At 42.9% G+C, this 136,670-nt stretch overlaps 4 protein-coding genes and 1 pseudogene across 12 annotated transcripts; 1 reads left to right on the top strand and 4 right to left on the bottom strand.

Annotated features, from left to right (window-relative positions):
* Positions 1-16,135: 16,135 nt before the first annotated feature.
* WDR73 (WD repeat domain 73) lies at positions 16,136-29,660 on the bottom strand. 3 transcript variants are annotated; one of them, XR_014015368.1, is made up of 9 exons: positions 29,389-29,532; positions 28,954-29,021; positions 28,557-28,645; positions 26,270-26,358; positions 25,576-25,640; positions 19,906-20,070; positions 19,213-19,572; positions 16,645-18,103; positions 16,136-16,436 (listed from the first exon to the last, which is right to left on the bottom strand). XR_014015368.1 is itself a non-coding variant. In XM_081228468.1 (8 exons), exons 1-8 carry the CDS (start codon positions 29,593-29,595, stop codon positions 17,868-17,870), a joined length of 1,113 nt encoding a protein of 370 aa, XP_081084594.1. In that variant the 5' UTR covers positions 29,596-29,660; the 3' UTR covers positions 16,136-17,867. The 3 variants fall into 3 exon arrangements, 2 of the variants coding, with proteins under 2 accessions (XP_081084594.1, XP_081084593.1); XM_081228468.1 differs by lacking the exon at positions 29,389-29,532 and adding an exon at positions 29,555-29,660 and having other exon boundaries at positions 16,136-18,103; XM_081228467.1 differs by having other exon boundaries at positions 16,136-18,103.
* A 1,049-nt stretch (positions 29,661-30,709) lies between these two features.
* On the bottom strand, positions 30,710-48,603 carry NMB (neuromedin B; the record flags this gene model as incomplete). 3 transcript variants are annotated; one of them, XM_081227762.1, is made up of 4 exons in its annotated part: positions 48,367-48,603; positions 47,564-47,736; positions 41,089-41,192; positions 37,368-40,269 (listed from the first exon to the last, which is right to left on the bottom strand). In XM_081227762.1, exons 1-4 carry the CDS (start codon positions 48,521-48,523, stop codon positions 40,119-40,121), a joined length of 585 nt encoding a protein of 194 aa, XP_081083888.1. In that variant the 5' UTR covers positions 48,524-48,603. The 3 variants fall into 3 exon arrangements, with proteins under 3 accessions (XP_081083889.1, XP_081083890.1, XP_081083888.1); XM_081227763.1 differs by lacking the exons at positions 37,368-40,269; positions 41,089-41,192 and adding an exon at positions 30,710-30,766; XM_081227764.1 differs by lacking the exons at positions 37,368-40,269; positions 41,089-41,192 and adding an exon at positions 30,736-30,771.
* LOC308615079 (serine/threonine-protein kinase MARK2-like) lies at positions 42,688-47,060 on the top strand. Its single transcript, XM_081230124.1, has one exon. It carries the CDS (start codon positions 44,109-44,111, stop codon positions 45,537-45,539), a length of 1,431 nt encoding a protein of 476 aa, XP_081086250.1. The 5' UTR covers positions 42,688-44,108; the 3' UTR covers positions 45,540-47,060.
* A 9,383-nt stretch (positions 48,604-57,986) lies between the features above and the next one.
* Positions 57,987-107,038, bottom strand: SEC11A (SEC11 homolog A, signal peptidase complex subunit). Of its 4 annotated transcripts, none has more exons than XM_081227949.1 (7): positions 106,683-107,038; positions 76,833-76,942; positions 71,695-71,844; positions 65,321-65,440; positions 64,757-64,805; positions 58,673-58,730; positions 57,987-58,510 (listed from the first exon to the last, which is right to left on the bottom strand). In XM_081227949.1, exons 1-6 carry the CDS (start codon positions 106,731-106,733, stop codon positions 58,689-58,691), a joined length of 522 nt encoding a protein of 173 aa, XP_081084075.1. In that variant the 5' UTR covers positions 106,734-107,038; the 3' UTR covers positions 57,987-58,510; positions 58,673-58,688. The 4 variants fall into 4 exon arrangements, with proteins under 4 accessions (XP_081084075.1, XP_081084076.1, XP_081084074.1 ...); XM_081227950.1 differs by having other exon boundaries at positions 64,768-64,805; positions 106,683-107,037; XM_081227948.1 differs by lacking the exon at positions 64,757-64,805 and having other exon boundaries at positions 106,683-107,031.
* A 23,941-nt stretch (positions 107,039-130,979) lies between these two features.
* Positions 130,980-131,577, bottom strand: LOC308614462 (large ribosomal subunit protein uL23-like; annotated as a pseudogene). The gene has a single exon. The product of its transcript is annotated as a large ribosomal subunit protein uL23-like (transcript).
* Between the last annotated feature and the right edge of the window lie 5,093 nt (positions 131,578-136,670).

Genomic DNA, 136,670 nt, shown 5'->3' with positions numbered 1-136,670 from the left:
ACTGGTCCCAGGAGGTAAGGTGTGGGTACCAGTTTTAGGCCTGGGTGGTAGGAAAGGCACAAGGTAGGGCTAAACTAGAGTGCAGTAATTCTCAAAACAAGTATGTGTCCCCAGACCAATTCAGATGATTCACATGTGTTACCAAAACTGAAGAAGAAAAGCATAAAACGCTGACAGTCAGTAATGTGGATGGATATGGAAGGGAAATCTGGAACTCTCCTTTGAGAAATGTGTTGTTTTGCTTTTTCACCAGTCCTTCTTTGATGGGACAAAGCAGACACTAAGAGAAGGAGGAAGACTCTTCTGTTTACAAACCAGTTGGGCTGGTCCCTGGGGTGGGGCCAAGAAGCATTCCCTCTAATGGCTCCTTTCTCTCCCCCCAGGCTTGCCTGATCCTCAGGCTCTGGCTCTTTCTCCGGAGCACAGCTGTGACCAGGGGGCCATGAGCGGCTCCCAGGTGGGCCAGACATTCCTCTTACTCAGGTCACCTTCTACTACTGAGTAGGGCCCTTTGCACCAATTCTCTTACCTATTGGAAATTCCATAGGAATTTTACCCAGCGGGCAGGCCCAGTAACTTTATAGATTAGGCTCCAAAATTTCATCAGCTTGAAAAATGTTGCCCAAATCTCCTTCCTTGTGTAAGGCAGCGCCACAGCTGAGGTAGTGAGGGGTTGTATTAAGTCATTCTTTTCCTTGACTCTAAGATTGCTTGTTTGTGTTAAAAGTAATGGTTATTTCCTTCTTTCGGTATCTGGATCTCGTCCTCATGGTATGCAGGATTGTGTAGTGGGAGAAAAACAAAAGCTTCAGATTCAGACAGTCCTGAGTTCAAATCCCAGCTCTGCTGCATACTAACGGGAATTTTGAGGAAATGTGAAGTTTCCAGTGCAGTGCCTGGTGTTCAGTAAATGGTAGCTTAGTTCTTCCTTTGCTTTCTCTCCTCCCTGTCCCACTCATTGCATTTATTTATTTATTTTAATTAATTAATTAATTTTGGGCATGTGGGATCTTCCCAGACCAGGGCTTGAACCCATGTCCCCTGCATTGGCAGGTGGATTCTTAACCACTGCGCCACAGGGAAGTCCACCCTTGGACTTTTTTTTTTTTTTTTTTTTTTTTTGCGGTACGCGGGCCTCTCACTGCTGTGGCCTCTCCCGTTGCTGAGCACAGGCTCTGGATGCGCAGGCTCAGCAGCCATGGCTCACGGGCCTGGCAGCTCCGTGGCATGTGGGATCTTCCCGGACCGGGGCACGAACCCGTGTTCACTGCATCGGCAGGCGGACTCTCAACCACTGCGCCACCAGGGAAGCCCCCCCTCCCTTGGACTTAAAAAAAAAAATTAATATCTCCCCTCCCTGGCATATAAAGTGGTTGGGATTACTAGATTCACCCAACCATTATGTCTTCTTCTTGTCTCCCTGCAAACAGCCTTTTCAACCCACAGACCCTGTGTGAGCTCCCACGTGGAGTAGGAGGAAAAGCCACAGAGCCCAGGTCTTCAGCACTCCAGAGGGAAGGAGAGTGTGAGACTCCCTGGTGGGTTGGGGCAGAGTCAGGCCTGGCCACGTGCCCATCTTGAGAAAAGCCAAGATGGGGGATGAGCTGGAGTGGCAGGGCCTGGAGGATGAGAAGGTGGCAGGGATGCACTGGGGCTACGAGGAAACCAAGATTTTCCTGGAAACTCGCAGTGAGTCCTGGATTCATGAGAAGCTCCGTACGTGCCATCGGAACCGCCAGGTGTACCGGATTGTGGCTGAGCGGCTGCGGGAACAGGGCTTCCTGCGGACCCTGGAGCAGTGTCGCTACCGGTTCAAAAACCTCTAGACTAACTACCGCAAAGCCAGGAGCACCCACACTCCAGGCACCTGCCCCTTCTACGATGAGATGGATGCCCTGGTGAGTCCCTGGACCCTGGCCAACACCTTTGATGCCTTTGAGGTGGCAGGAGGCGTTCTGTGGACTAGAGGGGACTCCATAGAGAACCAGAAGGTAGTGACAGGATGGTAATGAGGTGACAGAGGAGCCCCAGTAGGAGCTCGGGAGCCTCGGCCCCCAGGCTTTGAGGGGGTATCCCAATGGTAAGCTCTCTTCCCCGAAGTGCACTTCAGAACAGTGGGAGAGAGGAAGCCCCACGGGAAGATTAGGGACCTTGAATCAGGAGACATGCTTATCGTCTGTCACTGCTATCACTAGTCTGTATCTGAATGGCCTTGTCAGGAGGAAAATTGTTGATTTCTATAGCGGAACACTGTTTGCAGCTTACCTTTAAATACTGATAGAAACCAATAGTCCAGGGTGACTCAGGAAGATGATTTTGAGGGTTTTGCTCTGCTCGACAGCAAAGGGATCTCCCTGCCTGCTTTTAGTAACAATGTTAGAGAAACAGGAGAGTTACTTAAAGTTTCAGTTGTTTATTTCCACCTAAAGTGCCCCATAGATATGAACTCTGCATATATTATATATAACAGTCTGCCACTTTAAAGACTTGTCTGTTCCCGGGTGCCTTGGTTAAACACCCAGCCCCCACTTTCTTATCTGCAAAATGGACACAGTGATGGTATCTACCTCCCTGGGTTGTTACATTGTTTGCATTCAGCAAATGTTAGTTCTCATTGTCATCATTGTTACAATTATTGTTAAAATACATAAGCACATTGCCCTGTATGCTGAACTTAGGGGGGAAAATTTCCTAAGTCATTAACTTTTTCTTCTGAAAGCTAGACCTTTCTGAGACGTGCTTCCATTCTCATCCCACCTACCACTTCCAGATATGAGAACAGAAGGCAAATTACATAAGAACCCCATGTCCCTTCTTGGTTTTCCTTGGGCAGGACCTCCAGTTCCCCTGTCAGATGGGGTCTCAAGTCTGGAGGGAAGTGAAGAACTTTGGAAGGACAGTCTCCAGGATTTCAAGGAAATTCGGAAAACTTCCTGTGCAGGTGGGAAATGAGTGAAAGCTAGTATCTTACCAACAAAGAAGTCAGACCTGGAATTCTGAACATGGACGAGCCAGCACTGGGCAAGGGCGGGAGAGGAACCCAGGCACTTGATCTTCCCTGGTTATTGTTCTGTGGTGCTGAAACCACAGGAGTTGTGAGAAGAACAGAAAAGAAAGCCTGGTCTCTTTTAGTTACCTTGGAATATGTAGCTATAAACAAAGTATTAGTGTTTATGATTTCTCTCTTAAATTTCTATCTGAATTATAATTTTAATTAACTATCACTTAACCAGGTTAGTAGAAAAAGGGAACATGGATGACCCCAAATTAAAACTACAGTCAACCTTAGATTATTGGAGGGGTGAATTTCTCATGATTAAGATGAGCTCCCTTCCGTGGTGGGGCTCAGTCATTTTGTTGGAATTTCAGGCGATCTGATAAATAGAACTGTTCTTCTCCTGCTCAGGTTCTAGACCGACTGAGAGAGACATGAGGAAGACATTGAGATCAAAATGGCAGCTTTCTAAATGGTGGAGCTCTTGAGGGTGTGGCTTAGCTGTGGGGTCACACAGAGCCCCAGAACTGAGCCACAGGCAGCACTGGGCAACCACCGCCTTGCCCTGCAGGGATAGAGCCTTCACTGCTGATCTTCTGAGCCATGTACACCAACTGCTTGTTAACCAAGGAAGTCTTTCCTCCCACCTGTAAGGAAGGGGATGGAGAATGGCCAGGAGAGTTATTCTAAGGCGCGTCCCTCTACCTAGAAGGCAGTATCAGGAAGAGAAAGGTGGCTTTTTAGTACCGATTGCCAGTTCGTAGGTGATGGGAGGATGGGGGAGCTGAGCTTGGGGACCGAGCCTCTGAGGAGCGGGGAGCCACTCTGAAGAGGAAGAAGTGCGCCTGGACCTGCCACCAGCCTTTCTCCACATGACCTTCCTGCTTAGAAGCTGGGGGAGTGAGTGAGGCCTGGATGTCTGCTGGTCTTGACGATGGTTCAGCCATATTCCAGCTTATTTGTTCCTGGTTAATGGAAAATTGATTAAGGTCTGTCACCACCAATAACTTGTTTTTAAGTGACCAGTAAGGACCTCTTTCACATTGTTTCCATTCTTCTGAATCAGAAAATAGGTAACCTTTGCAGTTTCATTTCATTCTTTCAGATCTTGAAACAAGGAGAGAGAATGAAGAGGATTCAAGCCAGGACATTTCAGAGGCAGTAAAACTACCTGGGGTGTTATTAGGAAGATCCAACATGGATGTTTCCCAATACCTCAACTGGAGGAAAGATTGGGAAAGTGAATATGGGGCAGAGAAGCAGTGGGAAATATCCTTAGAAGATGGACAAGAGTCGCCTTCTCCTCCAGAAAGAGACTTAGGTAAATTCATAGGTCCTCAGGGAACCTATGTTGGAGAAAAAACCAATATATGCTGTGAATGTGGAAAACATTTCAGCCTGAGCTCACACTTAGCTGTCCACGGATTAGCCCACACTGAAGAAAAGAAACCGTATAAATGTAGCCAATGTGGGAAAAGCTTTAGCCAAAGTTCATATCTGGTTTGCCACCAAAGAATCCACACGGTGGGGAAGCCCTACAAATGCCCCAAGTGTGGGAGAGGCTTCAGTGATCATTCTGACCTCATCACACACCAGAGAATCCACACAGGAGAAAAGCCCTATAAATGTGGGGAGTGCCACACAGGCTTCACGCAGAGCACAGGCCTTATTATGCACCAGAGAATCCACACGGGAGAGAAACCCCGTAAGTGTAGCGAGTGTGGAAAGAGTTTCACCAACGGCTCGCACTTTGGGACACACTGGTGAACGCACACTGGCGAAAACTCCTACCAGTGCCCCGAGCCTGGGAAAACGTTCAGTAAGGGTTCCACTCTCACCAGCCATCAGAGGAGAGAAACCCTATGAGTGTCTGGAATGAGGGAAACGTTTCAGTGACTGCTCAAACGTCATTACCCACCGGCGAATCCACACTGGAGAGAGACCCTATAAATGCGGGGAATGTGGGGAGAGCTTCAATCAAGAGCTCAAGTCTTATTATTCACCAGAGAATCCACACGGGAGAAAAACCCTATGGATGTGCTGAGTGTGGGAGCTGATTCAACAATAGCTCACGTGTTAGTTTACATCAGAGAGCCCACGCCGGGGAGAGACTCTAGGTGTAGAGGACCTATCTTGAAAACACTGCAGAATCTACCCCCAAAACAGGTTTGTATGGCCCTTGATTCTACACCATGACACCCACAGGAGAAGGAGAGAGAGCTCAAATCCCAGTCCAACAGGCCGTATTTTTTCTGTCACTCAGTACCCACCGGGCTTATGAAATACCACTCAAGGCTTTCCTGTCCGTGCTGTTAAAATGGAAGCTGATTTCCAGAGGTTTCAGAGACTAGTTCTGAATCTGACTGTATCACCATCTCAATGTGTCTTCACTGTGATTCTGTGCCTTAATTTTCACAGCATGGTAATGCGAGGGTGAGATCCTTATCCTTCCAGGACGGAGGCGGCTCTGCCCTCCCGTGGTGATGGCATTAATGATGTAGAACCAGCAGTGGCTGAGCAGTTTCCTCCCAGCACTGGGCAGCTAGACAGGGATTTATTTATGAACTAAATACATTTCTAAAGGTCTTCCCCTGTTCTCCCTCTGGGAGGACTGGAACCTAGGAACTGTCTGTGTTTCCCTACATCCCCTGTCTTAGATTTACATGGAGTTACTTGAGAGGAAAGCATTCTATTGGGTTATTTGGAGGAGGGAAAAGGAGGAAAGATTGATGCTAAAGGCTGACTTTCTAAACCATACCCTACTCTTCCTCCAACATATTAGGTTGAACCATGGGAGACTGCCATTTTTGGTCTATAAAACTAGCAATTTAGTGCTTCCTTGGTGGCACAGTGGTTGAGAGTCTGCCTGCCGATGCAGGGGACACGGGTTCACGTCCCGGTCCAGGAAGATCCCACATGCTGCGGAGCGGCTGGGCCCGTGAGCCATGGCCGCTGAGCCTGCGCGTCCGGAGCCTGTGCTCCACAACGGGAGAGGCCACAACAGTGAGAGACCCATGTACCTCAAAAAAAAAAAAAAAATAGCAATTTCATGATTCAACCTAAGTAGAATTTTTGCATGGTTGAATTACTCCAAACTGCCAGCAGGGCTGCTGCAGAGCTTTAAAGCTCATACCGTATCCTAAAAGTGTGAGACCGGGTCTAGAAGATCGTGAACCAGGGTAATAAAGTGGGTAAAGTCTTTTCTGTTTGTAAATATGTCCAGAGCAATAACTAGGAACCATGGCGTTGATTAAGAAGACTCCTGGTTGGAGAATTTACCGCTATATCACCTGCCTCTGACAAGCTCACTAGTTCCTGTCTGTGCTCAGGTGTCCAGGTCCTACGGGGGAGGCCGAGAGCAGGTCAACAGGTTCTGGAGATTTGGGCATCCCTCTGGGAGCAGAGTCCCTGAAGGCCTCTGACATACACAGCAAATGGTGCTTGGAAATAAATGGAACACAGTTTCTCCCTCTTAAAATAATTTCCTTGTGTGTTTGATTTTAAAGTATTTTCCACAACTTTCCAGAAACCCATCAATTATAAAACAAAGCACAATCTACACATAGTACAATTTTATCTAAGTAGATTTATAAAGCATGATTATGAAGTAATTAGTCTTTCTTTAAAAAAACATAACTTATCTAAATAAGTATCTGTCAAAAGTAGTCATTTTGATGCACTGTGGACTTTTTATGTTGTTGCCATTGTCGAAGACATCCTTTGGGTTTTCCTTTAAGAACTGTCTTCAAGCCGCCTTAGAAAGCCTCATGTCCATGTATCTCCAACACACAGAGATACATGTGGGGAAGGCTTGATAAACACCGACAGAAAAGACAGCTTGCTTATTGTCTAGACTGATCACCTCCCTTATCCACGAGAGGTGACTCTGCCCAGTATCTCCTTTCCAAAAAGGGATTGACATCCCTTCAAAGGATGTCAATCTGCTGCCATCGAGGAGACTTTTCAAAGAGCCTATTTTGGGAGATGGTTTTTCCAGGTATCCCTGGGAGTTCCCTGGTGGTCCAGTGGTTAGGACTCCGCGCTTGCACTGCAGGGGGCACGGGTTCAATCCCTGGTTGGAAAGCTAAGATCCTGCAAGCTGTGCAGCATGGCCAAACAAACAACAACAACAAAAGTATCCCAGAAATCAGCTTAGAGATTTTTGTATAGCCAGGAAATAAATCTGATATGGAATATTTTCAATAATTTCACTCTTTTCAATGAGAAAGTCTTCACTTTGGTAGAAATTCATCATACTAAAACCTAGTGTAGCTCTGCATTATAAAAATACTTTGGAAGTAACCAGATTTCCTTTTAGAAAATTTGCCATCATACTTTGGAATGATCCAGAAGATTCAAATATAATATCCATACAATTTCATCTCACATGTGTTTTTCCCCTTAGCAAAATAAGGGAAAGTTGAGCTGGAGATTGTAGATATTTCATATGTATTTTACTGTCCTTAGAGCAATGTGACATGTTAGTTGCTTTAAGTAACGTTTGCTGTTAGTACTCCTACATGGAGTACTTACAACAGTGAGTTAAGTGTGGGTTAGTAGTCGCATGGAGATGTCTCCCAGTGAACCAAATGTAATATGATGATTTTTTACAGTGTCCTAATTTTTTATTTGAAACTGTAGCCATTCTTTCTCTTGCTCAAAAGTGTTTTACCTTTTTGCCTACCACTGTGCTCAGCATGAGCTAAGCTCTGGAGGCTCTTATTTTTAACTCAATTCAAACTCATAATTATGGTTTTAAAGTATCTGAACCAGACAAGCAGGGTGGCTTTTGGAAGCTATTTACTTGAAAATCCCTCAAGAAAAAAACAATAAAAGTTATAACTGGGGATGCATAAAATTCACTTATTATAAAAGTTTCAATAGGTGACACAAATTATGCATTGCCAAATTTTTATCGAAGAAACTCATAGCAAAAATATCTGTCCTTATTCTCATTTACAGACAGCAAGAAACACTGGAGTTGGGTCTCAGGGCACTGATCCTGCTTAGCCAAAGCTGATGCAAAATATTAACCCATTAGATAAATGAATTCTAAGTGAATCCTGTGAGTGGAATGGTCAAAGGGAGAGACATTTTAATCAAATTTATTATGAGACTCTAAGCCCCAGGGCAGAGACTTGTGTGAGACTAATGTCTCCAAAGAGTATAATAAGCCACATGGGACTTGCAGACACCACTGTCTGGTGAGCGTGACCCAGGCCTCCCAGCTGACTCAGCCCAGGGCAGGGAGCTCCCACTCACCTGATTGGATAACTTTGCACCACCCTCAGAGAACATGACCTTCTCCCTTCACTTCTCTTCAACACAGCTAGAATCAGTCCTCCAGTCAAGAACACAGAGTGAATATTCTAGTAGGAGCCAAGTTTTCTGACATTTCTTGTGTGTCAGGCCTCTAACCACGTTATTGCAGGGGCTCATTTACCCATTTCAGTCACTTCATGAGGTGCTACTATGATTAGGCCCATTTTACAGAGGGGGAAACTGAACACAGAGCTGGGACTTGGGCCCTGAGCTGTTTGACTCCCAACCGTGCAAACTGTTGGTAGCTACAGCGTATGTGGGGTCAGGCTGTGAAGTCAGTACATATGGGAATGATTGTGTACGGTCAAAGTTAGTCTGTGGACTCCCTTCCATAGCCCATTAGGGAAGGGCAGCCTCTCTCAGGCCTGTGAATGCTGAAAGCCCATAGGACAAGGGCGCAGGCAGAGGAGGGTTGGAGAGGGGCCGGCCCTTCTAAAGCACGGAGCCCTGGCATCCACTGTTTAAAAATTGTGGTAAGGGCCTCCCTGGTGGCGCAGTGGTTGAGAGTCCGCCTGCCGATGCAGGGGATACGGGTTCGTGCCCCGGTCTGGGAGGATCCCATATGCCGCGGAGCGGCTGGGCCCGTGAGCCATGGCCTCTGGGCCTGCGCGTCCGGAGCCTGTGCTCCGCAACGGGAGAGGCCACAACAGTGAGAGGCCCGCATACCGCAAAAAGAAAAAAAAAAAAAAAAAAAAAAAAAAAAAATTGTGGTAAAATAAACATAACGTAAAATTTACCCTTTTAACCTTTTTTTTTTTTTTTTTGTGGTACGTGGGCCTCTCACTGCCGTGGCCTCTCCTGTTGCGGAGCACAGGCTCCGGACGCGCAGGCTCAGCGGCCATGGCTCATGGGCCCAGCCGCTCTGCGGCATGTGGGATCCTCCCGGACCGGGGCACGAACCCGTGTCCCCTGCATTGGCAGGAGGACTCTCAACCACTGCGCCACCAGGGAAGCCCCTAACCATTTTTAAGTGTGCAATTCAGGGGCATTAAGTACATTTGCACTTTTGTGCAACTATCACCATTATCCAACTCCAGAACTTTTTTACCATCCCAAACTGAAACTCTGTACCCATTAAACAGGAACTCCCCATGCCCGCCTCCCCCAGCCCCTGGCAACCACCATTCTGTTTTCTGTCTCTATGAACTGGCCTATTTTAGGTTCCCCATGTAAGTGGAATCGTATATTTGTCCTTTTGGGTCTGGCTTAGTTCATGGCATCCATTTTGCCCAAGTCTAAGGGTGGCACTGGGTAGAGAAGATCTAAACCACTCATTGGCTGGCTACACTGAAATGAATCCAGAACAGCAGATGAGCTATACAGGCAGGCTGCCGCAGGTGTGAGCGCTGTATCACATGCCCTCGCTTTTCCTGCCTGGAGGAGGCCTACACTCCCTCTTCCAGGCCATGGCCATGGCCACCCGCCCTCTCACTCCGAATCCTTGAGGGACTCCCAGCTCAGCGCCTGGGCACAGCACACAGGGCCAATGCTGACCACCTACGGCCCATTTTCTCAGCTGCAGTTCCAACTTCCTTTGCTCCTCAGCCTGGGGCTATGCCTTTTCCCACTTCTGTCCTTTTCTTTGCTGTTTCCTCTGCCTGGAACACCCTACCCGCTCCTTGGCCTGAAGGAAAGATGCTATCCAAATATCACCTTCCCTGATCACACCTGGTCTCTAGCCAAGCGGAGGCGGATACTCAGCCCTCTGTGCTCCTAGAACACACGACCCCTTCCCTCTCTGGGTGTTCCCCCCAAATCCCCCATTAGTGGGGCTATATTTCTATATCTCTGTATCTCCTATCCCAGCATGTAGCATGGTACTCGGTGCACAGCAATGCTCAGTAAATGCTAGTTGAGAGAATCAGAACCTATAGCATCACCTCCTTCTCCCACGGCTGTGGGAACACCTGCTTCCCTCCCTAACCTCCAGTGACTCGACTCGTTCACAATAACCAGTCACGGAGATCACGTGTGGGAGGGGCGATCCATGTTTCCTTCATTCATTCAACCTGTGCCGTGCTCTCTCTGTCTCCCTGTCTCAGCCTGCCAGTTTCTTTCTCACCTCTGCTTTTCTCCACAGGTGTCCCAGTCTCCGAGGCGTGGCCTCTTCCACAGACCCTTGTTCCTGCTCCCCAGAAACCCAGTCCCGCCCACGCGGAGCCGACCTTGGCCCTGACTCCACTCTCCCTGGTGGACTGGAGTTCTGTGTTATGTAGTTCAAATTCTCTGAGAGAAGTTCAGATTGGCTCATCCTAGTGAAAGGATTTGGGTCCCTGGGTCACACGTCCCTCCCTGGGCCAAGCCGCTGTGGCCAGGCAGGGGTGGCTGACTCACACTTTCAGAGGACCTGGAAGAGTGGGAGGCAGTTCCAGAGAAGGGCCTGGGCTGAGGCCCTAAAGACACGGCCTTTAAAAGTATCCCTTGCTCCCCTGGACACGCCTCAACATGCCTCCTCCTCTGGCTTGGTGACACCCTTCTCACCTTGACACATTCTGTTCTGGAACACATCCTTCTGAGCACACATATGCAAGAGCTGCCCCAAATCGAATTACTCACCTTCTCTACGTTGCTATTTGCAGGGTTTCTTGCTTGCTCCTCTTTCATCCTCTCTAAATAGCTGCTTGGTCTTCCTTGTATCCTTGAGCTTTTGTGAGGCCAAAACAGTTCCTGAACTTTCTCTGCCGTCCATGCTGCTGAGTCTTCTGTCCCACGGCCAGATTGGATCCTGTGCTGATGTCAACGTGAATTGCTTATTTTCTTTCGGTCCCTTAAGGGGTTCTCTGGGGCATCTTCCTAGAATTGCTGAGAGAACCCCGGGAGTTCCTCCTTGTGGAATATGTCCATTCTCAAAGAAGCATTTTGGCAGTTGGAGGTGGGGATTCGTGCTTGTCATAAAAATTGGGGGCACACCCGGTGTGCAGTGATGGGGGCCACGTAGATGCAATGCAATTGTTGAGGCAGTCCTGCACGAGGGTCCTGCCGGGCATTCGTGGAGGGCGGTGATCCTCAGCCTGGTCCACAGACTTGCAGCGTGGGCATCACCCGGGAGCTTATCTGAAGTGCAAATTCTCCAGCCCCACCCTCAAACTTGAGGTGGCTTTTTAATGTGGCGACTTGGCTGGGCGGAACCACATGCCCCAGAATTCACTCCCCTGTGTGTTTCCAGGGAGAGTGGGCCACGAGAGACGTTTCTGAGTGAGATGTGGTGGGTGGAAGGGAAGCCGCAGCCGTTCTGGTTTTACGCTTGGGCAATGGGGCAGGTGCGGCTGTGACTCACGGTCAGTGTGGATTATCTGCCTGCAGTTGCTCCACCTTCCCATGATCCTCCTTAAGCTTCTCCCACCCCTAGGCCGGGGGCGTGTTTAGCTCAGTGATGAATCGTGCAGGTGACCTGCATCAAGACTGGAGACAGTGAGAGTTGACAGGTTCCAGCTGGTCCTTGCCGTCCCCTTCCTGCCTGCCCTGTGGGCCCCAAGCTCCAGCAGCAGATGGATGGGAAGACAGCAGCCTTACAGAGACTGTGGACCCAGCTCCCTCAGGTACTCGTGTGTGTGTGTGTGTGTGTGTGTGTGTGTGTGTGTGTGTGTGTGTGTGTGTGTGTGTGAAATAACTCCTATTGGTCTGCTTCTCTCACAACACCCTGGGTAACACTCCTACTGATCAGAAACTCTGGGAACGGAGCCCAGCAGTTTGTGTTTTAACCAGTCCCCTAGGTGATTCTTATGCATATTACAGTTTGAGAACAACTGATGTAGGGGAAAACCTTTTTACAATTATGTGTGCCTAGAACCTAACTTTTTTTCTCTCTTTTTAAAAATTTTATTTTATTTTATTTTTATACAGCAGGTTCTTATAGGTCATCAGTTTTATACACATCAGTGTATACATGTCAATCCCAATTGCCCAATTCATCCCACCCCCACCCCCTGCCGCTTTCCCCACTTGATGTCCATACATTTGTTCTCTACATCTGTGTCTCAATTTCTGTCCTGCAAACCAGTTCATCTGTACCATTTTTCTGAACCTAACTTTTTACAAATACACAAGGAAAGTTTTGCACAGCTTTAATACACCTGAATTTCCCAGAAACTCAACTACTGCGTAAAACTGGAGAAAACGGTACTTTCTTTTGTTTAGAACTTTCCAAAGAGTTGTTCACCAATTCAGAAAAATCATGTCCTTGACTCTTGGGTGTTAGTCACAAATGCAGCACACCAGTCTGGGTGTATAATCATGGCTGTCCTGCTCTTGATGATTTTACTACATACATGCAAGCATCTGATTACCTCATTATGTGAAAGAATGAGCATTTAGATTGAAATACAGAATCTTTTGTATTTTATTCCCTTATATTTTATAGTGATTTTGATATTAGGTTTGTAAACAATCAATATTCCCTGTAAATTTTTATTTCAGGATAGTAAAGGGGTGTTTAAAATATTGGTTATATACCATACGACCCAGCAATCCCACTACTGGGCGTATACCCTGAGAAAACCATAATTCAAAAAGAGTCATGTACCACAATGTTCATTGCAGCTCTATTTACAATAGCCAGGACATGGAAGCAATCTAAATGTCCATCGACGGGATGAATGGATAAAGAAGATGTGGCACATATATACAATGGAATATTACTCAGTTATAAAAAGAAACGAAATTGAGTTATTTGTAGTGAGGTGGATGGACCTAGAGTCTGTCATACAGATTGAAGTAAGTCAGAAAGAGAAAAACAAATACCATAGCCTAACACATATTTATGGAATCTAAAAAAAAAAAAAGGGTCATGAAGAACCTAGGGGCAGGACAGGAATAAAGATGCAGACGTACTAGAGAATGGACTTGAGGACACGGGGAGGGGGAAGGATAAGCTGGGACGAAGTGAGAGAGTGGCATAGACATATATACACTACCAAATGTAAAACCGATAGCTTGTGGGAAGCAGCCACATAGCACAGCTCCGTGATTTGTGACCACCTAGAGGGGTGGGATAGGGAGGGTAGGAGGGAGGGAGAAGCAAGAGGGAGGAGATATGGGGATATATATATATATATATATGTATAGCTGATTCATTTTGTGAATAAAACAGAAACTAACACACCATTGTGAAGCAATTATACTCCAATAAAGATGTTAAAAAAATAAGTGTTTTCACCAAAATCTTAATATAGTTTGTCTATGGGGAATAAACAATATAAATGTTCCTGGTTTGTAATCATTAAAAAAAACAACTGAGAATGAAGCTATTTATTTCCAATACATTAAAAGCTATTTGTGTATCCTTTCTTTTTAGTCTTTTTGTAGCTTGTGTCTGTTTCTAATAACCTATGCCTGTTAGGCTATTTTATTTAAAATTATACTATATTTTGGAATCCATTAAAATGAGTACATTTCTCCCCATTGGAAAAGAAATGTTAGTTATAAAAGGACTGTTGTGGAGTATAGTGTTGAGGCCACTGTCTAGCATGAAAACCTGAGCTTGAGAGAGTGTGGTGTTGTGTTTGAGCACAGTTTCTTGGCCAAGTTTTGTTATTAGGATTACAGTACCTTCATAAAATGAGTTTTTAGATTTTTTATGTGAAATAGTCTCTATAGCATGGGAATTTTCTCTTCTTTAAAAGTTTTAAAAAAAATTATTTACAAAATTGTCCCCCCACCAATATTCTTTTTGGTATTAGTCCTTGAATAGTTTTTTCTTTCTTATTGGATAATTCAGATTTTCTACTAAAAAAAGAAATTTATAAAAATCAATGTATATTTTCAAGAAAATTAACTGTTTGAGATTTTCAAATTAATATTGTGCACACTATATTCTCTTATAATTCTTGTTCTCTAGATCTGTTGTGATATCCTTGTTCTATTTTCTTTATTCATTTTATTCCTTTTTCTTGCTTGAGGAGGTTTGGCTGTGGTGCCAGTCATTTGCCTGTTGGTCCTCAGATCCATCCCGGTCCTGTACCCTGCTTGCTGCATTTCCCAGGCTCCCTTGCTGACAAGCTCCTGCCAGGTTTGGTCCATGGCACAGGCAGGATGTTGGAGGGTGGAAGGAGAGAAGCCTAGGGACTTCTTTCTCTGTACTTCCTGCAGTCTAGCTGTTTGCAGTCTCAGATCCTGCCACGGCCCCAGCCACAGCCAGGCAAGATCACTGTGCTCAGTTCCCGCTGGGAGGCCCCATTCCTGGGCTCTGGGCAACACACCCACCACCTCCTTTAGGGCCTCACCTTCCCTTGCATCCTTTCAGATACCACAGAATGAAATTCCCTCCACTGAATTATCTGGTGTGGATTCAGTCTTCCTGGCTGGACCATGACTGACTGATGTATCATTATTTTTCAGAAAAGTAGCTTTTCTTCTTTTATTGTTTTTAAGTTTTTTTTTTTTTAATTTGGCTGTGTTGGGTCTTCGTTGCTGCGTGTGGGCTTTCTCTAGTTGTGGTGAGTGGGGGCTACTCTTCGTTGCTGCTTGTGGGCTTCTCATTGCGGTGGCTTCTCTTGTTGCGGAGCACGGGCTCTAGAACGCGGGCTTCAGTAGTTGTGGCTCACGGACTTAGTTGCTCCAACAGCATGTGGGATCTTCCTGGACTAGGGCTCGAACCCGCATCCCCTGCATCAGCAGGTGGATTCTTAACCACTGCGCCACCAGTGAAGTCCCTAGAAAAGCAGCTTTTCAATTCATGTATCAATTCTACTATTTTCTAAATTATTCATCTCTTTTACTTGGTGAAATAATATAGTTTAGCTAGTGCTATGCTGGTAATCCAACTCTCTTGAAAAAAAAAAAAAACCCTGATTTGTCGTATAGGTTTCCTCTTCTATCTGAAAGCAGAGCGTTCCTGTGAAGCTTAAGCCGAAATGGTGCACAGCAAAGAAGAAATTACCTTTTTCTGGAAATGAATCTACAGAATCAGTTCTCATGGGGCGATGGAGGGGAAGAAAAGGATTAGAAAGAAGACTCCAGACGATGGTAAGAAGGATCACATCTTGAGTCTGAAATTGTTTAATTACATCTCTCCAAAATTCATTACATTTATTAAATTAATTAAAAAAATCATTTCATTGGAAAATTAGGTTTTTCTTACTTCAAAATAATTCCTAAATGCTATGGGCTAAATTATACCCCCAATGTAACCCCCATAACCCCCAATGTAACTGTATTTGGAGATAGAGCTTTTAAGAGGTAATTAAGGTTAAGTGATTCATAAGGGTGAGGCTCTAATCTGAAAGGACTGGTGTCATAAGAAGAGGAACAGAGACCAGAGTTTTCTCTGCATGAGCACAGAGAAGAGGTCATGTGAGCACACAGCAAGATGATGGCCACCTACAAGCCAAGAGAAGAGGCCTCAGGATGAAACCCACCTAGCCAGCACCTTGATATTGGACTTCCCAGCCTCCAGAACTGTGAGAAGTGAATCTCTGTTGTTTAAGACCCCAGTCTGTGGCATTTTGGTATAGGAGCCGAGCTGAAGAATACACCAAGTAGGCCCAACTGAAAGCCAAAAAACCAGAGCCCACAACAGTCAGTTTGTTTGGGGTGATGAAAAGTTTTGGAAATAAATAGTGGTGCTGGTCATGCAACATTGTGAATGTAATTAATGCCACTGAGTTGTACACTTAAAAATGGGGGAAATGGCAAATTGTTAGATATATCTTACCATAATCTTTAAAAACTAATCAAGTAGTATGCCAAAACCCATTAAATTGTACATTTTAAATGGGTGAATTGTATGGTATGCGAATTATATCTCAATAAAGCTATTTTTTTATTTTAAAAAAATTTTTTTTAAATTATTTTTTTTAATAAAGCTATTTTTTAAAAAAACCAGAGCCCAAACTGTGACTAGTAATCAAATAATTTCAACAAGAAAATTGCTGAAAATCCTTTAACAAATGTTACAGTGAGGAATCACATGCAGGTACACTTTCATATTTGCTACGGGCCACCAAAAAGAAATGTCCTTTGGGCCTACTCCCCTGGGGGGCAGGGGTTGGAAAGCATCACCCTGGTGACGGCCGTGTTCCAGTGAGAACCGCCTGAGAGGAGGGTGGCCAGTCTCTGCCTGAACGCCAGCTGCAGGTGGTACTGATGAGAATGCCTAGCTCCCCACCCTGGCTGTTACTACCTTTTTTTTTTTTTTTTTTTTTGTGGTACGCGGGCCTCTCACTGTTGTGGCCTCTCCCGTTGCGGAGCACAGGCTCCGCGGCCACGGCTCACGGGCCCAGCCGCTCCGCGGCATGCGGGATCTTCCCAGACCGGGGCACGAACCCGTGTCCCCTGCATCGGCAGGCGGACTCTCAACCACTGCGCCACCAGGGAAGCCCTGTTACTACCTTTAAAAACAGCTGCCCCCAAACTTTTAAATATGTGAAGAGTCTCAACTTCACACATAAGAGAAAAAGTACAAATAATGTAGACTAAATAATGCAGACTAAATAATAATGCAGACTAAAAGTACAAATAATGATTTTTCATTTATCAGACTGGCAAAGTCAAAAAGCCACTAAGGAGAGTGGTGGTGAGGTAAGAGAATCAAACCGATCATCATCGTTGCAGTCATAAAGTGGCACAATCTCTATGGAGGGCACTTTGACGGTATTTATAAAATTGAAAAATGCTCACATCCTCTGCCTTAGCAGTTTTATTCTTAGAAATGTATTCTACAGACATACTGTTTATGGATACAAAAGTTGTACACACTACTTGTAATTTCAAAGGATTAGAAAATTTTAATTGCCACGTAACAGAAGCCTGGATATATAAATTATGGTTCAACTGAACAATGGTACATCATACAACTGGGATAAAGAACCAAGCTGCTCCTCAGTACCTTCTGAATTGTGTACCATGTAACCTCTTGTAAAATTTGGCAACTTAGTAGATAAAAATGGCATAATCTTATTTTAATTGCTATTTCCTTCATTGCTACTGGGGTTGACTTTTTTCATGATTATCTGTCACTATACATTTTCACTTCTGTAAAAAAGTTCACAAAACCTGTTTACATTCGTTGGCTCTTCAGATTCCATGATATTGTGAATGCAGACAGGGGTAAAACGCTGCCATTTTACACTTGGGGGAAATAGGGCTCCCAGATCTAAGAGTAGCTACCAAATATTTATTGTGCCATGCATCCTACCAGTTATTATTATTTTTTTAAATTTTTTATTTGGTTGTGCTGGGTCTTAGTTGTGGCAGGTGGGCTCCTTAGTTGTGGCACACGAACTCTTAGTTGCAGCATGCATGTGGGATCTAGTTCCCTGACCAGGGATCGAACCCGGGCCCCCTGCATTGGGAGCATGGAGTCTTAACCACTGTGCCACCAGGGAAGTCCGCTTACCAGTTATTTTAAAATATTTTACTTCTAACTTTCCCAACAGTCCTGCCAGGTAGTTATTACCAGTCTCATTCTACAAATAAAGAAACTGGGACTAGAGGCTGGTTAACTTGCCCACGGCCACTCAGCTGGTAACAGGGCTCTGTGGTCACTTGAATCCAGAATCAATATCCTTGCTACACAGCAGCTTCCTAGGGCCTGGGCGGAAAGATGCTGGAGTCAGCGGGCAGCATGGAGGTCCACCCAGTCCCATACGTGCAGAGAGGCATCACTTGCTGCAGACAACAAAGTCCTCGGTTTGCAGGGGTGCCAGGTGTGGGTGGTGACCTGTGGAGCAGTGTCCATCCCATTGCCGTCTAGGAAGATGTGACCTTTGTGAGTGAAGAGAGGTTCTACTTGGCACCCCATTCCACCCCAAGACGTGATGTCATAGACCTGGACCGTCCCATCAAAACCTGAGGAAGAACAAGAAAAGCGAGCATTGACGCTGAATCTCTGAATCCTCTACGGAACCAAAACAGGCTAGAGGATGAGGAATCAAAGAGCCACAAGATACTTAAAGGCCAACTGAGGGAATTCCTTGGCGGTCCAGTGGTTTGGACTCTGCACTTTCACTGCTGAGGGTGCAGGTTCTATCCCTGGTCGGGGAACTAAGATCCCACAAGCTGCGTGGTGCAGCCAAAAAAATAAATAAATAAAATTAAAGGCCAACTGAAGGGCATGTAACATCTGCCGTCAATGTCGGCGGCTGATGACTCCACGGAGCATATAACAATAAGCATCTGTTGTCCATCTATCACATGCCAGACCCGAGGCTAATCTTGCATTCTCTCTTTTAACCCTCACAACTGTATGAAGTAGGTACTATTATTTCCCCCAAGAAACGGAGGCTTTAGAGACTTTTCAAACCTCTTCCACTTGCCCCCAATTCTAATCCCTCCACATGTGAGTCTCTCTCAGCAGACAGCCTTGTCTCCTACTTGATGGGGGAAAGAGAAGCCTTTAGAGAGAACTACCCAAGCCTGGTTCTGCTCTTCTGCTCTTTCTGGATCCTGCCATGACCAAGGACCCTCTCCTGCTCTCTCAACTATCCTTTCCACCTCTCCCCCCATCAGAGGATCCTTCCATCGGCTTTCAGATACCTCATTACACACCCTCATTCAACTAGATACTGCCGGGCCAGACCCAGGAGCCTGCTGACCTAGCTAGCTTGCTGTAATTCTAAAAGCGAGTAGACTGAGCAGCACCGCTGAGACCCTATCACCTCTCCCTGGTGCAGCCCGTGGCTGTCCTAGTGTCTTAACATCTGCAGCCTCTCCACCAACCTCAGAAATGAACTCCTGCTGGGACAGGAAAGGCCTGCTACCAACGTGGGGAAGTCTGGTAGCCAGGATGTGGAAGGGCCGCCACTGAAGAACCTGGAGAGCTAATTTGGAGCTTTTCTGTGAGCAACTTTAACTTCTGGGGCCAGATTTACTACGGGACTACGGGCTCCTTCCTGAGCACCCAAGAGTCCCCGGAACAGAGAGATCAAGTGACAGACACAAAATCCTCTCAGCAGTACCTGAGATGGCCAAGCAGTTGTCCAGGCCTGGAGCCCAAGTCACTCGCAGCAGCTCTGGGTCAGGGCTAGGCGTGGACACTGGGCACTGGACCAAGCTCACCGGCTGGCAGAGATCCCGGGGGTCAAGAAGACAGAGCTGCCCGTCCGAGCCAAGGCTGGCAATGCTGGGCCCAGGGCCCCGGCCCCCAGCTTCTGCACACCACCTCCCTCCAGCGGACCCAGAGCCGGGCCTGAGGTTCTCTGACGGGGTCCACTTCTGGCGGGTGTCTACAAGCCCCAGGCGGCCCGAGGTGCAGCAGAAGGCAAAGGTGTCTGCGTCCAGGACCTGCAGGCTACTCAGCAACTCGCCGTCACTGATACCTGGAAGGCGGGGCGGGAGGAGAAAAGTGGCTATAGTCAGATGGGTCCAGCAGTTTGGCGCCGTTGGCTGGTCCAAGCCCCTTCCTCTGGGCAGCTCCCCACTAGCCCCCGGCCGAGCGAACCACGTCCTACAGCCTTCTCATCTCACACGGTCCGCCCGGCTGGTTGGGTGCCGGTCCCGGGACTGCCTTCCCCAGCCCCAGAACAGGGGCCCCCGAGGCCTGGCCTTGCCTCTCACTCATCTCGTTTCCCCAGCAGCTGGCACACAGGGTTGGATTCTGTTTCCAGCATGGCTGGGTGGGGCTGGGAGGAGCCGGCAAGGGGCTGTGGTACCTGAGCTGTATGTGGTCTTCTGCGATTCCAGATCCACCACCTTCAGACTGCTGAGCCTGGCCCCGTGGAGGACTCTGGGCGCCGCAGACGAGAAGATGGCCACCCTGGGCCAGAGGCGCCCCTCCTTCTCGCACACATCAATGGTGCTGACAGCCTTAATGACATCTGGGGGAAGATGGAAGCAGCTGAAGTAAAGAATGTTAATGCAGGTTTGAAACATTCCATGGTGAAGGCCTGCCAGAAGGTCAGGGGAGACAGGGGCTCATGGCTGGCGAGAGAGGATGCGGAGACATCACCACTGTGCGTTGTGTTTACTTTTTGGAAACTGTCAGAAGCACTGTAGTTTCTCTATAATTTGTCTTATGAACTGTTTCGCAAATGAGAGATAATGAATCACACAGCAGCCATCTCAAAACCTCCTAAGCAGTTCTGGCTTTTTATAGTTTTGTGGAGAACAAATAAAGGAAGAGAAAAGGAAAGAACACGCCGATGATGTTGTTTACACCTTAACTGAAAATAACAGGAACAGAGTTCATGAAGTAATATTATTTCTTCAAAAACATGTCCCATGACCTCAAGCAACTGGCCAAATCCTAACAGGTCAAGGTTATAACACAGATGTATTTGTCTTCAAACAAACACGGCAAGAAAGTCCACATCTTTTTTACACTGAACATTAAAAAGACATACTTGCCCTCAGGTTAAATCGAATTTTAGCTTTGTTCACCTCAGTCTGCTTCGACAGCAGACAGGTTCCCATCTCTGCATTCTCCATTTATAACATACTTCAGAACAAGTAGTTTGCTGTACAAACTACTTAAAGGGAGATGCATATTTTCCATTTTATATTTTCTTGCTCCAAGAGGGAGCTCACTGTTTGGTTTCACATTCTCTGAAGAAAATGGAGATCTATGTATTTTTAAATCCTAGAGGATAGGTAAGAGGATGAGGAAGGGACGGACGAGAGAAGGAACAGTAACACGGCTTATCAAGCAAGCACGTGGCAGTCAGTTCCCTGGAGACAGTTCACATACAAGGAGTCACAGAAGGTGCGGCCAGGCTGGGCTAGGATGCAGAGGCCCCTTGAGTCCTGCTCCCCAAGCCACAGACTCTCAGTGCACTTCGTCTACACTTTTTGAACGCAACTGCTCTACCCTAGGATCCGCGGAGGTCGGAGCAGACACAACAGCTGAGCTTCAGGACCGTGTGTCTCCGGGGAGTGCCAGTGAGGCTGTGATTCAAACCAGCCCAGCACAGCTTGCCTCACTCCCCCGGGCCCCACTTAAGTGGCTCCCTCTTCCCTTTCCAAAGACTGAGGAGCCTGGAACAGATTCCCCAGGACCTGCTGCTCTGAGCCAGGGCTGGTTCTCAGATGTGATTTGTCCCCTGACGGCGGGGAAGGAGGAGGTCAAGGGAAAGCCTTCAAAGACCTATTTCAAAGATGCAGTAGAAAACAAAGGCTTCAGAGCTCCTGACTGGAGAGTTGTGCTCTGTAGTTACAACAGGAAAGCAATGCAGGTTCCTCCTCATCCCCTCTCTTGTCAGTGTTAAAATGCCCCCTTTAGGAAATCCACACCAACTAGTCAAATGAAAAGAAAAACTACTACAAAATCAAAGCAAAAGATGCAGTGAGGCACCTCCAAGAACTGGGCAATAAAAGAAAGAAGGCTGTCTGAAGATTAAACCAACAGAACGGGTCGGAGCTGCAGTAGGCACACTCCTTAAGGAGTCAGAATGGCTCCAGACCTGCAGTTCTGAGCTAACGTATTACCACGTCGAAAGGAAAAGTGGTGGCCATGAGAGGGGGCTGTTCAGCCACAAAGGCCAAGAAAATGCTGGGGCCCGTCCACGGCAGAGAGAGTCACTCCAGACTGAAGTTAACTTCAAAGTAGAGGCTGCAGGAGACATTCAGCTGCGGCTGTTAGGTATGTCTCCACCTAAAGACCTTCTCAGTGGACTCCTCAGCCCCAGAGCTGAGAGGAGAGGCCACAGGCCCTCCCTCCAAGGGCCTGGAGAGCCAAGCCTTCACAAGTTCTATACCCTCTGCCTAAGAGAGCTTATGAAAACATCATTTGGAAGCCTCAGAGCTGATTCCTCTTGTTATGGTTATGTTTACCATGCAGGCTTTGATTAGGTTAGGTCTTCTATAGGAAAAGAATAAGGATCTGGAATATTCCACTTTTAGGGCTACTTATTTTTTCATTATAAACTAATAAATCTGCGTTCTGGTTTATACAGCAGTCCTGTGAGTCTGGTGACTGCGTCTGCCCCTAATAACAGATTAGATTTGTTCTGGGTGTGCTGACAGAATCAGGTTTCTGAGATACCAAAGCTGTGGGTCAAACCTGGACCTTGGAAAATTCACCAAAATAATGCTACGTTTTTAGGCGTCTAGGAAAACAGCTTGCCAGCCTTCTCCAGATTCTGGAATATTCTGCACTAATATCCAAGGGAAGGTAACTATCTGATTTCCTACTCTCATATGAGTGTCAGAGCAAGTCTCCTTGGGCCTAGCTCTCCTAGGCCTAGGGCTACAGGTTCTATATGGCACCTGGTACCCCAGGCACTGTCAGGACAAAAGAGCTCCAAGGCGCCCCCCTCATCTTTAAACCACTGCTGCCCCACGCAGCCTATTTTTAGGGAAAGATAAAAAACAACTATAAGTTACTGACATAAGGATAGACAAAGAGATCACTGGAACCAAACGGAGAGTCCATAAATAAATCCTTATATTCACGATCAACCGATTTTCACCAAAGGCACCAAGGCAGGTCAGTGGAGAAAGGCCAGGCTTTTTGACAAATGGTGCTGGGACAACCAGACATTCACATGCAAAAAGATGAACTTGGACCCTTCCCTCATACCTACCATACACAAAAGTTAACTCTAAAGAGATCACAGACTTAAATGTTGGAGCTAAAACAATAAAACTTTTGGAAAAAAAAACATTGGGGAAAATCTATGGATTAAGTAAAGATTTCTTAGATATGACACTGTTTTATTATTAAAATGGACCTCATCAAAATTTAAAACTTTTATGCTTCAAAGGACACTATTAAGAAAATGAAAAGACAGGGAGAAAATATTAGCAAAACATATATCTGATAAATAACAGGTATCTAGAATGTACAAAGAACTCTGACAAGTCAATAAAGACAAAACAGCCAATCAAAAAGTGGGCAAAATATTTGATAAAATATAAGCACCAAGAAAGCAAGGAGTGTGAGTGCTTGCTGTTATATCCCCAGAACCTTGCCCAATGCTTGACACACTGGAAGCACACAATGAATAACGACTAAATGATGAAATGTTAGCTACTGTTACAAATAACAGTAATAATAATAATAATTATTATTATTACTATTATGTGCCCTTTCATAAGTAGATCTTACTTCCAGGAACCAGATCTAAGCAAAATGGTGGCACAGACTATGTTGCCAGTCAGTAAATACGCTATGACCTTTTTTTCAGAGCCCCTACATACTATACTGAGATCAATTATTATTATCTAACTATAGTTACCACCAGGCAGAGTTATAAGCAGACTCTGAAGTCAGACTAGATTTAAGTCTTGGTTCTGCGACCATCTTTGTGACTTTGAACAAGTTAGCCTCTCTGGGAAAGAGTTTGTTCTCAGACTTATGAGAATTTAATGAGATCACACATGGAAAGTGATTAGTACAGTGACTGGAATATAATATACACTCATTAATATTACTGTTACATCTTATAGATTGTTAACTAATCCGAACAAGTATCTTTTAAAATGTACAGTAAAACTGGAATATCAAAGGGCCTGTGACAGCATGTTATCTCAGCCTGCTAGGGGGAAAAAAAATAACAACAAAACACCCTTAGGAAGATTTGAATAGGCATTTTACCAAAGATACATGAATGGCTAATAAGCATATAAAAAGATGCTCAACATTATTAGTCATTAAGGAATTGCAAATGAAAGCCACATGATATACAATTTCACATCCATTAGGACAGCTTTAATAAAAAAGACAGATAATAACAAATGTTGGTGAGGACATGGAGAAACAGAAACCCTCATACACTGCTGGTGGGAATGTAAATGATGAAGCCATTCTGGAAAAGAGTTTGGGAGTTTCTTAAAAAATCAAACATAAGTTTACCACATGATCCAGCAATTTTATTCCTAATGTCTATCCAAGACATATGTCCACAGAGACTTGTATATGAATGTTCTTAGCAGCATTATTCCTAATAACCAAAAATCAGATCCATCAACTGGTGAACAGATAGACCAATGTGATACATCCATAAATGGAATACTGTTCAGCCATAAAAAGGAACAAACTGCTGATACACGTTATGACATTGTATGACATGGTGGACCTCAAAAGTACTATGCTCAGTGAACGAAGCCAGGTACAAGAGACCACATGTTGTATGATTCCATTGATATGAAATATCCAGAAAAGGCCAATCTATCATAGAGACAGAAAGCAGATTAGTGGTCGCCTGGGGCAGGGTGTGGGCATGGGGGTTAATAGTAATTGGCATGATGGATCTTACTGGGATCATGAAAATATCTTAAAACTGATTATAGTTGCACAACTTGTTAAATTTACTAAAAAAAAAAAAAGTCACTGAACTGTATACTTAAAATGGGTGACTTTCAATAAAATTATGAAAAAATAAACACTCATAACTACAAATAAGTATATACACACACCTGGAAGCTACAGCATAAGACAAGTGACAAGGAAGAAACAACAAAGGAAAGTCCACAGGGTCAGTGACCTCAAAAACCAAATGAGGACCAGAACCACCTTCCTGCAGCAGTGAAGCTTGGGGAGAAGCCAACAGCTGCTACAGGTGTCTGGGAAGCATCCAAGCAAGGCAGAGGACCACACAGGCCAAGGGGCAGTTCCAAGAGTGGCTGCCTTTGCCTCTGAGGCCCGCTTCCACGCTGGTCATCAATGCTCTAACCCAAGGAGGGATGGCAGGGGCTGGATCAGGGCTGCAGGCTCCGGTGCCTGCCTGACAGGGGAACCGACAACCTTCTGCTGGAGGGGATACTATGAAGGAATTCCCCCGACTCCCAGAGGAACAGGACGAACGCTTCCTGCGCCTTTCCCAACTTTCCTGCTCCCGTTGGGCAGCAGAGTGACATTTCTGAGTGGGAGACTGGTCAGCCCAGCCTTGTGCTCACTCACTGCTTTCCCTCCCTGAGAGCAGCAATGCCTGCCGTGAGAGGTGACCTCCCTGCTGCCCTCGCTCTGCCCCTGCCTGGGGCGGGAGAGGCCCGAGGTTCACCCGGTGCTCTGCCTCTGGCTGGGTTGGTAAACTCAATGCCTGAAGGAAGCTCTAGGAAGCTCCACCTGGGGCTTGTGTGCACTGCTGCGGCTGCTAATTCACCTTTGCTGCATTCAAGTAGATACTGCATTTAAAAAAAATTTTTTTGGCCACACCATGTGGCATGTGGGATCTTAGCTCCCCGACCAGGGACTGAACCCGTGCCCCTTGCAGTGGAAGCACAGAGTCTTAACCACTGGACCGCCAGGGAAGTCCCAGTAGATACTGCATTTTAATTCCCACTGGCTCTGAGTCTGTTTCTTAACTGGCTCAGATTAGGGATTGGAGGTGTGAGAGTAACAGGCTTTCCTACAAACCCAACCCCGCCGAGTCAAAGTCACTTACCGCTGTCCTCCGCAACCTGCCACACCTGCAGGTAACAACCGGGAAGGCCACTGGTCACCAGCAACCTATTCAGGATGGATAGGAAATCTCAGCCCAGACAGTGGGGAGCTCACGCACACAGCCCTCAGCCTCTCCCTCTCCAGCCCACTCAGCTTGGGATTCCTACACTCCCCGTATCAGGAGACCTTACGCAGGGAGGGGTCATCAAGATCAGTCACCCTCATTTAACAGAGGAGGAGCAGGCTTGTTCCCCTTTAGGGACAGGTCCATAGCTCACAGAGTCATGGGACTGAGCCCTGGCTTCCACGTGGCATGACGTGTGCCAGAGGACCCAGCAGGGAGCCTGAACACAGAACCCTCACCCAGAGGCCCTGGCCTCTGACAACTGAGCTATTAGCCCCAACTACCCACCACAAGCTCTCTGAGAAGCTAAGAGCATCCCTTCTACTTTGTATCTATTCCCTAGAGCAACACCAGCAATCTGTGGGTTACCATAGTCAAGAGGTCTGTGAGGGACCGTAAAGCCACCGAGCACTTGTTTCTTTGTATTCCAGATCTGTGTGTGCACACGCCCTCCCATGTGCCCCTGTGCTGAGGTGGGATGGGGAGGGGTGGTGATAAAAATACAGGATACCCCTTAAGTTCCAGCCACTCCATCCTGAATGGAAGGTCTGGGTCACAGAGCTGACCATACCTGGTGTCTGGCACATACTTCAGATCAAAGACAGACCTGTCTGAAAATCCTCCATGGCGTACTCTGAAATCTCTTTCAGGGAATAAGCCCTAAAATACAAAGGGGTGGCCAATCAGATAGGGGACCGCTCTCCAAAGGAACGTTTCAGACAAGTTCTAGGTAAGGAGCCATATCCCAGCCTGGCAGGAAGCCACGGAAGCCGCTCAGGTGGCAATGATGCTTCTCTGGGCAGGGCCTCAGGGTGCTATTATTTGCAAATGTTGGTCTCAGCTGCTTACACAGATAGCTTCCTTTCTTTCCTGCACATCCAAAACCTTTCTTCTAACCTTTCACCACAGCACAAGTGTTATATTCCAAGCCTTCTTAGAGGAGCCACTCACAGAGGCTTAACAGAGAAAGGTGGAATGTATCAGCCAACTAACACAGCCCCATTCCTCCCCACACCTCGCACTGGAAGTTAGGTGGGTTCTTCCAGCAATAAAAATACAACTGCCAGGACTTCCCTGGTGGCTCAGTGGTTAAGAATCCACATACTAGTGGTTAAGAATCCGCCTGCCAATGTAGGGGACACGGGTTCGAGCCCTGGTCCGGGAAGATCCCACATGCCGCAGAGCAACTAAGCCCGTGCACCACAACTACTGAGCCTGTGCTCTAGAGCCCGCGAGCCACAACTACTGAGCCTGTGCTCCACAACTACTGAAGCCCACATGCCTAGAGCCCATGCTCTGCAATAACAGAAGTCACCGCAATGAGAAGCCCGTGCACCACAATGAAGACCCAAAGCAACCAAAAGTAAATAAAATTTTAAAAAATAAAGAAAAAAAGAAAATGCATGGTATTAAAAAAAAAAAAAAGAATCCACCTGCTAATGCAGGGGATATGGGTTCGATCCCTGGTCTGGGAAGATCTCACATGCCGCAGAGCAACTGAGCCCGTGCACCACAACTTCTGAGCCTCTGCTCTAGAGCCTGCGAGCCACAACTACTGAAGCCCATGCGCCTAGAGCCCATGCTCCGCAAACAAGAGAAGCCACCGCAATGAGAAGCCCCCACACCACAACGAAGAGTAGCCCCTGCTCACCACAACTAGAGAAAGCCCGCGCAGCACCAAAGACCCAAAGCAGCCAAATAAATAAATAAAATAAATAAACTAATATAAAAAAATACAACTGCCAATTATCCAGTGCTCACTGTGTCAGCCACCGTTTAGTGCTTTACTTTATCACGTTGAATTCTTACAACCGCCCTGTGACCTGGGCAGTATAATTATCCCTGTTCTAAAATGACAAAGCCAAGGCATAGGAAGCTTAAGCAACTTTTCTAAGGTCACAGGGGTTATGTTATACATCTGAACCCAAGTCTGTCTAACCGAAGTCCATGCTCTTAGCCACTAGACTCTATTCTCTCCACGTGAGGAACCAGAGGCAGGGGAAGAGGAGGTGTCCACAAGAGAACAGAGGGGATGCCAGGGGTGAGGTGGGAGGTAAATCAGGTCTCTCATCAAGGCTCAATTTTGGTGAGCTCCTGACTCAGCTTGAGGGGTAGGGATGAGGAAGATCAAGAACATTAGGAAGGAAATTTACCCAAGGGCAATAAAGGCAGGACTGATCTAGCCAATGAGCCTGAGTGATTTTATAGCAACATTAGGCAGCTATCAACTCCTCATGACACATTCTTATCTCTTGGCTTCTGGATCACTGGCCTTTTCTGAGCTCCTACTTCAAGGACTATTCTTTCTCAGTACTCCTTGTGGGTTCATCATCTTCCTCTACCCATTTCTTAAATGTTCTCCCTGAGGTTCTGTCTTTAGCCATCTTCTCCTCTTATTCTTTATATACTACACATTCATCCTAGGTGATCTTAACCATTCTAAGGTTTCAACCACACTTCATACTCTAATTGCTCCCTAAATGTTTTTTTTTTTTCGGCCGTGTGGCACGGCTTATGGGATCTTGGTTCCCCGACCAGGGATCGAACCCGGGCCCCCTGCAGTGGCAGTGTGGCGTCTTAACCACTGGACCACCAGGGAATTCCCCTTAAATCTATTCTTGATAAAGTATAATTGACTTCTTGCTCTAGGAGCCCTCTGTAAATCACAGGACTTTCTGTACAACTTACCTCTGTGCACATTTGCCTCCCTTTATTAGACTATAAGGGCAGGCCCAGGGCTTACAGGTTCTCTCTTTCTAGTATCCAGGACAATATTTAGTAGACAATAGGAGCTCCATAAAGATTTAATAAATGAGTAGAAGTAGACACATATACTCAGCATAAATATTTCAAGTTACCTGGTTTTCTTTTACAGAAAGTCTGAGAGGTAATATCAGATGAAGAATCTCATTTTTTTTCAGGCTTTCATAGCCAGCAACCAAGATTCCTGGAAAAAGAAGCAGAATAAGCTGTGACAAAGTGCTAGAAAGATTCTGGACCACGGCTGGGTCCAGACACTCTGCCAAATCTTCCAAAGCAAAGATAAACTCTTCTGCCATTGGTATGCAGCCTTGTACTGAGGGATGGAAGAGATCTAGATCTTCATAAGAGAAATATAATGTTGATGGGCCATGAAATTGCTACAAGTGACCAAGAGGCCCTCAAGTTCCCAGAAGAGGGGTTGGGTCCCTCTGGGCTGAGCTCCTGAGTTCCAGCTTGAGGAGTGGTTCTTCAGGGCCAGGCAGGGCATATCACCTTTGTCACCAATCCATTCAAGGACTCGAGTGGCTCCTGAGAGGTCGAATGCATGGAAATCCTGGTACCTGCATGATAGGGACACAACATCACACGATGCACGGCATTTACAGCTGTTAAAGAACCTGAGATGTTAGCATGGTTCGGCAGTTGGGGGCGCAGGCTCTGGAATCAGGCAGAACTGGGATCAAGTCTTGTTACACATTTCATCCCCTGTGTGACTGGGAGCAGGCCAGTCACAATTTCCCTGAGCCTCGTCCTCATCTGTAAAATGGAAATCCTAGAGTACTCAGACTTCCCAAGGTTGATGTGAGGAATCGAGATAATCTTTGTTTAAGGTTTAACTCAGAGCCTGGCGCAAAATAAATAGTCACTTATGTTATTATTATCCTCCACAAGCACTGCCCCTACTAGTACTTCACACAATTTGCGCACACAGGAAGGTGCCATTTCCCAGCTGCGGGAGCCGAGGCCCAGGCGGAGTCCTCCGTACAGGTCCCGCCCCACATGCCGCGGGTTCCCTGCGTGCTCCACGCCGCGCCCGTCCGCCCCCAAGCCAGCTTCGGGCCCGGATTCCACGTCCCAAGCCCACACGATTTACAAGCGCAAGGATTCCACCAGCCAGTCCTCCGCAGGCTCCATGGCAACTGTCGCTTCCGGTACCCCACTTCCGCCTCTGAACCTTCCTGGGCAAGGGCGGCCCTCTCGCGAGGAGTGGGGCGCGGCCTGGTCTGACCCGGGGGCGGGGCCTTAGAGGTGCCCTAGCGCCGCCGCGGACTTGCCGTACCCTTAGCTAGCTGTGTCCGGGATTCTCCGGATAAACTCTCCTGGAAACACGACGCAAATTCAGGGATTCCGAGGATGTCAGTTCCGGGCGGTGCCTGAGGGACCAAATACACGCTCGTTTTATGACCGGGTATTTGCAGATCAGAGGAAAAGGCCAGATAAAATACAGGACGCCCGGTTAAATTCCAATTTTAGGTAAACAACGAATAATTTTTTTCGTTTAAGTATGTCCATGCAATATTTAGGAGATCTTATACGAAAATATTATTCACTGTTTATCTGAAATTCGAATATAACTGGGTGTCCTGTATTTTTATTTGCTAACTGGCAATCCCACAAGGATAGAGAAAAGAGTAAGGGGACCTCGGGTCTGGATCCCAGCTCAGCTCTCTCCTTGGTATGTGCTGGGCACTCCCCTCAAAGCTTGGCGTGAGGATGAAATCAGGTAAGCAAAGCCCTACCGTGTAGTGTAGGTGGGAGCGTTTACAGGTGGGAAACAGGAGAGACTTGCCTCTGCCGGTAGGTGGCAGAAGCGAGAGTAGAAAAGCGCCTGGCAGAGGACCTGGCATACAGCGGGCGTTGAGTACCTGCTTCCTGAATGAGTGAATGAGTAGGAGTCCAGAGTCAGTGCCAGACTGGTGCCACGGAGTGTCCTGGGCTCTTTGGGGCCAGACCCATCTCACTGAACTCTGGGTCTTTCAGTCTCCTTTCCCTCCCATCCCCTCCAACATGGGTAGAACGAGAGGACCAGACAGTCTATGTAAAGAGCAGGGTTTTATTCACAACTTCAACAGGGAAGCAAGAAATACAGCAGGGACATCATCTGCATCTGCACTGGCGATATTCCTGGCAACCCAACCAGAAATCACAGTAACGGAGTAACAGAGATGTGAGTCCATGATTTACATCCAGATGGGGCCGCCAGGATCCCATTCAGCACCTTCCCTGGGTGGGCACAATCTAAGCCATGTCATCTTGTCTTCCTGATTAATGGCATCACTTCTGCAGCATTTGCACCAGCACCCTCCTGTACTGAAGAGGAACACACAGAGGAACTGGCCTGCGCAGGGGGACAGATGATAGGGGCATCCTGCCATTCCTAAGTGCTAGGCATCCACAGAGGTAGGCAGGGGCAGGCCCCCCAGTGCCTTTCTCCCTGAAGGGCCTGGGAGGGGTCAGGGTAGTGGTTTTCTCAGAATAACAGCCTCAACCTCACAGAGTGGTCATGACAGTCAAAGGAGATCATAGAATTAAAGTCCAAGTACCATGCCTGGCCCTGGGCCGGACAGTGTTTTTACTCCCCCACCTCCAGCTCTGCCCAAGACCTCACTTCTTAAGTCCCACCCCCCAGGGCTAAGTACTGCTTCCTCTGAGATTCTCTAGTTGGTCTTCATGTTTCAGGCCTTTGAGACCAGTGGCCCTGGAGGGGACACTGTCTGCCTTCAGACTCAGCCAGCCCGAGCACATGGCCCTTACATCTGAGGTCTCCAGAGGCTGGTGGTTCTTTTTTTTGTTGTTGGCCACACTGCGCGGCATGTGGGATCTTAGTTCCCCATGGGGCTGGGGATGAACCTTCTGTAGGGAATGCCCCTCCCTTCTTTCAAAATGTACATATTATATGCTAGGCATGGTGGGGGACACAAAGTTGAGTCAGCCACTGGTGCTGCCAGAAAGCTCACAGACTGGCAACAGCTCCTGTTTACTAAGTGCTTTCTATGCATTAGGCATCATGCTCAGCATGTGACACAACTGGTCTCATTTAAGAGGAGAGGGGCACTACTGTTCCCATTTTATGGATGAGGAAGATGATGCTTGGAGAGGTTAAATGACATTTCTAAGGTCACACAGTACTAAGTAGCTAGCTTATGAGCCCAGCATGCTGTCACCAGAGCCCCCATTCTACCACGTCACACTGCCTTCTTCACATAGCAACGAAGTACCAGGGAAGGTGGTGTGGGATGGGGACGGCGCCAGGAACAGAGAATGGAGGAGCTGCCCCTCTGCCAGGCTGGAGATGAAAGCTGGCTTGGCTCCAAATCTGGGGCCTTGAACCCCATAGTTCAGTGGTTTACAACCCAGGGTGATTTTGGCTCCCTCCACTGTCCCCTCCCCAGAGGACCTCTGGCAATGTCTGGGGGCATTTTTGGTTGTCCTAACAGTATTTATCCATACTCTAGTGGATAGAGACGAGGGACGCAGCTAAGCGTCCTACAATGCACAGGACAGCTCCCACAACAGAGAACTGTCCAGCCCAGAATATCAAGTGCTGGCATTGAGTAGAGCTAGGGCAAAATTAGGCAGAAACTTCAAAAAGGTGCATTTCAACTCACTGAAACCAAAGGGAAGAAAATATTGCTAAATCACCTATGTGCTCTTTGAGCTCTGAGACATTTGCATGTTTTCTAATGTAATTGTCATCTTGTTCCCATTCTTGCATTGAAGACAGCGATGTCCACAGGGTTAAATAGCTATGGTCACATAACTAACATGCCAACAAAGCTGGGACTGCTTCTAGATTTACCTGACCCTAAAGTTCATAATGATTATAGGAGACTGAACTAGGACCTGGACACCTTGGAGATACTGGGTGCGCTGTCACTCAAGATGTTCGAGCTGCCACCAGGATGCTGCAGAGTAGGGGTTCCTAACCTGAGCCCCATGGTTCTCCAAGGGAACCACGGACTTGCATGGGAAAAGGATTACATCCTCATTGTCACTAAGCTCTAACGGCAATTGAGTATTGCCTTCAATTGTAAAAATGCAGGCCACAACGTATATTAGTAGTAGCAATACCTGTGATTTTGTTACCAATAGAAATCACAGCTGTTTTCACATGCCATGAAAATTGTGGCAGGCATCCAAAACAGCAATTACATTCATCACCATTTCAAAATCAATTGTACTAGTAGATCCTATAATTTAGTGTGTTAATAGAGAAGCAAATTTACTACTACATCACACATTTAAAACTACTTCAGTAACTGTATTTCAATATAATTAATTGGCTTCCTTTGTAATCAAGTATGTTTTATTTTTATAGATTTAAAACCCTTGTTTGAGAAGGGAGCCATAGGCTTCTCTAGACTACGGAGGGATCCGTGGCACTGAAATGTGAAGGACCCCTGATGTAGAGGGATCTAGGGTTAGATGATCTCTACCCTTTCTTCTAGGTATGAAAGTGTATGACTCTGTTTTCTCTAGGAGTGGCTAAAGGCTTGAGAGCACTTAATAAACAAGGATAAAATTCCCAATGTGAATTCTCACTTTGTGAGAATCAAGAATTGACATAAAGCAGATTTCTTGGATCAAATTCCTCCTAGTTATTCTAGCATCAGTTTCCTGCTTCCTGAGGGACAGATGACTCTTGCACAAGCTCTTCCTTTGAAGGATAGGAAGAGCTCATGCCAGAGTCAAGGTGCCTACGGCACTGGAAGAGAGGTCAAGGTGACTACGGTATCCACGGCTCTTCTAAGAACGTGTTCCGAGGCATCTCTTTTGTTTCACGGTGTGACCATACCTCCCACTTCTCCACCAAGGCACAGATCATGGATCCGGGGTGGGCATTTGCACAGAGTAGTGAGCTGTACATTCTGTACACTTCCGCTTCCTCCTCAGTAAAATGAGGTTGATAATAGTGTCTGCCTCACAGGTTTGTGCTCAGTAAGTGCTACTACTGTTTGGGTTTTGTCTTGGTTTGATTTTTTGTTGTTGTTTTTACTATGGGTTTTGGCATTGTGAGCTGAAATGTTGCCTGCCATATCAGTAAACAAAGGATGTTGCAGCCATCAAGCCATCATATTATGGCCCCCCTTATTGGTGCACCACCCCAAGGAGACTCAGGATGAGAAAGCACAGGACACTGGCCCCAGAGAGTGGAGGTGCACATCAAAGGAATGATTTCAGTAAACCCAGACTCTTGCATCTTCCCATACAGACAAAAGCGCTAAATTCCTTAACTTGAGATAGCTGATTTTCTTTAATTAACAGTCATCTTTTGATGTTCCAACTACCTGGTCTTTTGTTGCAAAAACTCCTATATATCGTGGCTCCCCAATCCCCTCCTTGCCACTTCAGAACAGTTTCTCAGCATTATCTGCGATGCTATGTCCCAAGCTTGAAGTCCTCAGAATGTCTGTCGAATAAAACAGACCTCTCGACTTTTAGGTTGTGCAGTATTTTCCGTCCACAGCATCACTGGTCAATTATCTGCTAGGGACTATGCTATTCAATCATTCATTCATTCATTTAACAAATATTTTTAGAGTGTGCAGTGGGGCAATCACTGTGCTGAGTAATGGGGATTACTTGTTAAACACACCAGCTGTGGATTTGCTCTCATAGAACTGATGGTCCAGTATGTGGGCAAGACAGGCAGATTGTGGTAAGAGCTGTGCAGAAGAATGGTACGGAAATAGAAAAACATAGAGCACAGGGTCTGGTTTAGTTTGGGGCCTAGAAGGTTTCCCTGAAAATAGATGAATAGGAATAACTAAGTGAAAAGAGAGGAAGCAGTATGTACAAAGGCCCTGAGTCAGGAGACAGAACGGTCTATCGAAGGTACGAAAAAGTCTATTGTGGATGGAGATCCAATAACCAGGCTGGGAGACACAGCAATGAGGCAGAAAGGCAGCCTGAGACTCAAGCACGGAGGGACTTTTATTCTTTCACTCACGTATTCAGTCAGGCAGCAAATAGGTACTGGGCACTTACTATGTGCAAGGCATTATTTTAGACATTGGGGGACAAAGTGAACAAGACAGACACAGTCCCTATGCCAGGAATTTTTACCTTTGTCCTAAGAACAATGGGAAGGCATGGAACAGTTTTTTTTTTTTTTTTTGGTACATCTTTCTTAGAGTATAACTGCTTTACAATGTTGTGTTAGTTTCTGCTTTATAAGGAATTGAATCAGGTCTACGTACACATATATCCCTGTTATCTCCTCCCTCTTGCGTTTCCCTCCCACCCTCCCTATCCCACCCCTCTAGGTGGTCACAAAGCACTGAGCTGATCTCCCTGTGCTATGCGGCTGCTTCACACTAGATATCTATTTTACATTTGGTAGAGTATATATGTCCATGCCACTCTCTCACTTCTTCCCAGCTTACTGTTCCCCCTCCCCGTGTCCTCAAGTCCATTCTCTAAGTCTGCATCTTTATTCCTAACCTGCCCCTAGGTTCTTCAGATCCACTTTTTTCTTTTTTCTTTTTAGATTCCATAAATATGTGTACCATACGGTATTTATACAGTATAATAAGGTCAAACCAAGAAAATATATTGCAGATAATGAAAGCCAGGCTTCTCCCTGTCATAGAAAGAAGTTTACAAACAAGAAAAAGGTATAGCCTATAATAATGTCCCTATGTGCTGGACTGGCATTCAAGGTTTCAGTATGAATGCATAGATACAGGAAAAAAATTGTGTGTGTGTGTTTGTGCACACGCACGTGCATACACACACAAGGATTAGTGTATATGCAATCAACCTTTTAACCCTCCCAATGACCAAAGCTAGAATGCTTTGAGCAACAAAATAATGATAGTGTTGGATTTCAACCCTTATATATATATCTATATATAGTTATAGATATCTATATCTATAACTATATCTAGATACATAGATATATATGCATCCCCTGGAGTCCATGTGGATATACATAAAGTGAATAAATGGGGAAGAAGGAACAACTCTTCCCTTCCAAAGGATTCCAATTAGTAAAAGTAGACGGAATGAAGAAAATAGAAGGTCACAATTAGAACATCTTCGTAATAATTGTTGTAGGCACAATCCACAGTGGATGCTAAAATTAAGGGGCAATACTTTAAGAAACAGTGGAATATTTGCACAGTGTCAAAGTATTGTCTCTGAAATAAGCATGTATTAATTACAAAGAGAAAAATAGTAACTTAATAGACAAGAAACATGGCAGAAACTACCTGAACCAAGGATCAAGTCACTTGTAAAAGGACTTATTGACATATTGTTCCCCCTGATAGTATGCGCTAAGAAGGGCAAGAATGCATAACCTCACTCTCATCTTGAGAAAACACTAAATAACCCCAGATTGAGGGCCATTCGATAAAACCTCTAGTCAGTGTCATGGTCAAAAGTGTCAAGGTCATGAAAGACAAGAAGAAATTGAGGAAGCATCCCAGATTGGACGAGGCTAGAGAGGCAAGGCAACAAAACACAATGTGGGATCCTGGATTAGAACTCGGGCAGAATAAAGGACAATAGTGGAAAAATGGTAAAATCCCAAAATGTTGACATGTAAAAGACAGAATATTTGGGATTTCATCACACTGTACATGAGAGTGGACCCAAGCCTTACATTAGTGTTTACATTGTAAAATCTGGAGTTTTTCGGTGTCCTTGCATAGTTACTAAAGATCACAAAATATTTCAAACTGCCAAGAAAATAGAGGGGATTTCCTAGAAAAATGTATCTGAGTTAGAAATAAAGTTGTAACTTTTCCACTGTCCCGATAATGCTGTCCACTCCTTGTAACCTACGTAGGCCTTAGAGGAGGAAGGGAGGGAGGGAGGGAGGGAAGGAGGGAAGAAGGGAGGGAGGGAAGGAAGGGGAAGGAGGGAAAGAGTCAAGGAGAGAAGGAGGAAAGGACAGAAGAAAGGAAAGAAAGGAAAGAAGGAAGTACACTGTTGAGGTAGCTGAGGTGTCCCATTGCTTCTCTTCTGTGTGGCTCAGCCTCATTAGCTTAACACAGTCTTACAAGTTACTGTAAAATGGTTGAGTTTTGTCTACATCAAGGGACCTTGGAAACTCCAAGGCCTGTAGCAAACGAAGGGGAATTTCAATTCCAGCACCATGAATGTTTTCTAGAAAGACTCACTGCTAATCTTGAAGCACTATACACTTGACCCTTGCACAGTGTGGGAGTTGGGGCGCCACCCTTCCCCGCCATGGAAAACCCAGGTATAACGTGTAGTTGGCCCTCCGTATACTCAGCTCCTCCGTATCCGAGGTTCCACATCCACATATTCAACCAACCTTGGATACTGCAGTATTTACTAGTCATAGAAATCTGTGTATAAGTGGACACCAGCAGTTCAAACCCATCAGCTGTATAAGAGAAGGAAGCTATTAAACGTGGTTACTCACCAACCACTGCTAAAAAGTCTCTCTGTGCAGACATCTCAAATCCATGGCTAACCTCCTCACAATAGCCAGAAATAAAAGTGTGCTCGTGCCTCCTGCTCCTGCTCTCCCAACTACCACCCACTTCCACACCGGCTTCAGGCTGTCCGTTTGGAACTTCTTGCCACTCTTTCCTGCCCTTGACATTCTTTTAGGTGTGATTCACAGGAAGCGAATGACTGGGATGAGGCAGTGAGAGTGAATCTCTGTGGGATCCGCTCTGAATCCTGTAACTCACACCCCAAAGACAGCCCAGGGCACTGAGCCCAGCAGGGTTGCTCCTGGACTCAGAGAGGCAGCCAAGGTGACCATACCCAAGGCCACCAGAACCCGAATGCAAATAAGTCACCTGCCTTTGTAAGGATGCCACTGAATAATCAAAGTACATTTATTTCTGAATTCCTAGTCACGATCGTGAAAGAGAAATAGTAACTCTTAGGTGATAGAAACAGTAGTAAAATACAGTACACAGGAAGGTCATTTGAATGATAACAAGACAAAAGGTACAACAGCAAATGAAAAATAGCAACTTTAAATACAAAGTGAAGCAGTTTAGTAAGAAATTTTGTTAATAAGAAAAATACATGTCCCCTGTCTTTATTACATGCTGTACAAAATAAAATATTGCACCTTTAAGTCATATAATAAATATATACAAAGAGTATTGTACAAATGATCTCTCTTTTAATTTGAAAAGCCTTCAACAATCAAGTGTGATTGATGATGAACAGCTCCCAGGCTGGTGTGTCCTCGTCACGTTCCCGCACACCCGTTCCCAACCACCAGACCCTCCACGTGCAGTAGTGCTCATCCCAGTGTCAGTGAGGCTGCAGTTAGAACAAGAGGCCTGGTGCTCAGGATATGGCAGAGACTCAGCAAGCTTGTCCACAGACACATGCAAAGCCAGAGCGCACTGCTCGCCTAGGAGTGACCAGGGACTAGGGCCAGCACACCTGCTTCAGGTCACTTTGCTGCCGACAGGCTATAGGCAACATGTGCACAGGCAGCTGGGACCCCGAATAAAGAAGTAGGACCACTTATTTGGGGTTGTGGGCCATCCGAAGCCATGACTGGTAGAATGTAAGGTAAGAGCCCCCTAACCAAATCAGCTTTAGAACTTACAATTAAATACTAGTTCCCAGCTCCTTCAGCAGCAACATCTTCTCCAAAATTTACCTCCACCCTGACGTCATCACTAATGCCAGCATTGGCACGATCCAAACCCAAACCAATTCTGACCTAACCCTAATCCATAAAGCCAACTCTAGCCTTAACAATAAGTTAACCTCCATTTTTCTCACCTAACCCAAGGCTAAAACTAAAATGAACCTTAAACTTATTCACCAAATCCTAACTCTAACTCCTCATCCTAACTGTATCTCCCAGTCTAACGCTAATTCGCTTTGGATTTACTGACAAATCAGTTCAAATTAAAACAGTTATTTACTGTAAACAGCTCTTTTCAGCTATCATGTTTCATAGTTAGATTACTTTCTCATAATTTTTCCAAAATAAAAATCCTTAGGGATACTATCTTATGCATAAATTCGGTCTAACAAGGCTTTGGTTTTTCTGTTTGTGTGCAAGAGAATAGTGCTGAGAAAAGTCTCATTCACAGCTCTCAAAAGAACGCTTTGAATATACTTCAAAATCAGTAGAAGAGGTTAACTTTCCGTCTCCTTTAATTTCCAAGATGCCTCATTTGGTCACAGGTCGATTTCCGTAGTTGTGAAAATGGCAGCCATGTTTACTCAGTGTTTTCTTCCCTAAGTTCTCTAAGAGCAAGGACAAGATGCCATTCCCCCAGGATGCCTGGATCAGTCAGGGTCACAAGCCTGTCCAGAGTGATTGTCTCCTTTTCACGTTTAGTAAGGGTCCAAAAAATGCCATTAGAGCCAACATCTTAACGACTACTGGCCAGAGCTTCTCAAATGTAAATGCCTTATAAACCCGTTGCAACCCTAAAACTGAGAGAAGTCATCAGTTGCCGTGTTTACCAAGCCCTCAGGATGTCCTACTCTGTACTAGTCTATAAATCACAGGAAGAGGCAGCTCGTGACAATGCACAGGTGATCTTGGTGATTTCCTGATTAGAAGGACAGAACGAGGTCCCAGGTGCACTGGCGCACCTGCTGCGGTGTTTTATGTTAGTCCTGGAACGTACCATTTACAAGAGTTGGAATTTAAAAACCGGCCATGGGGAAATGACAGTACCCAATTTTAATAGTGGTGATTTTGCATTGACTTCTGTCTGATTGTAGAACCTAGAGGGTTTTTTGTGAAGAACTATATGTTTTTGTGCCAGCTACATGGGGAAGAGAGCTTTTACATTTTGCTTCATCTTCACAGAGGTATTAGGACCCCCCTGCAAAGCTTTATCCTTCTGGACACGATTGACAGCACCTTTGTTTGTAGAGGTCTAGCGAACACAAATTAAGATGCTTTACAAACGTACAGTGGTGAGTTGCGTCTGTGCAGCCTCCTGCAAAAAAAAAAAAAAGAAATCCATTTAACACATAGCTCATTAGAGATCTAGTTACAAAAAGAAGTGCATGATTTTATGAAAAGCAGAAACTGAGATCACAGAGGGAAGCGAAGAAGCTAGGCTTGGGTTAGGGCCACTGCTTGGCACTGGAGTCAGAAGTGCCCTGGACTCACTTCTTAGCTGGGCCAAGTGGCTTCTCGATGCCCTCAGGGGACATCACAGCCCTTCAGGCCACTTGCTCCTCCCAGTGCTGACAGCAGCACTGGCTTCTGGGGTGTCATGAACCCCAGGGAAATCTTATCAAAGCAATGGACCTCTCCCTAGAAAAATATATATGATTACATTTCCCACATAACTTCAGGGCATTTACACACCTGCCCAATCCCATGCAAGGAAGCCTTGTCTGAGGGGCTGAAACTCCAAGGCAGAAAGAGGCTGTGGAGAGGCTCCCAGTGCTCGTTAGAAGGCCACCGACCACCCTACTCAGTCAACTATTTTTTTCTCTACAGGACACCAAGTTGCACCCACATCAAAGCAGCTACTCTCCTGATGTCCCAAGACACCACATCCGTTCAGAATGGCCCTGCGGACGAGACCCTGACAAGGTTGGCTCCATGCGGTCCGGTTTGCACAAGGCTTCGGGGTGGTCGCAATACCTGAGAGGGGTACGTACTATCACAGGAAGGCCCCAGGCAGTGCCGCCAGGAAGAGGGTTTCTTTCCCGGCTCGCAGCGTCTCTCAGCCACCGTCTTGCAGCTCCTCGTGTGGACACAGTCCACCTTCTGAGACTGGAAGCCCTGACCACAGGCTGTTGTACCAGGGCCTCCAAGGGCCTGTGTGCCAACATGCGTCACAAGCCCCCGACGAGCGGTTCCTCCAAAAGGTGGGTCTGAAATGAGAAAAACAAACAAAAAGGTGGACAGTGGGAGAAAGTGGGGTGTCACTTCTTGCTGGGATCAAGCCTTTTACTGTACTGTACTTTCAGTATAGCAAAGGCTTGACAGTTATGATCTTATTCAACAGGAAACTCATCTGAATTGTTCCTGGCTGACTAAGCAAAGTGGTGGAGGAATCACAACCTCAATAGAGGCAAGCAAACCGCATGTTTCCATGAGCCTCCGGCACCACATCAAGGCACGCACCTCAAAAGACACACTCTCCTGATGAGCTGGAGCAGATCGATTTAGGCAAGGAAGAGAAGAATGACACATTTGTTAACAAACTGTAAGCTCCGTTTATATAAGCGCTTGAAATATATTCTGGTATGAGTATGAATTTGTTTGTGAGCAATCCTCTCCACTAAGAGGAGCGCTCTAGTTTACATTTAGGACACACTGGGCTTCCCTGGTGGCGCAGTGGTTGAGAGTCCGCCTGCCAATGCAGGGGACACGGGTTCGTGCCCCGGACCAGGAAGATCCCACATGCCGCGGAGCGGCTGGGCCCGTGAGCCATGGCTGCTGGGCCTGCGCGTCCGGAGCCTGTGCTCCGCAGCGGGAGAGGCCACGGCAGTGAGAGGCCCGTGTACTGCCAAAAAAAGAGTATTTGGTATAATACATACTATTGAGGATGGCATCATGAGAAATCATAATTTAGTAGGAACTGTCCATTATGAGAGGTGGTATAGAGGACAGATGATGCCACTTTCAGGCGGTCATAGTCACTACTGAAGTGGCAGAGGTTGTGTGCTGCCCTAGGGCGGGGCCGGTACCTCCTGTCATCACAGCCGGACTCAGAACGGTTGGGGTGTTGACAAATTATATGATGCTGTTGCTGCTGCATCCTCACAGCGCGACCCAGGCAACGTCCAGGACACTGGAACAAAAGCACAATGCAGTATAAACAACATTGTGAGCTCATGCATGCTGGGGTTCCAAAACCATGTGCTGCAGCGGCATTGCTGAGGACTAGCTACAGGGGATCAGCTGTCCCCGAGGGAAGTTAAGGAGGATGGAAGCCCAGCTCTAAGGACCAGACAGCCCTCCTTCAGAGCCAGAAGTCTCCTTTCCTCCTCTTTTCCCCCAGAAACTTAGACCACCTCTGGGCAGAAGGGGAAAGCACAGGGCCAATCTGTAATTGACCAGGCTTAGGTTCAGAAATGACTATGCTTAAAACCATAAGCCATGGGCAAGTTTGGGTTTTCCTGCTCAGAGCAAAAATGAAGGCTATGTGTTGAGGTGAGTTCAATTACAGAAAAAAAATATTTTGACATGCAGTTCTTAAATTTTTCTGTACTCATGACACCTATTAATTTTTCCTGTAATTTGTTTTATGCTTGAAAAGGTCTTTCCCGTCCTGATAGTTCTAGTCCAGTTTAATTACTTTTACACTGAGCACTTGAATCAAGTCAGAACTTATTCTGATGTACGCTGTGAGTTTGGGCTCTCATTTTACTTGTTTTTCTTACATTAGTTGACCAGTTTCCCTCATACAATCTTTTTTTTCCCCTAACAACATTATTGTGATATAATTCACATACTGTACAAGTCACTGTTTAACAGATACAACTTAATGGTTTTTAGAGTTGTGCAACCATCACCACAATCAATTTTAAGACATTATCACCATCCCCAAAAGAAACCCTGTACCCTTTAGCATCTACTCCCAATTCCTCTCATGGCCTCTCCCCCTCAGGTCTAGACAACTGTTCAGCTACCTTTTTCTCTAGAGATTTACCTATTGTAGACACTTCATATAAATAGAATCATACAATATGTGGTCTTTTGTGTCTGCCTTCCCTCCATGACCATAATGTCTTTAAGGTTCATCACCTTGTAATACATATTAGTACTTTATTCTTTTGAATGGCCAGATGATATTCCATTGTACAAATACACCACATTTATCTATCTGTCCGTTATTTCCAATTTTTGGAGTTGTATTATGGGTTTGATTTGAGTTATTCCCAGTTTTTGGTTCTTATAAATAATGCTGCTATAAACATTCATGTACAAGTTTTTGTGTGAACCTGTTTTCGTTTCTCTTTGGTACATACCTAGGAGTAGAATTACTGGGTCATATGGTAACCCATACATTTAACCTTTGGAAGAACTGTCAGACTGTTTTCCAAAGTGGCTAGACCATTTTACATTCCCGCTTGCAAAGTATTAAGGTTCCAATTTCTCCATGTCCTCATCAACACTACTCTCTCTCTTTGTGATTAGCATTTCCCTAATGAGTAATGATGCTAAGTATCTTTTCCTGTTCTTATTGGCCATTTGTCTTTATTGGAGAAATGTCTATTCAGATCCTTTTCAATATTTTAATTAGTTTATTTGTGTTTTTATTATTGAGTATGAGTGTTCTTTATATATTTTAGAAACAAGTTCCCTTTCATATATATGATTTTAAAATACTTTCTCCCACTCTGTGGGCTGTCCACTTTCTTGATCATGTCCTTCGTAGCAAAAATAGTTTTTAATTTTGATGTGGTCCAATTTATTTTTGTTGTTGTTGTAGCTTATGTTTTGGTGTCATATCTAAGAAACCGTCTCCTAATCCAAAGCATGAAGATTTATGGCTACATTTTCTTCCAGGAGCTTTATTGTTTTAGCTCTTAAGTTTAGGTCTCTGATGAATTTTGACTTAATTTTTTGTATATGTTGTAGGCTAGGAGTCCAGGTTCTTTCTTTTGGATGTGGCTATTCAGTTGTCCTGCACCATTTGCTGAGATTATTCTTTCCCCATTGAATGGTCTTGTCACCTTTGCAGAAAATCAGTTGACACAGATACATGGATTTATCTCCAGACTTTCAACTCTCTTTCATCAATCTATGTGTCTATGCTATACGAGTACCACACTCTCATTATTATTACAGTTTTGTAGTCAGTTTTGAAACTGAGAAGTCTGAGCCCTCCAACTTTGTTCTTTCTCTAGATTGTTCTGGCTATACTGGGTCCTTTATATTTCCATATGAATTTTAGGATCAGCTTGTCAATTTCTGCAAAGAAGCTGGGATTTTGAAAGGGATTGTGTTGAATCTGTAGATCAAGTGTAGACATTATGAGGTCTTTAAAATTATTACATGTTTTCAAACTAGAAATAAAAAGGCCACTGAAGTATCCTACAGATTTTAATTTATAACAAAGTGAATACCAATATCTAATAACACACGTACAGAAAAATTTCTTTGGGATCCTTTTTCCTAAGTGTAAAGGGGCCTTGAACTGAAAAAGTGAGAAAACCACTGTGGTTTATCCCCAGTGGTGATGGGTCCATTTCTTGCTGTGACCTCACAGTGCCCCACTGTGATGCACTTCACAAAAACTGTATAAAAGAGCCCAGCTGGGCCAAGGTTTTTTGTCCTTAGAGGCCAGGAAGCTAATTTTGGTGACCTGATGGCCTTGGACCCACAGTTAGCTTGTTTTTTCCTTGTTTCTGCAATTTTGTGGATTTTTTTCCTCTTTTCTCTAGCCTTTTTAATTTTTCTCATTTTTATTTCTTCTTTGCCTTTTTCTCCTTTTTATTTTTTTCTCTCTTTATCATTTCTTTTAAAGTTTTAAATTTTTTCTTCTTTTTTTTTTTTTAGGTGTGATAGTTCTCTTTATTATTATTATTTTTTTTAATTTTTTAAATTAGTTTCTGCTTTATAACAAAGTGAATCAGTCATACATATACATCTGTTCCCACATCCCTTCCCTCATGCATCTCCCTCCCTCCCACCCTCCCCAATTTTTTCTTCTTTAGCACTGCTAGTTAGTGCTGTCAGTCAGTGTAGTTAGCAGGCCACCATGATGGAGGGCCGCACAGCCAACTCCGCTGACAAGGAGGCTCATATTGATGAGTATGAGATCCTCCACACCATTGGTGAAGGCAGCTTCGCTAAAGTGAAGCTGGCCCGGCACATTCTGACCGGGACACAGGTGGCTGTGAAGATCATTAAGAAAGGTCGGCAGAGCTGCTCAGCTTCCCAGGCAGTTTACCGGGAAGTGTGCTGTATGAGGGCTCTGGATCACCCCAATATTGTAAAACTGCTGGGGGTGATTGACATGGAGGAGACAATGTTCCTCGTGATGGAGTACCTCAGTGGGGGGGACATGTTCAGCTACCTAGTGAACCACGGCCGTATGACAGAGGCGGAGGCCCGACGCCCGTTCCAGCAGCTGGTCTCCGCCCTGCAGCACTGCCACCAGAGGGGCATCGTGCACAGGGACCTGAAGCTACCGAACCTCCTCTTGGATGCCAACATGAATATAAAACTGACAGACTTCGGCCTCAGCAACAAGTGTGATGAGAGTGGCATACTGGACACGATCTGCGGCACACTCCCGTATGCTGCCCCGGAACTGTTGCGGGGGCAGAGCTACAGCGGCCCTGCGTTGGACGTGTGGAGCCTGGGTGTAGTTCTCTACAGCATGGTAACTGCGTGCCGGCCCTTTGTGGGAGAAGACGTCCGGGAGATGCGGGAGCAAATCCTACGAGGGCAATACCCCATCCCACCTTACCTGTCTTTGGAGATAAGGGCTCTATTACAAAAAATGATTGCCCTCAACCCCAGTGACAGAGGCACCTTATCTGACCTCATGAGGCATCCATGGGTGAACATGGGCCAGAAGGAGCCACTCCAGCCACCCTGTGAAGAGGACCCGGAGGTGACCATGGTGAGGACTCTGGGCTGGACTTGCGACCAGATCCAAGACCTAGGAACAGGCAGTGTGAGCTCCATGAAACCAATGGTGGGGTCCTCCATCATAACTGTGAGGCCCTTCTCTTCCGGGGACCTCAGTGGCAGTGAACTTGAGGCTTCTTTAAGCCCCAAGTTGTCCACCCTGAAAGCCAGATGGCTCTACCAGGGAGAAAATGGGCAGCTGCAGGAAGACCAGCAGGCAGGGCAGAAGACCAGTGAGCCTGCCTGTCCCCCACCCAGCCTGGAGTCGAGGACTGCCACCCCCAGCCCAGCCCACCAGTGTGGCCCTGGGACATCCCCGTCCACCAGCAGCAGGATTGGAGCCCCAGAGGGAACCAGCTGCCCCCCGGGTGTGTCCAACACTGGAAGGTCCTCCCACGCTGGGCAGCCTGAGAGTATGTCCTCATCCACTCCCTCTGGCCACAGACAGAAAAAGCCAGGGGTGGCTAGGAGAATCTGCAACTTTATATCTAAACACCTTTGTTGCAAGCTGAGGCGTCGTCATAAAGTGAAACCACCTGAACCCCATGGATGACCCGAGGCAGGAAGGTAAGGCTGCCACATGCCCTGGGACCCGGTCCAGTTGAAGATGACTCTGTTCTCTGCACGGCCTTCAGAAACATCGTATCCAAGACCCTGGCCAGCTCAGAGGATGGTCCGGAGCAGCCCGGGCCACCGAAAGAGAGGCCACCGTGGCTGCAGGTCCACCCCTCAACCCCCACCTGGGTGAAACTTCAGACTTCAGAGACTGGACTGTCATTCCTGGGGCATGTCTCCCCTCCCCCACTCTTCTGTCTTCCGTGTTGGTGGGGGAGGGGGAGAGTTCTTGTTCCAAGAACTCCTTGGTTCTTCCAATTCTAGTTAATAAACTTGATGCTCCAGAAAGATGTATCACACTCTGCTTTGCATCATCCCTGCACAGAATTGGGGCTGTGCATTTTCCAGTTAGACAAGTGTGTAGCCATGTAGTGCTTGGAATTAATCAGAACAACTAAAGGGGAAGTGACCTAAGAGAATTAGCACAATGACTCCCAGCAGCAACAACTGCTGCACCGCAGGGCAGAAATGCAGAAAGTGTCAAATACCTTCCTGCACTAACATTCCCGAACATTTTCAGAAGGGCCAGAGGGGAACTTTTGGTCTGTGCAGCCTGTGTTAATTACATCAGAGAGGCCCATAAAAGGATAAGAAGGTCCTGTGAACCAGCCTGTGCACAGTGTGGTAAGGTCCCCGTGCAGCTGAGTTTCATGACTGTCACGCAGCAGTTGGGCTCTCCTCTTCCCCCGTGCGGAGGGACCCTGATGCATGGGTTTATTTTATTTTTCTGATGTGCACCATTTTAAAAGTCTTTATTGAATTTGTTACAATATTCCTTCTGTTTTATGTTTTGGTTTTTTTGGCCGCGAGGCACGTGGGATCTTGGTCCCCGACAAGGGATCCAACCCGTACCCCCTGCACTGGAAGGCGAAGTCAACCACCGGACCGCCAGGGAAGTCTCCTTTTTAATTTCATTGTTTTGATGCATGGGTTGGATCACGGGGACTGGATGATTATACTAAGTGATCATACTATCAAAACACTAGATTTGTCAGCGTTCCCTGGTTCCCTGGTTCAATAAGCCCTTGAACACACGGGTGAGTGGAGCAGGGTCTTCTTCCCAGAGGCCTCTCTCTGGGGGCACATGCTCTCGGAGGCATCACCTGCACAGTCCCATTGGCTCTCGTGCGCTTACAGGCCACTTGCCGACTGCGGAATCCTTCACCGCAAGACACAGAGCACTCTGACCACGTGCCCGTGAACCACCTAAGAACAAATACTCCAGGAGCGTATTAGTAAGGACGGGTAGGACAGATCCTACAGGAAGTGCCTTCCAAAGGAAAAATCGATCCTAACATGATGACTGTTTCAGGGCCCTCACATGTCTCTCTGGGAATGGGCAGCAGCACAGATAACTCCCAGCCATACGCTCAGATTTTCTTTTACTCAGAGAAGCAACAGAATCACCACGTGGAGACAACCAATACAGGGGCGGGATAGAGCCGTCTTCAAGTATGTAAGGAGCCATGACTTGTGTGGCTTTGAGAAACCCTGCCACTGTTTACTGAGGCAGATGAGAGACTGGGAAGAGCACTGGTCAAGGTGAACAAGGTCTAGACTCTGTCTTGGCTGCTGACTAACTCTTTTCAACCCTTCTCTGAGCCTCAGGGTCCCAACAGGCACATACAGGGCATAGCAAAGGTGGACAGCTGTGGTGGGGCAAGTCTGTAGACCGGGGTGGAGGTAGGGGAAAGTCCTGCTGGATAATCCCAGGCTGTGAGTTTAGACTGGGCAATGGGTGAGGGGAACGTCTTCCCCTACTTTTTGTTCCATGGGGTTTGCTGGGAAGGTCAGCTTTCTTTGTTCAGAATCCTCTCCGTTTGAGCTCTAGATCACAGGGAGAGCCTAGCATCGCTGACTGTCTTGGGTGGGCCTATCACACCCTGGCTGGGCACTCACACCGTAAGCCCAATGCTGGATCCAGGGGCAGCCCTGGCTGAGCCTCTCCCGGGCCTGGCTCACCTGGGTGTGAGGTGCTGGGCGGCTGAGGCTCATGCCCAGAGCTTTCTTTTGCAGGAGGATCCTGAGCAGATCATGACTCAGCTGCAGTCTCTGGTCCCACAGGGAGATTTGGGGAGCTGTCCCCAATAGGGATGGGCTGGGGGGCTCCAGACTCTTCTTGCCCATGAAGTGACCTAGAAAGGAGGTGCCGAGGCACAAGGAAGTCAGGGAGCAAGGATCCTATCCCAGTAGGAAAGCTCCCCATCTCTCCCACTTTTCAGTTCTCATGGCAAGAAGATACACAACCTCCCTCCTCCTCGTCACCAGGAGCTACAAAGACCGCGGGTGGTGGCAAAGCCTGTACCTCAGCTTTTCCTGAGCAGGTAGATGGGGTGGAGGGGATGGCACAGCTGGAAGGAGGGTGGGATGCCCCAGGGCCAGGAAGAAACTCTGCCAGTTGTCCTGTCTGCTTAGAAGAGGGACGGGGAACGGCAGAGAAGGAAGTGGAGAACAAGAGGTGTCTGGAAGATGGAGGTGCAGAGAGAAGACACACCAGAAGTTAGAAGATTCAGTAGAGTCTTGTCTAAGAGAAGGGGCACGGGCTGGCAGGTAGATTTAGGATCCAGCCCCAGCTCCGCTTTAAACTGGCTGGGTGAGTGATTTAACCAAGTCATTGGGTCTGGGTCTCAAGTTCCCCATCTGTTAGATGAGTTCCAGAGTCCCCTCTAGCCTGGACACTAGTGTCCATGGCTGAGGGGAGGCCAGAGAAGGAAAATGGGGTCAGAGCAGGGTGGGGGGCGCTTGCCCGTACCGCGAAGACTTACCGGTGGCCCAGAGATTGCCCCGCGGTTGCCTTCGGATCTTGCTGGCCCGGCTGCGGGGCTCCGGGAGATCCCAGCTAAACGGGGCGGCGCCGGCGGCGAGCTGAGCGAAGAGCAGAAGGCCTCCGAGCAGCCGAGCGCCCCGCGCCCGCAGGGTCATGGCTGGGAGCCGGCCGCGCCTCAGTTCAGGTGCACTTAGCCACGGCTCAGGTCCCTGACGCGCCCCTGGAGGCGGAGCCTGCCCCGAAGATCCCGCCCCCGGCGCGCTCGCTGCCGCTCCTGCCCCGCCCTCCTCCGACCCTCCTGTCCTCGCCAGACCTTGGGCGGGCGTCTCGGTCTGGGGCCCCCCTCCACAGCCTGCACTGCCGCACTCCTAACCCCACGTGGGCACCGCTTCCTCAGGGCGTTCGGGCCCAAGCCCACCACCTTCAAGCTGGGGACCTGGGCAAAGCCGGCCCCCCTAGCCCTCCCTCACCGTTCCCAACGGCTTTCGGCCAACGAGCGGTTCCTTCACCTCTGTGCCTTTTTCTAAGGGTAGAAAAGGGACGCCTCCTGTGTAACACAGGCGTTACAGTGCCCAGCATAGTGCCAGGCACCAGAGGAGCTCCATAAAATGCCAGTCGGCCCTTCCCTCCTGGGGAATCTGACCGGGTTCACCCAGCTCTCTGCTTTCTCACAGCCGGCACTCACCAGGTGCTGTGGAAATCACAGCAGGTGCTCAGGGTAGAAGTGCAGAACGATGGATGGCCGAGCCCTCCCCTCCCCCACCCTCCGTTCACAAATGGGCGCCCAGCTTGGGAGAGACTGGCTTATCAGTTGGCCAGGATGCAGATCTTTAGGTCAGGGGAGTGAAAAGAGCAGTGGACCAAGAGTCCATATACAAGCTGTGTGACCTCACTGACCCTCACCTTCTTCAATTGTAAAATGGCAATAACCACATTGCCCTATTTTTAATAGTTTTACATTTTTTAGCCCAATTATTTTGTGGCAGGAAGCAACAGTCCTCCTATAGGACTCCCTCAAAGTCAGCACTCTCCTCCTCCAAAGGAGCTGTCCAGACTTGTCTTGGAAAGAAATTTTAGGTCAGTGGCAGCACTTAATGAATAGAAGACACTGTGCTCCAGATTGATTGATTGATTTGTTCATTCGTTCATTCGTTCATTCATTTATTTATTTTTGCCGTATGCGGGCCTCTCACTGTTGTGGCCTCTCCCGTTGCGGAGCACAGGCTCCGGACGCGCAGGCTCAGCGGCCATGGCTCACGGGCCCAGCCGCTCCGCGGCATGTGGGATCTTCCCGGACCGGGGCTCGAACCCGTGTTCCCTGCATCGGCAGGCGGACTCTCAACATTTATTTTTGCTTAAATGTTTACTAAACACCAATGTTCAGAGCACTATGTCAGGCACAGGAGGGCAGGGACACAAAAGATAGTGCCCTGCTCCCACAGAAGTTTACCATCTCATTAGAGAGACAGAGTACAAAAGGAGTGAATGATGGAGGAGCAGGGTACTGACCAACCCCTGGGCCTTGGACTCTTCTCAGAAACACTGCATATTGTGGCTGTGACCGAACCTACTCCCCAGTCTGGCTCAAAAACGGTACTTGCTATTATTACTCTTGCCATATCTAGCTCAGCAAGGCCTGCTAGCTCTGGATCACCATCTTAAAAGGGGAAGCGTGTATGAGAAGCTGGTTGTCATGCTGAGCTCCCAGAAAGAACACACAGGACAAGGACATTCCATTTCTGGCCCAGGCTTTTTTCCCACTCTCCTTGCTTCTCATCTCCCACCCTGGCATTTACACCTCTCTGTATTCTTGTCACTGCTTAGACATGGTGTACAGATATAGCTCTTATCACCTTCCCATAATAATCATTCCCTTTTCAACCCCCTCCCTGTCCTCTGCATCAATCATAGCACCCATCCTATCTTCTCTGGTCCTCAGTCATAGAAATTAGGAGGTGGTACTGAGTGCTGCCTCACTTAAATGCTTGAAGGAATCTTATTTGGTAGGTTTATCTCTCCTCATTTTATAGCTGGAAGCTGGCTCAGAGGTTGAGTCACTTGCCCAGACGTCACACTGGAATCAGACTTCGGGTTTGTTCAGATCACTCTGTCAGGCCCCCAGAGTCATCAGGGACAGATGCTGCTTTCCCTAAACCACACCCACTCCCGTTTTACCTTCCCATTTAAATATCAAGTTGGTTTAGATTTCTCAAGGGGGAGAGGGAGCAGGCACTGAGAGTTTCACCTCTCTTCTGCAGGTGACCTTGGGACCTTGGTTCTGCTCTGACAGGTTCATTTATACTTAAGCAAGCCTCCTCTGACATAGCCTGCACTCGCAGCTCCAACCACAGCTGTGAAAATGACCCCAGATGCCCCTACAATCATTTTATCTGTCAGCCTAGCACAGGAAAAAAGGGGCCTCCGAGGACCCTGGGGAAAGAAGCAGGGCAGCAGCTCCACAGCCAACTATCAAGCACTGTCCCAGGAATGTGAAGCATCAGGCACTGCAGAGAGGCGGGCTTGCCCAAGACGGCACTTCCAAGTCGGATCCCTCATGGAGTGCTGGGCTGAGTTTAGAATGAGGATCTCAACTGCAGACTGCCTGTTCCCCAAGTCCTCTCTCCCACCGGGAAGAATGAAAGTGAATCACATGCACGTGCATGGAGAAGCTCTTCAGAGCTCACTCTTTTTAATAAATTTATTTATTTATTTATTTATTGGTTGCGTGAGGTCTTTGTTGTTGTGTGCGGGCTTTCTCTAGCTGCAGTGAGCGGGGGCTACTCTTCGTTGCGGTGCGCGGGCTTCTCGTTGCCATGGCTTCTCTTTGTTGCGAAGCACAGGCTCTAGGCACGCAGGCTCAGTAGTTGTAGCTCGCGGGCTTAGTTGCTCCGCGGCATGTGGGATCTTCCCGGACCAGGGCTCGAACCCGTGTCCCCTGCATTGGCAGGCAGTTTCTCAACCACTGCGCCACCAGGGAAGTCCCCAGAGCTCACTCTTGACCCTCTGAGGTTTCTACAACATTCAAGGACATTCACAGACGATGTAGAGAAGATTCAAAGGACAACCCAAAAGATGATTAAGGGGTGAAAGATACACAGCAAATCCTCTTATAACCAACACCAACAAAACATTTAAACTGCACCATGTTTTTAATTAAAAATTGCTCTAAATAAAGGACATATATATTATTGCTATATTTCATTAAATTGGAATCAATTACAAATAATGTCTTTTCACAGCTGAATCTTTTTTGTTATTGTTTTCCAAAAGCACTTACATGCATGCTCCTTTGATCATCAACACTATTTTGATGTAGTAAAGACTAGTATTATGCCCATTTAATAGATGAGTTAACTCAAGTAAAAGCAAGTTAGCTGCAGACAAACTAAACAAATGGAGAAAACCAGAGTGTAGACATCAAACACATGAAAGGTACAGAGGACAAAAGAGAAAACAAAAAGCAGAAATTTAAATTAGACATAAATGAGCCTAGAGAAAAAGGATGACAAACCTCTTAGAGCTGCTCAGAATAGGATGGTGTAAAATCACTCTTCTGGCAAACCTCTGAGCACAGATCCCATCTGTATGGGTTGCGGAGAGAAAGAGAAATATCCTGGGGTATCTCAGGTCCTGTTCTTTAGTTTCAGAAAGGGGAAGGGGCTGTAGATCAGGAGAAGAGTGTAATCTTTAAGAGAGGAAGAAAAGAATCAGGGATATTTGACGCAATTTCGCAAAGTCAGAGGGAACACATAGTAGCTAGAGTATCAGAACATTAACCATTGATAAGGAACTATTTCAGAAACTTAAATTGCCAAAATACAAAAAAAACTTTTAAGGCAATATTCAAAAGAAAAGAGAAGATACCTCTAATAAGCAAGTGATGACGATGCCAACAGTGGCTAAGAAAGCTAAGCAGCTGCTGCTCAGCTAAATGGCAAAGACGCTCAGGGAAGTTATGAAAACCTAACCAAGTGAGAAGCCCCAGGCCCAGCACTCATAAGATTATTTGGGTTTAACAGTCAGGTACTTCAGGGGGCATTTCAGTAACTGAAAGAAATAATCTTTAAACTCCAAAGAGGTTTAAATGCTTGGAAATCTGCCTGAGAATCTCCCTATTTTTAGGAGATTTACTAATCTGAGCAAATCCATGAAAGAACAACCTAGGGCTTCTAAAGAAGACTACCCAAGGGCCTTGCAATTGTGGGGTTTATTCCAAATAAAAGAGTCTCATTAGATTTTATAAAGGTAGAAGAACTGGGTATGACACCCATCATTGTGAGGTGATAAAAGCAAGACTTCTGGCTCTGCCATCCATGGACCAGAAGATCCTGAGGAAATCTCTTAACTTCTAGTTTCTCTCCTTTTATGAAATGGAGTTATTCTGAGGACTAAAGGAGAAAAAATAAAAATCTGTTATAAATTCAAAAGCATTTAGCAGAGCACTGGAAAATTCTAAGTACTCAGTATTATTAGCTGGACCCTAGGAAAAGCAAAGCCTGCTTTAAATCTGAATCCCATTACAGGGAAAAAAGATTCCCTGGATAGCAGCTAAGACCATGGTGTTGACACAACAGTCAACAAAATGCCTTGGCAAAATGCCTATTACATTGTGACTTGTTTGATAAACTAAAATGCTGGCGTATCTACCTCAACTATTGACCAATTCCAAGAAACGTGTTATATACAGCATTCTCTCTTTTCTTGCTTAAATAAGTTGTCAGGCTGACAACTCTGATCAAAGCTTCATGCTAGCTGATTTACTTCCTTGCCTGATCTAAGTCCTGAGTACAGATTATTTTAACTAGACTCCTTGAATTAAAGCTGGGATCCAGCTGAGCAATCTAAATAAACCAGCCAATTAAAGTAAGGGTTCTACAGAAATGATGCTTGATGGAGAGTAGGTGGCATTCCAGAAACTCCTAAGATTAGTAGAACAAGGATCTATAATTTGAAAGTCATATTGAATATAACTGTATATGAGAGATGAGTAACTAACGTTTTTATAATGCAAACTTAAGGAAAAGCAAGATAAAATATTCTTGGCTGCTAAGGATAAGAGGTTGGATATAACAGACCTGAGAGGAGGTTTACCAGGATGGAGAAGAGGTATGAAATTTTGTTTCTTATAAAAGACCATGAGTTTTTAAAGATTAAGGAACACTGTTCTACAGTAAAACTAACTAAAGGTTCCTGGCTGATTAGATGCGTAGCTGATCTTTTTTTTTTTTGTGAGGTGGCTTTCTGCGGAAGTAGCCAAACTATACCTATACTAAAGGAACATTCTCTGAAACAGCTCTATGAAAATCATTAGGCTAATTAATATAGAGATAATTGCATAACATTACACAGTGTCCTTGCAGTGAGGTCCCAGAAGGGAAATTTCTTGATCTTTGGGTATCATTACAAGTTTTACAAAATTTCCATTTTATACCCATTCCATGAAGCATAGACATTAGCCCCTAGGAGTTGAGAACTGATGCTATGGATCTCCTCCAGCAGACAACAGAATCTTTTGATGTGTCTTGTAGGTACTAATCTAACCTTTGATTTTATCCTTTTCTCCTCCCATGTTTATTTCAACACCAGATTCTTCAGTTGTTTTATGTTTTATCACATAGTACTGGATGTATCTTTATGAGCCACTCCAAATCCTTTTTGGAACAAAGCAGCATATAAATAAATCTAAAATGTATAAAAGCACTGTGATAGGGACTAAGGGATATACAAGGATGAATTAGAGGCTGGCCCTGTCTTAATGCCTTCAAGGAGCTAGTTGCGGAGCAGGACACAAATAAGACAAACCACTCTGAGGGCGATAAACAAAGTACTGAGTAGGCAGCACTGAGGAGGCACTATATACTTGAGATCTTGTTTGAGAATTAAAAAAAACCCTCTTTGAGCTCCCTGTGAATCTCTAACGTTGCACTTATGATCCTATGTGGAAAGATTTGTTTACACGTTGCCCCTATTAAGGCACTGAGTTCCTGGCAGAGGAGGGACCCTGCCTTACTCATCTTTGTATCCCCGGGGCCTGGCCCAAAATCTGGCAGAGTAGATGCTCAATAAATGTCTCCTGAATGAGAAAGCTTTTAGCAAGTAGAGCAGTGAGCAGGCACTCCAGGCAGGGAGACCCAACATAAGCAAAGACTGGATGTCTGTATAGTGAGACCAATATCAAGGGTATGAGAACCTGGGGTCTGCTGGGAGCTGAGGTTGGAAAATTCCTGAGGGCCTAGAATGCTACATAACTTGGAAGGCAATGTCCTCACTATTTTTTGATAACCCCTGCATATTCTAGTTCCTTGGTTACACAGAATTCTTTCTACATCCAGACTCACCATAATTACCTGTGAAGGGTCATATTTGTTTATTTCTGAAACTTCTCTGGTATTACTTACGGTTATAGTAAGGGAGAATAGTGACAAAGATATACCTGGCCAGAAAACAGCTTGAGTAGGCCATACCGACTAAGGAGCATCTTGAGGAAGGAGGACAATCCAGTTAGTCAGCTAGAATTTCTGAAGCTCAACAGAGTGATAAACGTCATAACAAAGGTACCCTCAGAACCTGGGGTAGCTCCCACACCTGAGGAGTTATTAGGACTTGGTAATACCCTTATGCAAATGACCAAGAAATGCGCTCAGGGATAACAGAGCCTTTATTCCAAGCCTAGGCTCTTTGAGAAGCCTGTCACTCCCTAAGAAAAGTGACAAATGCCAATATTTTTCCCATTGAGAAAGAGAACATGAGAAGAGACCAAGGACACACACACAAAAGAAGAAAACAGGGTTAACATAAAAAATTCTAGAAAGGCACCATGCTGTTTTAGATGGAACCACAGGGAGATAAAGTTTTTAGATTTCAATTTGGCCAAGACCAAGATAAGGTACTTACTAAATAACAGGCAAATACAAATCACTTTAATGATTCATATGCTCTGCTCCAGAATAGCAGTGCAACAGTAACGCTACCCTTAGTTACTGCCTCTGGTTCCAATGCATGATTATACTGAACATTTAGTATATGCTGCTAGATGCTACTGGGAAAACAGAGTACGGTGTCTATAAAATGGGGCTCCTGCACTGGAGGAACTTACAATCCGATGAGGAAACTTGAGTCCAGATCCACAAACTTAACACAAATAGCATAAGTCTTCAAATGCTGAGTGACAGAGGAAGAACAATTACTTTGTGAAGAAAGTGAGACTCAGACAAGCAGAAATGAGAGTGTAAGATAATATAAGGGAAAACATAGTGGTACAGCAAAGGCTGCTTCATGTTAGCTGAATTCAAAGTTTGAACTTCAAACGGAGGTAATATGTAGGGTAAATACAAAATTTATGGTCCAAAAAGAGATACTTTTTAAAGGTGAAAGGAGTAGTAAAATGAACTAACAGGTGGAAATGATCTAAAATAGGTACAGACTGCCATGTTATAGGAAAACTAGGACATAAAGACACACAAGCAACAGGGAGCCCCTGAGTATGTTTCTGGATTCAAGGGATGGCAATGAGAATGGAATGACAGGGGTAGATGTTGGCTTTTAAGTGACTAAATAAGGTAAGCAAATGAAAAACTAGGTGAATACTCCTTCAAAGGAAAGTGGAAATTTGGAGGGGAAGCTTGCAGGAACTGCTATGAGCTTAAGTTTAAAGACAGGACAATCAACTGGAAGTGTCCAGTGGGAACAGAGAGAACATAACTGAGGACAGGCACTTGGAGATAAGCTGTAGAGACTAATGAGAGTGGATGACTAACAGCCAACAGAGAATCCCATTATTATGTTCTGATTTGAAGTTTTATCAATTCTCATCCTCTTCCATTCCCTTCACTCACAATGGTTAAACCCTCCTAACTTCCCACTTGCCCTGTGAAATCTCAAAGAGCTAATAATTCCATTAAAACACCAAATTAAACATCTCTGGCATTTCTTACATTTCCAAAGAGCTCTGAAATACATTATATTTACTGGGACTTCCCCGGCAGTCCAGTGGTTAAGACTCCGCACTTCCACTGCAGGGGCACAGGTTCAATCCCTGGTTGGGAACTAAGATCCCACAAGCCGCTTGGCATGGCCAAAAAAAAAAACAACCCACAAAAACCACATTACATTTACTAATAAAATCTCCCAGTTTTAAGTCTTATGTTTTAGCACTAAACTAGACAATATAAAAACTGGGAACACAGTACCTGCCTCCACAAATAATCTTTTTATTTTTGGCTATTAGAGTGATTGAAATATTTTTAAATGATCTGGTTACTTTTCAGAGAATTTAGCTGTTGCTTCAAACTAGAGCATCCAGCAAAGGAGGAAAAACAGTAATTTTACAAAACTGGGTGTGAAAATATGCAAGTGAGGAAAATATTAACATTTCTCTCCCAACAAGTGTAACAGGAGGAGAAATCTGGACAGCGGAGGAGAGAAGCACAAGGATGTTTACCCTCTGGCAAGCTAGGATCACAAAGAACTTTGGGATCCCAACCTTTGCCAAAAGAACACACACTGCTTCTCCCCCAGAGAAGTCTCTGAAAGGCTGGTACAAAAACAGCCAGGGCACCATTTAGGCTGAACAATTAACCCCATCATCTGCAGGTTACTAGGAGGTGAAAATGGAGGAAGCAGCAATTTTCAGCCACACACGGAGGTGGGAGCGGGGGGCGGCGCATTTCAGCACTCTCCTTGGCTCATGAGAAAACATAAGCATGATACAGGCCCCAAAGACAGGTTCAAGAAGCACCTGTCAGCAATAATTTGCCAAGTTTCATACTCTGTTGATATCATTAAGAACCCATATCCAAAGTTTGAAGGCTAAAGCCTGGATAATGGATTTAGGATGGCCCATCTCTACAGGAGAAGGTTTCAAAAGATTAACTGTCCCTATTCTCATTCCATTAGCATTAAAGTACGGGCTGATTTCCACCTCAGTTGAACAAATAATAGAAACCATTCATTTAGCCCAACATTTTGCTTACTTTGAGATTTCACACTAATACAAAAAGAGAACAGAAAGGATTAAGAGTATTTTGTGCTTTAAACACATTGAGTTACCCCATGCTCCCTATTTCCCTGTCTCAATATTAAAAGAAAAAAACACAGGTGGGCTTTGCCTTTACTACATTAAACTTTCCCTTCTTAAAGTCTGCATTAGAGAAAAGCAAAGTCAGTCACCTACAAGAACAGGTTCAGGCAAATTAGAGTCTAAAGAAAACAAGTACCACACTTGCCCTCCAGCACCTTCCTCATGCCTCCCCAGATGCTAATACTCACTACCATCTTGTAGAAAGAGCTGAGAACGTCTCAAGTGTAGAAAAGGTTATGAGTCTACAGCAAAGTGAGATTTTCTGAACCTCTCGGCAACCAGCTGGGTTTATACACATCTGAGACCCCCTAATGAAGAATCAATTTTATGACTAAGATTTCTTACGAATATCAACGGCTACTTTTGCTTCACAAAAACAAAAACAAAACAAACAAAAACCAGTTGTTAGTATTAGGACAACCTTCTTGGCTGAAGAATTGTTCACATCAAAGCCTGTATCTCCCCAAGGGTGCTAAGAACCAGCACAGGAAAGCAAATATCAAAAGCTTTCCCAACAAACACAAGTCAGGGATAAGGGGTTTCGATATGCAAAGTCTTTTATTTAAAATTTTTAAAAGTTAAGACGACGACCACCTCAGTATATGCCATTCCCATTATAAGGAGGAATGACAGTTTCAAACTCGTGCAGAGCTGCATTTTCATTTACAGAACTCTGTAGGCACTTTAGAAGTGAAGCTTGGCTTCAAAATACAAACACTGGGGGCTTTGGCTCAACCTTTTAATATAAAAAATTCACTGATGTACAAAAATGCGAAAGTGTGACAATGACAACTTATGAAATTCTGTGACTGAAAGTCCCCTCGAGTGCACGCTGTGATGCACATGCACCCGCCCACACGTACTCTGGCGTGGAAACATAAACTAATGCAAACCAGTGCTACCAAGAAGCGCCAACATGTGTTCTCCATTCCACCAACCACAGATTGATATCTACTCCAAACATTCAGGAACAAAAAGTACAGCATCTTCCAGGAACAGCAAGGCAGATTTCTTACTCACGATGGACCAGCACAAATAAACCCAGCAAAAATAGTACTGCATACTAGAAAACAAACACAGAACCACAAGTCAGAGAGTGTTAATTAACAAACTGGCCTTTGTGACCATGATAAATCACTAAACTATCCAACTGGTCTTCCATCTTTTAACTGTAATCCATTTAACGGTTTCCAAAATTAATGAAACATATAGTACAGGATCTTACCTTAAATTTAGGATAGTCATTCATGAGGATCGTCACAATCCCAATGTAAGGAACGAATCTAAACAAACAAAAAACTGATCATCATAGAACTTTCTACGTAGCTGTTATCATTTACTGAACATTCTCAATATCTTCCATAGAATACTAATTTTCAGCTCACAAAATCCATTTGTATATACTGTCCTATTAGACCCTTTCAACAGCCCATGTGATAGGGAAGTTAGGGGTACAGCCATTTTATAGATGAGGAAACAGTTGCTCATGTGCAAGGTACATGGTGGAACCAGTACCAGATCTGAGGTCTCTGACCTCTAGTTGGTGACTCTAATGCCACATGCTGATTCAGTGTTAGGGGTTGGGTTTGTTGTTATAACCTGTGGAGAGCTGTCAATCTAGCTGGGGAGACAAGGCAAACACAGCCAGAATATTACAAGGTACTTCATGTTAAGTGTCCAAAAAGTGAGTGTACAGCTCTATTATAGTACTTAAGATTTCACCACCCTCTCAGTTTTTAACCACTTGTAATCTGGCTTTGGCTCTCTTATTCCTGAAACTTCTTCTAGAACAGTTTAAATCACTGTATGCAGAAGACCAGTCTCAGCTCCTATCTTCCTTTTCATCTCTGCAGCACTTGACTTTGATGACCAGAAACTTGCCCTTGAAATCTTTCTGCTTGGTTTCTGTAACATACCAGTCTCTTTCTCTACCTACCTCTTGGCTGCTACACCTTTGCTTTTTCACTAGCTCTTGCTTTCCTCTTGTCCCTAAAGTTTGTCCCCTCAAACTAGGTAAAACCACTTGTTAAATAATCTCATATCACCTCATATATTTCCTTTGAAGTCTTCATCCTGAGTTTAATTACAGAATTAATTGCCTAACTAGCTGGATAGTGTCCGTCTCCCCTACTAGACTCTAAGCTCTATAAAGGCAGAAACAGTGCCAATCTCTTCCCCACTGTATCTTCAAGGCCAAACTTGACACTTGGCACATAGCAGGCATCCAGTAAATACTGCCTGATTGAATGCTGGAATATCCAGGCCTCTTCTTTTCTCTTTCCCTTGGGGATCTCACTTCCTCCTGGGACTTCAATTCTCCCCTCAAAACGAAAGACTCTTGGGCTTCCCTGGTGGCGCAGTGGTTGAGAATCCACCCGCCGATGCAGGGGACACGGGTTCGTGCCCCAGTCTGGGAAGATCCCACGTGCCGCGGAGCGGCTAGGCCCGTGAGCCACAGCAGCTGAGCCTGCGCGTCTGGAACCTGTGCTCCGCAACGGGAGAGGCCACAACAGTGAGAGGCCCGTGTACCGCAAAAAAAAAAAAAAAAAAAAGTGCAGATTGCGGACTTGCCCAGTGGCATGGTGGTTAAAAATCCGCCTGTCAATGCACGGGACACGGGTTTGAGCCCTGGTCCAGGAAGACCCCACATGCCGCAGAGCAACTAAGCCTGTGCGCCACAACTACTGAACCTGCGCTCTAGTGCCCACGAGACACAACTACTGAAGCCCACACTCCTAGAGCCTGTGCTCCGCAACAAGAGAAGCCACCACAAAGAGAAGCCCGTGCACCGCAACGAACAGTAGCCCCCACTTGCTGTAACTAGAGAAAGCCTGCACGCAGCAACGAAGACCTAACACAGCCATAAATAAATAAAAATTTTAAGAAGTGCAGATTGCTCTATCTTCCCAGATTTACTGAGTCAGAGCACATCTGGAGGGTCGGGCCCAAATGACGCTTCTGCACATTAAAGTACAAGAAGCACAGTTCTAGCAAGCAAGATGTATGGAACAGGCATGTGGTGACAAATCACATCCCCTTTTAGGGCCCATGCTTTATTTTCAACCCCTGGGACCTCTAAGAGCTGAAAAGTAACAGTCACTACAGAATGGCCTAGCTAAGCTCTAGGAGGGTAGATAAAGGTTTTCTATATTTTTAATACACATATTTTTTCTTTTTAATGCAACAACTCTATTTCTTTTGTCTCACTTATAACATCTTCATAAAAGCAACAGTTTCCAGTCTTTCAGAAGGAAAACTGTCTAAATTTAAGAACATAAAGGCAAATGCCTTACAGTAAAATGCAGATTAAAAGCTATAAAAGCATCTGTGACTTCTATTAAAACAACATCAGGGGCTTCCCTGGTGGCACAGTGGTTAAGAACCTGCCTGCCAATGCAGGGGGACACGGGTTCGAGCCCTGGTCTGGGAAGATCCCACATGCCGCGGAGCAACTAAGCCCGTATGCCACAACTACTGAGCCTGTGCTCTAGAGCCCACAAGCCACAACTACTGAGCCTGTGTGCCACAACTACTGAAGCCCACGCACCTGGAGCCCGCACTCCGCAACGAGAAGCCACCACAGTGAGAAGCCTGCGCACCGCCAAGAAGAGTAGCCCCCGCTCACCGCAACTAGAGAAGGCCCACGCATAGCAATGAAGACCCAACGCAGCCAAAAATAAGAAAATAAAATAAAATAAAAATATTTTTTAAAAAAAGTTTTAAATAAATAAAACAACATCAGACTGCTAATTCTGGCCTGATGATCAATCAGCAGCCATGCTCATGGGTAGAGACTTTCACTGTTACCTCCATACAATGATATCTATGCTCAAAGAACCACAATGATCACATAGTCTGCTTATGGGTTATCCATGGAAACATTTTCCCCCCCTAAGGTGGTTCTTCCTTGCCCACCGTAAGTGTGAAATAGAAGCAACTTGATCTTTAGGAGTAACAGAAGCAAAACATAAGGTTGCCAGAATATGACAGGCAGTCCAAAGTCAAACAAAAGATTTAATTACCTATACTACTGTTTTCCTCCATGGACAGAGACAGTCAAGGGTTGCTAATCAAGTGCATAATCCTGCTATCATCAGTCATCTTAAACTCAAATCAGTTGCACTTTTATCCTACTGAGTTCAGATAAACTCTGCTAAAGCAAAGTTGATAATAAGCAGAGGTTTAAAATAAGTAAAACAAATGCCATCCACAAAGCCAACCTCAACACCAGCCTGTGGCAAGTTAACACCTAGAAGGTACATTAGGGGTAAATACGTGTCCCCGGGAGTTCTTGGGATCAAAGGTGCTGCCAAGAAAGGAGCCTCAGAAGGAAGAACTATCTGCTGATGCTCTGGGTGAAAATAATCTGTCAGATGTCAAAAGGGATCTACGTCTGGGAAGTTTGGACCCCAGTAGCTGCCTTAAAAAGGACCATTGTTTCTATCCCGGAACGGTCTGTTTCAAGCTAAGTAAAAAGTACATTTTAAAAGACTCCTCCAGGACTTCCCTGGTGGTCCAGTGGCTAAGACTCCATGCTCCCAGTGCAGGGGGCCTGGGTTCGATCCCTGGTCAGGGAACTGGATGCCACATGCATGCCACAACTGAGAGTTCAAATGCCACAACGGAAGATCCCGCAGGTGGCAACGAAGATCCCATGTGCCACAACTAAGACCAGACACAGACAAAATAAATAATAAATAAATAAATAAACAAAAGCCTCCTCCATAAAACTGAGTTCAGTCAACAGAGAGCTCAATTACTCTGCTCCTTCCTTTATTTTTACTCTTCTTTTCGCTGTCAATATTTCCCTATTCCCTGATCTTCTGCCAGGCTTTCATCCTCTTTTCCTGTTGCTTTCTACTCATCTTTGACTAATAGGTTTTCTTGTGTTTTTCAACTACCTGAATTTGGAAAGAATCACCCCTATTCTTACTTGGTTCAGTATTAGTTTCACTTTCTAAAAGTGTTTTATTACATGCTATAACATGAATGAACCTTGAAAACATTATGCTAGGTGAAAGAAGCCGGACATATTGTAAGACCACATATTGTAAGATTCTGTTTATATAAAATGTCCAGAACAGGCAATCCATAGAGACAGGAAGTAGATCAGTGGTTGCCAGGGGCTGCAGGGAGAAGGGGATGCGGAGTGACTGCAAATCAGTACCAAGTTCTCTTTTTGGGGTGAGGAAATGTTCTGGAATTAAACAGTGGTGATGGTTTTACAACTTTGTGAATATAATAAAACTCGCTGTACTGTACACTTTAAAAGGGTAAATTTTATATCCTAATATATATGAATTATATTTCAATAAAAATTGTTTTTATTTAGGGCTTTAGGCTTCAGTGTAAAATTTTTTAGTGTGCAGCTGTTTGAAAAAAAAAATTCCAAGGTTTGGGTACAGTCTGACTCTGAAATATAGTTTAGCATTTTATAAACACAATTTTCACAAAAGGAGGTGATGTGCCTCATTATGTGTCAAGGTACGTGGTGACATAATCAACGGAAAGTGAATTTGTACAGTTAAGATTCTGTGCTCCTGCTGTTCATGTCCCAGATGTTTATACTTCATGGAAAATTATTTAATTAAGAGAGTACCAGACTATAACATTTTTTTTGTGTGTGTGTGTGGTATGTGGGCCTCTCACTGTTGTGGCCTCTCCCATTGCGGAGAATAGGCTCTGGACGCGCAGGCTCAGCGGCCACGGCTCACGGACCCAGCCGCTCCGCAGCATGTGGGATCCTCCCGGACCGGGGCACGAACCCGTGTCCCTTGCATCGGCAGGCGGACTCTCAACCACTGCGCCACCAGGGAAGCCCCCATATTTTTAATTAACAGCCAGAAAAAGGCCTATAACTTTCAATGTTGGGATTTTAGAAATAACACTGTACATAGTTGGGGACTTTTAAAAAATTCTTTAGAAAAGACAAGTTACTTGTGTAAAAGAAAGCCTGGTTCCTCCACCCTTCCATAGGATGATGCATTTTTTTACCCAAACAGGGGGCCAGAATGAGCAGACAGAGCTGCACTGAACACCTAAGAATCAAGATCCAGATAAAGAGACCCTCTGGGAGGAGTACAAATAAAACTGTACAGCAAAATTTGTCCAAAGCCTTAAAATATGCTTATGTTTCACCAGGTCATTCCAAGTGTAAGAATTTACTGTGAAGAAATGATAGGGCAGAGGCACTGAGATATATGTAACAGGGATGCTCATCATAACACTGTTCACAATCAAAGGCATCTGACAATAGGAGATTGGCTAAATAAAAATATGCTCTCTGCACACAGTAGAGTAGCATACAGATTTGAAAATGATGATATGGAAATAAATCTTTTGATTGGAGGATAAAAAAGAGGTTATAAGCAGTGTGACCATTCTCTCCCCATACACAAAATGTGTTTATGTATACACACTTACACATTAAGATCTGCATCTTTACACATATCGGCTAAAAGAACACAAACCAAAAAATTAAATATTTATGGAGGAACTGAAAGGAAAGAAGTGACTCTGCTTTTTGATGGCTGTTATTTCCTCATGTTTCTAGAAGAATCTGTACATTTGCCATTAAAGGAAAAGCAAAAAGACTCTAAGAGGCTGATATTAGCAGCACCTTGGGAACTGAGGGAAGTGGGAACTATCACTTCTCAGAAGCACTGATAATCTAATTTGAATTCTAAAAGTATGTTTATCTCCATCATAGGAAATCAAGTTCCCTTGAACTGGAGGCGTGCACGAAAAACCAGGTCTGCCGAAGACAAAACACATTGGTGCTTTTTCTGATCCGATCTCTCTGGCCCCAAACTAAACATCTCTTCTGCTGTAACTGAGGCAGCTTTTACTTAATAACTTGAATTTATTTCTTTATGGGAACACAGTTCCTCAGTTCCACTGTTCGCTAGTGGAATCACTGAATCCCCAGTGTCTGTTCTAGGTTAGAAGGAGCAGATGTTCTGACAGTGGATAAGAGTGCCACGTGGCATCTAAAGAGTGAGAACAAACAGCTACCCTTCTCAGAAGTGTTATACCAGTAATTTTGCTATGATGGTTAAAAGGGTGGGCTCTGGAATCAGCCAGTCACTTACTATCATCAGTGTGACCTTAGATAAACAACTTAACATGTCTGTGTTTCCTCATCTGTAGAATGGAAATATTAGGGTTGTTCTGAGGTTAAAATGAGGTAATACTAGTAAAGAAAGCACTTAGATTGAGTCTCTGGCACAGAGGAAGCCCTAATAAATGTGAGTTATTGTTAATAGTATTAATAACATGAAGGTAGTAATAATCTCATACTTCCTCATACCAGTAACTTACAATTCCTGTCCTTCACTGATCTGTTCTCCTGATAAAATCTGAAATAAACAGGCTTAATATAACTTTTAAATTTCATTTGACCTCAATAATTTCAAAACTAGAAATAAAACAATATGGAATAAATCAACATGATGAAATTAATCTAGATGAACACTTTAAGTTGCTGACTCAGTAAACACTTAAGAAATGAAAGTTTCAAGAAGCAGGATTAATACCGCTCTGGATCCCCAGAGCCTAGCACAGTATTAGACGTCAGAGTACATGGAAGGTGCCCAGTAACATTTCTGAAATGAATTAAACAGACAGATGAATTTTTTAAATTGTCACTCTAATTCATCCTCATCACTAATATTCTGTTCTTTTATAGCACCCCATATCCTCCCTTCTGGAGCAGTAAACCTGAAGGTTCAGATGCATTTTAAGAAGCATACTTTTTCAAAGGACACAAGGTAATTTGGATGAACCAGGACCAAACCATTATATTCAATTGTGTATGATCAGACAATATGATCGAGAGAGCCAATGTTTCAGTAAATCTCCCCTCTATACTTACCCCCTCGCTCTCCCCACGACATCTTTTTTCTCTAGCCAATGTTGTCCTTGTTTATAGAGGCCTCGGTCATCAACTGCATTATTATCTCCTTTGGTCAAAAACTTGATATGTCCATTTTGCCTTAAAAGAGTAAGGGAAACCCAAGTCACCAAATACCTTCATGCCATTTCAAAGTACAAAATTTGTTCATGTTAACTGAAAATTCCTGTGGAACTGTGGCATTTTATCATCATTCCCAATATCAAAATAATTATTTATTTAGCTAAAAGGATGTTCATAGCTATATTGTTTACAATAAGAAAAAACTGGAAGCAAACAAAGTCTAACAGGAGTTGAAATCTATGCAAGCATTAAGGCTGATGATACAGAAGAAAATTTATTTAATGATATCAGAAGATCATACAAATTTTATTAAGTGAAAAAATATTACAAAGTAGCATGTACAGTGTAATCTCATTTTCATATTAAAATAAACACAAACCACAAATATTTTGGAAATACAAAGCACAAAGGAACACATTAAACTACTTCGTTTGGATATAATCTTCCAAATGAAGACTGTGGGAAACTACAGAATGACCCAGTTTCCTCAACCAATAAATTGCAAGGGACAAAGAAAGTTAGAGAAGGAATTTACAGATTTAAATAAAAGACATTATAGGGCTTCCCTGGTGGCGCAGTGGTTGAGAGTCCGCCTGCCGATGCAGGGGACACGGGTTTGTGCCCCGGTCTGGGAAGATCCCACATGCCGCAGAGCGGCTGGGCCTGTGAGCCATGGCCGCTGAGCCTGCGCGTCCGGAGCCTGTGCTCCGCAACGGGAGAGGCCACAACAGTGAGAGGCCCGCGTACAGCAAAAAAAAAAAGACATTATAAAGCCATATCAACCAACTGCAATTGAGGACCTTCTTTGAATCTGGATTCAAACAAATTGTTAAAAAAAGTTAAGACACAACTGGAAGTTTGAACAAAGATTGGAAACTTAATGATACAAAGGAATGATTGTTCATTTTTTAGGTGTAAGAATGTTAATTATAGTTATACTCTTTAAAAGCTCACTGGTTATGTTTTATAGCTATTTATTGAAATATTCACATATGATACCACATGATATCTAGGATTTGATTCAAAATAATACAGGCAGGAGAAGGGGAAGAGGTGGTAATGTAGGCAGAATTGGCTATAGATTAATAATTATTGGAACTAGGTGACTGGTACATGGAGATTTATTATACTGTTTTGTCTACTTCCGTGCATGTTAGAAATTCACCATATGAAAAAAAAAGTAAAAAAAAAATATTAAACAAGGTCTAAAATGATAGACCAAGGTGTAAACAGCAGCTATCTATGGCTTTTTTTTTAGCTGACTTCTAGCTTCTCATTTTTTTTCTCCGACAAACATGCACTACTTTTACAAGCCAGGGTCTATAGAAACATCATTCTACTCGATCAGATAATTATTAATTTAATTCTACTAAAGAACCATGAGGCTTCTAGTAATCTTAAAATTTAACTGAAAGCAAAGTGCATTTTACAGTTGATAAAGACTACCTTAAAAAATTAACTCAAGGGCTTCCCTGGTGGCGCAGTGGTTGAGAGTCCGCCTGCTGATGCAGGGGACACAGGTTCGTGCCCCAGTCCGGGAAGATCCCACATGCTGCAGAGCGGCTGGGCCAGTGAGCCATGGCCGCTGAGCCTGCGCGTCCAGAGCCTGTGCTCCGCAACGGGAGAGGCCACAACAGTGAGAGGCCCACGTACCACACACACATACACACACACACACAAAAATTCTCTAGAAGGAATCAATAGCAGAATAACTGAGGCAGAAGAACAGACAAGTGACCTGGAAGATAAACTAGTGGAAATAACTACCACAGAGCAGAATAAAAAAAAAAAGAATGAAAAGAATTGAGGACAGTCTCAGAGACCTCTTGGACAACATTAATTGCACCAACATTCAAATTATAGGGGTCCCAGAAGAAGAAGAGAAAAAGAAAGGGTCTGAGAAAATATTTGAAGAGATTATAGTTGAAAACTTCCCTAACATGGGAGAGGAAATAGTCAATCAAGTCCAGGAAGTGCAGAGAGTCCCATAAATAAAACTCTTAGAGGAAAACATAGGCAGAACATGCTATGACATAAATCACAGCAAGTTCTTTTTTGACTCACCTCCTAGAGTAAGGGAAATAAAAACAAAAATAAACAAATGGGACCTAATGAAACTTAAAAGCTTTTGCACAGCAAAGGAAACCATGAACAAGACAAAAAGACAACCCCCTCAGAATGGGAGAAAATATTTGCAAACGAAGCAAATGACAAATAATTAATCTCTAAAATATACAAGCAGCTCATGCAGCTCAATAACAAAAAAACAAACAGCCCAGTCCAAAAATGGGCAGAAGACCTAAATAGACATTTCTCCAAAGAAGATATACAGACTGCTGACAAACACATGAAACGATGTTCAACATCACTAATCATTAGAGAAATGCAAATCAAAACTACAATGAGGTATCACCTCACACCAGTCAGTACTGCCATTATCAAAAAATCTACAAACAGTAAATGCTGGAGAGGGTGTGGAGAAAAGGGAACCCTCTTGCACTGTTGGTGAGAATGTATACTGATGCAGCCACTATGGGGAACAGTATGGAGGTTCCTTAAAAAACTAAAAATAGAACTACCATATGACCCAGCAATCCCACTACTGGGCGTATACCCTGAGAAAACCGTAATTCAAAAAGAAGCATGTACCACATGTTCATTGCAGCATTATTTACAATAGCCAGGACATGGAAGCAACCTAAGTGTCCATCGACAGATGAATGGATAAAGAAGATGTGGCACATACATACAACAGAATATTACTCAGCCATAAAAAGAAACAAAATTGAGTTATTTGTAGTGAGGTGGATGGACCTAAGAGTCTGTCATACAGAGTGAAGTAAGTCAGAAAGAGAAAAACAAATACCGTATGCTAACCATATATATGGAACCAAAAAATAAAAAATAAAATGGTTCTGATGAACCCACTGATGAACCCAGGGGCAGGACAGGAAAAAAGATGCAGACATAGAGAATGGACTTGAGGGCACAGGGATGGGGAAGGGTAAGCTGGGATGAAGTAAGAGAGTAGCACTGACATATATACACTACCAAATGTAAAATAGATAGCTAGGGGGAAGCAGCTGCATAGCACAGGGAGATCAGCTCAGTGCTTTGTGACCACCTATAGGGGTGGGATAGGGAGGGTGGGAGGGAGGTGCAAGAGGGAGGGGATATGGGGATATATGTATACATATAAGTGATTTACTTTGTTATACAGCAAAAACTAACACAACATTGTAAAGCAATTATACTCCAATAGAGATGTTAAAAAAAAAAAAAAAGGTAGTATTGAGCAGATCCCAGTGTTGCATGGGGAGGAAAACATATGTTTATAAGACAAAAAGAGAATGACCCCCAACTTAACATTTTATCTCTGGATGCTAGGATTACAGGAAATTCTGTACTTTCCAATTTCACACAGCATCATGTGTAACAATAATAATGTAATAAGAATGTTCACAAGATGGAGATTCAATATATGAAAAAAAAGAGTTTTATGTTATATTTACAAAGTTACATAAGAAGCAGATGGAACTTTTAATCTGAGGGCCCAGGGTTCAAGTCCCTGTCCAGGTGCCAAAAAAAAAAAAAAAATTAAATAAATAAAATTTATTTTAAAAAAAGAGTAGGGCTTCCCTGGTGGCACAGTGGTTGAGAATTTGCCTGCCAATGCAGGGGACACAGGTTTGAGCCCTGGTCTGGGGAGATCCCACATGCCGCAGAGCAACTAGGCCCGTGAGCCACAACTACTGAACCTGCGCGTCTGGAGCTTGTGCTCCGCAACAAGAGAGGCTGCGATAGTGAGAGGCCCGCGCACCGCGATGAAGAGTAGCCCCCGTTCGCCACCACTAGAGAAAGCCTTCGCACAGAAACGAAGACCCAACACAGCCAAAAATAAATAAATAAATAAATAAATTTAAAAATTTATATTAAAAAAAAGGTAGATGGAGAAGGAAGAATGAGACAAGAGAGAGGTTAGCTGAACAATTCCTACCTCTATTCTTTTTCCTTTTTTCTTACCTCTATTCTTAAAGCTCAGGATTTCATTTCTTAAAATAAGGTTCAGATGACAGAAACATGTAACAGTGCAAATACCAGCTTGAAAACGTTCAGGACACATTTACTACAAAAACTTAATCCATTTTGGTTGTCCTTTGGTCCCATATTTAAGAACAATGTTAATACTATTAAATCAAATGATTATTACAACCAGGTATTTTAGTCTTCCCCCACCCCAAAAAAGGAATTTTGAAACTTCAGAAGATTAATAGGATCTGTTATTTAAACAGGCCTGCTAATTGAAGGCATCTCAAATGTTTAAAGTAAATGACCAATAACGTCAGATTACAAATACCATACAGTTTAAAATGTTCACAATTCTGTTAAATTTAAGGAATCTGTAATTGATATATCTGTCAGTGAACCTGTCCTGAAACAAGATAACTGTTTTAAAATAAAAACTTGGGACTTCCCTGGTGGCACACTGGTTAAGAATCCACCTGCCAATGCAGGGGACACGGGTTTGAGCCCTGGTCTGGGAAGATCCCACAGGCCATGGAGCAACTAAGCCCGTGCAGCACAACTACTGAGCCTGTGCTCTAGAGCCCACGAGCCACAACTACTGAGCCCACCTGCCACAACTACTGAAGCCCATGCACCTAGAGCTGGTGCTCCACAACAAGAGAAGCCACCGCAATGAGAAGCACGTGCACCACAACGAAGAGTAGCTCCCACTCGCTACAACTACAGAAAGCCCGTGCGCAGCAACGAAGACCCAAAATAAATATAGATAAATAAACAAACATACATACGTATATATATAAACCTATTCTAAAATAAATAACTCAATTTCAAAGGATCACACATAAAAATGGACAACTTCTGCTCTACCCAAAGCAGGGCATGATTTTTTTCTGATAAATTCAGGGGAAAGTTGTTTTGATTTGTTCACAACAGGCAGTGCTGAGAACAAACAACACAAATATACTTTGAGAATGTGGAGAACACTACCTGTACTGAATAAACCTTCACAATAAATATAAGTAAAATTAAAAAAAACTAAGTTATTCCTTCCTAGTCACTAATAGAATGCAATATAAAAATTATAATCTTCCAATATACTGAAGTATGGAAAAAAAACAGCAGTAAGATCTTTATTTTATCAGTGAAGAAAGAACTCTTCTAAGCTAGAATGTTTACAGGGATTTTTCAAAAACCAACAGTTGACAGTTCCCTCTTCTGGAAGTGGAGAATGTAAACTACTTGAGAGGGTGGTAAGCATGAGGTAGTATCTATTTAGGGCTTCCTCATACTCAAGAACCTACATCACTCCCACTGTTTTACTTCCCTCTGTATGTCCTCCAGGACACTCCCTTTTTCATTTCTTTCTTTCCCTCCTTCTGCAAGTTTTCCTTAACGAGAAATATTACAGACTTGGAATGGAGGGGGTGAGGAATATGCAGCTGCACAGGGAAGCATAGGCTTAGAGCCCAGAGATCTTTTTTTGTTCCTGCATACTTTATTTTATTATTATTTTTTATTGAGGTATAGTTGATTTACAATATTATATTAGTTTTCAGGTGTACAACACAGGGATCCAAAATTTTTACAGATTATACTCCATTTGAAGTTATCTTAAAATACTGAACCCAGAGATCTTATAGTTCATCTTCCTGAACCTCTTTCTACTACAGACAGGGAAACTGAGACCCAGGGAGGTGACATTTTTTGCTCATTGTTATGTCCCTCTTCCACACCAGGGGATTCTCAAGGTTTTACATATATCTTTTTCAATTCTAAAACGCAAGAGTCTATATTTACAAGAATGACCTAGATTTCAGAAATTTTCTTTGGAATTTGAAAAAGTTGACAAATTTATTCTTATTTAAAATATCTGTGAGATTGCCTTAAAGGTTTGTTTTTGAAAGGTTAGGGCTACCTCATCCATTATATCAGAAGATTCTATTTGGGATCAACCTTTGTGTCATGTTTTTTCTGGGGCTATATACAGACAGGGTTACTGATCTGGTTGGGAAGTGGAAGGGAACCAAGAAAACCCTCCAGAAAAGCCTTCAGGGAAAAATGAATTACTAAATAAGTATTTAGTCTTACAAATGTTCACCAAGCCTTCAGACATTCATAAAAATGGACTGGAAGAAGGACCTAGGAGTTCCCCACCCTTTCTTAATCTTTAGGCTATCAAAATTAAATGCTGCAAACACTAAAACATAAAAATGTTTTAAAATAGAGAAGATATAGTTTGCACATACTTTTCATGAATCTTCAAGACTCGGTGAACTATAGGAATCTCTCTTCCTTCTATCCTAAAAACAACAATTTCTCCCACTCGTATGGGATCTTCAACTCGATTTGTTAGAAAGAGAAGATCTCCTCTATGAAATGCAGGTTCCATGCTGCCACTGGGAGGGAAAGAAGAATATAATAGCAAAAGAAAGCCTGAGATTAAATTTACTTTCAAAGTTAGATATGCAACAAACAATTAGAAGTATCACCTTTGGAATATACTTAATATCTTAACAAATATATCAACATAAAATGTGTATTGTCTTCCAAATATGGTTTCCTCAGACTAGTTATACTAAAGGTTTCCTTTAGTTAATAGCTTTCATTAACTAGTTCCATTTCAACCATTACTATGGAAAGGAGCTTAAATTTTGAAAAGGGCAATGTTACTAATTCTTTAACCTTTTAAAATTTCAAGTGACAAACAGAATATAAAAGAGTGAACTTTATAATCACTGTCCTTATTCTCACTTCATCTGAAAATGCTAAAGATATTCAGATGAGAACTGGATCATCTTTTCCTGACATTTATAAAGATACAGACCAAGATGACCTTATGGTTTCAACCCAACAAGAAGGAAAAACAGCTCATCAAGTCAAAGAACAGTCAGCGACAGAAATAATGCTTGTGGTATCAATTTATCTATTTAAAAAAGAGAAACAAGAAACAAAACCGGGATTCCCTGGTGGCGCAGTGGTTGAGAGTCTGCCTGCCGATGCAGGGGACACGGGTTCGTGCCCCGGTCCGGGAAGATCCCACATGCCGCGGAGCGGCTGGGCCCGTGAGCCATGGCCACTGAGCCTGCGCGTCCGGAGCCTGTGCTCCGCAACGGGAGAGGCCACAGCAGTGAGAGGCCCGCGTACCGCAAAAAAAAAAAAAAAAAAAAAAAAGAAACAAAACCAAGAACAAGAGCAGAGATTTTTGCCTAAGAATTTCAGAAACAAGCAAAGAATTCAATTCCATGGTAATTACTGATGACAAACTTCTAGTGTCTTCTTACCTTTCACCAGTTCTACCTTATACCAAGTTCTTCAAAGGTCCTAAGATATTTGCACTAATTAATGAAACTTTTCTTTCCATAAAGAAGTAGCCCATCAGTATTGTTTTCAGAAACTCGAGCTCCAGTTTTCATTAACAATAAATTTAATAAGAAAAAATAGAAGACAAGGAATAAAATTCAATACAGCAAAAATGACAAAGCCCAAACACTTCTGTTTGAAGACTCTGGTCCCTCTACATACATAAGGGAATATGGTGGTGGTTCCCAAACTTTGGTGCACACAAGAATCACCTGGGAAACTTAAAAATCCCCATACTCAGGTCATATCTCAAACCACTTAAATCAGAATGTCTGTGGATGAGAGAAGCAGCAGGCATCAGTATTCTGTAAAGATCCCAAGTGATTCTAATACAAGCAAAATTCAGGAACCACTAGAAATATGGATTTTCAGTACATGTTTATTCTTAAAAGTTTTGTTTAGGTTCCTCTTGGGGCAATGAGTTCCCTTTCTCAGAAGGTGTTCAGACAAAAGATAGAACATGTGTTTGGTGAAAATATTACAGAAGGTATTCTAGACATGAAATTTTCAAGTTTTTATTTTGGCTCTTTTTTTTAAATCAGTGACATCCTTTGTTCAAATAAAACCTTGCTTGAAAATGATATAAATGAAACAGATAAAAGCTGAGTTGTGGGCTTCCCTGGTGGCGCAGTGGTTGGGAGTCCACCTGCCGGTGCAGGGGACACGGGTTCGAGCCCTGGTCCGGGAGGATCCCACATGCCGCGGAGCGGCTAGGCCCGTGAGCCATGGCCGTTGAGCCTGCGCGTCTGGAGCCTGTGCTCCACAACGGGAGAGGCTACAACGGTGAGAGGCCCGCGTACCGCAAAAAAAAAAAAAAAGCTGAGTTGTTCCGGGTGAATGACTCATCTTTATCGAGCACTTATTATATGCAGAGTGCCAATTTTAAGAGTTTTTTTAAAAAACAATCTTCAGAACAACTCTATGATGTAGGTACTATTATTATCCCAACTTTATAGATAAGGAGACCGAGGCTTAGAATGGCCTACAGTTGTAAATTAAAAAAATGATAAAGGTGAGATTTGAACCAAGGAGGTTCACTCTCACTGTGCTTAACTGCTTCTGAGATACTCTAGAATTTTAGCAGGGAGTATCATTATCATATTTGCATTTAAGAAACATCACTTCAGAAACTACAGAGTACATAGAAGACATTCAAATAGTGAATTGATGAGTAAACTGGAAAAGATGAGAAGGTAAATTGGGAGACCAGTTGTCCAGGCTATTACTTACAAGTGAATACTTGGTAATTATTAAAAGTGTTATTAAAAACATGGACACTGGAGAATAAGGGGAAAAGATTGAGAAAAGGATACGCATATAGAATTACTCAATTATGTAAGAAATAATATACATGAAAAAAGAGACTAAAATGTTAATAGTGATTATATCCCAGAACTATGGGTGACTTAGTTTCATCTAGATTTTTCTTGTGATTTCAACATTTCACATAATGAAAATATATTAACTTTTTTCTGGTTATAAAAGCATTTTTTTTAAAGGTTGTTACAACAGCCCAGGCAGGAAATGAGGGCTTGAAATAGAATAACAGCAGGGAGGACAGCTAAAAAAGGGTAGAATAGAGAGAGGGATAATAACAAATTCGATGGCCAATTGGCTATGACAGAAGGGGGGATCAAGAATGACTCCTAGGTTTTTAACATTGGCAACTGAGCAGATGGCCGTGATAGTCACAGAAATAGGAGGAAGAAGAACAGGTTTTTGGGAAAAGGAGATGAATTTTACTTTTATTAGGTGGAGTTTCAAGTGCCTGGTCAACATCCAGATAGAGATGTTAGTGTAGGATGAAAACAAGAGTGTGGATTCAGGGAATAAAGTTGGATTAGGAAAAAAAAAAGATTTAAAAATTCAGATACAGATGGCAATTAAAAACAGTTAAAAGCATGTGGTAAGAGGATCATTAAAGAAATAACCAGGGGAAACTTTTTAAAAATTAAATAAATTACTGATAAACTTCTGTTATTTGATTAAACTATACTTTTAAATTTAATACATCAATCACGATCAATTTTATAAGAAGTTATATATAAATAATTTATATATAAATTAAACTGGGGAATTCCCTGGTGGTCCACCAATTAGGACTCTGCACTTCAACTGCAGGGGGCCGGGGTTCGATCCCTGGTGGGGGAACTAAGATCCCACAAGCTGTGCGGCTTGGCCATAAATAAATAAAAATAAAAATAAAAATAAATTAAATTGACTTCAGCTTCACAAAGGGGGAAAAAAATCAGTTTTCAATGTTCCGTGAAACTTCAGTTAATAAAATAAATAATAAGTATTTTTGTCTTTATCCCCAGTGGTTTCACGAAAGTCCTAAAAGTAGCTTCTTAGATGGCCTGAGTCCTCTGAGGCACATTTGGTTCCAGGTAAAAATTATATTCCTTGAAGTTTTATGAAATCACATAATTACCTTTCTCTAATGACTACTCCTGCCAGTCTTGACCAGATTCTCTTCTAATATGACCTGGTCTCTTTTCATTTTTTTTTCTTTATTCCACACCGACAATCAGAAAAATTTAGTATACAAATAACCTAGCTACCAAATAACTTATCCAAACACTCCTTTTAAAAGCCCCAACTGATATTTTCAGGACCACCAAAATGTTCCATAGGTGCTTAGTCTAATCCCCTCTTCACTCCATCATTCCCAGTTTAAAGGTCATTAGACTGTACTTAAACATCTCCACTGAACAGAACTCAATCTGAAATAATTCCAGAAGAATCTCCAAAAGAAGCCTCCCTGGGCCTTCTCTCTACAGCTTTTCCCCAGTGCCAATTAGTGTGGCTTCTCCTTCTGTTAGTGTTTGAACACTTTACAAATTGAAGCTCTCCACTGAGTTCAAGACTGGGAACTTAGGGCCACATAATTTTAAAACTGGAAAAGTCTTCTGACATCATCTAGGTCTAGCCTTCATTTTATAGATGAGGAAACTATGGTTCAGTCTATAAATGACTTGCCCAAGGCTGTAGTTAGACAATGAAAAAGGTAGAGACCCAAGTCTCTATACCCCTAGAATAGTACATTAAATGCTTTCCCAGGTAATAAACTCCAGACATTTCATTGGATCTCTAAAATCACAGTTGCATTTGATTACTAATAAATTCAGACAGAGGGTATGGGTATGAGTAAGGGAGGAATAAGATACTGGAGACCCAGTGCTTCCAACCACTTGTTGCTGGAAGTATATCCTAGTATGACAATGAAAGAGTCAGATTCATCTTGTTAAGAATAATGTACTGTTATCTAGACTTTAGGTAATGTTAATGATTCAATTTATTTTATATTTATACTCCATTATCTCCAGAAAAGACACGAGATAGCTTACATAATTAAGCCCCAAATAAGACAGAACTACAATGACTCAATTAAATAACCAAGTGGTAATTCTCCAAAAATGAGTTGCTAAATTAGGTTTTTAAATCCCTAAGAGTACGAGTACAAGGATAGGGAAGGAAGACAGTGGAGAAAAAAAAGTCAGTACTATTTGTCACTTTAAGAGATGGCATTAATATACTCAGAATTCCTGAAGTCTATTTAGAAGTGATATTTAAAGGTCAGCAGGAAACATGGAAATAATTAGTGATGCTTCTATACTGACACTGAAAACATGCTGCAGAAAAATTCTTAATTTGTAAAGATGATATATAATCTTGTAAATTAACAACTAAGTATCAGCCCTGATATACCAAAGTAAAGAATGTAAGAAGATAGAAGGATTTCAGGAAAATAAAGTATACTGAAACACTTTCTTAACAGATGTGCCAAAAATAAAGCTCACATAAACATTTCATAGAAAAGTCATGAGCCCTTTGGGATCTGAATGGAAAGTGCCTAACAAGGTTTAGAATTTCTCACAACTGAGAAAGACTAACAAATTTTCTTCCAGGCCCTCTTCTGGGAAAGAGTAGTGTCTAAAGGAATGATATATCAGTTATTAAACATTTCAATTTTTCTCCCAAGTAATGCCATGCAATTCCATGCCTTGAAAAGAAAAACTGTTACCTGAGCACCACTACAATTGGACTTTCACTTCCAGTTATGACCATTAACCCCTTCCAGATCATTAGTGCCGAGGAGACAATCATTCCAAAATTTAGGACTTGATAATAGAGCTGTAAGAACAAGAGAAGAGATCAGATCCATAATTATCCTCACCTAGGAAAGCACTGAGTAGTATCAATTTCAAAGTTTTAAGTAGTACTATTAGGGCACCTGAAGTTCTAAGAAACTCTTTAAAATACTGTAATAATTACACCATCAGCATCCCAGAACATCCCCACCCACTCACCCAAAGAACCCTGCTGTTTTGTTTGCTAAAACACATTACATTTATATAACGTTATTTTCAGAACTTTTCACATAAATTATTTCATTTGGGCTTCACGACCATTCCGCTTAAATTCAATCACATACATGACAGATACCAGCCAACAGCAACACACCTCTGCTTCTAAACTCTAATACTTACTTTTCTACAATACTTATCCCTTGATAATTATGGGCTATTCAATGACGTTTAACTTGACCCCTCATTTTACAGCTGAGGAAACTTAGTCTCAGAAAGGAAATGACTTATCAAAGTCATACAGCTTGTCAGTCACATAGTTAGGACTCTGAAGGCCAGCCTTATGTCCTACAAAATTTACACTGCTCAACAAATTATAAAATTCTATGACTTAAATAAGCAAATATAATACTAGAAAGGTATTTCAAGTGAGGGAAACATATGAGCTAATTGTGTTGGACTAATGCTGGATAATGAATAAAAGTAGAGAGGATGACTGGATACCATGGCAGATAGTTCAGGAGAGGAAAAGATGGTGCTGGACAGCAGTGACAGAAATCTGAAAAAGCATATCAAGCTCAGGTTATGAAGATCCTTGAATGTACGACCGAAAATGTGAACTTAAAAAGACAGCCATAAAATACTTTAAAGTGAAAAAATAGAAGTTTCAAAACTATGTCCAATGTAAGTTCACTTTCGTTATTTTAAAAAATATATGTGCTGGGACTTCCCTGGCAGTCCAGTGATTAAGACTCCACACTTCCACTTCAGGGGGCACAGGTCATGGGTTCGATCCCTGGTCGGGGACTAAGATCCCACATGCCGTGTGGTGCGGCAAAAAAAAAAAAAAATTTACACACACACACACACACACACACACACATATGAGCATATGCGCATTCTACAAGACAACTGTTACAGTCTTCAAAAATTCAATGTCATGAAAATAAAGGTGGGGGACTGGACTAAAGAGACGTAATAACCAAATGTAATGCATAAACTCTGGTTAGATCTTAGTTCAAAAGAACAAAATGCATATAAGAAAAAACCCTAACTATAAAAGACATTTTGGGGTCAATTGGGGAAACTCAAATTATGACTTAAATGATACTAGGAAATTAGTGTTAATTTTCTTACATATGATAATGGTACTGTGGTATGTAGGACACTGTCACTCGTAAGAGATGCATGCTTAGCAGTAATTAGCTAGTAGTAGTAGTTAGGGGTGAACTGTCATATCTGCAATTTGTTTCAAAGGATTCAGAAAAAATTATATATATATATACACACACACACACATACACATAAGTACATACAAAGCAAATATGGAAAAATGTTAAAAACTGTTAAACCTGTGATAGGTTACAGGTGTTTGCTGTTCTATTCTTTCAAGCTTTCTTTTTTTTTTAGCTTTATTGAGGTATAACTGACAAATAAAATTGTTAAGATATTCAAAGAGTACAATGTGATGATTTGATATACCTTGTGAAAGAATTCCAAGTTAATTTACACATTCATCACCTTACGTATTTACCTTTTTTTTTCTCTTGGGGGCGGGGGTGATACCTGTCAATTTTTCTTATTTTTTAAAGTATAGACAAAAGTGAAAGAAAGTAAACTGGTTACACCTGGGGTTACAATACCAGGCAATTTTGTTTCATTTGTTTATCCACATTTTCTTCTTTTCTCCTTTTTAAATTAATTTTTATCAAAAGATTACAGAGTCAAGAGATATATAATTTTTTTAAAAAACCCTGCATATCCTGGCCATGGCAGGCCACCCCCAGCAATCATTTTCATCTCTTTTACCTATTTTACCCTCATGCTTCTAAAAATTAATTGCTTCTCTTTTCATAAATTTGGAACATCATCTATAAACTATTTATTATGATGAGGATTTTAGCTCTCATACCATTTTCTACTTTCCCCCCTGCAATTAACACGTTTTTTCTGCATACTCAAAAAAAAGGTTTCAGGTTGCATATTATTATAATCGTATAGTTAATCTCTGGATGCACACACAAGAAACTGGGGACAATGGCTGCCTTTGGAAAGAGGAACTGAAACTCAAGGTGGAAGGAAAATTCTTTCCAATATATATGTGCATGTTTTTTAAGTTCTTACTAAATGCAAGTATCACCTATTCAAAAATAAGTTGTTTAGGTTTTTTTTCTTAAGTCCATGTTAATGGCCAGAACATACTTCCAATGAAGTATGACATATTCTATCAACATAACATCATGCACAAAGGAAGAAAGAAAATACGGACGTCTTTTTTTTTTTTTTTTTTTTGACGGTACTTGGGCCTCTCATTGTTGTGGCCTTTCCCGTTGTGGGGCACAGGCTCCGGACGTGCAGGCTCAGCGGCCATGGCTCACGGACCCAGCCGCTCCGCGGCATGTGGGATCTTCCCGGACCAGGGCACGAACCCGTGTCCCCTGCATTGGCAGGCGGACTCTCAACCACTGCGCCACCAGGGAAGCCCCGGACGTTTTCTTACGGACACTTAGAAATACCTGCTGTTCTTTGAGTAATATAGTAATATGACTATACAGGTGTGCTTTGAAACCTAGTTTGACACTCCCATTTATGGTGAGAAAACTGAGGCACAGAGAAGCTAAGTGATGCACTCATGGCTGCACAGCTCTTGGCAGGCAGAGTAGCAACTAAAACTTAGGTCTCCTAAATTCCATCTCAAGACGGTAGCTTTTTTGTTTTTTAATAGATCTTTATTGGAGTATAACTGCTTCACAATACTGTTAGTTTCTGTTGCACAACAAAGCAAATCAGCCATATGCATACACGTCTCCATATCCCCTCCCTCTTGAGCCTCCCTCTCATCCTCCCTATCCCACCCCTCTAGGTCACTGCAAAGCACCAAGCCGATTTCCCTGGGCTATGCTGCTGCTTCCCACCAGCCAACTATTTTACATTCGTTAGTGTATATATGTTGATGCTACTCTCACTTCGCTCCAGCTTCCCCCTCCCACCCCATGTCCTCCAGTCCATTTTCTATGTCTACCTCTTTATTCCTGCCCTGCAACTAGGTTCATCAGTACCTTTTTTTAAAATTCCATATATATTTGTTAGCATATGGTATTTCTTTTTCTCTTTCTGAGTTACTTCACTCTGTATGACAGACTCTAGGTCCATCCACCTCACTACAAATGACTCAATAACTTTTTATGGCTGAGTAATATTCCACTGCATATATGTGCAACATCTTTATCCATTCATCTGTCAATGGACATTTATGTTGCTTCCATGTCCTGGCTATTGTAAATAGTGCTGCAATGAACATTGTGGTGCATATCTTTTTCTGAATTATGGTTTTCTCAGGGTATATGCCCAATAGTGGGATTGCTGGGTCATATGGTAGTTCTACTTTAGTTTTTTAAGGAAACTCCATACTGTTTTTCATAGTGGTTGTATCAATTTACATCCCCACCAACAGTGCAAGAGGGTTCCCTTTTCACCATACCCTTTCCATCACTTACTGTTGCTAGATTTTTTGATAATGGCCATTCTGACCAGCGTGAGGTGATACCTCATTGTAGTTTTGATTTGCATTTCTCTAATAATTAGTGATGTTGAGCATCTTTTCATGTGCCTCTTGGTCATCTGTATGTCCTCCTTGGTGAACTGTCTATTGAGGTCTTCCGCCCATTCTTTAACTGGATTGTTTTTTCGATATTGTGTCCCATGAGCTGTTTGTATATTTTGGAGATTAATCCTTTATCTGTTGTTTCATTTGCAAGTATTTTCTCCCATTCTGAGGGTTGTCTTTTTTGTCTTGTTTATGGTTTCCTTTGCTGTGCAAAAGCTTATAAGTTTAATTAAGTCCCATTTGTTTATTTTTGTTTTTATTTCCGTTACTCTGGGAGGTGGGTCAAAAAAGATCTTGCTGTGGTTTATGTCAAAGAGTGTTTTTCCTATGTTTTCCTCTAAGAGTTTTATAGTGCCTGGTCTTACATTTAAGTCCTTAATCCATTTGGAGTTTATTTTTGTGTATGGTGTTAGGGAGTGTTCTAATTTCATTCTTTTAAATGCAGCTGTCCAGTTTTCCCAGCACCACTTATTGAAGAGGCTATCTTTTCTCCACTGTATGTTTTTGCCTCTTTTGTCGTAAATTAGGTGCCCATATGTGCACAGGTTTATCTGGGCATTCTATCTTGTACCACTGACCTATATTGTTTTTGTGCCAGTACCATACTGCCTTGATTACTGTAGCTTTGTGGTATAGTTTGAAGTTGGGGAGCCTGATTCCTCCAACTGTATTTTTCTTTCTCAAGAATGCTTTGGCTATTTGGGGTCTTTTGTGTTTCCATATGAATTGTAAAATTTTTTGTTCTAATTCTGTGAAGAATTCCATTGGTAGTTTGATAGGGACTGCACTAAATCTGTAGCTTGCCTTGGATAGTATAGTCATTCTCACAATACTGATTCTTCCAATCCAAGAACATGGTCTATTTCTCCATCTGTTTATGTCATCTTCGATTTCTTTCATCAGTGTCTTATAGTTTTCTGAGTACACGTCTTTCGCTTCCTTAGGCAGGTTTATTCCCTAGGTATTTTATTCTTTTTCTTGCAATGGTAAATGGGAGTGTGTCCTTAATTTCTCTGATTTTTCGTTGTTCGTGTATAAGAATGCCAGAGATTTCTGTGCATGAATTTTGTATCCTGTAACCTTACCAAATTCATAGATTAGCTCTAGTTTTCTGGTGGCATCTTTAGGATTTTCTATGTCTAGTATCATGTCATCAGCAAACAGAGACAGTTTTACTTCTTTCCAGTTTGTATTCCTTTTATTTATTTTTCTTCTCTGATTGCTGTGGCTAAGACTTACAAAACTATGTTGAATAAGAGTGGTGAGAGTGGACATCCTTGAATTGTTCCTGATCTTAGTGGAAATGTTTTCAGTTTTTCACCATTGAGTATGATGCTTGCTGTGGGTTTGTCATATATGGCTTTTATTATGTTGAGGTAGGTTCCCTCTTTGCCCACTTTCTGGAACCTTTTTATCATAAATGGGTGTTGAATTTTGTCAAAAGCTTTTTCTGCATCTATAGAGATGATCATATGGTTTTTATCCTTCAGTTCGTTAACGTGGTGTATCACATTGATTGATTTGCATATACTGAAGAATCCTTGCATCCCTGGGATAAATCCCATTTGATCGTGGTGTATGATCCTTTTTTTTTTTTTTTTTTTTTTTTGCGGTAGGCGGGCCTCTCACTGTTGTGGCCTCTCCCCTTGCAGAGCACAGGCTCCGGACGCGCAGGCTCAGCAGCCATGGCTCACGGGCCTAGCCGCTCTGCGGCATGTGGGATCTTCCCAGACCGGGGCACGAACCCGTGTCCCCTGCATCGGCAGGCGGACTCTCAACCACTGCGCCACCAGGGAAGCCCAATGTATGATCCTTTTAATGTGTTGCTGGATTCTGTTTGCTGGTATTGTGTTGAGGATTTTTGCATCTATATTCATCAGTGATATTGGTCTGTAATTTTCTGTTTCTGTAGTATCTTTGGTTTTGGTATCAGGGTGATGGTGGCCTCACAGAATGAGTTTGGGAGTGTTCCTTCCACTGCAATTTTTTGGAACAGTATAAGAAGGATGGGTGTTAGCTCTTCTCTAAATGTTTGATAGAATTCACCTGTGAAGCCATCTGGTCCTGGACTTTTATTTGCTGGAAGATTTTTAATCACAATTTCAATTTCATTACTTGTGATTGGTCTGTTCATATTTTCTATTTCTTCCTGGTTCAGTCTTGGAAGGTTACACCTTTCTAAGAATTTGTCCATTTCTTCCAGGTTGTCCATTTTTTTGGTATAGAGTTGCTTGTAGTAGTCCCTTAGGATGTTTTGTATTGCTGTGGTGTCTCTTGTAACGTCTCCTTTTTAATTTCTAATTTTATTGATTTGAGTCCTCTCCCTCTTTTTCTTGATGAGTCTGGCTAATGGTTTGTCAATTATGTTTATCTTCTCAAAGAATCAGCTTTTAGTTTTATTGATCTTTGCTATTGTTTTGTTTCTATTTCATTTATTTCTGCTCTGATCTTTACTTCTTTCCTTCTACTAACTTTGGGTTTTGTTTGTTCTTCTTTCTCCACTTCCTTTAGGTATAAGGTTAGATTGTTTATTTGAGATGTTTGTTTCTTGAGGTAGGATTGTATTGCTATAAACTTTCCTCTTAGAACTGCTTTTGCTGCATCGCATAGGCTTTGGATTGTCGTGTTTTCGTTGTCATTTGTCTCTAAGTATTTTTAAATTTCCTCTTTGTCAGTGATCTCTTGGTTATTTAGTAACGTATTGTTTAGCCTCCATGTGTTTGTGTTTTTTACGTTTTTTCCCCCTGTAATTGATTTCTAATCTCATAGCGTTGTGGCCAGAAAAAATGCTTGATATAATTTCAATTTTCTTAAATTTACTGAGGCTTGATTTGTGACCCAAGATGTGATCTATCCTGGAGAATGTTCCATGTGCACTTGAGAAGAAAGTGTAATCTGCTGTTTTTGGATGGAATGTCCTATAAATATCAATTAAATCTATCTGGCCTATTACGTCATTTAAAGCTTGTGTTTCCTTATTAATTTTCTGTTTGGATGATCTGTCCATTGGTGTAAGTGAGGTGCTAAAGTCCCCCACTATTACTGTGTCACTGTCAATTTCCTCTTTTATAGCTGTTAGCAGTTGCCTTAGGTATTGAGGTGCTCCTATGTTGGGTGCATATATATTTATAACTGTTACATCTTCTTCTTGGATTGATCCCTTGATCATTATGTAGTATCCTTCCTTGTCTCTTGTAACATTCTTTATTTTAAAGTCTGTTTTATCTGATATGGATATTGTTACTCCAGCTTTCTTTTGATTTCCATTTGCACGGAATATCTTTTTCCATCCCCTCACTTTCAGTCTGTATGTGTCCCTAGGTCTGAAGTGGGTCTCTTGTAGACAGTATATATGTGGGTCTTGTTTTTGTATCCACTCAACGAGCCTGTGTCTTTTGGTTGGAGCATTTAATCCATTCACGCTTGAGGTAATTATTGATATGTATGTTCCTGTTACCATTTTCTTAATTGTTTTGGGTTTGTTTTTGTAGGTCCTTTTCTTCTCTTGTGTTTCTTACTTAGAGAAGTTCCTTTAGCATTTGTTGTAGAGCTGATTTGGTGGTGCTGAATTCTCTTAGCTTTTGTTTGTCTGTAAAGCTTTTGCTTTCTCCATATAATCTGAATGAGATCCTTGCCAGGTAGAGTAATCTTGGTTGTAGGTTCTTCCCTTTCATCACTTTAAATATGTCATGCCACTCCCTTCTGGTTTGTAGAGTTTCTGCTGAGAAATCAGCTGTTAACCTTATGGGAGATCCCTTGTGTGTTATTTGTCATTTTTCCCTTGCTGCTTTCAATAAGTTTTCTTTGTCTTTAATTTTTGCCAACTTGATTACTATGTGTCTCGGCGTGTTTCTCCTTGGGTTTATCCTGCCTGGGACTCTCTGCGCTTCCTGGACTTGGGTGGCTATTTCCTTTCCCATGTTAGGGAAGTTTCCGACTATAATCTCTTCAAATATTTTCACAGGTCCTTTCTCTCTCTCTTCTCCTTCTGGGACCCCTATAATGCGAATGTTGTTGTATTTAATGTTGTCCCAGAAGTCTCTTAGGCTGTCTTCATTTCTTTTCAGTCTTTTTTCTTCGTTCTGTTCCGCACCAGTGAATTCCACCATTCTGTCCTCCAGGTCACTTATCCGTTCTTCTGCCTCAGTTATTCTGCTATTGATTCCTTCTAATGTATTTTTCATTTGTTATCGTATTTTCGTCTCTGTTTGTTTGTTCTTTAATTCTTCTAGGTCTTTGTTATATATTTCTTGCATCTTCTCGATTTTTGCCTCCATTCTTTTTCCGAGGTCCTGGATCATCTTCAGTATCGTTATTCTGAATTGTTTTTCTGGAAGGTTGCCTATCTCCACTTCATTTAGTTGTTTTTCTGGGGTTTTATCTTGTTCCTTCATCTGATACATAGCCCTCTGCCGTTTCATCTTGTCTATCTTTTTGTGAATGTGGTTTTTGTTCCACAGGCTGCAGGAATGTAGTTCTTGCTTCTGCTGTCTACCTTCTCCTGCCACTCCCTTCTGGCCTGCAGAGTTTCCGCTGAAAAATCAGCTGTTAACCTTATGGGGTTTCCCTTATACGTTATTCGTTGCTTTTCCCTTGCTGCTTTTAATATTTTTTCTTTGAATTTAATTTTTGTTAGTTTGATTAATATGTGTCTTGGTGTGTTTTTCCTAGGGTTTATACTCTATGGGACTCTCTGTGCTTCCTGGACTTGGGTGACTACTTCCTTTCCCACGTTAGGGAAGTTTTCAACGATAATCTCTTCAAATATTTTCTCAGACCCTTTCTTTTTCTCTTCTTCTTCTGGGACCCCTATAATTCGAATGTTGGTGTGTTTAGTGTTGTCCCAAAGGTCTCTGAGATTGTCTTCAATTCTTTTCATTCTTTTTTCTTTATTCTGCTCCTCTGCAGTTATTTCCACCACTTTGTCTTCCAGTTCACTTATTCGTTCTTCTGCCTCAGTTATTGTTATTGATTCCTTCTAGTGTATTCTTCATTTCAGTTATTGTGTTGTTCATCTCTGTTTGTTTGTCCTTTAGTTTGTCTAAATCTTTGTTAAACATTTCTTGTATTTTCTCAGTCCATGACTCCATTCTATTTCCAAGATTCTGGATCATCTTTACTATCATTACTCTGAATTTTTTTTCAGGTGGATTGCTTATTTCCTCTTCATTTATTTGGTCTTGTAGGTTTTTACCTTGCTCCTTCATCTGTGATGTATTTTTTTCCATCTCTCTCTCTTTTTTTTATTTTTATTTGTGTTCCTGTCTTACTGGTTGTTTGGCCTGAGGTTTCCAACACTGGGGTTTGTAGGCTATTGGGTAGAGCTGGGTCTTGGTGCTGAGATGAGGAACTCCATGAGACCTCACTCTGATGAATATTCCCTGGAGTCTGAGGTTCTCTTGTTAGTCCAGTGGTTCAGACTCAAGAGTCCCACTGCAGGAGCTTTAGCCGGACCCTGGGATCATGAACCAAGATCCCGCAAGCCGCCTGAGGCATAGAAAACAAACAAACGAACAACAAAAAAAAAACCGGAAAAATAACAAAGTAAAAAATAAAATTAGACTAGGAAACTAATAGATACGTTAGGAAGAATATAAAAATAAAAGTATAGATGAATCAACAACCAGAAGGTACATCAATACCACAATAGTAAAAAAGAGGAGGGGAAAAAGAAAAAGGCAGGGTGAGGCCTTGGCTCTGGAAGGCAGGGCCTAAGCAGGGGCGAGGTTTGGGCGGTGGGTCGGCCAATGCTCAGGACCCACAGGGCTGGAAAAGGCCCTGGGGGCTGTGGGGGGTGGGGCTCAGGCTCAAGGAACAGAAGGGGTCCAGGCGTGCCCCCACCTCTGGTCTCAGAGGGCAGGGGACCTCACCTGGGAGCCCAGCAGGCTCCCTGGTCTTGATTGGGTAGGGCAATCGCCCTCCGCTCCTATCTTGCTCCTCCCGGAGGGCCCCTCCCACTTGCCTCTCCTGATTCCCCAGGCCTCCTTCCTATTCCCTCAAGGACCCACGTGGCCTGGAGGGGGCTCTGGAAAGCAGGGGACCCGCCTGGGAGCTTAGCAGGCTCCCTGTGCCTGAGTGGGCAGGGCAACCACCCTCCACTCCTCTCCTGTTCTTTCCGGGGGCCCCTTCCACCTGCCTCTCCTGATCTCTCCAGCCTCAGGGGTGTTGATTCTGTCTGGCCTCCACTTCTCCTCCCCCCTCAGTCCCCCTACATCCTACCAGTTCACTTTGGGGTTCCTTCCGTCTCCTTGGGCGTCAGAGTCCCCCACCAGCAGCTGGCAGGCACCCTAGTTATAGGGAGATACTAACTCCACGTCTTCCCACACCGCCATCTTGACTCCACCTCAAGATGGTAGGTTTTTGTTTTTTTTTTTTTTTTTTGCCGTATGCGGGCCTCTCACTGTTGTGGCCTCTCCCGTTGCGGAACACAGGCTCTGAATGCGCAGGCTCAGCGACCATGGCGCAGGCTCAGCGGCCATGGCTCTCAGGCCCAGCCGCTCCGCGGCACGCGGGATCCTCCCGGACCGGGACACGAACCCGCATCCCCTGCATCGGCAGGCGGACTCTCAACCACTGCACCACCAGGGAAGCCCGGCAAGACGGTAGGTTTTTAAAAGACAAAAAATGGTTTTTTTAATTCCAAAAACAGATTTGAGGAAGTAAAGTGGGAGAGGCTAAAAGTAGGAAAACTAGCTTCTAAGAAGAGATTATGGTCAACCTGTGGATCAGCAGTCAGAAATTCAGCTAAAGGCTCTATTTTCCAAACCTCCCATGCTAAAAAAGCCACCTGTAGTACTGGTTAGGACAATAGATTATGGGCCCCGATCCAGAATCACTGAAGGAAGGGCTGTGGGATTCCATAAAAACTACAAAATATAGTTTCATGATTCCTTATTTAACACCCTTGGGGGTCAGAAATGCTTCGTAATTCAGAATTGGCCAGATTTTGAAAAGGCAACATACCATATAGCACATAACACCCCAAGCAGGCAATATCCCATAATCAACCATATTAATATTTCTCCAGCAAAACATAAAATATTCACACTGAAATAAATAAAACTAAAAATAGTTACATGTCAGCCAGTTCAAATATGTTTTGTTGAGGAAAATCTTTCCATTTTCAGAAGGGCACAGATGTAGCATTGCCAGAAGAGGTGTGTGATATCTAATAAAATAACTGTTCTTCTTTTTTTTGGCCGTGCTATGCAGCGTATGGGATCTTAGTTCCAAACCAGGGATGGGACCCGTGCCCCCTGCATTGGGAGTGCAGAGTCTTAACGACTGGGCTGCCAGGGAAGTCCCTAAAATAACTGTTCTTTAAAAGAAAAATGAAAGACTTAAAAATCGTAATTTTCTCTGTCCCTGCAAGGAGGTCACTATAATTACCCTTCTCTTTTTCTTCAGACATGTAATACTACTTTTTGCTACAGAATCATTGTTGTGAAATGCATCTAATCATCAAGATCATCCTCATCATTCTTATTAGAGAAAGAGGTTAAAAGTCTCTCAATACATGTAACTTGCAAATGTTCCTTAAAAGGTGCCTGTTTGCATACTGCTAAGTCAGTCTGGGAGCCAAAACCTAGACAGAAGCACACTATTTGCTAAAACAAATATTCTACCTGAGCAAGTCTGAAAATGTCCTATTTTTCTATTTCTTTTCTCCCCTTTTTAAAAGACAAATATATTGCCTCCCTAGCCCCTGCTTTCTTCACCACTGTATCTGAATGCTAATGAATATACAGAATCAATGTACAGAAAGAAGTGCTTTTTTGGGTATTGGCAGAAATAAGGTGGCAGCTACCTAACCTTCTCATACCATTTGGCCACATCAAGCTAACTATTAATAAGACATTGTGACATATGTAGAATAATAACCACAGAATTGAATAGCCCTATTATTTTTTCTAAGAAGTGACTGGAACATTATATCCCTCAGTGTTCAAGGTGTAACTAGAAAAGAATGTTATTAAAACCAGTCAAGGGCTTCCCTGGTGGCGCAGTGGTTGAGAGTCCGCCCGCCGATGCAGGGGACACCGGTTCGTGCCCCGGTCCGCGAAGATCCCACATGCCGCGGAGCGGCTGGGCCCGTGAGCCCTGGCCGCTGAGCCTGCGCGTCCGGAGCCTGTGTTCCGCAACGGGAGAGGCCACAACAGTGAGAGGCCCGCATACCGCAAAAAAATAAAAATAAAACCAGTCAAAGCTCTATGTAATATCTTTTTTTTTTGCGGTATGCGGGCCTCTCACTGTTGTGGCCTCTCCCGTTGCGGAACACAGGCTCCGGACGCGCAGGCTCAGCGGCCAGGGCTCACGGGCCCAGCCGCTCCGCGGCATGTGGGATCTTCGCGGACCGGGGCACGAACCGGTGTCCCCTGCATCGGCGGGCGGACTCTCAACCACTGCGCCACCAGGGAAGCCCTCTATGTAATATCTTTCGGTAGCTATGGTATAGGGAGATTTGTGTGTGCTATTTTTCTTTTGCACTTTTAGGAAGTAATGTGTGGAGACTTCCCCCAAAAGTTCCGTGACTAGAATAATCCACATGACAACTTAAAATACACAGTAAGTAATAAATAACAAGAATTTAAGAAAAACCTACAACAGAAAATTCAGCAAAATAAAGCTGATAGTAAGTTTAAATATTATAATTTAACAAGCCATAATCTGGAAATTATATACCGTGCAGTTATCTTTTAGTTATCAAATATACCATTGTATTTCCTGTTCTTGTAAGAGATACTTGAAGTTCAACATATAGGATATTTACATAGAAGTCAGACTTCTAGCCATCTCAAGCAAAGACAGAAGTGACCATGGAAGCAAAAATGTGTCTTAGAGCTACAAAATAGCCATTGGCCTAAGTCTTAAATTCCACTTACCTTGCGACCTCAAACTAAGAGACTCATTAATTCATAACCACAATTCCCCTGGTTTCTAACTCATAGAAGAAGCAGCAATAGAAGCTAGGGCATTAGAGGCAGATACACAGATAGCAGGTACAAGTGAAACTGATGGTGTTGGAAAAATTGAAGTGTATTCAGAATAGACACTGTTATTATGGTCCAATAAAGTCACTGATAGTCTCAGTGAGGATCTTAAAAGATTAATAACAATAACAAAAGTTCCTGAATAGTCTAAACAGGCATAATACCAATAAGATAATTTTCATTTTAAAAAATCCATTAAATCTTTTAAAAATGTGACAAATGAAAACACAACGCATGTACAGCAGTTTCATTCGTAACAGCCTCAAATTGGGAAAAAAAAAAGACAAAACCCCAAATGTCCATCAACAGGTGAATAAATAAATTACAACATTTCCAAGTAATGGACAACTACTCAGGAAAAGAAAACATCAACTACTGAAACACATAACATAGATGAATCTCGAATATATGCTATTCAGGCCAAATTGGAGGAATAGGGACCAAATTTACCTCCCTGCCTGAAATAACTAAAACACTGGACAAAGTATATGAAACAAAGGTTTTCAGACACTGGACATGTGACTGTGTCCAGGTAGCATAGGACTATGAAAGGGGAAACAAGGTAAGCCCTACAATTGCCCCAATTTACAGAATGGATAGTTTCCAGGCCACAGGGCAAAACAGAAATGTAGCCAGAGCCTAGAATTCTCCTTGACTTGAGGATAAAGAACTGGGAGCTTGGGGAAGTGAAGGCAACTTAGATTGTAGGGCAGTACAGAAATGAGAACTACAGAGGGTCTCTCCTCAAGTCTTCAGCTGAGTGATGATCAGCAATGATCAGCACATGCATTTCAGGGGAGTACCAAGGACGGAAAAAGAACCAACTAAAAGGAGCAGATAGGACCATTCTAAAAGTTCATATGGGCCAGGGATAATTTGTTTCCACCAGCCAGAGTGGAAATGTTCATAACACATGGGCTTTGGATAGCATACTCAAAAGTTATTGTTCAGTTGTGGTGCAAAATCAACCTTAGACTGAAGGCTGCTCTGGACTTGCCTAACAAAGCCTTTTAAAAAAGCCTTGAAACAGGAATGCCCTGGCAGTCCAGTGGTTAGGACTCAGCGCTTTCACTGTCGTGGCCCAGGTTCAATCCCTGGTCAGGGAACTAAGATCCCACAAGTTGTGTGGTGTGGCAAATAAAATAAAAATAAAAGGTAGGGGAAAGACTGAGCACATTAAATAGAGACTTAGATGATAGAAAATATATCCAAGACCCAACCCAAACCTCTGGAGATGAAAAAGAATATGTCTGAAATGAAAACCACACAGCATACCACCCTGAAAGCACCCAATCTTGTCTGAAAACCACACAGAATGGAATACAGATTAGACATCACAGAAGAAAAGTTTAGTGAAACTGAAGTCATAGCAATAAAAAACTATCAGGATGCAACTAGAGATTATCATACTAAATGAAGTAAGTCAGAAAGAGAAAGACAAATACCATATGATATCACTTATATGTGCAATCTAAAATATGGCACAAATGAACCTATGTACAAAACAGAAACAGACTCACAGACATAGAGAACAGACTTGTGGTTGCCAAGGTGGGGAGGGGGAGGGAGAGGGATGGATTGGGAGTTTAGGGTTGGTAGATGCAAACTATTACATTAAGAATGGATAAACAACAAGTTTAGCATACAGCATAATGTATAGCATAATGTATACCACAGGGAACTATATTCAATATCCTGCGATAAACCATAATGGAAAAGAATAGGAGAAATAGACAAATCCATAGTTATAGTCAGAAATGTCAACACCCCCTCTCAATAACTGATACAGCAGGAAGACAAAAAAATCAATAAGCATAGAGCAGATTTGAGCAACACTACCAATTTGACCTAACTGATATTTACAGAACATTCTGCCCAACAACAGCAGATACACATTCCTTTTAAGTACACACAGAACATTCACCAAGATAGACCATATTCAAGACCACAAAACAAGTCTCAATAAATAGAAAGGGATTTGAATTATGCAAAGAGTATTCTCCAATCACAATGGAATGAAAATAGAAATCAGTAACAGAAAGATACCTGAAAAATTCCCCCAAATGTTTAGAAATCAAATAACACTTCTATTCTAAATCACCCATGGTAAAAGAAGAAATCAAAAGAGAATAAAAATACAACATTTCAAAATTTCTGGGATGCACCTAAAGTAGTATGTAAAGGGAATTTTATAGTAGTAAAGGCCTATGTTAAGAAAAACAGAAATGTCTCAAATTATATGTTGTGTTTTTGTTTATACTCAGTTCAAAATATTTTGCAATTTCTCTTGGGATTCTCCTTTGACCCTCGGGTTATTTAGAAATGCACTGTTTAATTTCCAAATATTTGTGGATTTCCCAAATTAAGCTTCCACCTTAAAGCACCAAGAAAACCAAATGAAATCCAAAGTAACTCACAAAAAAGAAATACTAAAAATATGAGTAGAAATAAGTGAAACTGAAGATAGGAAAACAGTAAAGAAAAGCAAACCAAAGGTTGGTTCTTTTTTTTTTTTTTTTTTTCTTTTTGCGGTATGCGGGCCTCTCACTGTTGTGGCCTCTCCCGTTGCGGAGCACAGGCTCCGGATGCGCAGGCCCAGCGGCCATGGCTCACGGGCCCAGCCGCTCCGCGGCATATGGGATCCTCCCAGACCGGGGCACGAACCCGTATCCCCTGCATCGGCAGGCGGACTCTCAACCACTGCGCCACCAGGGAGGCCCAAAGGTTGGTTCTTTGAGGAGATCAATTAGCCAGACTAATGAGGAAAAAAAGAAAGATATGAATTATTGATATCAGGAAGGAATGAGAGAGGTGACATCACTAGACTAATACTTATTAATTTGTACTAATATAAAAATATCAAAAGGATAATAAGTATTGTGAATACCTTTATACCAATATATTAATTCTTGAAATACACGGTACCAAAGCTCACTGAAGAAGAAATAGATAGACCTGAACAGACCTATTAAAGAAACTGAATTTACGATTTAAAAACCTTCCCACAAAGAAAAACTCCAGGCTCAGACAGTATTCACTAATCAATTCTACCGAGCATTTAAAGAAAAAAATCATAATAATTCTATGCCAACTCTTCCAGAAAACTGCAGAAGAGGGAATACTTCCCAACTCACTTTATGAAGGCCAACATTACTGATACCCAAATCAGATAAAGATGTTACAAGAAAACCACAGAATGGTATCACGGATATAGACATAAAAAGTATCTGTAACATTTTAGTAAATGTTTAGACCAAACAATATATACCTTATGACTAAGTAGGATCTATCTCAGGATAAAAAGTTAGAGACTTCAACATTCTCTTCTTAATAGTTGATAGAATAAGACAGAAAATCAGCAAGGATATAGAAAACTTGAATACCTCAACCAACTAAACATCTATAGAACACTCCACCCCACACAGGAGAATACACATTCTTTTCAAACAAACATGAAACATCCTCCAGAGACCAGGCTCTAGGCAAATTTTAAAAGGGGACTCATTTTAAAAGATTGTAATCATACAAACTATTTTCTTCAACTACAATATAATTAAATTAGAAATCAGCGCTGGAGAGAAATTTGAAAAACCCCCAAATACATACTTAGAAATATTTTTTCCCAAATAACCCATGGTTCAAAGAGGAACCACAGGGAAATTACAAAATATTTTGAACTGAGTGTAAACAAACACAACATGTCAAAATTCCTGTAATGTAGCTAAAGTACTGCTTGGAGAGAAATCTATAGCTTTAAATACATATATTTCAAAAGAAAGACCTTAACCCAATAACCCAAGATTCCACTTTAAGAAACTAGAAAATATAGCAAACTAAACACAAAGTAACCAAGGAAGGAAATAAAGTTTAGAGCAGAAATCAGTGAAATAGAAAACAAATAATGAGAAAAAAATTAATAAAAGCCGAATTCACAGGGGCTTCTCTGGTGGCACAGTGGTTGAGAGTCTGCCTGCCGATGCAGGGGACGCGGGTTCGTGCCCCGGGGCGGGAAGATCCCACATGCCACGGAGCAACTAGGCCTGTGAGCCACAACTGCTGAGCCTGCGCGTCTGGAGCCTGTGCTCCGCAACAAGAGAGGCCGCGATAGTGAGAGGCCCGCGCACCGCGATGAAGAGTGGCCCCTGCTTGCCACCACTAGAGAAAGCCCTCGCACAGAAACGAAGACCCAACACAGCAAAAATAAATTAATTAATTAATAAACTCCTACTCCCAACATCTTCTTTAAAAAAAAAAAAAAAAAAAGCCGAATTCACAGAGACAGAAAGTACAGTGGTAGTTTCTATGGGCTGGGGGAAGGGGAGAATGGGGAGTTTTTTAATGAGTACAGAGTTCTAATTTTGCAAGATAAAAAGAGTCCTAGAGATGGGTTGTTCAACAATGTGAATGTACTTAACACTACTGAACCCTACACTTAAAAAATGGTTGGGCTTCCCTGGTGGCGCAGTGGTTGAGAGTCCACCTGCCAATGCAGGGGACATGGGTTCGTGCCCCGGTCTGGGAGGATCCCACATGCCGCGGAGCGGCTGGGCCCGTGAGCCATGGCCACTGGGCCTGCACGTTCGGAGACTGTGTTCCGCGACGGGAGAGGCCACAGCAGTGAGAGGCCCGCGTACCGCCAAAAAAAAAAAAAAAAAAAAAAAGGTTAAGATACAACAAGGACCTACTGTAGAATACTGGGAACTATATTCAATATCTCATAATAACCTATAATGGAAAAGAATCTGAAAAAGAATAGATACATATATATTTATGTATAACTGAATCACTTTGCTGTACACCTGCAACTAACACAACATTGTGATCAACGACATTTCCATTAAAAAAAAAATAAATAATAGTTTAAAAAATGGTTAGGATAGAAAATTTTATGTGTATTTTACCACAATTTAAAAAAATCATGTGAAATGAAAGCAATCAGGGACTTCCCTGGTGGCACAGTGTTTAAGAATCCACCTGCCAATGCAGGGGACACAGATTTGATCACCGGTCCGGGAAGATCCCACATGCTGCGAAGCAATGAAGCCCATGCCCCACAGCTACTGACCCTGCACCCTAGAGCCTGCAGGCCACAACTACTGAGCCCACGCACCCCAACTACTGAAGCCTGTGCACTCTAGGGCCTGCGTGCCGTAACTACTGAGGCCATGTGCTGCAAATACTGAAGCCTGAGCACCTAGAGCCTGTGCTCCGCAACAACAGAAGCCACTGCAATGAGAAGCCCCACACACCTCAACGAAGAGTAGTCCCTGATCGCCACAACTAGAGAAAGCCCGTGTGCAGCAATGAAGACCCAACACAGCCAAAAATAAAAAGCAAGCAAGCAACCAGCTACAAATGACTACATTTTATAGGATTCCATTTATACAAAATGATTTCATAAAAGCTAATTGTTGATAAAAATAAAATAAAAAAATAAAATGTCTAGTAAAGGCAAATCATAGAGATACAAAGCAGATTAGTGGCTGCCTGGGGCTGTGAATGGAAACAGGCATTGACTGTAAAAATGCACGAAGGATCTTTCAGGGATGTTGGAAATGTTCTAAAACTGGATTGTGGTGATAGGTGCACAACCGTATAAATTTACCAAAAACCATGAATTATACACTTAAAATGGGTGAATTTTTATACTTTACACTCCAATAAAGCTGTTTTTTTTAAAAGCACATATTCACAAAAGTAATAGAATAAAGTAGGAAAGGCCTTGAAGTAAAGGAGGTTTTTTTGTTTTTTTTTTTTGCGGTACGCGGGCCTCTTACTGTTGGGGCCCCTCCCGTTGCGGAGCACAGGCTCCAGACGCGCAGGCCCAGCGGCCATGGCTCATGGGCCCAGCCGCTCCGCGGCATGTGGGATCCTCCTGGACCGGGGCACAAACCCGTGTCCCCTGCACCGGCAGGCGGACTCTCAACCACTGCGCCACCAGGGAAGCCTTAAAGGAGGTTTTTTAAACTGACCTGAAATCCAGAAGCCATGAAGAAAAGATGGGTAAATCTGACTACCCAAAACAAAATAAAAGAGCAAATAACCAAAAAAAAATTTGACAACTTTGCATGGCAAATTATACTATAAGCTAAATCAAAAGACAAACTGGGAGAAAACGTTTACAATATATACGACAAAAGACTAATAATCTTCCTATAAAGAGCTCCTAGAAATCAATAGCAACAATCCAAAAGGAAAATAGGCAAAGGATTATGAACTGCTAGTTCACGGAAAATGAAATAAAAACAACTCCAAAATCATATGAAAATATGTTCAACCAAACGGATAACGAGGGAAATACAAAGTAAGACTGTCCTGAGATACCACTTTTCATTTATTAGAATGGCGAAAATCTAAAAGTCTGAAAACACACAATGCTGGCGAGAGCTGGAGCCTGTGCTCCACAACGGGAGAGGCCACAACAGTGAGAGGCCCGCGTACTGCAAAAAACAAAAAAACCTTCCCTCACTACCTATAGGATAAATTCTGAACCTCTGAGTATACAGGGCCTTCCATAATCTGGCTCTTGCTGTCCTCTCCACCCCTATTTCTTGCTATAAGTGATATTCTAGGCTCAAACCATAATTTAGCTTGTAATGCAGAATATCATAGTCCTTAACAATGCTACTACATGTAGCAATAACTGCATAACCAATCAAAACTAAAAGTTACATATTCTTAATAAGTCTAGGTGATTAAAATAAAAAGTTAGGTTCCCTGTCTTAGTAAGACAATCATCAGCTTCTAGCAGTTCCAACTTAAAAGAGGCTCATTCCGCGTTTTTGACAGTTTCCTATCCCTGAGGATTCCTGTAGCAAGAGAAATAAGACCACCAGAAGCAGTATGCTTTTGGTGGCAGGGCCTACTTGAGGGCTCAATTAGCCCTGGAGCTTTCTATCGTAAAGGTCCATGGGGACCTTGATTGGCCCAACATTCACAGAGTAAACATGTTCACTATATTGATGATATCACAGTGAGTAGACTGGGTGGTTGAACCTCATGACCTAGACACCTTGGTAAAACATATATGTGGCCAGAGTGTGAGAAATAAATCCCACAGAAATTCCTATCCCCATGAAAATTCTTGGGGTTCAGTGGCCCCAGTCATGTTAAGATATCCCTTCCAAGACGAAGAACAAGTTGCTGCATCTGGTTCCTGTTACTACTAAGAAACTTAAAGCCTAGTGGACCTCTTTGGATTTCAGAGGCAATATATACCTCATTTGGGTGTGCTACTCCAACCTACTGACCTAGTAAACCAATTTTGATCCAGTTTTGAGGAGGGCTGTGCAACAGGTCCAAGCTCCCATGCAAGCTGTTCTATCACTTGGGCCGTAAGACCCAGAAGGTCTCATGGTAACTGAAATATCTGACAGATGGAGAGCCTCTGGCAGTCCTACACAGGTGAACAACAGCACAGGTCTTTGGATTTGGGGGCAAAGCCATGGTATCCTTTGGAGAACTATTCTCCTCCTCTCTAACAGCTTCTAGCTAGCTGCTGAATTCTAGAAGAGACTAAACACTAGACCATGGATCACCAAGTTACCATATAACCTGAACTCCTCAGCATGAACTGGATGCTGCCAGATCCACCAAGCCATAAAGTTGGGCATTCACAGCAGTACTCCATCATCCATTGTAAGTAGTATATACAAGATTGGGCTCAAGCAGGTCCTAAAGACACAAGTAAGTTGTATGAGCAAGTGACTCAGATACTCATGGCTCCTACTCACGCTACATTGCTTCTTCTCTCTCAGCTTACACCTCTCGCCCCATGGGGAGTTCCCTATGACCAGCTGACTGAAGAAGACTTTAGGCCTGGTGTTTAGATGATGGTTCTATGTGAACCATCTAGCACCAACTGAAAGTAGACAGCTGTGCCATGACATCCCCATTCAGGGTTCACCATAAAGGATTATGATGAAGGGAAATCCTCCCATGGGCAGAACTTCAAGTGATACAATAATTGTTTGCTTTTCCCGGAAGGAGAGATGGCCACAGGTGTGGATTTATACTGATTCAAGAGTGACCAGCAATTTGGCTGGATGGCCAGGGACTTTGAAGAGACATCACTGGAAAGTTAGAGACAAGAGGTTTGGGGAAAAGGTATGTGGATGGAGCTTTCCAAGTAGGTACACAGAATGTGAAGATATTTGTGTCCCACCAAAGAATTACCTCAGCAGAAGAGTATCTTAATAATCAGGCGGATAAAATTACCTGTTTTGTGGATGTCAGCGGCCTCTTTCCCTAGCCATCCATGTCTTACCCAATGGACTCATGATCAAAGTGGCTGTAGCAGCCAAGATGAAGGTTAGCAATGTGGACTTTCACTCACCAAGACTAGTTTGGTTCTAGCCAATGATGAGTGCCTAGACTGCCAACTGCAAAGACCAACAATGCCACCATTCCTGATACTGGATCACTTCCATCATGGAAGGGGCAGCAATTTCTTCTATCTAGAATAGACTCTGTATATGGACCTGTCTTCCTTGTCTTCAGTATTTCCGTCAAAACCACCATCCATGAACTTACAGAATGCCTTATTCCGCATCATGGTATTCCATACAACACTGCTTCTGACCAGGGAACTTATAGGTAATTAAAGCACAACAGTGGGCACACAGTCATGAATTTCACTGGTCTCACTGTGTCCTCCATCATCTTAAATGGCTGGCCTGAAAGAACAGTGGAACAGTAGGCATTATCAATTTATTATCTCTCAGCACCAAATCCATCCTTCTTTGTGTTACTAGGCTGAGCCTATAAACAGGGGCACCTTTTCCAGTTGGCTCAATGATGTTAGGTTTTATTAATAAAGGCACTGCAGGGCCACAGCAAGGTGATAGAGAGTGGGAGGGGCTTCTCTTCCCATGGAGTGTTTTTATTTCACCCAGTAGCTAGTGGATCTGTGTACTGGAAGTCTCCTATTACTCACTTCAGAGACCATCACAGACTGGCTCCTGCCCACACACACTCTGGCAAATTTCTCAACCTCCCAGCAGGCCAATTCTATTGACAAGCTCCAGCTCACTGCTCTGGCAAATGTCATTGCAAGTCCCTGTGACAGCCACACCCTCTCCAAAGAGGTCTACATCTCAGGTTAAGAAGGGGTGAAGGGGGGTGGAGGGAGGTATTTTGCTAGTTCTTTGTTCACTCCCTTATCCTAGAAGGTAATAACTGTTTTCTGCATACGCTATTTCTGAACACCTTAAGAGTCCTCTTTTACACATTTTAGTGGTTGAGCATCTTTTACCAGTTAACAATTCTTTGTATTTAATTTTTCTCTGTTCAATTACTGGTGTTGTTTCTATCTTCTGAGTGATACAAATGGCCTTTTGAAGACAGCTACAGTACTAGCTAGACAGCAGCAACACTTTGTTGGGCTGGGATAATGTCTAATGTCCTCCAGTATGTGGTATATGCTCTTAATCAGCAACCAATTTCTTCTGTAAGTAGGATTCACTAGTCCAGAATTAAAGGGTGGGAATGGAAGTGACTCCTCCCACTACTACTCCTAATAATCTGCTAGTGAAATTTCTGCTTCCCAGCCTCATAGTTTTCGGTTCTGCTGGTTTAGAAGTTTTCATTCCTGGGAATTCCCTGGAGGTCCAGTGGTTAGGACTTGGCGCTTTCACTGCCATGGCCTGGATTCAATCCCTGTTCGGGGAACTAAGATTCCACAAGCTGCCCAACGCAGCCAAAAAAAGAGATGTTTTCACTCCTAAAGGAGATTTCCTTCCACCAGGAGACACAGTGGTTCCATTAAACTGGAAGTTGAGTCTGCCCCCTCGCCACTTTGGGATACTCACGCCAGTGAACCAAAATGCAGGGAACGGGGTGGTTACTTACTGGCAAAGGGGACTGACCCTGACCATCAGAGAAAAACAGAGGTTTGTTACTACATAATGAGGGAAGTGAATATATAGGAATATAAAGAATCCTCTGAGGCCTTTCTTAGTACTTCCATGTCTTACAATAAAAGTTAGTGAAAACTGTAACAATCCAGTTCAGGCAGGACTCCTCATGACATTACCCTTTAATAATCAAGGTTCGGGTCACACCGTAATGCAAGAAACTATGACCAATGTAGGATCTTGCTGAGAGCAAAAGGAATGTGGAATGGTTAAGAAGAAAGATGACAGCTACAACCATGTAGCCAATTACAGAAACAAAGGAAAGCTGCATATTAGACAGAAGTATAATCTTGTTTTATGTTTATTTGAAAAGTGAAATATGATTAAAAGCGGTGTATATAACTGCTGAGCTGACAAAGGGTAGACTAGAATAGTTTTGAAAACTACAGTAGTTTTGCCAAATTGGCTTAGCTAGAACTAGGCTTCCCCAAACCCCCCTCCATGTATGGTTCTGAATTAGATTTAGCAAAGAGAAATCTGCCCAAGGCCTAGAAGGTGAAAGAGAAGCAGATGCTACCATGCTGAAGGTCACTGTGGTTAGACATGGTGAGAGACAGACATTAAAGGCCTGGCAGAATCCAGTTTGTCCTCGCATTCCCCTGCTCCACATCCAGAAATGAGCTGTAGAGGCAACAGCCTTCCACAGACTTCATCTACTCTCCCTTGGTGTGATTCCACTCCATCAGCCAGATGTGGAATCTAACCCCAGATTCCATAGCAAGCTTCCATCTACCCATAACAGTGCTACAGAAGAACTGGTGACATTCTGTTTCTGCATCTCTGTTTTACACTCCTGACTCATCCAGCTTCTCCTACAATTGTATAAAATCTTATTCCTATAATAAATCCCTTAATTCTAAAATATTCATAGTGGTTCTGCTTCCCAGACTAAACCCTGACCGATAAGCCATATTTTTCAGACAAAGCATTCTATCCCCATGAACATCTTCTGTGTTTGGATACTCTACCTCACATCCTTCCTTGAAGTCAGAAAAGACAACTCTTTTTTTTTTTTTTGTCTACGCTGCGTGGCATGCAGGGTCTTAGTTCCCCGACCAGGGTTCCAACCTGTGCCCCCAGCAGTGGAAGCACAAAGTCTTAAACCACTGGACTGCCAGGGAAGTCTCAAAAGACAACTCTTTTGAAGAAGAGTTATGGTCATAATTTCTGCTTAAGTGGAATTTGTCTTTATTGTTGGAGGCTTGTGGCATCTGGCATGAGAATAAATAATCATGTTTGTCTGTATGTCCATGGACAGAATACTATGGGGGGAAAAAGAACCTAAAAAATATGAAGTATCTAAGAACCATAACAAGTAAATGCCTAATCCTTACTATGGCACTCTATTCTAGATTTGCTCAAAGTTATACAGGATGAAGAATGATTTTTGGATGCTCAAGAAGAATATATTCGAGGACAGTAAGTGCAGTTTTTAACATAATTTTACTTGTGATTTCCTTGTGTGTATAACGGAGACTGATGTTTCTACATTGAAACTTGGCAATTTATTACTGAATTTTGATACCCTGCCAGTGATAAAGAGTTTCCTGATCCTAAACAAGACCAGATTAGTTTTCAATAATCAAAAAAAGTAATCGATCTGTCCTCTGTGCTGTATATACCTCCTATTTGCAGCACACTTACTCATATTAGGTCCAAGCCTAGGAAAAATCTAGGCTTCTATGTGCTTCACCAGAGGGCCAATTCATTAAAAAAAAAGTTACCAAAGATATCCAGAATTCAATCAGGTATCACTACAATAGCCATTAAGAGTTAAGTGAGGACTTCCCTGGTGGCTCAGTGGTTAAGAATCCGCCTGCCAATGCAGGAGACACAGGTTCAAGCCCTGGTCTGGGAAGATCCCACATGCTGCAGAGCAACTGAGCCCATGCGCCACAACTACTGAGTCTGTGCTATAGAGCCATTGAGCCACAACTACTGAAGCCCGCATACCTAGAGCTCATGCTCTGCAACAAGAGAAGCCACTGCACTGAGAAGCCTGTGCACAACAAAGAGCAGCCCCGGCTCGCCACAACTAGAGAAAGCCTGCGTGCAGCAACGAAGACCCAATGCAGCCATAAATAAATAAATTTATTTTTTAAAAAAAGGAGTTAAGTGAGGGACTTCCCTTGTGGCCCAGTGGGTAAGACTCCGCACACCCAATGCAGGGGGCCAGGGTTCAATGCCTGGCTGGGGAATTAGATCCCACATGCATGCCACAGCTAAGAGTCCACATGCCACAACAAAGATCCTGTGTGCCAAAATGAAGACCCAGCACAGCCAAAATAAAAAATAATAAGTAAATTAAAAAAAAAAAAAGAGTTAAGGGATCCTAAGAAGACTGTAAAACATAAAAAGAGGGACTTCCCTGGCGGTCCAGTGGTTAAGACTCAGCGCTTCTACTGCAGGGGGCAGGGGTTTGATCTCTGGTCAGGGAACTAAGATCCCACATGCTGTGAGGCACAGCTAAAATATTAATAACTAACTAACTAACTAACTAACTAACTAACTAAATAAATAAATAAATAAAAAGAAAGGATCGTGCCAAGTCCTACGGTCTTCAGATTTAGGTAGGAAAACATACAGATAATTAAAATCCAAAGAAATGCAAAATTCAATCAAGTAATGCAAAAGGCCTAAGGAGGAGCTAATAAAGCAAATTCTGTGAAAGTCAGATTAGTCCCATCAGGGCTCAAACATGGATCTAGTCACATGCTGGCCAATATCCTCTGATCATTAAGAATTCTCAGCAAGCAGAGAACTACACATGAAATTAATATAAAAATTACTTGGCATGACATATTTACTTAGTGAATAAGCATCTTTTCACTCCAGGAAAATGCATAATTAAGAACAGAAATGCTTAAAGGAAATTATGTATAGTATTAATACTTTTATGTTAAGGGTGCTGTGCATATTTGGTATCTTAAGTTTTTGTAAAATTTAAGAGAATTTGGAATATAAAAGTAATAGGTCAGGTTTGTAATTCCAATTTTAAATGTACAATCAATTGTAGATTTATTATTTTAATCAGAAAGCTTACTATTTATACCTTATATTCAAATGTTGAAACATTTAGGAGAACCTAAGCTCCAGATTTATAAAAATTATATAAGTATGCAGTGGTGTTTGTTGAATAATCGATGTTCTTAAAAAGGAAATTCTTTAAATTTATAAGTTAAATTTAATGTTTTTAAGATGTCTGTTTATAAATTAGCCCAAATATTCAAAGGCCCTTAAAAGTGATTGTTAAAATTTGTTAGACCTGGGAATTCCCTGGCAGGTCAGTCTGGTGGTCCAGTGGTTAGGACTTGGCGCTTTCACTGCCGAGAGCCCGGGTCCAATCCCTGGTTAGGGAACTAAGACCCCACCAGCTGCTAGACTTTAAATAGGATAAGATTTGAAAACTGATTCTGAAAGGTTTAAGAACTTGGTTTTAAAATTTTAGGTTTTACAAATTGAATATTATGTTTTTAAATATAAGAATTCTAAACAGGCTTTTCTGCACACAAAGGTTACCTCAATGGGCATCAAGAAACTAACCTACAACCAGAGGTGTGCTGGAGCCAACCTGCTCAATTTTCAGGAATCTTGCAAGCTGGTTGTTAAACAGTGTTATTAAAAATTAGTACAATTAAATTACTTAAAAAACAAAGTCACTAAATACTCTAAATCAGTTTCTAACTATTTTACTACATTTTACTATTATCTGTGTTCTTGAGATTATTTTTAAAATTTTACCTATAAGGTGGAAATTACAGTTGCATGCTACCACATTTCTTCCTAATTCCACATTCAGTGATGTCACGTTAGCAGCTTGAAATCAACCATGTTGGAAGTATTTACCACAGAAACAGGCAAACTACAAATCAGGGCTTCATGGATTAAGAAAAGCCTGAGGAACACTGTGCTCTGACACTACAGTAAAAGAGCCACACTGCAAAGGGGAGAAGACAAATAGAACAGTACATAACAGCTAAAAGGGCTTTAGAGATCACCTAATAGTCTAGGGTGGTCCACAAAGACTCAGAAATAATACAAGGGGAGTTCTGAAGACACAAAGTTTGAATAGAACAATGTTCATATACACAGTGAAATGAAACAGGCAGGAAGAGTAAACTGGGACAAGACTGAAACAGTGAGAAACGGCAGACTGTAAAATGACTGGGACTTACTTCAAATGCCATTCTAAGGGGTTTGGACTTAACCTACAAGGCAATGGGATCTACTGAAGGTTGGAGGGCAGGAGTGAAGACATTAATCTGGCAACAGTGTATTGGATGCCATGAAAGTAGTGAAACACTTTAATTTTGAAAACTGTGAAGCAGACAAAAATAAAAATTACATACTGTAAACAAAAGTCTTGAGTAAGGTGTTAAAAATCAATTAAAACTTGCAGCTCAAAAGAATACATACTCTGTGATTTCATTTCTATCAAATACAAACCAGGGACTTCCCTAGTGGTCCAGTGGCTAAGACTCCACGCTCCCAATGCAGAGGGCCCGGGTTCGATCCCTAGTCGGGGAACTAGATCCCACATGCTACAACTAAAGATCCCTCATGCCGCAACTAAAGATCCCACATGCTGCAATGAAGATCCTGTGTGCAGCTAGCTAAATAAATAAATAAATAAAATATTAAAAAAAAAAAAAAAAGAAGATGTGGCACATATATACAATGGAATATTACTCAGCCATAAAAAGAAACGAAACTGAGCTATTTGTAATGAGGTGGATAGACCTAGAGTCTGTCATACAGAGTGAAGTTAGTCAGAAAGAGAAAGACAAATACCGTATGCTAACACATATATACGGAATTTAAAAAAAAAATGTCATGAAGAACCTAGGGGCAAAACGGGAATGAAGACGCAGACCTACTTGAGAATGGACTTGAGGATATGGGGAGGGGGAAGGGTGGGCTGTGACAAGGCGAAAGAGAGGCATGGACGTGTATACACTACCAAACGTCAGGTAGATAGATAGTGGGAAGCAGCCGCAGAGCACAGGGAGATCAGCTCGGTGCTTTGTGACCGCCTGGAGGGGTGGGATGGGGAGGGTGGGAGGGAGGGAGATGCATGAGGGAAGGGATGTGGGAACAGATGTATATGTATGACTGATTCACTTTGTTATAAAGCAGAAACTAATTAAAAAAATGAATAAATAAACTTAAAAAAAAAAAAAAAAAAAAAAAAAAAAGCAAACCCATCTATACTGACAAAAAAGCAAATCAGTGGTTGCCAAGTGCTAAGGAAATGAACTACAAAGGGATCTTGTGGGTGACAGAAATGTTCTGTATCTTGATTGTAATGGGTGTATATAACTGTAGAAACTTATCACCTGATACGCTTTAAATGGATGGAGGTTTGTTTGTTTGTTCTTTTTTTTTTTTGGCCATGCCACACAGCTTGTGGGATCTCAGTTCCCTGACCAGGGATCAAACCCAGACCCCACCCAGTGGAAGCGCGGAATCCTAACCACTGGACCACCAGGGAATTCCCCTGGATGGAGTTTACTGTACTAAACTATTCCTCTATGAACCTGATAGGAAAAAAAAATTACAACTCAAATTAATCAGACATTTGATGAAACTTCTAGTTTCCCTCTTTTCATCTAATTAGCTCTCGGTACCTACAGTCAGTATCCATTTTTTCCCCCAGATATTATGTGCAGGTAAAACCTCATTTCTAACTTTCCCTCATCCCATCCCCATGCTATCCAATCCTTCACATCCCCTCCTAACAATCTCTGGGAGGTTGCTTATTTTCTCCACTTGTATAATGGGAATAACATTATCTACCTCACAGGTATATAAAGCATTTCACACATAGCAAGAGCTCAAAATAGTTACTGTTCTGCCTTAGTCATTTTCTACATATTTATGCTCCTTGAAGGCAGAATCTGTCTTATCTATCTTTGCATTTCTCTCATTGTACCTAGCACAGGGTACAATAAACAGTAGGCCCAAAAGAAGAGTTTCTTCAAAGCAATGTCTCTGCACCTAGAAATTCAGATATGCATGAAAAAACACTATACTAGTGAGAATCTGAAACGTTTTGTGCAATTTGGGGAAAAAAATGATCAATTATGACTGAATGAATTAGGAAACATGTCTAAGAAGAGGTCTGAAGGGGAGTAAGGGGAAGTTGTATATCTTCTTCCCTAAATGGTAAATATAAATAGTGCATAATAAAAGTCCAAGAGAAAAACCTTTAACAGTGACATCAGGACACTTCTTAACAGCAAAACACTATAAAAAGGTCCGAGGCAAGCAAAAGTGGGCTCTACAGACACACTTGGTGTAGAAGACAGAAAGGAGCAACTTGTTCCAATGACTAAATAATTACAGTATTCCCAGTACCATTTGGAATATGATCTGTAAGTTCAAGACGGAGTAAAGTTTAAGGACTAAATCAGGAGATGGAAGTTTCAGGATCCCTGTACCACTAATAATGGGAGGTATACCCGAGGATTCTGAGGTATACCTTAATGCTAAGCGGACTCAAGGGCAAGGAGAGTAACTGTTTCAACTCTGAACTCAGAGGTGGTTCAAGGAAGTCAGGACAGCCCGCTGAGACCCAGCTGTACTAGAAGGGTTGTAACGGGCTCAAAGTAGCCAAACGGCTTTTGTGGGGCCTTACAACTGCCTTCCCGAGCATCCCAGAGTAGCGGTGAACTGCTAAACCTAGCTGCCGGAATCCATCGGAAGTCGCTGCGACTGGAGAAATCACGAGTTTGCCGCTTTACTAAGCCTAAAACAATAAGCAACCCCAACTCCCACTTACAAAGAGCCCTACGGCTTCCACTTGCTTCCCTGCCTCACAGGGGGCAATGGAACGTGAAGACCAGGCTTCCCGCTCCGCCCCTAGAAGGTCCCGTATCAGCCAGAGGCTAAAAATAGGGGGCGGATAAAGCTACCTCTGGACACAGACCCCACAAAGAGATGGAATAATCCAGGCGTCAGACCCGCTCCGGCCCTCACACTGGGGCCCAGAGGTCCGCGGGGCACAGCAGTGGCAGCGTCGAAGGGACAAGGGGAACAGTGGGCGGCCAATCTCACCTGCCGCTTGTTCATCCGCCGCACATCGTCCAAAAAATCTAGAGAAAGCATGGCGGGGCCGGCGATGGGACACGGGCAGAAGAGACGGCGAGATATGACCAGCCGGAGGAACGGCTGGCGCACGGGCCAACCTCTCACTGGACAGAACCCCAGGGTGCCCGCACTTCCGCTTCCGGGGCGGAACCGGCGCGGCCCCGCCCCTCCGCCGGGGCGAGCAGACAAAGGGTCTCGCGACCGTCCTAATTCCAGACTCCTGGCCTGACCTCGCTGTAGGAGGGCTGTCGTACCCCTAACCTCGTCTGCTGAGAACAGAATGAAGCCCACTTCCCGCTCTCAGCCCCGTGGCCCTACACGGAGGCCGCCACTCGGGGTTAGATAGGAGGCCGCCCTGCAACTTCCAGAAGGCGGGCCCTGGTGCACGCCTGGCCAATAGGGAGCCGTGTTTCTGGAGTCTGAGGGCAGAAAAGGCCCCTGAGCGGCCGGCGCGTTCAAGCCCCAGTCGTGGGTCTGGGTGTGGCCCTGGATGTTCCGACAGGCCTTGCTTCCTCTGCTGCGGCCGGTCTCCTGCGCTACGGGAAACTGACGGCTGAGGTGTTTAAATAAAGTGCTGTTGGGTAAGGGCGGAGGATGTGACTTTCAAAGCACTGCCTGACGCTTTCAGGAGTTTAAGAAACCCGTGGCTGGAGAGAAAACAACCCGGTAGGATTAGAAAACTACCAAACCATGCAACCGTGTGATGAGACCACCAGTAGTGTGGGTTGTGAGGTAGTCCCTTCCTCCCCGAAATTGACCTTGCTAACAGGATCTGATTGTCTACTAGACGAAAACCTCCTGGTTTTGTTACCTTGGGCACCATAATGTGACCCTCTTATCGCTGACTTCTGTCTCTATACAGATCTTCCTTGACTTACCTCCCAATAAACCCATGGTAAATTGAAAATACCATAATTCAAAAATGCATTCAATACGCCTAATCTACTGAACATCGTAGCTTGGCCTAGCCTACCTTAAGCAAGCAGAGCACACACTAGCCTACGGTTGGGCAAAATCATCTGACGCAAACCGTTTTTTGTTTTTATTTTTTTGCCGCAGTGTTGGGCATGTGGAACTTCCCGGACCAGGGACCGAACCCATGGCCCCTGCAGTGGAAGTGTGGAGTCTTAACCACTGGACCACTGGGGAAGTCCTACACAAGTGTATTTTATAATAAAGTGTTTAATATCTCATGTAATTTATTGACTACTGTACTGAAAGTGAAAGACAATGGTTGTGTGGCTACAAAAGTTTGTAAGTATACTGGTTGTTTGCCATCTGTGCTCATGTGGCTGACTGGGAGCTGTGGCTTGCTGCTGCTGCCCGCCATCAGAAGAGAGTATCATACTGGGAAAAGAAGTACAGTTTCTAGTGAATGCTTATCACCTTCACACCATGGTTAAAGTAATACAAAAATTGTAAGTCAAACCATTATAAGTCAGGCATGTCTGTATATAAATAGTCTTTGCTTTGACTGGCAGAAGCTCTTAACACACACCTAGGACAAGAAAAACCAGAACTGGTCTCTGGCTGTTATTTCTATCTTTTTCAAAATATTGATTATCTCACACCAGGGGAAGCTGAGTGAGGAAATAGCACTGGAACTCTCTGTACTATCCTTGCAATTCTTTAAATTGAAAATTATTTCACAATAAAGAAGTATATTTAAGGATGGTTATAATAAAAAAGACAGTTTTTATTATGAGTTTGGTGGAGGATGGAACACTGGTGGTGGGTATGTAAAATGGTGCAGCCACTTTAGAAAACAGAGCAGTTCCTCAAAAGGTTAAACATATTAACTATATTCCTGTAGTTACTATCTTGACCATATTAACCAGCAATTCCACTCCAAGGTATATATCTAAGAGGACTAAGAACATATGTCCACACAAAAACTTGCACATGAATGTTCATGACAGCATAATTCATAATAACCAAAAAGTGCAAATAACCCAAATATTCATCAACTGATGAAGGGATGAACAAAATATGGTATATCCATACAATGGAATATTATTTAGCAACAAAAAGAAATACTACAACACAGATGAACCTTTAAAACATTAGGTTCTTAAAACATTTCTTCTTAATGAGAGAAGCTAGTCACAAAAGACCATGAATTATATGATGCCATTTATGTAAGATGTCCAGAATAGGCAAATCCATAAAGACAGAAAGCAGTGGTTGCCTAGGGCTGGGAGCATTGGGAGAAATGGGAAGTGATATTAATGGGTATAGGGTTTCTTTTTTGGTGGGGTGTTGAAAATGTTCTAAAATTGATTGTGGTGATAACTGTACAACCCTATGAATATACTAAAAACCACTGAATTGACACTTTAAATTGGTAAGCTGTATGGGATGTGAATTATATCACAATAAAGCTGTTACAAAGAAAGAAAAAGAAAAAAGAACCATTGATTTCTTGTTTGTTGTTAAATTCCCAGTGGCAAACGTACAACCTGACAAGTAGTATTGGGCACCCAACAAATATCTGCTGAATTTAAAATACATGTGTGTGTTGGGGGATGAGGTATCCCTAACTGTTGCCCATAGGTAACCCACACTTACTGAGTTGAAATATGAATTCCTGATTTCTCCAAATTAGGAAGGCCTGTGGAGAGAAATACACACAAACTCTGTGAGGGCAGGGACCTTTTCCACCCTTCTATCCCCAGCTTTCTTAACAGTACCTGACTCTTTTCTCCATATGTTTTAAATTATACAAATAATACATGAGTACATTCTCACCATAAAAGATTAAAACATGACAGGCAACCTAGCCACTCCACTGCTGGGTATATACCCAACAGAATTGACAGCAGGGTCTTGAAGAGGTTTTTGTACACCCATGTTCCTAGTAGCATTATTCACAATATACCCAAAATGTGGAAGCAACCCAAGTGTCCCTCAATGGATGAATGAATAAACAAATGTGGTATAAACATCCTATGGAATATTATTCAGCCTTAAAAAGGAATGAAGTCCTGACATATGCTACCACATGGATGAACCTTGACGATGTTATGCTAATAGAAATAAGCCAGATACAAAGGGACAAATATTGTCTGATTCCACTTATATGAGGTACCAGGGTAGTCAGATTCATGGAGACAGAAAGAAGAACAGTGGTTAAGGGGTTAGGAAGATGAGATGGGGACTTACTATTTAAGGGATGCAGAGTTTCAATTTTTCAAGATAGAAAAGTTCTGGAGATTGGTTGCACAGCAATGTGAATGCACTTAACACTGCTAAACTCTACACTTAAAAACAGGTAAGACAGGCTTCCCTGGTGGCGCAGTGATTGAGAGTCCGCCTGCTGATGCAGGGGACGTGGGTTTGTGCCCCGGTCCGGGAGGATCCCACATGCGGTGGAGCAGCTAGGCCCGTGAGCCGTGGCTGCTTAGCCTGCGCGTCCGGAGCCTGTGCTCTGCAACGGGAGATGCCACAATAATGAGAGGCCCGCGTACGGCAAAACAAACAAACAAACAAAAAAAACAGGTAAGATGGTACATTTTTTGTTATGTGTATTTGACCACAATTTGAAATAAAAAAGATAAGCATAGGGACTTCCCTGGTGGTGCAGTGGTTAAGAATCCACCTGCCAGTGCAGGGGACACGGGTTTGAGCCCCGGTCCGGGAACATCCCACAGGCCACGGAGCAACTAAGCCCGTGCGCCACAACTACTGAGCCTGCATTCTAGAGCGCGTGAGCCACAACTACTGAGCCTGCGTGCCACAACTACTGAAGCCTGCACTCCTAGAGTCCGTGCTCTGCAAAGAGAAGCCACCACAATGAGAAGCCCATGCAGCGCAACGAAGAGTAGCCCCCACTCACCACAACTAAAGAAAGCCCATGCAGCAACGAGGACCCAACGCAGCCAATAAATAAATAAATAAATAAATGTTCCTTAAAAAAAAAAAAAAAGATAAGCATATATAGAGTAGAATGTGATGGTTCCCTTTGCTCTCCTAGTCTTTCTCCTCTCTAGACTGATCACCACTACACACTTTTTCCTTCTAGTGCTTTTTTCCTATGTACTTAAAATTTACACTCACTTTTTAACATAAATGGGATCACACTGTACATTTCCTTTTAGTTTTTGCTCTCCTTTCTCTTTTCCCCTTCAATGAGTCCTCTAGTCATATGACTGCAATTTTCTCCCAATCTAACAGCACTTTTCCAACATTAGGTCCCTGAACCAGTGATCTATCAAGTTATCTACAGGATATTTGAGTGGGATGAGAAGCTTTTATTCACATCTACTTCATAAATTTTAAATGTCAGATTAATCATGATTTTCTCAAATCATGTAACATCTCAATAGTCGTTTCACTCTTAAAGTTTAGGTTGCTCTATAGTTTGTCTCAGCTAATAATGTTCTGTTGATATGATGCAGTTAATCTAAACTAATGTATTTTTTCATAATATGTGTTATTGTTTATGTGTTAAATTTTAAATTTCATTGTGTTGCATTTTATTTTCAATTCACAAAAGGGATCATTAATTCAAATCAGTTAGTTGAAAGTTAAATCAGGACGCTGAATACTTTGAAACTGAGAAAAAAGTTGTAACTGAAACATTGCCCAGGAATACAGTGCAAATACATATACTGGGTGAATCTGACTGTGCAGGGGCTGGGTAATCCACAAGTGTAATGAATTATGATGAACAGCTGAAAAAGAAAAGTGCTAATTATGGGACTTCTCTGGTGGCGCAGTGGTTAAGAATCCACCTGCCAATACACGGTATGCGGGTTTGATCTCTGGTCTGGAAAGATCCCACATGAGCAGAGCAATTAAACCTGTGCGCCGCAACTGCTGAGCCTGTGCTCTAGAGCCCCTGAGCCACAATTACTGAGCCCTCGTGCCACAACTACTGAAGCCCGCACACCTAGAGCTGGTGCTCCACAACAAAAGCCACCACAATGAGAAGCCCGTGCACCTAAATGAAGTATAGCCCCCATTTGCTGCAACTATAGAAAGCCTGTGTGTAGCAATGAAGACCCAACGCAGCCAAAAACAAACAAACAAACAAACAAACAAACAAAAAACACTCTGTAATGACCTATATGGGAAAAGAATCTAAAAAAGAGTAGAGGGACTTCCTTGGTGGTCTAGTGGGTAAGACTCCATGCTCCTAGTGGAGGGGGCCCAGGTTCAATCCCTGGTAGGGGAACTAGATCCTGCATGCACGCCACAACTAAGAGTCTGCATGCTGCAACCCAGATCCTGCATGTCACAACTAAGACTCAATGCAGCCTAAATTAATTAATTAATTAATTAATATTTTTAAATGTATACATTAAAAAAAATTTTAAGTAAATAAATAAGAGTAGATATATGTATATGTATAACTGATTCACCTTGCTGTACACCTGAAACTAACACAGCATTGTAAATCAACTTTACGTCAATAAAAAATTTTATTTTATTTTATTTTATTTTTTTTTTGCGGTACGCGGGCCTCTCACTGCTGTGGCCTCTCCCGTTGCGGAGCACAGGCTCCGGACGCGCGGGCTCAGCGGCCATGGCTCACGGGCCAAGCCGCTCCGCGGCACGTGGGATCCTCCCGGACCAGGGCACGAACCCGTGTCCCCTGCATTGGCAGGCGGACTCTCAACCAGTGCGCCACCAGGGAAGCCCCCCAAAAAATTTTTTTAATAAATAAAATAAACTGGTAGTCTATTTGCCCCTGGTTCCTAGTACACTACATATGTTTCATTACATAGGTTATGAAACTTGGTCAAATAGTGGCATAAAGTCAATGAAGTTTTAGTGCCATTTTTTAAAAAGCACAGTGGCCAATGTGATAATCAAAAATATTTTTTTTCTAGAGGAAGAAAAACCCACAAAATAATGCTTCCTGGGCTTCCCCAGTGGCGCAGTGGTTGAGAGTCCGCCTGCCGATGCAGGGGACGTGGGTTCGTGCCCTAGTCCGAGAAGATCCCACATGCCACGGAGTGGCTAGGCCCGTGAGCCATGGCCACTGAGCCTGTGCGTCCGGAGCCTGTGCTCTGCAATGGGAGAGGCCACAACAGTGAGAGGCCCGCGTACAGCAAAAAAAATAAAAATAAAAAAATAAAAAATATATAAAGCTATCCTTTAAAGTTACACTTTTTGTAGCCAAAACAGTGACAGGTCACATTCCGGCCAAAAAACTTTTAAAGTCAGTCATAGTGTTAATGATTAATAGCTCAGTAAGAAAGCTAAATAAGATTTTGGCAAAATTCCTTTATCAAAAGATATTGTTGAGGGCTTCCCTGGTGGCACAGTGGTTGAGAGTCCACCTGCCGATGCAGGGGACACGGGTTCGTGCCCCGGTCCGGGAGGATCCCACATGCCACGGAGGGGCTGGGCCCGTGAGCCATGGTCACTGAGCCTGCGCGTCTGGAGCGGGTGCTCCGCAACGAGAGAGGCCACGGCAGTGAGAGGCCCGTGTACCGCAAAAACAAACAAACAAACAAACAAAAAAAACATATTGTTGAAAAAAAGATACTGTTGGACATTACATAATATCAGTGGCATATGAAGTAGACAAACACATGGTCTGGAGTTGTCTAGGGCTGCTGGAGAAGTCGTCCAACCATGCTAGGTCCTGGAAACCTATCACCCACTTTTCCCTCATTTTCATTGATCTGATGATTAGTTATCTATTTCTGTATAAGAAATTACACCAAAACATAGTGACTTAAAACAAGAAACATTATCTCACAGTTTTTGTGAGTCAGAAATTTGGAGCTCCCTCGTGGTTAAGGCTCAAGGTCTCTCATAAAGTTATAGTCAAGCTGTCCAGAGGGGCTGCAGTCTTATCTGAAGGCTTAACTGAGGGAGGATCTGCTTCCAAGCTCACTCATGTAGTTGTTGGTAGGTCTTTGTTACTCCTGGGCTGTTGGACTGAAGCCTCAGTTCATACTTGGCTGTTGCTCATAGGTCTCCCTCAGTTTCATGTGCATCTCTCTTTTGGCAGCTTATAACATGGCAGCTAACTTCTATCAGAGTGAATGATCCAAGAGAGAAAAGAACAGGATGAAGCCTAGGATAACCAACTCATCCTGATTTTCCCATAACTGTCTGGGTTTTTGCACTGAAATTTCTGCATCTCAGAAAATCCCTCAGTTCCAGGTAAATCAGGATTGTTGGTTACCCTATCAAGACAAAAGTTGCAATCTTTTTTATAGCCTAATCTCTGAAATGACATATCATCATTTCTTTCATAGTCTATTCATGAGAAATGAGTCTGGTACAGACTCAGAAGGAGGAGATTAAGTTTCACCTTTTGAAGGGAGGAGTATCAAAGAATCTGTAGGCATATTTCTAAAACCACCACATTTGGAGTCCAGTTTCATGGGAAAAGAAAGTATTAAAGAGAGACTCAACTTACTACCTTACTTCCTATCCAACTTATCCACTTCCATATACATTCCTTCTTCCTCATTTCTTCCTCTATCAGTGAAAGAGGAAGGCCTCTTTCTAAAGCTAATCCCTTGTCTAAAGCTAATCCTTCCACCTGCTCAAAGCTTCTCTCTTCCACCTCCTCAGGACCTTTTCCCCTTAATCATCCTTTCTCTCCCTTAATTTCTTTCCCTCAGTATGCTCTTCTCCCAGCATATTTGATCACATTCAAATTTTCTTTCAAAATGTTTATGCTGAGTGCTTTATTGAGGTACAATTTACATACAATAAAATGTATAAATAATATGCATACAGCTTGATTAATTTCAACAAATATACATATCCATTTAACCATCATTTACATCTTTCTTCAATTCACTGAAAGCTTGTTCTTGACCCCATCCTGTGGCTAAAAGTCATAAAATAATTGATTGAAACCTTGAGGTCCATTAGGTCCCCTTTTCCAACTTGCCTCCTATCTCTCTGGCTTGTCATTTTCAGCCTCCACCATGGACTCTTTCGCTCACTTCTTTTTTTTTTGGCTGCACTGTGCAGTATGCAGGATCTTAGTTCCCTGACCAGGGATCGAATCCGTGCCCCCTGCATTGGGAGCGTGGAGTCTTAACCACTGGACCGCCAGGGAAGTCCCATAGCTCACTCCTTAAATGGTGGAATCCCGCACCATCTTCTCACCCTACACTGCCTCTGAGTGATCTTATCTGTTCTCATGACTTCAACTATCTTCTCTATGCATTCAACTCTCCAATATCTACAACTCTGATCTCCTCCTGGAGGTCAGGCCATTATATCAACTGCCTCTAGACAGCTCCACTTGGATGTCCAGCAGACACCTCAAATTCATTATGTCCAAAAGTCTCCATCCTCACTATTCTCCATAAAACAGCTATTCTCCATAAAAACCTTTCAGTAGATCCTCCTGACTTGTGGGATAAGGTTCTTCCTTTTATGTTCCAAATATCCACAGAGGCACCACCCAATCACAGAAACAAGAAATCGGATAGTGGGACTTCCCTGGTGGTCCAGTGGCCAAGACTCCATGCTCCCAATGCAGGGGGCCCGTGTTTGATCCCTGCTCAGGGAACTAGATCCCACATGCCTCAACTAAGAGTTTGCATGCCGCAACTAAAGATCCCACATGCCACAACTAAAAGATCCCGCATGCCAATGAAGATCCCTCACCCGGTAATGAAGATCCCGGGTGCCGCAACTAAGACGTGGCGCAGCCAAATACATAAATAAATAAATATTTTTTAAAAAATAAAAAAGATCACAGTTTTCGTTAAAAAAAAAAAGAAATTGGATTGTGATTCTTGATTCTTCCCTCCCCCTCAACTCCCAAATCCAATTAGTTACCAACTCTTATTATTCTACTTTCTTAACATCTCTCTTATCCGACCACTTTCTCTATTCCCACTGTCACTAGTTTGGTTCATGCTACTATCACTTATCCTGATATTGCATTGAACTTCTAATCAGTCTTCCAGCTGCAGTCTTGCTCCATGTCTTGCCTCACTCCAGTCTACTCTCTATACTGCAGCCAGAGTGATTTATCCAAACCATTAATTTGATGATGTTACCTCCTTACGTAAAATCTTTCAGTAGATCCTCCTGACCTGTGGGATAAGGTCAAATTCCTTAGCATGCTACAAAAGGCACTTTGTGATCTGGCCCCTGCCTACCTCTCTGACTGGTTTCATTCCTCTCGCATTTAAGAGCGTGTAGTTCCCTGAACGCTGCATACTCTCACTTTTGTGTAAGTTGCTTCCTCTGCCTGAAAAGACCTCCATCTCACCCCAGCGCTTTTTATTCTTCCTTATCTTTCAAATTCAGCTCATGCATCACCTTCTCTGGGAAGCCTTCACTGCACTTCTCCTACCTGCATACTTACCATCATTTGTGTATTGTGTATTGTGTATTGTGTATCTGTTGCTCTCACCAGACTCTGAGTTTCCTGGGGGCAAGAGCCTTATTACTTATCTTTTTACTCCCAAAAACTTAAATGAAACAAACACATAAAAAAAGTTGTCAAATGAATGAATGAAGGTCTTAAAGCCGATGAGGCCCAGACCTTCCAGAGACAGATGGATCAAGAATAATTCTTTTTTTTAACTGTTAATTTTATATTGGAAATATAGTTGATTAACAATGTTGTGTTAGTTTCAGGTGTACAGCAAAGTGATTCAGTCATACATATACATGTATCTATTCTTTTTCAAATTCTTTTTCCATTTAGGTTGCTACATAATATTGAGCAGAGTTCCCTGTGCTATATACTAGGTCCTTGTTGGTTATCCATTTTCAATATAACAGTGTGTACATGTCAATCCCAAACTTCCAGTCTATCCCTCCGCCCACCCCCCGACCCAAGAATGATTCTAAGGATAGGATTATCCTCACTCAGATCCACAGAGATAGTGGCCACAGTGTGTGCTCTAGGCTGAAAATGGATTTATCAAAGTAAAAAGCAGAAGATATAGCCCTAGTCCTTGAAGAGCTTTCAGTATCATTTGCAGCAGAAAAAAAAAAAGGTATCTTTATAGAAAACTAGTTAAGTTATAACTGCTAGTTTATACATGCTGTTGAAACTTAGAGAAGAAAAGAATCTTTCAGGCATGCCTTAGTCAAAGGAGATTCCTGAGGGAAGCTGGGCCACAACTGGGCCAGCTTTGCACTGTATTAGAGGAAGCATATACACAGATTAGAAATGGGGTTAGGTATGGGGAGATGGCTAACAACCAGGCTTCATTCTTTGGAGCTTACAATTTTGAAGAAAAGATAGGCTGAGTAAGAAATAATTGGGCTGAAAAGAATTTGTCAGGAAGGAATAGGACCTGGAGAGATTCATATAAACTGGGTGGATCTGGAAAGGCTTAAGGAGGTTTCCCTGAAGTGCTGGGGTGAAACAGTATCTCTTATGAAAATAATTGAGATATTTAGGACAGGTGATCCCACACTAGATAAAGATGTAAAGACTAAGGAATTAACTTTTCCGAATGTGGGACTCTAACATGCTATTTTCTCTGCTCACTGGACTGCCAGTCTTTCCAAACACATAAGTCTTTTGGACCCCATCAATCACAATGGCATGCCTAGTATTTTCCTTTATATCAATATATAGGCCTGCCTGAAGGAAGCATCTTACAGAGTGTGTCAGGCCCAGTTGACTTTGAATTACAGATCAACCACTCACTAGCTGTGTGATCTTGGGCCAGTCAGTTAACTCCTTTTATCCTCAGTTTTGTTTTTTTTTTAATCCTCAGTTTTTTGATGTGTAAAATGGGAATAAAAATCATTTTCATCATTCGAAGGTTAAACAAGATAGTACATGTTAGTAAAGCTGTTAGCACAATGGATGACAAATGGTAAGTGGACAATGAATGATAATAATTATTAAAAATAGGAAGTGGGTTCAAACTGATGTCCAAATCCTCAGGCCTGTCATTATATAACTGAGCCCCGGTTAGTCACTTCTATACACATCAAGGGTGTCTACAGCAGAAGCAAAGTTGACTCTATTTTTGAAAACCCTATTAAAAAAAACTATGATCTCACCAGTTTCTCCTTGACCTTCCCAATGAAGGAAGTGGTGGGTGGAAGGAGAAGGATTCTTTATGACCCTGACAGGAAAGGAAGTGGCCCAGGCATATCAGGGCAGGCCAGTGCATAGACCACACTGGAAGCCTAGCTCTTCCCTGGTGCCACCTCCCAAAAGGATCTATCTGGGTTTGCTGCGAGGACCCATCCACACAGCCTCCCCAAGGTCAGGTCAGGGGCTCAAGAGATGAGACTTTCTGCCCACCAACCCAGTGGCTATGGTCATCAGAGACCATGGTTTTAAAAGACGCTGTAGTTTGGGACTTCCCTGGTGGCGCAGTGGTTAAGAATCCGCCTGCCAATGCAGGGGACACGGGTTCGAGCCCTGGTCCGGGAAGATCCCACATGCCGCGGAGCAACTAAGCCCGTGCACCACAGCTACTGAGCCTGCGTGCTATAACTACTGAAGCCCGTGTACTTAGAGCCCATGCTCTGCAACAAGAGAAGCCACTGCAATGAGAAGCCTGCACACTGCAATGAAGAGTAGCCCCCGCTCACTGCAACTAGAGAAAGCCCGTGTGTAGCAACAAAGACCCAACACAGCCATAAATAAATAAATAAAAGATGCAGTAGCTCTGTATAACATGGGGCGTCAGGAAGAAATATCATTCCCCCAAATCAAAGGTGCCTTCTGTGCAGAGAGATTACTAGAGTCACTCAAGTTTCCCTGGAAGATTTTTGGAGTGCTCTCTTTAAGAAGTCCTGGACAGCTGCAAGGGCAGCTGGGAGAATGAAGCGCTGGCTTTCCGGGTTGGTATGTGTGTACAAGGGGTCGGGGCGGGGGCGGGTGTGGAGGGCACCAGTTTCCTGTTTGGCCATTCTACTTTGACTAAAAGGAGAAAGGAGCCTTCCTGTTTGTTTTTTGGTTTTTAGAGAGGAGAGAGCCGTGTTGTGAATGTGGAGGTCCTGTGGGTGAAGGGCCAAGAGTGGGGGCAACTGTAGCCTCTCCCCTTAACTGGGGCTTATACCTCCTCTGTCACTGATGAGTTGCCTTTTGAGCTTTTGCATCTTACAGCTAATGACAGGGGTTGGCTCTTCTTGATAGCTTAGGGATCCTGTGGGAATCTGTTGAGGCAATGAATCACCACTCGAAATGTGGTTTGTGTAAATCTGGATTTGAATATAATGTTCTCTTAATGTAATACATTCAAAGATATGATCATTAGCAATCATTTATACATGCACTGAAATAATAAAAAACATTAACCTAAAGGCTATTCTGAGCCTGTCTTCAAGGTGCTTTACCCTCTACAAACTGTGTGACTCTAGACAAGTTATTTTACTTCTTTGTACCTCAATTTCTTTATCTGTAAGCAAGGATTGTGGTATCTAAAGTTTTTATGAAGATAAAGTTAGCTAAGAATGTAAACCACTAGAACGGTACCTGATAGTTAGTAAATAATGGCTATTATCATTATCAGAATGTCCTTCCACATGGAGGCCTGAGAAACTCCTACTTCTTCCAGACCCTGTTTAAGTGTCATCTGCTGTGTGAAGCCTGCTCAGACCTCCCCTGGGCAGGATTAACACTGCTTCATTAGTTCCACTCCTGAATTTTATACGTACTTTTATTTGTCCTTTGGTACATGGAACTTCAATCATGTTCAATTTTCTGAATCAGAAATACAGTATCAAGGCCTGACATAATCTGAAAAGAGAATAATCACTCTAGGAGTAATTCTTGCTTTTATAAAGAAGAGCTAGTTAACCCACTTGAGTCTGTAACTAGTAAAGTTGAACTGAACTGGTGAAGGAATACTTTTGGGGTGGAGTACTTCCTGTGCTGAGCCTGCCTATTCCAGATTTGTCAACATCCTGCCTTCCAGCTCCCACTGTTAAATAGGCTAACCAGAGAAAAATGCATGATATCAGCCTTACCTCTCACCCTGGGGGCCCCAGTCGCACCAAGCTTCTTTCAGTTCCACAAAAAGCTTCTGGGCCTTCCCTACCTCTGCTCTTTCTGCCTGGAGCATTTTCTAGCCCTCCCTTCTCCCTTTTCTTAGCCACTCTTTAGGCAATCTTCATTCCCTCCTCCACTCCAAAGGCCTTCTCTTATCTCTTCAAGACGGGTTAAATTATTCTCCTAAGTAGCCACTCAGCCCCTCATATCTCCCCTATCACAACACTTACTACATTTTATTTTACTTATTTGCCCGGCTTTTCTGCTAAATTGTAGGTTTCACAAGCCAGGGAATATGCCTGTAAAACTAGCCCTAGGTGCAACTGACCCATGGTTGGTGTTTAGTAACTGTTGTTAAGAGGAAAAAAATAAACGAACAAGTGAACAGAAGGAATGAACATTTGGTAGCAGGCACCTGCATCACATTCCCTGCCTTTTTAGCTTCCCAAGCAATTCTGTGCACCATGGAGCTAAAAACAAACAAACAAAAAAAGCCATTTCTCAGGGATAGAAAGAAAATCGACTGGGAGAGCTGTACCTGAAACATTTAAAATTTCAAACTGGAGACTCTTAGAATATGAGAGTTTTCATCCACTTCTTCATAATTCAGTCCTACCCAATTCAACATGTTTTGAAAAAAAGAAAGAAAAAAAGAAAGAAGAGAAAAATATTTAGACAAAATAATTCAATTTTCTTTAAGCTTGGGCTGCTTGATACATGGTTCACTGAGCACTTGACATGGGGCCAGTCTGAACTGAGTTGTGTGCTGCAAGTATAAAATACATCCTAGATCTGGAAGACGTAGGATGAAAAAAGAAATGTAAACTATTGGCAATGTTGGTTAGAAGTTATAATGATAATACTTTTGATATATTGAGTTAAATAAAATACATTAAATTTAATTTCACCTATTTCTTTTCACTCTTTTTAATATGGCTATTAGATAATTTAAAATTGCATTTGTGGGCATGTAGAGGTTAATTTGCAAGCTGGGTCAGGTGGCTACCTCTTTTCTGCTCAGATCTGCTTTTTCAGTCCTTTCCTGGTCTACTAAATGCCCATGAACCCTGGCATTTTCTCCCCTGCCTTTGTTGTGACCTCTGGGGCTGGGACTTTGGTGTGGCAACAGGGTCTGCCCCCTGTGTCCTGACCTTAGGTCCTAGTTTCCCAGTTTGCTCACCAAAGCTCTGTTTCTATCCCTGGCCAGAGCCTGTGACCCGACCATAACACTACACAGTTCCCTTTGGACTATGGTTTGGTTTTGGTTTACTCTGTGTTCATTGCACATGGGAGTTTAGCAAAAAGAAATGAGATCTGTTCCTTAGGCAGATATTTTGAAGTCACCTATCAGAAAACATTCATAGATGAGAATATACCACAAAAGGTCTCAGGTTGATAATTGTAATAAACAATTTGTCAATATGTGCAAACTGTTTTCACCTCCATTCCCTTGAACTAGGAGATTGATGCTCCAATGAAGCAACCATTTGGGTAGAGGGTTGGGTGAATCAACTGACCACGCAATTGTCCTGAGTCTTCAGCTGTAACTTTTTGGACCATGTCAACAAATCCTCTTACTACAAAAAGGTCACCTCAGTTCTCTGGCTTGAATTTTCTCCTACGTAAAGCAAGGTTTTCTCAATAATGCCAACTTCAACAGTCCATACATTTACATATGTGAGTGGGAAGGAGAGTAATTCTAAATAAACACAAATCATTAGTACACACATCTCTCCCAACTCTTTCTTCCTTCCCTCAGTCCCTCCTCCTGAGTAGTGCCAGCTTTTCTGCTTATCTGTGGTATACGAGTAGACAAGCATTGGTGCTTTAGAGCCATAACACCTGGGTTCACATCCTGACTCTGCCCCATACTAGCAGTGTGATTTGGGGCAAGTGACTTCACTTTCTAAGCCTCAGTTTCCTCCTCTATAAATTGGTGATAACGTCGTCTTATGGAAAACATCTGGCTCAGAGGAGCTGTTTATTACCATGTTATGCTTGTATCATACCCCTGCTGACTTTGAGGAGCCCTAGTACAATTGCTGCCTTTGCCTTATTAAAAAACAATAATAATTAGGGAATTCCCCTGCAGTCCAGTGGCTAGGACTCCACGCTTCCACTGCAGGGGGCCCGGGTTCAGTCCCTGGTTGGGGAACTAAGATTCCTGCAAGCTGGGTGGTGTGGTGAATACATACATACATACATACATACATAAAATAATTATGTATACAAAGCTTTCCCGACCTTTAGAAAGAAAAATACACCTCACTGACTTAGTTACTTTCCTTGGTTAATGTCTTACTTTGCCCTTTCATTTCACAGTCAGTATTCTTGGAGTGCATGTGCTTTACTGCCCTGCCGTTCTTTCTATCCTTTCTTCTCTGCTATGTGTCATCTGCTTTGACACTACAGTGACCCTCCAGACCCTACTTCAGTAATGACCAGTCAGCTGGCAAATCCAGCGGTCCCCTATCCGTCCCCATTCTCCCCAACTTCACCACCATGACATTTGGCACTCACCACCCCTTCTTTGGATGCTTCCCTCCTCCTGGAGTTCCCAGGACCACCGGAAGTTACCCAACCAGGCAGATCAGTACCCTTACAAATTTACCAGCTCCTGGCAGTCTAGTCTGCTTCCTCTAGTAGTTTCTGATCATCCCATTTTTAAATGGTATAGCACAATTTTTTCTTCTCTCTCCTCAGACCTCCCACCAGCCGCCGCTCCTCGCCCCTCCCGCACTGGTGACATTCCTTCTCGCTTGCCGGTGGTTACTTCCAAGCCGGCACCTGCAGCCAGGCAACGCTCAGCGCCACTCCTCCACCTCGCCAGCGGAAGTGGCTTCCTAGCTAAAGCCGGGCCTTTCACCTTTGCCAGAAAGCCCTCCCCTCCTGCCATCTGGGTACCCTTAGCGGGAAGGAACAGATCATCAGTGATGTGTCTTTAGCCTCTCCCACTCTACTACATCCTCCCTGTGAGCATTTAGGATATCTTTCATCTTAAAAAACAACACAAACAAACAAAAAAACCTTCCTTGCCCTCACTTCCCCTTCTAGTCTTCTCTCTCCTCTATTTTAACAAAAGTTCTTGAAATCAAGCCCATGCCCTCTGCTTCCTCCTCTTGCTCTCCACTCTGGTTTCTGCCTTACAACTCTGCTCAGGGCTCCCTGCATGCTGTGAACTCTAAGTGCTTTATACAGATGTAGGATCCCCTTAATCACGAGGGTGGTGATAGTACTGTCTCTGTAAAACAACTGTGGGGTGTGGATGACTTCAGTAAATTAGCCAAGGTCCCAAACCTCTGGCAGGGGTTTGCAGTCAGACCGTTGGGCTCAGTCTATGCTCTTGGCCACCATGCCATACCATACCCCACGCCTCAGACTGTTCTCAGCACTCAGCCCAGTGCCTTGCATGTAGCAGGAGATGGATAAACATGTCTGAATGAATGAACACATCCTGGCCCCATAGTTCAGGTTCTTATTCTCTCACTCTTAGAATAACCAACCCAAGAGCAAAGGGCTCTTAAAAAGTGCATGGGCTTGGGTTTATGCCTATTTTTCTGACAGAAACATAGTTCTCATGTTTTTCATGGGTGCCTATGTCCCCCCAGAAGTTAATAACTTCTTGATTCATTCATTTTTCTGTCTTCAGTTTCATTTTCCCCAAGCTCCTCCGCTTTACATCCTGTACATTGCCATTAGATGACTGGATTGTCAATGTTTTGTTCTAATTCTGTTGCTGGTAAAAACATAAGAACAAATAACCTCCCTCCACCTGAAAAGTCTTGAATGCCTCCCTGGCTGACTGCCTCCAAGATAAAAATCAAACACTTTGGCCTAACGGCCAAGACTTTTGGTAATCCAGCCCTAACACATTTTACCAGTGCTATCTCCCACTTTTACTTGAATCCTCTGTTCCAAACTGAAGTCTTCTTGTAACTTCAAAATTTCTGTTCTAACCCAGCTTTCAGCAATTCATTCAACAATAATGTATTGCGCTCCAGGTCTAAACCAGGCACTGTGCCTGGACCTGAGGATACAAAAGATGAATACAACACAGTCCTTACCCTTGGGAAATTACCAGTCTAATCCAGAAGAGATATGTGACAACAAAATCCTCAAAATATGGGATGGCAAACAATTCATGGGAATTATTCCTACTTGGAGGTGGGCTGGAGCTGACAGCAAGGAAGACTTTCTGAGTTAAACATGTCTGTACTCTTTCCATGTTTCTTTTACAACAAGCATGCATTAATTTTGTAACCAGGAAAAAGGTAATATTCAGTGAAGATTATGGTTAATTTGATTTTGAGCTTCTGAGTTTCAAAGGAGAATAACCATAACTGTAAAAGAATTCATAAAATTAATGAGGGAAAGACAGTCAAGCAATGGAAAAATGGGCAAAAGCTTTAAAGAGACATTTCCCAAAAGATGAAATATTTATGGTCAATAAATATATGAATACATGTTCAACCTCATTAATCACCAAGAAGTACAAATTGAGACCACAATGAGATTCTCTTCGATATCTATTTGAGAGGTGAAAATTAAGAAATCTGACAAAACCAAGTGTTGAAGAGGATTTGGATCAATAAGATCTTGTATACAATGTTGTTGAAACCGTAAATTGGTAAAAATCACTTTGGTTAGCAGTTTGGAATTATCTTGTAAAGCTGAAAGTTCACTTAGTCTTTGACCCAACAAGTCTACTCCTGTATAAATATGCAAGAGAAATTCTTGCACTTGTGCACCAGTGGGTTTTATACGAATATTCTTAGTAACACTTCTGCAATAGCAAAAACCTGCAACAATCCAAATGCTCATTATCAGGAAACTGGTTGTATTAGTTTGAAGTCCCCAAAAGCGGAGACTGGGACGAGGGCTTGGGTGCAAGTTGTTCATTTGGGAAGTGATCTCAGGCAGCAGGGGTGAATAAGAGGGTGAGATTGAGGCAAAGTAGCAGGAAACACCAACATAAGGAGTGTGATTCCATGGAGACCTCTGAGAAATATACAAAATGCCTCCCAGGGACTTCCCTGGTGGTCCAGTGGCTAAGACTCTGTGCTCCTAATGCAGGGGACCCGGGTTCGATCCCTGGTCAGGGAACTAGATCCCACATGCTGCAACTAAGAGTTCACATGCCACAACTAAGAATTCACATGCCACAGCTAAAGATCCCGTGTGCCACAACTGAAGATCCTACGTGTCACAACTAAAAGCCCTCATGCAACAACTAAGAGCCCGCATGCTGCAACTAAGATCCCACACACAGCAACAAAGATCCCGCGTGCTGCAACTAAGACCCAGCACAGTCAAATAAATAAATAAATAAACAAACAAATAAATAAATAAATATTTTTTTAAATCCCATATAAAAAAAAAATGCCTCCCAGAATTGTCCATCTGAAGAAAGGGAGCTTGGGGCATTTATCCCTTGGCTCACACCCCCCATTGGTTGAGGGTTAATACTCTTTACTTTCAGTCTGTGTTTGGGAGAGGGCTGAGAAGGCTCTTGTGGCTTTTGAGAAGGCCTTAAAGCAGAAATTGGAGAGGCCCACGGCCTAGCACTTGCGGTGGGCATTGTCAGTAAATGGAAGGCCCCACAAAACTGGCTACCACATATTTGGCTAAAACCAGTTGTGGGCCAAAGGGAAGAACACAGGTCACCAAGAGCCTTTGCTGCCAGCAACAAAGTAATATTAGCATATTTACACATTGAAATAGTCGACAGCAGCAACCGTAAATAAACTCAACTTCAGGCAACAAACCTGAGATGGATCTTAGCAATAAAACATGAAAAGTGAAAAAGAAGTCCCAGGACACACCACTATGTATAAAATATCAACATATAAAGAGCAAGGATTAACTGTGTAGCACAGGGAACTATAGTCAATATCTTGTAATAACCTATAATGCAAAAGAATCTGAAGCTATACACCTGAAACTAACACAATATTATAAATCAACTGTAGTTAAATAAAAAAAAAAGTTCCCAGGTTATTATGTAGGGAATGATACTACTTTAATAAACAAAACAACTAAAATTAATAATATATGTTTTGGAAATATGTATGCATGTTCACACACACAAATATATACTTATGTATGTATGTAAATACATAGACATATACAAAATTTTAAAAAATTTATTTATCTTTGGCTGTGTTGGATCTTCGTTGCTGCACGCAGGCTTTCTCTAGTTGTGGTGAGCAGGGACTACTCTTTGTTGCGGTGCGCAGGCTTCTCATTGTGGTGGCTTCTCTTGTTGCAGAGCACGGGCTCTAGGCGCACAGGCTTCAGCAGTTGCAGCAAGTGGGCTCAGTAGTTGTGGTTCATGGGCTCTAGAGCGCAGGCTCAGTAGTTGTGGCACATGGGCTTAGTTGCTCCGCAGCACGTGGGATCTTCCCTGACCAGGGATCCATCCCGTGTCCCCCACATTGGCAAGTGGATTCTTAACCACTGTGCCACCAGGGAAGTCCCTCCACTCTTTTTTAGATTCTATTCCCATGTAGGTCATTATAGAGTATTGAGTTCCCTGTGCTATACAGTAGGTTCTTATTAGTTATATATTTTATATATAGTGTTGTATATATGTCAATCCCAATCTCCCATTTTATCCCTCCCGCCTCCCCCCTTTACCCCTTGGTAACCATAAGTTTGTTTTCTACATCTATGACTCTATTTCTCTTTTGTAAATAGGTTCATTTGTACCATTTTTTTAGAATCCACACACAAGCGATATCATATAATATTTGTCTTTGTCTGACTTACGTCACTCAGTATGACAATCTCTAGGTCCATCCACGTTGCTGCAAATGGCATTATTTCATTCTTTTTAATAACTGAGTAATATTCCATTGTTTATATGTACCACTTCTTCCTTATCCATTCCTCTGTCGATGGACATTTAGGTTGCTTCCATGTCCTGGCTATTGTAAATAGCACTGAAATGAATATTAGGGTAATGTATCTTTTCGAATTATGGTCTTCTCCAGATATATGCCCAGGAGTGGGATTGCTGGATCATACGGTAGCTCTATTTTTAGTTTTTTAAGGAACCTACATACTGTTCTCCATAGTGGCTGTACCAATTTACATTCCCACCAACAGTGTAGGAGGGTTGCCTAAAGAAGCAAGACTTTTTAACTTTACATTTTTATAAAGCTAGGACAATTTTTAAAAATAATTTTTTTGGGGGGCTTCCCTGGTGGCGCAGTGGTTGGGAGTCTGCCTGCTGATGCAGGGGACGCGGGTTCGTGCCCGGGTCCGGGAGGATCCCGCGTGCCATGGAGTGGCTGGGCCCGTGAGCCGTGGCCACTGGGCCTGTGCGTCCAGAGCCTGTGCTCCACAACAGGAGAGGCCACAGCGGTGAGAGGCCCGTGTACCGCAAAAAAAAAAAATAATAATAATAATAATTTTTTTGGAATTCCCTGGTGGTCCAGTGGTTAAGACTCCGCAGCTATCACTGCTGAGGGCGTGGCTCTGATCCCTGGTTGGGGAACTAAGGTCCTGCAAGCCTCATGGTGCAGCAAAAAAAAAAATTATTATTTTTAATAAAAATTTTTTTTTTTGGCTGCATTTGGGTCTTCATTGCTGTGTGTGGGCTTTCTCTGGTTGTGGCGAGTTGGGGCTACTCTTCGTTGCAGTGCGCAGGCTTCTCATTGCGGTGGCTTCTCTTGTTGCAGAGCACAGGCTCTAGGTGCGTGGGCTTCAGTAGTTGTGGCACGCGGGCTCAGTAGTTGTGGCTCGCAGGCTCTATAGCGCAGGCTCAGTAGTTGTGGGCTTAGTTGCTCCACGGCATGTGCGATCTTCCCGGACCAGGGCTCGAACCCTTGTCCACTGCATTGGCAGGCAGATCCTTAACCACTGTGCCACCAGGGAAGCCCTAAAATGTTTATTTTTTACATAAAAATATTTTTAAGAGCAAGAAAATGATAAACACAAGATTAAGCAATGGGGTGGTGATCATTCTGTAATGTATAAAAATATCAAATCACTGTGTTGAACACCAGGAACTAACACAGTGCTGTAGGTCAGTTATACTTCAAAAAAACCCCAAAGAAACAAGCAAAAAACTCTAAGAAAAAGAGATCAGATTTATGGTTGCCAGAGGCAAAGGTATGGGGAGGGGGAGGGGGAGGGGAAGGGGAATTCGACGAAGGTGGTCAAAAGGTACAAACTTCCAGTTATAAGTACTAGGGATGTAATGTACAACATGAGTAATATAATGAACACTGCTGTATGTTATACATGAAAGTTGTTAAGAGAGTAAGCCGAAGAATTTTCATCACAAGGAAAACAATTTTTTTCTTTTTCTTTTATAATGTATCTATAAGAGATGATAGATGTTCACTAATCTTATTGTGGTAATTACTTCATAATGTATGAAATTCAAATCATTATGCTGTATGCCTAAACTTACACAGTGCTTTATATCAGTTATATCTCAATAAAACAGAAAGAAAAAAAGATTAAGCACTGGATGGAGGGATATATGTAAGTTATCAATTCTAGTTTTTAGGTTGAATAAGTAACAAAAGATGGTCACACATGAACAAAAGAATATAGGGTCCCTGACCCATGGAACATATTTAACCCCATCATGTACACCTGAGCTCCAAGAAATAGAATTATATGGTATGATAAGTACATTTAGAGGTACCTATACAGTAAGATGTACTGATAACACAAAGGTGGGAACTGGAAGATACTCCCTCACACCAGGGAAGGTCAGGGAAGGTCAGGGAGTCTTGACCAAAAAGGTGGCAGTTAATGGGCTTAAAAGAATAAGAAGATTGCCAACCTTGGGAGGAGGTGGGAAGGTTCTGGAGAACGTTCCAAACGGAAAGAGCAGTATGGACAATGGTACAGAAATGAGAGACAGTGCAGCATTCAATAGACTACAGACAATTAGGGTTGATAGAAAAGGAGAATGAAAGAGGTACATACAAGTGATGGATCCAGAAGATAAGGTCCATGGTAAGGAGGTTAGGCCTTATTCCACATGGTAAGCAAATAAGAGCATTGGAGGGTACTTTTTATTTATTATTTAAACAATCTTTTTAAAAATAAATTTATTTATTTATTTTTGGCTGCATTGGGTCTTTGTTGCTGCGTGCTGGCTTTCTCTAGTTGCAGGGAGCAGGGGCTACTCTTCGTTGTGGTGCATGGGCTTCTCACTGTGGTGGCTTCTCTTGTTGCGGAGCACGGGCTCTAGGCGCACGGGCTTCAGTAGTTGTGGCACACAGGCTCAGTAGTTGTGGCTAGCGGGATCTAGAGTGCAAGCTCAGTATAAACAATTTTTTTTTTTTTTTTTTTTTTTTTTGTGGTACACGGGCCTCTCACTGTTGTGGCCTCTCCCGTTGCGGAGCACAGGCTCCGGATGTGCAGGCTCAGTGGCCATGGCTCAGGGGCCTAGCCGCTCCAGGGCATTTGGGATCTTCCCGGACCGGGGCACGAACCCGTGTCCCCTGTATTGGCAGGCGGACTCTCAACCACTGCGCCACCAGGGAAGCCCCAATTTTTTAACGTTAACATGCTTTATTTTAATTTAATTTAATTAATTTATTTTATTTTTGGCTGTGTCAGGTCTTAGTTGCAGAGTGCAGGCTTCTCTCTCTAGTTGTGGAGCTCGGGCTTCTTTCTAGTTGTGGTACACAGGCTCCAGAGTGCATGGGCTCTACAGCTGAGGTGCGTGGGCTTGGGCTTAGTTGCCCCGCAGCATGTGGGTTCTTAGTTCCCTGACCAGGGATCGAACCTGTGTCCCCTACCTTGCCTTGGAAGGCGATTCTTAACCACTGGACAACTAGGGAAGTTCCTGAAGTGTACTTTTTAAAGCAGGGTACCGACAAGATTTGTTTCAGAAAGATCCTCACAGCAGAGTGGAGGACTGGTTGGAGTGTGCTGCAGGCAGGAAGATCAGTTAGGATAGTCTGATCTTAGGCCAGGTGAGAGATATCAAAGTCCTGATTTACTCAGGAGCTCTGCTGTTTGTAGGCATGTATGGGCTTTTTTTTAAGAGGTAGAATGGGCAGAATTTTATTTCCATTTTCTCCTGTGCTTTTCTTTATAGCACCTAACACCCTTGACTTATATTTACTTATCTGTTGTCTCTTTCCCCCGACCAGGATGTAAACTAAGTTAATTTTGTTCCTTCCTCAATCCCCAAGGCCTAACAGTTCCTGGCACATAATAGGTACTAAACAATTGCTTGTTGAAGGCATGAAGTTTAGCTGGGAAGGAGACATACAGGGTAATAGCCAATAGGGGAAGAATTTCTAATGCTACACTCTGATTTAGCTCTGTATCTCCTATTAATCTCTTCCAGAGCTCAGACTCTAGCTCAGTATTTGACCAAACAATAAATCATTCCTGAGTCTGGCTCTCATCCTTGTCTCAGCCTGAGTTAAATCTTTCCTGCCCCCTCTCCCATCCTACCCGTTCTCTAACTACCTCCACTTTTTATCCCTACAAACACTGATTTTCCGGGTTCCCTTAAGGCCAGGTTCCTCGGCCATATGTTTAGATGGTTCTCACATTGCTATATGATCACATACCTGCTAGATAATCTGCTTCCAGATCCACTCCTCTCCATCCTTCTCTAGAGGCTGACCTTGAAGGGCAGTGTCATCTGGGGTCACTTGCCCTTAGGCTTCCTCTTGGGTTCAGCCAGTGGGAGGTACCACAGGAAGAGAGAGAGAGAGAGAGAGAGAGCGCGAGAGAGCGCTGTATTCCTCAAAGTTCCTATTGGCCCTCCCTCTCCTTCAGCTGTTGCTCTAACTGAGCACTGGTTCCATCTCTTTGCCCCTTCAGGCCTATGGTTGATAATGGCTTCTCAGCATTAGCCCTGGGGTATTTCATTATCCCTTGTTGGTTTCCCTCAACCCTGCCAGCATCTTTATACACTGTCCCTTCATTAACTTTCTTCAGTTACACACATTGAGCAGGCCATCTGTTTTCTGCTGATCTTGGCTGACACAAAAGTAAAAATGGAGAATTTTATCTTTTTAAAAGAAATTGATATGATTCACAAGGTTCACCCTTTTATTTTTTAATATTTTTTTGGCCACACGGGGATCTGACCAGGGATTGAACTCAGGCCCTAGGCAGTGAAAGCGCAGAGTCCTAACCACTGGACCACCAGGGAATTCCCCAAAGTTCACCCTTTAAAAGTATATAATTCAGTGGTTCTCAGTATAGTTGAGCAAATTATATCTTTTTTCATTTAATATGTAATCAAATGTTTTCTGTTACATACTCAGTGGTAAGTTATACAATGTTGCATGCCATAAGTTACTTATTCATATGTTTCAAACTTTCACTATCACAAATAAGGTTGTAGTAAATATTAGGCATGTGGCCATTCTCTTTTGGGTAGAACTTTCTTTCTTTCTTTCTTTCTCTCTTTCTCTCTTTCTTTCTCTCTTCTTCTTCTTCTTTTTTTTTTTTTAGTGAAAACTTTTGTATTTAGAATTAGCCAGCTGGACTCAGTTTAGGTGATCCCAATTTTGTTGGCAACAAAAGCATCATAGTCAGGAGCCAGGCAAACATATGCCTTCTTTTTTCCATCAAGCCTGGTCAAGTTGTTGACCTTGGCCACGTCAATGTCATAGAGCTTCTTCATAGCCTGTTTAATTTGATACTTATTGGCCTTGCCATCCACAAGGAACACAAGTGTGCTGTCTTCTGTCTTCTTCATGGCTGACTTGGTGGTGAGGGGGAACTTGATGATGGCCTAGCGGTCAAGCTTGTTTATCCTAGGGGTGCTCTTTGCAGGGTATTTGGGCTGCCTCCTGAGCCTCAGTGCTTTGGGCTGTGGCAAGGTGGGTGACAGCCAAATCTTTTTTTTTTTTTCTGGCCGTGGACACATTTCAACTCTACTTTCTTGGTCTTCAAAGCCTTTGCTTTGGCTTCGGCTTTGGGAGGGGCAGGGGCTTCCTTCTTTGCCTTCGGTGTCATCTTTGTGAAAAGGAGGGAGGACTTTTTCTTAAGGAAAAGTTTCTAGGAGTGGTACTGATGAGTCAAAAGAGAGTCATATCTCTATTAAGGCTCTTTGGAAGTACTGTCAAATTGCTTTTTAAGAGAATTATACCAATTCCCATTGCCACAGCTTTCTCTGAATGGACCAATTGCATCATCTCATTAGCCCCGGAAAGTATATAAGGTGTATATATATATATATATATATATATATATATATATACTGTTAATGTAGTAGGTGGTATTACCATGGGGATTTCTGTGATAGCCATGCCAATCCTAAGATATTTAAAGCCATTTTTCAGCTAAGTGGGAATGGAGGGACAGTGATTTTGAGGGGATGGAGTAGAGAGAAGGTAAAGCGATTTACTCCTTAACATCCCTCCTTCTCCATCCTGCCTCTTCATCCTGTTTACATACCAGTTTCTTCCTTTTCAGTGAGCTGTGCTTCTTTAGGGCCTAGAATAGTGCCTGGCACTGTCCTGAATATCAATAAACATTTATAAAGTGGATACATAATGGAAGAAGAATGTTAAGATATATGCGCCCAGAGTTGGTTATACTAGTATATGAGCATTAACCAGTTTTGTTTTAATGAACTCTCTGGAATCAACACTTTCCATTCCCTCCATGTAAACATATTGACTAATGTCCATGCCTGCTAAATGCTTTGGATTAGTGAGTCCATCTCTGGAATATCTACATACTTCTTCCTACCAGTTTTGTTAGATGTCTAATAAGAATCTGTTGTGTTTGAACCCAAAATTGCTTATGACAGCTGTTTGCCAGAGTATAATTAATTTAATTAAAATTACATAAACTGATGACACATAAGCATGAAAAAGAAGGAGTTGTTTCTATGAAATGTCAGTTGAATGCTTTGGAAATATTAGATAGAGACCAGTTGAAAATTACTGTCAAACTAGACGTTGGTGAGAGAATTAAGAAGGATTTTTTTTTTTAAGAGGGAGCCTCTAGTTATATTGCTTTGCAAGAAGCTCTAAGTCCTCAGTCAACTTTATTTTTTTATTTTTTATTTTTGGCCGTGCTGCAGGGCATGTGGGATCTTAGGTCCTGGACCAGGGATCAAACCTGCAGCCCCTGCAGTGGAAGCGCGGAGTCTTAACCATTGGACCGCCAGGGAAGTCCCCCTCAGTCAACTTTAAAAAAACGAATTGGAAAGCATAGAAAATATATCATGGATATGAATTATGTAAGAAAGACAACTCAAGAATTCTAATTGCCACTGTTGCTCACATAAAAGGTTTGACCTCACATCAAAAGATTCTCAAGTGGGTATTCTTTATAGGTTTGAAATGAAAATGAAATATTAAGGTTTGTATTTGTCACTTTTTATTATTCTCTGCTTTAATGTACTTTTCAAATTAACTGACCAACTACTGGGCGAGGTCCAATTTGTTTGGGCAGGGATAAATCCTTATTCCCCATTCTTTTTTTTTTTTCTCCCATAGGGGGTCAGGTAGGAGAATTTGTCCTGGTTCTTCCAGGTGACCTACCTAATTGGTGAATTTGGATCTGCCTGCCCTTATAGAGAGGGCAATCTTCTCTAATCATACATGGTTAAAGTTGCCAGACCTCTGCAAGTTGTAGGTTGGAGTTTTGGGGGAGAATATTTTAATTCAAAGAATAGTAAAAAGCCTATTGGTCATCAACCAGAACATTCTTCAGCTCAGCTTTATTGGTATTAAAGTTGATATTTTCAGCTTTTCACTAGTTCCAAACTTCTAAATAAGGGATAAAATTTACTGTCCCTATAGTACTCCAACAGTGTTGGATCAGATGGCTTCTATGTACTGTCACAATCCAGACATATTATTTCCCTTTTATTTTAGTCTATGATTCTGTTCATTCAGATAAATAGTTGTCTCTGGTAGTCTGCAGGCAGTAGTCTAATCTTGTTTGAAGTTCAGTCTGTATCTCAAGCTAGACAAAGGAGAAAACATTTATGCCTCCTGAGAAATATTGAAATCAGGAAATATTTACTGAGAAGGGAAGAGGAACTCAAACATGGCTCCTGCCAATCCTTCTATTCTCTCCCCCACCACATCCTGAGAGAGTCTTGCCTGTCCTGAGGCTTTCTGGGACATGTAAACATGGCAAACTTAAGGTCACTGCCTGTATGGATATTTAAATGAGAACTGCAAACATAAGGAATAATAGTCTAGCCTTTTTTCAATGTCCTTTAAGGCATTTTGGAGCCCTATAATGGGTCATAAGATCAATGACCAGTATTTTAAAAGAAATAAAAATAAGAAAGTTGAAAATATCAGAATGCATTGCATAAAATGGTAATATTTCATGAAATGTTTTGTTTCAGAGGTGTGTGTGTCTGTGTGCACATGTGTATATATTCTGGGTTGAGAGGTGGAATATATTTCTTATGGAGGTTCACAGTCAGAAAAGAGTGCAAAGAATATTATTCAGCCATAAAAAAGAAGGAAATCATGCCATTTTTGAAAACATGGATGGATCTTGAGGACATTATGCTAAGTGAAATAAATCAGAGAAAGACAAATACTGTGTGATTTCACTTATATATGCAATCTAAGAAAAAGCTGAACTCATAGCAAGTTGTAAAAAAACAAAAAAGTTTTTGCAAAGCATTGGTTTAAAATGCACATTTCTTTTTCCTTTCATTTTCACTCTTTGCTAATTTGCTCTCTGAAACTTCTGCCTTGTGAATAAAAATTGTAGTAATGAATAACCAGAGAAGCAAGGGCCAGTTCTCTCTCTGTGAAAGAGGAATGCAAAAACTGTTGCCCCTACTGCTTCACTCTGAGTCTATCAGATGCTCAGATATCATTAGGGTAGAAGGGCTAAGATTTAGAATCTCATTAAGGAAGAGGATACAGGAACATTTATTTTAAAATTTATCACCTGCACAGTTCAAGCTCCAGGGTTCTTCCAGCTGTCAAATTACAAAGGGTTCAACTTGGCATTCAGGACTATTGCCCTACTTGTCCAGACTGATTCACCTAGATTTCTTCCACATGAATCTGTGCTCCAACCAAACTGACCTCTTGGTGTTTGCTGAACTTCTCATTCTGTATCATTGTACTGTTCCTTCTGCATAGGGCAGCCTTCTCAATTAGCCCATCTCTGCTTGTCAAAGTCCCATCCATCCTTCAAATATCCATTTCCAATTTCCCTTCCTGATTCCTAATATCTTTCTTCTGAATTCCATAAATATCTTTAAAAAATACCTTTCATAAAAATACACTTTAAAATATCATTTTTCCTGATTTCAAGGTAAATATTAATGTACTACTGTAAAAATAAGAAGTCACAGAAGAAAATAAAAATACCATTTAAAAATCTATGTGTGATATTATTTTAAATTACGTAGCTCAAAAAGTACTATTGCCTCCATTTTACTGAAGAGGAAAGGGATGATCAGAGAGATGAGGTGACCGGTCCAGGGCAGCACAGAGAGTTGGTAACAGAGGCTGGACTTGAAGCCAAGTCTCCTGATTCCCTCTGTGATTCTCTTTGATGGACACCATGCAGCCTCTGGGCACGGGAGGGGACTCTGGAAATAGCTAGGTATGGGACTTCCCTGGTGGCACAGTGGTTAAGAATCCACCTGCCAATGCAGGGGACACAGGTTCAAGCCCTGGTCTGGGAAGATCCCACATGTCACGGAGCAACTAAGCCCGTGCGCCACAACTACTGAGCCTGTGCTCTAGAGCCTGTGAGCCACAACTACTGAGCCCACGTGCCACAACTACTGAAGCCCGCGCGCTCTAGGGCCCGTGCTCCGCAACAAAGAGAAGCCACTGCAAAGAGAAGCCTGCGCACTGCAACAAAGAGTAGCCCCTGCTCGCCACAACTAGAGAAAGCCCGTGCGCAGCAGCAAAGACCCAACGCAGCCAAAAATAAATAAATAAATAATAATAAAAAAAGAAGAAATAGCTAGGTCTGCTGTCCAGAGCCCTGCTTTATTTTCCTGTTTATACCTGGTAATCCAGAACACTACTAAAAAAGTATATGCGTTAAAAAAATTAAATTGTATTTATTTGTTCTTTATTGGTAAAGCACATGGTATAAAATCCAAAGGGCACAAAAGGGCATATGGTGATAAAAGGTCTCCCTCATGCTCCTGTCCCCCAGCCATCTAGTTTCCCTCCCCAGTCTCATTTGTGTCCATCAGATATGTGCTATGCCTGGATAAGCAAATATATATGTGTGTAAATATTAATTATGTATATAATTTTTATAAAAAATGGAATTATATTCTACCCTGCTCTCCACCTTGCATTTTAAAAAATTTGAAAGGGAGGGGCAATATGGGGGTAGGGGAGTAATAGGTAAAAGCTATTAGGTATAAAATAAGTGACAAGGATATATTGTACAGTATGGGGAATATAGCCAATATTTTATAATAACTATAAAGAGTATAACCTTTAAAAATTGTGAATCACTATATTGTACACCTGTAACTTGTATAATATTGTACAGCAACTATATTTCAATTAAAAAAAGAATAAGAAGATTCTGGGGTTAAAGATATTCAATATGGTGTTATCCAATAAACCCAATGCAATAAATGTAAAAAAAAAGTCTATGTGTGATACACATTTATGTATATTTATATATTACAAGCTGGTATCATATCTTTTAAAAAATATTTATTTATTATTTATTTATTTTTGGCTGTGGTATGTGGACTCCTAGTTGTGGCATGCATGTGGGATCTAGTTCCCTGACCAGGGATTGAACTGGTGCCCCCTGCATTGGGAGCACAGAGTCTTACCCACTGGACCACCAGGGAAGTCCCGGTATCACATCATCTTATGATGTGCTTTTTAATTACAAGTATATACCATGTCATTAATCTTTCTCTTCAACATGATTTAAAAATTTTTTAAATTTTATATCGGAGTATAGTTGATTTACAATGTTGTGTTCAACATGATTTTTAATGGTTACAAATGAACTATAATTTAACAATCATATAACACTGGGCATTTTGCTTGTTTTCACAGCATGGTACTGTATTTTGGGGGAATATACATGGAGTGGTATCCAGGGAATAGTGACAAATTTCCTAA

The sequence above is a fragment of the Mesoplodon bidens genome, assembly GCF_964165515.1.
Source record: "Mesoplodon bidens genome assembly, chromosome: 3".
In the NCBI taxonomy this organism is placed as follows: domain Eukaryota; kingdom Metazoa; phylum Chordata; class Mammalia; order Artiodactyla; family Ziphiidae; genus Mesoplodon; species Mesoplodon bidens.
The sequence above is the reverse complement of the archived record's forward strand: the minus strand, read 5'-3'. Positions and strand labels throughout refer to the sequence as shown.

Bases quoted from the DNA above. Each gene is read 5' to 3' on its own strand.
- WDR73 (XM_081228467.1), bottom strand. From the start codon at position 29,462: ATGTGGGGCGGGACCTGTACGGAGGACTCCGCCTGGGCCTCGGCTCCC. The intron at 25,641-26,269 runs GTATGGTCAGCT...CATCCTGAATAG, and splicing joins AAGTATGTGCCAGACACCAG to GTTGCTGGTGACCAGTGGCC. The intron at 18,104-19,212 runs GTACTGCTGAGA...GTTCTTCCTCAG, and splicing joins CAACTGCTTGGCCATCTCAG to GTTTTGATGGGACGGTCCAG.
- SEC11A (XM_081227948.1), bottom strand. From the start codon at position 106,733: ATGCTTTCTCTAGATTTTTTGGACGATGTGCGGCGGATGAACAAGCGG. The intron at 65,441-71,694 runs GTATGTGCAAAC...TACTCTTTTAAG, and splicing joins GTCTTGAAGATTCATGAAAA to GCAAAATGGACATATCAAGT. The intron at 58,731-65,320 runs GTAAGTATAGAG...TTGTTTGTTTAG, and splicing joins GTCGTGGGGAGAGCGAGGGG to ATTCGTTCCTTACATTGGGA.
- LOC308615079 (XM_081230124.1), top strand. From the start codon at position 44,109: ATGATGGAGGGCCGCACAGCCAACTCCGCTGACAAGGAGGCTCATATT.